The sequence below is a fragment of the Pyrus communis genome, chromosome 2 (assembly GCF_963583255.1).
Source record: "Pyrus communis chromosome 2, drPyrComm1.1, whole genome shotgun sequence".
NCBI lineage: Eukaryota > Viridiplantae > Streptophyta > Magnoliopsida > Rosales > Rosaceae > Pyrus > Pyrus communis.
In genome coordinates, this window is record NC_084804.1 from 34285320 (window position 1) to 34407215 (window position 121896).

Consider the following 121896-nt stretch of genomic DNA (forward strand, 5'->3'; position numbering starts at 1 on the left):
CCTTTCCTTTCATTAGTAAAGAAAGAAAAATCTGTATAGCTCGTCTGGAAAAGCGAATAACATGATTGCATTTACTGGGTTGCAGGATTTCAGGCAAAGTTTTATTTGTGGGGAGTATTTAGGGCAAAGCAATTTCCGCAGTTAACAAATAATAACGTCGGGGCCGGGGAGAATGACGTTGCAAAGCCGTTAACCTGTTATGGGCAGAGTCCAGTTAGTACGTTGAGCAACGATGTAGAAATTACTTGTGCTGCTGTACCTCTTAATTCCTATTGTGATTGTTTGTAATCAAACCCTGTATATTATGTTTAGTTTAACCTCAAGATGTTCATAATTTTAGTGATGCATGGATGTAGTTTTTTAAGTGCTAGACTTGTTGTCCTGCCTTTTATGTTTAGGGCAGCTTTGTTCCTGATGGATAATAATTAATTGAGAAATTTGCACATATACCACGTGGATTTTTAGGCACGTGTGCAAATACCACCCGAACTAAATTTTTTTCACAATTTACCACCGAAACTTCAATTTGTAGCAAAGTTTGGGTGGCCTCCACATAATGCACATCAACATTTGAAAGTTTAAAACCTTCCAATGAATTGATATTGTACTGTTGGTTTTTGGTTTTACGCTCGGCATCAAAACAAAAAATGAAGGGTGATGCTTTTCACACAATCTTTTTAATGTTTTGGCTGTCAGATTAAATGAATTAAAAATGATCGAATGACATAAATTAATAAGTTGTATGTGAGAAGTAAAAATAGGTATGTGGATAATTTCACTGAAAAAGAAAGGTTAAAATTTAACTATTCATTCATTTCTCATAAAATGTTTACAGACAACGACGTAAATGGGCTTCACCCCACAAGAAAACCCTCCAATGTGGTTAAAATAAAGAGGTCCAAGAGTGGCCGGAAAAGGTGAAAAAAAACTTTAGAAACCGAAATGAAGGATGACCTGCCACAACTGTCAAGGAGAGAAATTTACATGTCGTCATGTCATTTCTCTCTCTCTCTCCCTCTCTCCCAGCACGGTATGAAAAGAAAAGGGGAATGCCGACTGCGAAATTATGGGGATAATTGATGAATGAAAAATTGTCAAAGACATAAAGTTATGGTTTGTTGCCAGTCCTTTTCAGCATGTTATAAACGTACCAAAATATTATTGTTATCGTTTTCATTTCTCATAGTATGCGCAACTACAAGGAAAAAGGACCTAAGGGTCAAGGTTGTGTATCATTTGTCATACCACACTTGTAGATGAAACAATTGTTTTCTAGCGTGCTCGTATCTTGCATTATTTTCAATACTAGTTACTTGCCCTATTCCTGCTTGTTAATCATTTTAAATACTTATCTTTTTGCTTACTACGACATCAGGCCGTAAAGGTGCGTATCGTGAAGAGTTGTCATTTTCTTTAGGTACCACGTTTATGAAGAAGGAACTTAATTTGCAATTACTGATGGGCAAAAGAGTGCCTACTACAATCGTCATCACCATAATCACTGCTACCACCACTAGTCCCTAACACCCAATAGATAGTTGAGCATCTCATTGCCCCATTCCTATTTACAAACTTGGGGCCTCTTTTAACATTTTGGAAAGATAAATATCGCTATATCAATAAATAATCGGTAGTACAATATTGAAGTCTAAAATCAATATCATTTTAACTTAACGTAGTAGATTGTGAAACTGTCATTATTTCAAGTCGATAAATATATTACATTAGTTAACAATTAGATTGTTTCTCATCTATGTTGAAACAAATAGTATCCCTCCTTCATATATAGTTATATAACTTGCACGTATCTGTAATCCAGCCAGTTGAAGCCGACATAAGTCCAACTTTTCTTTTAATAATCAATGTTACAGAGTGACCTTTTGCGGAATAATCTTCCCTTAATTATGTGCACTTAATTCTTAACCAATCCAAGCTTTGTTATCCCATACTTACATAATATAAAATTATTAAATATAAAGGTACCAAGCACGCAAATGAATATGTTGACTTTGAGGCCAACAATAATGTCTCATTAAGCACCAGATAATAATTAACAGCAATACTTAATCCTAGTCTTCTAGAGGGAAGGGATAATAAAGAGCAAGTGAAGGAGTTTTACTTTTACGAGTCAAAGAGCAAAGCTAGGAAAGTTCTTTGATTAACTTACAAAGTTATTAATTAGTTAAAGTAAAATTAATTTGTAAGAATTCAGTTAACCACGAACACATGCGCATACACAGATATATCAAGGTTCTAAAAAACGTTAGGCGCTAGTTGGACGGCGGGTTGGCGCCTAGGTTTGTGTAGGCGGATTTAGGTAAATTTCTTGTCTATCTTGTAAATAAGTGCATATTGACACTTACAAAAAAAATTATATTTGTATGAAATTCATGGATAAGATAATAAAAGAATGATAAAATACAAAAAAAGTATCTAACAAATCCAAAATTTAAAAACACATTAAACATATATACAATATAACTTAAGACATTTTGACTAATTATATCTAATATTTTTTTATAATAAAAGTAAAAATCCCACGTAGTGGGTTGGGTAGTTCATAATAAATAGAAAATTCTGATGTCAATATGGGTGGTTCATAATAATTTACAAAATATAAAGCAAGCAATTTGATGCTAGCTGTCCAAATTTGATTGGAGAGAAACTAAGAAAAAAAAATTAAATAAGAAAAGTATGTAGAGTGGTCACGTGGTGTGAAAGGATGAGAGAGAAAGTCATCGTCTTTGTCTTTTCCTCTTTGCCAAACCGAGAACCAGAAGAAACCCAGAAAGGCAAGAATGCAGATCAGATCTGCATTCTTGAAAACATAACAAAACTAAAATTCCTGGACCGCCTAGGCCACTCAGTCGCCCACTAGGCCGCCTAGGCCATCTCAGCAGCCGTCTAATCCCTGTCCCGATTTTGCGTTAATCCCCGCAGCCGGCCATCGCCCAACGTCTAGGCGGCCGTCTAGACCGATTTTTAGAACACTGAGACATATAATATATACATATACATATATATATATATATATTATATGTGTGTGTGTGTGTGTGTGTGGTGGAGTTGGAGAGTCATGGACCACTCGTGTCGTGGAGTATACAAATTAGTGCTGGAGTTTTGAGGAGTTTGTAAAAGTCAAGGTTGAAGTAATTAAAGCTCAATCCAGAAGGCATTTTATTGCTGGTACTAGGGCTGGGTTCAGTTCAAAACGGTTCGGTTTTTTGCCAAAACCAAAACTGAACCAAAATTTCGGTTCGGTTCGATTTTTTTCGGTTTCGGTTTTTTCCGGTTCGGTTTTGGTTTTTTTTAGTTTTTTATTTTTATTTTTAAATGATGTAAATGGAAGGAACCTACCTATCAACCTCCCAGTTCTCATATATCAGACAATTGAGAGCCTCAAAATCCTGAGTATATTCAAGTAATTCGACTACTTGTGATCAAGCAGAACGAATTCAAATTTTCAAAAGTTAAGCGAATACATAAACACATATTCTTCAAGGAAATGTACATCGCCAGGATTAAAAATTCAAAAACTTTAAAATTTACAAAATCATGAAATAACTCAACAAATTAACTGGTCGATGCAAATCGAAAAAAAAGAAGCAATTGGGTTCTTCTAAATACCATAATTGGACTTCAATAGCGCATGCCCAGTGCCCACATTCAAATTCATAGTCAAGTCCACAATAGATCTAGAAAATTCTGAAACATGTTCAGAGAAAAATACAAACTTTTTCACCTTAAATTACATAAATTTCAAATGGGTAACCATACAATTAAAAACCTATGAACTGACAAATAAATAAAACCACAACCTTTGTTGCAGCGATATCGCCATGATCGTCGCAAGCTCTTTCAATTCCTCTTTTCGTCGAATCTCGAAAAGGGCAAGGGAAAATCATGGTTTGGAAGAAGGAATCCGCGAGGAGGACATGAGAAGATTGGAAAGAGAGTGATTTGGAGGAAGAGAGGAAGGAGAGGGAAAGGGAGGGGGAGAGAGAGAGAGAGAGAGAGAGGAAGCAAAGGCAAAGAGGAAGCAGCGGACGGAACAGAGAGGTGTTTGAGATCGGAAATGAAATGGAAGTGAGACGGCTAGGGTTTCTAAAGTTAAGAAATTTTATAAAGCATTAAACATAAGAAACCTATAAATAAATTACGGGTACAATTATAACAACACAGCCTACAGTCAAGTTGGCTTGCAACAACCAACCCCAACCCGTAGGGAAAGGGTTCAAACCCTGACGGCAACATGTATTTTTTTGTATTTATATATGATTTTTTTTTCGGTCCGGTTCGGTTCGGTTTGGTAGTTTTGGTTCGGTTTTTTTTATTTGGTTTTTTTTCGACCTCGATTCGGTTTGGTTTTCGGTTTTTTTCGATTTTCGGTTTTTTGAACCCACCCCTAACTGGTACTTAGCAGGGCTAGCCTGGCTGACCATTAACTATTTTGTTCGGGTCCAGCCGGTAGATTTAAAGAAAGATGAATTGGCTATATAACATGTTACATTTTATTTTTCCAATTGGATAACTTGGGCATAATCCCCATGCATGCATGAATGCAAAATTGCAATTTTTTGAAAGTTCCAAAACTCTATAATACTAATTAGTTTCTGTTTCGTAATAAAAAGTCAACATTACTTTGTTGGATCGTGAACAGCAGCTCTCTATAAGTTTAGATTCTGCAAGATTGGAAATTTTATAGTCCAAGTTGGTAAATACACAAGTGATAAGATTCAACTGGCGTCATTTGTGTAAAATGCACTAATGATATATTATCCATAATTAATATAAAGGTACCTCCAGCTACGTAGCTTAATTTTTTTCGTTGAATTAATAACTAATGTTAGGAGCAAAAAAATAATATAAAAAAAAAAAGAGGAATTATGCTTAATGTGTTGTAAACTTCTAGTTTAAGTGTGATTGTATAAATCCTAGATTAGATTTGATTCTAATTATTCTTTCCTATATTGACTTGTATTCCTTGGGGATCAAAGATTTCTTCTCTCCCTTATTACTACAAATAAAGGCACATCGTAAGGGAAGTAACATATATTCCTTTACACAACCTACAAACACATCTCTCTCTATATTTCATCTCGTGCCGCCAGCCCTCTACCCCTATTAGTTAAATATAGGCCACAACACGTTATCAGCACGATCTTACCACTGCGCTTAGGAATCTAATGTAGAAGCTTTCTACATCAAACCAGTTCATCCATATCATCACACAATCATGATCTTCCAAAACAGCGGTTTTTATCTCGATCTCTTTGCAGCCCTGATAGCATGAACATTCACCATAATGCATGGCCTAACTTTATGTTTTTTGAATTTTAGATTCTACATAAATTGTATATGCATTATATTCATAATTGTTGAATTATGTGAATTTGATATTGCCATGAATTGCATCAAATATAAGCTCATGCATTAAATTATTTGAATATATATATGCATTGAATTAATTGAAAAAAAATTAAAACATGATTCATCTAGGGTTCTTCGAACATAGGACCCGAGCCAACCCCGTGGAGCATGAAGCTCCACCCCCATGTTTGAACCAAAATGACGCCGTCCCTGGCATTGTCCCAAAACCCAGAAAACCCCTACTCGCTGTCCTTTTAAAGGGCAACCATGACATGCAGTTGTGTTCTTGGGCCTTGTTTATCGTCTTAGACGACGATTGAATGGAATTTGGACGACGATTGTATGGAATTCCAGAAGAATTCCTTCGAATTTTTTTCTTTCGAAACTTTGGTTCCACATCCCTCGATCGAGAAACCCTTTCTCCGTCACTTGGATTTATACTTATCAAACTCACGGACCTGCACCATGGTTTTTAACCTAGAACTCAACCACTAGCAGTGGTGGCGCCAGTGTTCTTCTCTGGTGAAGCAACCCAGCACACACTAGGGTGTTTTGGACACCAAAACCCAAAGCCCATAATGGGCTGGCCTGTTTAGCCTGCGAAAAAAAAAGGGATTTTTTTTTTAATTGGGCTCGCTTAAAGCGGCCTAACACCATGGCTCGGCCCAACACGTGACACCAGCTTGAGGGCTACGGTATCCCACATGTCTGCGATGCACCAAATCCCAGCTTGCAGCTGGTGCATCAGTGCACCTGCACCGCACCGCACCTGATCAGCACCCAGTTTGGGCTTATGTTTTGGGCCCGGCCTTCTTGCAACCTGTTTGCTGCTACTAGGCTTGTAGCCCAACAATTTTATTTAGGGCATGATTAGCCTGTGTCCACCTTAGTCTAATTTTTGGGTATGGGCCACACAATACAAATTTGATAAGCACACCCGTGGGCTTTGGCCCATTATTTTGAGCCCCCAGTTTAATTGTTTATGTTTTTTAGACAATTTGGGTTTTATAATATTTTCACCCACACTTTAAATTTGGCCCGAAGTTTAATAATTAATTCAATTATAGACTTGAAGTTCTATTTGCATATTTTCTTGTTGCACATTTCTGTATATATAGTTATGTTTGTCTGCAGGAACATATGAACCTAAAGTTCATATTTATTTCGAAACCTGAAGTTTCTATAAACATGCCTTGTTTGAACATCTGAAATTTTCCTTAAAAACATCACCCATGAAAACCCGAAGTTTTTTCATGCAAATTTCAACCAATACATGTCTATTATAACTTGAATGTTCTACTCATATGTGAATGGATTGATTTTTTCTCCATTACACTAACCACATCTTGTCCATCCATTTTGTGATAGGAACATATCGAATTTAAACGAACTCGACTTTACTGCTTTGGAAATCTCTGGAAGGAACTACCTCAAGTGGGTCCAAGATGTGAAGCTCCACCTCACTACAAAGAATTTGCTTCCTTCCATTGAAGATGAGACGAACAACCCGGTTGGCGAAGCTGAGAAAACCACTGCCATGATCTTCATTCAAAGACATTTATAATGCCCTACAAACCGAGTACCTTGCTGAGGAGGATCCACGAGCACTCTGGATCTCTTTGGCTGATTGTTTTGATCACCAAAATGACATTTTCGTGCCTGAAGTAAGACATGATTGGCAGCATTTGTGCTTCCAGACTTTAAGTCTGTGAATGAATATAATTCTGAAGTTTGTCGAATCGGATCACCTTTCAAGTTCTGTAATGAGACCTTAACCGAAGAAGATCTTCTGGATAATACATATTCAACCTTTTCTGCCATTAATATTGTCCTGTAGCAACAATATAGGGCTCAAAAGTTCACTAAGTTTTTGGATTTGATCTCTGTTGTACTTCTTGCTGAAAAGCAGAATCAGTTGTTGATGAAGAATAATCAAGCTTTACCTATTAGGGCGACTGTTGTGCCTAAAGCACATTATAGCATAAAAAACGCCAAAATAGGCGTGGTAGGGGCAACCATAAGCCACCCCGTCATGGTCAACAGAGCCAAGGCCCATTTAAGGGAGGAAATAGAGCCCAGAAGTGCCCTAACTTCGCTCCCAAGCCCCTAAACTTCAAGAATAAGGGCAAAGCACCTGAAACCATAGATGTGGACATGTGCTCTCACTATGGTTCAAAGAACCATTGGTCCCATGTTTGCCGAGCTCCCTAGAAGGTTGTAACTGAGTATCATTCTCGTCATAAGAAGTTTGAATTAAACTTTATGCAAGTAGATGAACCAGAAAGTACTAAGATACAGGTTTCTGACTTTCAAGAGGCCATTACCCTTATGGAAGATTAGAATCTTAGACATAAACTATTTTTTTAGCTGAAATTTAGACAATGGGGCCAAATTCCACCTGGTGGCCGAACCCCCCTTGTTTTTTGGTTAAATTTTGAACAATTTTCCTTTATGTTTGGATTATTTGTTGGTGATTTGTTTTTTTGGATATTAAGTTTTAATTAATTACCATCGTGAATACTTAAATTATTTTGAATAGATATTTGTTTTAAAAACTTTTATGCATGTGACCAAATCAAATTAATTTTCATTCTAGGTATGACTAGTGGGGAAGTTAGTTGTCAAATAGTGCAACCACGCACATCATTTTGCGTGACCACATCTATTTCACTAACTCCATAACTAAGAATGCACCTCTGACAACCCTCTCAGACCCATCCAACCTTGTCGAAGGATATGGTAAGGCACGTATAATGTTGTCCAATGGTACAATTTTGACCATTGATGAGGCATTTTATTCTCCACGTTCCGAAAGAATGTTGTTGAGTTTCAAGGACATTAGAGATAATAATTACTACACCAAAACCTATGTAGAAAACGAAGGTGAATTTCTATGCATAACTTCCTACGAATATGGCCAGAAGTGTATTCTAGAGAAGATGAAGCGTATCCCGAGTAGTTTGTATACTACGACCATATACCTTATAGAAAGCCACTATGTGGCTGGCTCTACCTTTGGGACTGCGCACGAAATCACACTTTGGCATGATCGTTTGGGACACCCTGGACGAACAACGATGTGCCATATCCTCAAATCATCACACAGGCATCCACTAACCCGAAGTTTAGGTTCAATTCAAGGAATCACATGCTAAACCTGCTCCATGGGAAAGCTTATTATTAAGCCTTCTTATAACAAGATTCGTTCAAATCCTTCTATTTTTTTCTACAAAGGATTCAAAGGGACATTTGTGGATCGACTCACCCTCCATACGGACCATTTAGACATTTTATGATTTTATTTGACACTTCCACACATTGGTTACATGTGTGCTTGTTGTCCACAAGGAATGTTGCATTCTCCAAACTGTTGGCTTCAGTTATCAAGTTCAGGGCTCACCACTTTGATTATCCGATCAAATATATTCGATTGGATAATGCTGGAGAATTCATATTTAAAACTTTTGATGACTATTGCATGTCGGTTGGGATTGAAGTTGAACATCTTGTACCTTATGTTCAAACCTAAAACGGCTTGGCAGAGGCATTCATTAAGTGCTTACAAATGATTACTTGATCGTTGGTCATACGTATCAAGCTCCCGATCGTTGCTTGGGGCCATGCAATATTGCACATAGCCATGTTGGTCCGTCTGAGGCCTGTTGTCAAACCAACCATATAACACCCTTCAGTTGGTTACCGGATATAAACCCGACATATCGCATTTGCACTTTTTTTATTGTGTTGTCTATGTGCTGATTTCACCGCCCTTACGTACAAAAAGGGAGCCTCAGTGAATGATAAGAATCTATGTCCGATATGATTCTCATTCGATCATTCATTACTTAGAACCTTTGACAGACGGTTTGTTTATCGCTCGTTTCGCGGATTGTCACTCTATGAGACAATCTTCTCGTCGTTAGGGAAAGATAAGAACATCAACGTTCCTGAAGAACAACGTGAATTATCGTGGATGACTCCTACTTTGTCTCATTTAGATCCCCACACCGCTTAGTCTGAAACTGAAGTGTAACACATTAGATCTCCAAAGTATAGCTCAAAGCATACCAGATGCTTTCATCGATCTAATGCGAATAACAAGATCACATTTTCCAGTTCGAATGTGCCTGCAAAGATAAATTTACCAAATGTGCAACGGACCTCCTTCCTGGAGGTCCAGGACGCCACTTTGGCCGATCCACGTACATTAGTGGCTAGCCAATCATCTGCCCATACACACAAGCGTGGCAGACTACTTGGTTCAAAGGATTCACTCCCCTAAAATAGGAAACTCATGGCACAGGCACCTGAAGAGCCTACCGTGAATCCGACCGTCGCTTACTCATTCTATCCAACTCATAAGGATATTAAATTACGGAAACGTCCTTGAAGAGATGAATCTATCTTCCGAGAATCGTGAGATTTCAATTTATTATGCTAGCTTAGATGATGTTTGGTGTGGAAATGAGATGATCTTCGATGACGCATTAGCATATGTAGTACCTATTGAGATCATGTTAAGCGATGACATTGAACACTGTTTCGTTGATGAATATCGATGTAGTACCGATTGGTTAAACTGGAAATAAGCAATCCAAGTTGAACTCGATTTGCTTGCGAAACGTAAGGTGTTTGGACTTGTAGCTCATACTCCTCCACATGTGAAGCATGTTGGCTACAAGTGGGTTTTCGTTTAGAAGCGTAATGAGAAGAACGAAATTGTGCGTTACAAAGCTTGTCTTGTTGCGTAAGGCTTCTCACAATGCCCCGGGATTAACTATGACGAAACTTATTGACCCATTATGGATGTGATTACTTTTCGCTACCTTATCAGTTTGGTAGTTTCTGAAAAACTTAGTATACATCTGATGGACGTAGCAACTGCGTATCTTTATGGGGATCTTGATACGAAAATTTATATGAAAGTTCCTAAAAGACTTACATTGACTAGATCAAATATTTCCAACCCCGGAACACGCTCTTAATTTGGCTGAGGCGTTCACTCTATGGTTTAAAGCAATCTGGAAGAATGTGGTATAACCGTTTGAGTGAGTATTTGACTAGTGAGGAATATATGAAAATGAACTATGCCTTTGTGTGTTCATTAAGAAGTTACATTCTAGTTTTGCGATTATTGCAGTATATGTCGATGACATGAATCTGATCGGAACTCCTAAAGAGTTCGCGAGAACTGCTGCACACCTGAAGTTGGAATTTGAGATGAAGAATCTAGGAAAGACTCAATATTGTCTCAGTCACGAGATAGAGCACCGTTCAGATGAAATCTTAGTTCATCAATCAAACTACACCAGAAGGTGTTGTACCGCTTTAATGAGGATAAATCGAAGCCTTCAAGTACACCTATGGTCGTTCGATCGCTAGATGCAAAACAAGATCCCTTTCGCCCGAATGAGAATGATGAAGAGATTTTGGAGCCCGAAGTGCGAAGTGCGATAGGCACTTTAATATACTTAGCTCAATACACCAGACCTGACATCTTCTTCGCTGTTAATCTTTTGGCAAGATACAGTAATGCACCAACACGCAGACACTGTACTGGTGTTAAAGACATCTTCTGTTACCTTAAGGGTACTACGAATCTAAGCTTGTTCTATCCCTACGGGTCCTCGAGTGATGCTGCCCCCTTTATCTTGAGTCGATTCTCGCCTTGTTGGTTATGTCGACACAGGATACTTATTTGATCCACACAAGGCACATTCTTAAACGGGTTATGTTTTTACCATTGGAGGTATCGCAAATCTCTTGGAGGTCAACTAAACAGACCTTAGTTCCCACTTCATTTAACCATGCTGAAATTCTCGCCTTACATGAAGCAACTCGGGAATGCTTTTGGTTAAGAGCAGTTGTGGGCCATATTCGAAACTTCTGCAATCTTTACCTCATAGTTGATGTCCTGACGACGATCTATGAAGATAATGTAGTATACATCGAACAACTTAAGAAAGGTTGCATCAAAGGAGACAACACTAAGCACATTACGCTGAAGTTCTTCTTCTCACATCAATAACAAGAGCATTAGAAGATTGCAGTCACGCAAATTTGTTCGCAAGACAATATGGCCAACCTCTTCACCATACCGAAGCTTGTTCAAGGAATTGGTATGCATAAACTTTCTGAGTTGTAACATTGCTAGTTCTCTTTGGAATTATGTCAAACTCAGGGGGAGTATCTTGAAGTATACTTGCTTGATCATAATGTACTTTTTTCCCTAATATTAGGAGCATTTTTCCTACTGGTTTTTTGCTACCTAACTAGGTTTTAACGAGGCACCCACCTTGGGTTGATTATATCCTTGATGACATCCAGTTGACGTTTCATTTGACTTTGCATTTCTCACGCATTTTTCCTTAGACTATGGATTTTGTCCCTACTCAGGTTTTTGCCATAGCGAAAGGGTTTTTTGTGAGACTTAGTTCCTTATGCAAGTTCATACCTTATTTGAGAATAGTGTGTTTCCAGAATCAGTGCCGACAAGTCAACTTCCTCAACTTCTGCATGATGCCGAATCTACTTGAGTATTTACACACTCAAGGGGGTGCGTTGTAAACTTCTAGTTTAAGTGTGATTGTGTAAATCCTTGGGGATAAAAGATTTCTTCTCTCCCTCTCTATATTTCCTCTCTCTGCCGCTGGCCTTCTTCTCCTATCAGTTAAATATGGGCCACAACATAATGATATTTTTCTTTGCAATATTGGCATAGGTCCAAGATTGAATCATAACTGTTGATAAATAAAAAATTTAAATGATAGTTTAAGCCTTGTTTGTTTAACGTTGGATTGGAATATAACTCACAATAATTTAGGTAATGTTAAAAGACCTTTCTTGGGGATCACAATAACTTGTTAGGATTACAAAGTTATACCAGAGAGAGCCTGGCTAACCAACATGACATGTTGGTGATGGATGTACATAACAATGACATAGAAGAAAGAACAAGATCTTGAAATGTCCAAGAACTAGATGGTGGAATCTAAAAGGAGAAAAAAAAATCACTTTCAAACAGAGGCAAATGCATTGAGGTGCAAGGGGGGTCAAATGACCCCCCTAAACAACATCGGTGAATGTCCATAGATAACTTGAGTGCTTACCACCCCCCTCCCCGCGAATTTCGGTGAATGTCCATGGATAACTTGGGTAGGGCCCCTTTGAAGATTGGAGTTAGCTTCATACATGCCCTCCAACTGTAAGAGTGGCTTTTCTTATTATTTGTTTTTAATAAATGTTATTTTATCAAAACAACATAGTTTTGGACCCTTTGCTTAATAAAAAATCAAAATAAACACCCAGAGCCAAAAAAATAAACGTATGGATGATGGATATATTACTCGAGGAAGTTCACGGCGTGAAGCTTAAAGAATCACAAACTTTCATCATTATCATATGGAGCTTTTTGTTGCTATCATTGATAAGCAACTTATGGAATTAAATAGTCGTTTTGATGAGGTAATTACAAAGTTGCTTCTTTGTTTGACCAATTTGAGCCCGGATGATTCATTATCAGCTTTTGATGAACAAAAGTTAATATGTTTTGCACAATTTTATTCAAACGAATTTACTACTTGTCAACTCTTGGCACTTGAAGTTCAACTTGGGCATTATATTCTTGATATGCGTTTGAGTAGTGAATTTTCTCAATTGAAAGGAATTGGTTGCCTTGCAAAAAAATGGTAGACACGAGGAGGAATAGAGTATATAATCATGTGTATTTGCTAATTACATTTGCTTTGGTTCTACCAGTTGCTATTGCTTTAGTGGAGAGAGCTTTTTCCGCTATGAATATTGTGAAAACTCCATTGAGTAACCGAATGGGAAATCAATGTTTGAGTGATAGCATGGTGGTTTATATGGAGAGCAATATTTTTTCTTCCATTGACAATGAAACTATAATGCAACGCTTTTAAAAAATGAAAATGCATCAGGGACTATTATAACTTGTATTGTTAATTTTTCTATAAGTTATGAATGATGGAACTATAGTTTAATCTTTAAGTTATTATATGTGTAAGAAATTTTTGTAAACTTTTATTTGTGACCCCCCGAAATATTTTTCCTGGATCCGCCACTGCTTTCAAAGAGAAAATATTCACCCAATGCATTTGGGATACAGAGGGGAACGCTACCCAAATGTAGGATTCCATGGCTAGCTGTATTTGAAGAGTTGCAAAAGGGGAATTAGTAGAGTCCAAGGATTGAGTTGCAAAAGGGGAATTAGTAGAGTCCAAGGATTTTGTACCCACATCAAAGGAATCTTGGTGGTCGAAAGAGGAGGTACAAGAAAATTGGTTAAGGCTAAGAAGGAATATTGTAAAGCCTTTACAAGGAGAGAAAATTGTGAAAGCTATAAAATAACGAAGAAGGAGGCATAGAAAATCGTGAGAGAAACGAAGCTAACGGTTTATGAAAATATGTATAAGCAATTAAATACCAAAGAAAGAGAGTTGGATATCTATAAACTGGACTTGAACCAAGTAATGTGCACCAAGGATGAGAATGAAAATGTTTTAGTTACGGAGAACGCGGTTAAAGATTGATGGAAAGTTTATTTTCATAATCTTTTCAATGACAGACACGAAAGGAGTACTTATTTGGGTAATTTGAGTAACTTGGAAGAGTGAAGAAATTACTCCTTCTACCACCAAATCAATTAAGAAGAAGCTTGTAGCTTTGAAAAAAGATGAAGCATAGAAAAGTAGTGGGTCCTAACAGTATACAGACCAAAGTGTGGAAAATCTTGGGAGTGACATGTATAACATGGTTCATAAACCTTTTTAAAAATATTTTGAAAATGAAGAAGATGCCAAATGAGTGGCAAAAAAGCACTTTGGTGCCTACATACAAGAATAAGGTGACATAACTATAGGGGTATTAATTAAGTTAATGAGTCATGCAATGAAGCTTTGGGAGAGAGTAATTGAGCATAGATTGAGGCAAGATACACAGGTCTCAAACAATCGATTCGGGTTTATGTCAAGGGGTTCAACTATGGAAGCAATCTATCTCTTATGCTGATTAATGGACAATATAGAGATATGCAAAAGGATTTGCACATAGACTTTATAGATTTGAAAAAAGCATATGATAGGAACCCAAGAGAAATTCTTTGCAGGATTGCAATAAAAACTCATGAAGGGCAAACTAAAAGCTTTTCATAGTCATAGGCTTCTACCAAGGCTCAGCTTTAAGTCCTTACCTTTTTATATTCGTAATTGATGAGTTAATTTGTTTTTGTATATGTTGAAAGACCTTTCTTGTATTTCATATAGGTTGTTACTTGTTGCGACCTTTCTTGTGTTTTTTTCTCGCACACGGGGTTTGAGCTACATGTCTCCTATAGGTTGTTACTTGTTGTGACCTTTCTTGTGTTTTTTTCTCGCACACGGGGTTTGAGCTACATGTCTCCCTTCTCCTTTTTTTTTCTTCTTTTTCTAATATAATTCGGTAGGTATTGGTGTTTAGAAGAGGGAGGGAAGGTAGGCTAATGTAGCACTCCGATCACTCGGCCTTGGTATGTAATTCTGTTCACATAATCCTCTAACTTGATCCTACAACTTGAAGTTAGAAGATGAATTACTCGCTAAGAAACCTTATTCATTATAATCCTCTCAAAATTGAAGGATCAGAAGAGATAAGTTTCCTCCATGTGTTATTTGATTCTAATCCCGTCAAAAGGAAAACTCATTCACCTCTATACTCAACATACCTTAACACTATGTTTAGGTGTCTCAAAGCCAAAGGACTGAGGTTAAGTTAGTTAATAATGAACTGCAAAATGTTTGAAGGGTTAGAAATGCAGTTCATGAGCATTATAAAGGCATGAGAGGGGGATTTGCAAACCGCTAGTTTGAGTGAGGCATTTATGAATCCTTCATACATGCCTTTGCAATTAATGCTCATGGAGTGCATTTTTAACCCCTTATTCTAACATTCTGTAATTCATTAGTTACTAATTTGACCTCAATCTTTTAGAACTTAGAAATTCTTTGATCAAACATAGCGTAAATATAATGAGTTATCAATTGCAACCCAATTGTTGACACCTAACAATGCATATGTATAGTAGCTATACTTACCAAGAAAAACGGAACTTCCTTGTCATTTTCTTATCAAGTTTCATAAAAAACTAATACATGTACATTTGTAAGGTGTTTTTAGCTTAAGTGGATAAAAACATTTACAATTTACACCTGAAATATATTATATGTTCAATTCTCTCTACCTAAATTATGCTTTTCTGTATACAAAAGAATCATATATACATGTATAATTATACATTAAATTTGTGATAACTATGTATGTGTTGCAAGTAGAGGGATGTGAAAGTACATTCGTATAAGTTAGTTCAACGGCAAATAGAAAACAAACTGAAAAGAGCAATGAGAGAGGTCAACTGTATATGTGCTGCAAATTACATTCCAAAGGAACATGACAAGACATGGTATATAAAACAAAAGGATGGGTCATAAGATATATGAGAGCTAGGCACTCTCCCTCTTATGGTCCACAGTATTAATCTACCTATTATATTCATTAACTTTCCCACCTGCCTTCCCACCAAAAAGAAAATCAAAATTCCAGCTCAGTCCCTTAATACTCTATTAGATTCATCAATGAAATTCAACTCCCTATCTCACCGGAAAAAAAAAAAAAATTAAAAAAATAAAAAATAAAAAAGAGGAGAACCTCAAGAAACCAAGAGAAATCCACATCTCTGAATAATTCTTCTACAATAGGTTCCCATTCTTTCTTTGAAGTAAAATAATTTGATAACAGAAAATAAATAAAAAACTATAAATATGGAAAATTGTTGAATAAGTCTATGGATGTAGAAGGGGAAAAGAAGTTTGAAGGACTAGGCATGAAGCTACCTTCTATGAAGTTCCTGTTGCCATAGAGCACGGGGCTCAAATCATGAAAGAAGCTATCTGCCGGCGGAGAGAAGAAGTTTGACGGAATTGGAGTGAGCGAAGCGGGCCCAGGTGACAAGATCCCCGGAAACAAACCCTTTTTCACACCACCGTCATCCATTATTTCCATTTCTTCCACAACATCTTGAGCAGTACTGTTTTTCTTCATCCCTTGATCATCATGAGCTGGAGGGTTATTATAGTTATCGTGATTCAGAGGATTAATATTGTTATTACTAGGCGGTGAAGAAGATGTAGTTGAAGAATTTGATCGTGGTAAGCCGGTGAGGCGTTGGACAAGGTCCATGAACTCGCTAGGGTTTGTGTGGATGACCTTCGGGGACACCGTGTAGATTATGACCGGCTGACGTGGCTGCTGGTAGTGATGGGGCTGCTGCTGCTGGTTTGGTTGTTGTGATGGTTGTGGTACAACCGGAGGTTTCTTGATCTTGTGAGAGTCTTTGTGTATCCTGAGAGGCGTTGGACGCGGACCTTGGAGTTGAAGCTCTCTTCTTGGAGATTTTCCTGTTGAATAATCCATGCCGAGGAAGGTGAAGATCGATGGAACGATACTAAGAACACAAGAGCTGAACTCTTCTGGGTTTTTGGTGATTTTTGCGGAATCTTAAATAGTACTTATCTATCATGTTCTGTATTAATAGTCAGAACTCAAAGGGCAGGGATAGATATAAAGAGGAAGAATGGTGAGATGAAATATTTAAAGGAGAGAGCAAGTCAATGATTCGAAGGGGATTTAATTAAATAATCCAACAATCATGAAATTAGTATGGCTACTAGCAAATAGCAATAAGCTTATAGCTTAGGAAGAGTGGAGAGGGATTTACAAGGGCCGGTTTCGTGGTGGGGTGGTGTTTGAATTGAACTTGTCCTGAATTGAACTTGTCCTAATGTGGGACTTGGAAGGGATCTGGGTGTGGCGCGTCAGACTGAGAGGTAGTGACGTTGTATATGTGCTCATGTAATTAGCTTATATATTCTATAGTGTTGGATGATTAAATAAAACAATTTCATTCATTCTTGTTATTTTCTTTTAGGAAACCTATTTTTATAATTTTTTTAGATAATTCGGAAGGAGGAATTCGAATTTGAAATGTTTCTTCCAACTTTGGACTTTAGAACAAGAAATACTACCATATGAAAAGTTAGTAGAACTTCTACCAAAAAGTGTTGTAAGCAACAACGCTTTTATTAGAAGCACTTTAAAAATTTAATAAAAATGCAACTGTGTTTTTGGAAAAAGTATTTGAAGTGTTTTTATTTTCTGCCAAACATGGCCAGCTTCTTTTAGAAAACCTTAAAGTGTTTTTTTGTTTTTGTCAAACATGGTAAAAAAAAACCCTTTTAAAATTTAACAAAAATGCAACTGCTTCTTTGGAAAATATTTGAAGTGTTTTTATTTTCTGCCAAACATGGCCAGTGCTTCTTTTAGAAAACCTTGAAGTGTTTCTTTTGTTTTTGTCAAACATGATCAGAAGCACTTTATTTAGGGGATTTGAAAGCACTTTTAGTTGCATGTCACTTTACAGTACTAAAGCAAAAAAAATCATGCCTATGCACCCTGGTGCGAGTTCGATGACCATGGATTCTCAATGCACAAAATTGACAATCCATTTAATCTTTCTGCAAGTAGTTTGTCAACAATTTTCATTGATACCTCTTTTTTAGTTTCTTATCTTCTGCAAGAACTAAAACCAAGAAAAACTTGAGAGGTTTTAGGTTCGATTATCATTAAAGATAAATTTGAACCACATTATTGTTGGCCCATTATGAGGTTTAACCCACCCTCCTATCCTCTTAGTGTAGATAATATTGTTTGTTCAATAAAAATAAAAAAATAAAAACTAGGAAAGAACTTAAAAAACGTTAGAAGGGAGATCGAGAAGGAGCGAATGAACAAGGAAAAAAAAAATAGAATGTTGTTTGCATGCTAGGTTTGGGAAAGAGAGAGGCGCAAGTTATGTTTAACCATTTTTTTAAATTGTTCTATCAATGTATAGTTCATTCGGGCCTTTACACCATACTAGAGTAAGGTAAAAAAATATTGAGATTTAAAAACTTACTTCTGTATAACCTAGCATTAAATTAATTACGTTTTTTTTGTTTCTTCGTATATGTGTACTAATAAAATGAAAATTGAAAGGCCCTTTGATGCCGGACCCCCAGGCAATCTAGGTCAATGACTTATATGGTAAGTTGGTAACTAACAAGTAAATAAAAGGGATCGTGTGTTGCCGTGCGTCTGATGAGACTGCCTGCCCTCAATTGACTAATCAAGTAGCATGCCAGTGTGACTCAAGTCATAGCAATGTAAACTCATATATAACGTGCATTCTACAACACTCTAGTACATTATATGTGGCACCAAATTCAAAATTAATGATTTGATCCTAAATTTGTCTTGCATTAGGGAAAAACATTTGACAATTGTGCTGCACATCGTAATTCAGCCTCATGTTGATACCCTACATTTATTATTTTTTTCCCATCTTAGACTTATGAATGTCGATTAATTAACACTATACACACTTGGCCATGGTCAACACAAATGAAGTTACGTTATGTCAAAAAAATTTCTAGGTCTGGTCGGATTTGAAGGCTTCTTCCCGAAGTACAGTGCTTTCTGCGTGTCCCCAGTTAAAAGGGATGTCTTTTCTTCGGTGACCTAGGGGCAGGCATAACCTATTTGTTGCTATTTGTGCTTGCATGCTCTCTTGCAGATGATATAATCTAGACTTGTTAGGGTCAGTATATTATTGACGTAATCAAACGGCCTAAACTTTTGTGACCAGCATATATATTCTAAAGGTAATGTTAGAGAGATAAAATTCGCAAATTAAATTATGGATAACCTATAGGAATGAGCACATTTATCAATGCTTAAGTAATAGTTCATCATCAACTTTCATATCATTTAATTTACAAAATTTAGTCTACAAAGTTAGTCTCCTCAGTATTACCCTATTCCAATAATGTCAAATGATCAAACAAAAGTTTCGTCAAAAGTTTGTGTGAAGTTTCAAGTGATTTATTTATTTTATTTTATTGTTAGTTTATTAGAAAAGAGCATGCATTTTGTCGTGGAGTTCGACTCCTCGCCAATCTTATTTCATGCCGCATGAAGAGAGGCCTATTTCAGTAGGCTAAACAGCTCATGTCAGTTACATGTTCTTATACTCCGCGGCATTGTAATACGGCAGCACACATGCGCGGTGGCCTCTTTTGTGTTGAAAATTTGGGAAGCGTCGCAAGAGAGCGACTCGCCCGTGAACGATTAATAAGTGAAGGATCGATCGATCTTTTTGCACCAGTATTGTTGGGAGACTTGTACTTTAGGGTTATCATAGTTGGACTCGTGAATTCCCGGTGTGGCTTTTCAAAACATTAGCCAAATTAAGATGTTATAATGTTAGTATTCGCATCTTATATAGTTTCTATCATCCAAAAAAATTATTCCAAGAAACCTGTAACTCAAGTTGCTAAAAACATTTATCCTTGCATTCAAATCTTAGGTATTGATACTGATTTGTATTTGTGGATTTTTGTTATGAAGTTTTTGCCTTAATTTGCTTTGAAAAAAAAACAAAAAACAAAAAACAAAAAATCTTTCCAGATTTCATCTTTTATTATTTTTCTCACATTTATTAGAAAAACTTTTTAGTGTATCAGAAACACGGCCCCATTAAGTATCATTATGCAAGTGGTTGGTTACTTGAATAAAAAAATAAAAATTCGAGTCACTTGTACTATAACATTTGGTGTATTGAGCTGTGTTGCAAGCACATTGAAAAATTTCTCCATTTATTGGTTCTACACAACGTAGTTTTCTTCTCAAATCAAATGATGAACATGTCTTCCGAGATTTCAAATGTCAGCTTTGTTAACATTGTGGGTATTAGGTAGGGATAACACTTAAGTATTTACTAGTAAGTTTTTATCTTTTAATTTGCCTAACGATATTGTGACACATGTTTATTATTTTAAAAAACAATGGACACATTATTTAATTTTTCTTGAGCTTTGAAAAACAAAGAACATTTGATATCTTTTATTTGGACCAAATAAAAAACTAAGTATAAAATGTACTTAATAGTGAGTATAGAAAGGACTCACTAGTGAGTACTTAAGTATTATCCATTATGTAGTGATTATAATAATATTGCTTCCATATAAGCAAACATTTCCAAGAACCAGTCAAAGAGAAAGGGAAGAAAAATAAAGGAGGTAAGTGTTTAACCTGGTTGAGCATCAGTTGAACGAGTAAACAAAGTCCAACTTCGCGTTAATAAATATGAGTCCCAGTGTGATTTGAAGAGAATCTAGAAATTCTCGAACCGAATTGGAAAAATAGTCTGCCAAATTCTTTGCCATAAACTGATCTAAGGAAAAGTTCAAGGCTTGGTCGCGTGTGTGGACTGAGGCTGAATTGACCGCGACTGAGGCAAAAGCGTCACAAGAAGACTATGGGAGGTCAGAAGTTGGCAAACGTGAAATTTAGCTCCTAAATTACAAACCACCCACTTATGGGCCTTCAAAGCACAACACAAGAAGTTGGAATACAAAACCTAACCCAAACACACAAAGCCCAAACAACGTATAAGAAAACAAAGCCCAATACCACACACGATTAGCTCCACCGACACAAGATTTGCCAATGCAAAAATTTCGATATCACGTAGTAGTGTTGAGTGGCAAAACGATCAAAGTAAAATATAACTTGTATAGAAAATGTAAAAATATATGATTTTCATTAGCTTTTTCGAATCATCCAAACATTTTATTGTCATTGTTAAAGAAGATGTCAAAGATAACTTGTACATAGAAAATGTAAAAATATATAAAAGACAAGTTGTATAGAAGATGACCAAGAAATGACCCTCATTTCAAGCTTGTCCTTGTTTAAGGGGTGGGCCACTTCTTGAGCCTCTGATGAGTGACGTTCCAATGCAGAAGCATGCGTCGAAAATGGCAGCTCTTCGGAATCACTGGTGAGTTAATTTTGTTGTCCGTAAGGACAAGCCATGGCTACTGAAATCAAACACAAGTGTAGCTAGCCTACACATTTTAAATTTTGATGAAGGCCATGAATGGCAGGTTTGTGTTGCTTTCCTCACCTCAATGAAATTATTCTGATGTTAATATAATTCAACGTGCCTTTCTTCAAAACCCTTAAAATTTTGCCCCGGTGCTGTTCAATACCCTCTGGAGGTGGGTGTTTCATTGGATTTCCATTTTTGTATTTATGTGAGTTTTCAGGAAAAATCGAAATTTGATGTGTATATCCAAAGCTTGGCCACCCTTGGATAAATTATTGTGTGCGATAGTACAAAATCTGGCTAGCTATCCACATGTGACATGAGCTAGCTATCCTATACTTGTTTCACGTACCGACGTGAGTCGTGACAAGTGAACCCGGTAACTTTGAGCAAGGCTCCCACAACGAATAAAAAGAACCAACTCAGAGCTTTCCATCATGACGCAATGAAGAAAGAAAATTCTGAATCCGACAGTGGAATGTCTTTTAGGCTATTTCCAACTGAAAAAGGGTCGGAGGGCTCTCTTTGACCCTATAATCCTCCAAGAAATTAATATTTTAATGAATTTTTTCTTACCATCTCCAACCGAGAGGCTAGAGGGCCATAGACCAAACATAGCCTTGTGACAAAAAATCATCTCCAACCGAGGGGGCCAAAGGGTCATAGGGCCAAACATAATTTATTATTTTAATTGAATTAATATGGTTACTTACATTAAACTACCTCAATAATTTACGTTATGGATTGTCAATAATTTTTCGAGATGGAATCTCAATAATTTTACGTCTCATATTTCGAGCACCATGTGTCGATATGCGAGCAACTTTGCAAATTTCTTGTCGATAAGGAATCTCAATCATTTTACGTCTCAGATTTCGAGTGCCACGTGTCGATGTGTGAGTAGCTTTGCAGATATTTGGACCAAAAGAAGTATGGAGTAGGCGTTTAAGTTTTATGTTATTAAATGTTTTTAAAAATGTTGTTTAAGTTTCATGTTATTAAATGTTTTTTATTTATGTTGTTTAATGTTACTTAATGTTATTTAATGTTGTTTATGTTGTTTAATGGCTTATGTAGTTATATGAGGAAAAAAAAATTAGAAATTTTTTTTTTTTTTTAATTTGTAATAAAAAAATTAAAAAAATTAAAAAATAAAAAGTAAATATATATAACGGCTATCTGACGTCAGCAAGTAGCCATTGAATTCAAACGGCTGGACCGGCCCGGGGTTGGTTGGTTGGCTGGGTTAGGCCAGCCGGTTGGCCATTTTCTCTTTTTTTGGCCCTGTGGGGCCCACGAGTCCTTTGGCCTAGCATTCGGTCGGAGACGATTTTTGTGTCATTTCAGACTATTTTCGACCCTATGGCTCTTTGGCCGAATTTGTTGGAGATGACCTTAGATCCTATATATGACAATTAAAGGCTCCTCTTTACTAAAGTTGCCCAAATTCCTGTAGTATATATATATAATAGACTGTACTTAAATGTCAACAGATCAGAATCTCTAGGTGATTATTCAAGTTGCTTAAGCAACCCCTTTCTGATTCTAAAGGGTAGTCGCATGCCAAAATTAGAAGGTAAACTGAAAGTAACACGCCTTTTAGTTCCTATATATGCAACTTATGCAAACTTTGGACAACTACAAGTCCTGACTCCTGGGCGTATAGGTAGTGACATGCATGACCAGTGACAACAGGATTAATTAAGTAGCTGCACAGATATTGTAGTGTTCGAGTATTTTTGATACTTTATGTGTTAGGGTTTCATAGGTTTAGACCTTTATAAATATAACTTATAATTTAGTCTGAGAAGAGTCAGTCAAAATGTAATCCTCAATTTTGTAGTCGTCTCGACAATTTTGTTTATTTGTTTTCCTTAATGAAATAATATATGTAATTTCATGATTTGTTTGTTCATCTATTAAGCGTACTTTGATATAGGGCACATTAACTGAGTTTGAAAATTACTACCCTAAAATGAAATTAAAGATCACATTACTTTGCTTCTACATGTAATATAGGGCACATTAATTGAGAACTTGTAGACTGAAATAACGTGACATTGTCACACTATCAGAATTGACCTATATAATCTTCCAAACCATCCTTTCCAAATTCATATTCACAACTCTTGAGCTTTGCACACTTCTCTTTTTCAAGTGCGTACTTGATTTTCAAATTCTCTAGCTCTCAAGTGATTAATCTTCTTCTTCCCAACTTTCTTTACTTCATTCAATTTCTTGTTACTAATTTTTCATTCAGTGATCAAACAACTTGTTCTGATTTAACATATTGATTCTTTGGATTTTTAATCTTTTGATCAGTTCAACATTTTCTTGTTCTAGTTCAGACAATTGGGATTGAAGCCTCATTTCAGTCCTGACTTTTTCATCTTCTAGATTTTTCATCTTTTCCTTCAAATCAGAGCTATGTTTTCTTATTTATTCAGAATCTAGAAACAACTTATAATTGGCTATGACCTCTGCAGCATTCTTGATCTTCCAACTCTTCATTTGAATAAGTACGTAATTGCAACGCCTTTCAAGCGTGTTTGCAAAAGCCTTTGCCTTATGTCCATATCCCAAACACTCCTAACACCTTTTACCCTGCTTTGTAAACTTTGAAGCTTTCTCAGAATCGGATTCGTTATATTTGGGTTGATATGAACCTAAACGTGAGCCTAGTTTTAATCCCTTAATCTTTTGACTCCATTTTTTTTTTTGAAAATTTTAACTGATGAGCGTAACAACTCATCATCAACTCCCTCTTTTTCATCTTTTACAGCTTTTAAGGCCAAGCTTTTGTTTTTCTTAACAACAAGAAGTTCCATTTCGTAGGTTTGAAAAGCACCATTTAAATCTGCAATTTTCAAGGTGTTTAAGAACCTGTTTGGTACTCTACTTGAATCCAACTTTTTAAACTCAAAAACAATTTTTAAGTTTTAGGCCTTAAAAACTTATTTGATAGGATTATTTTCAAAAACTGGACTCAAGACTAACTCAAAAATATAATATATTCTCTAAAAACACAAAAATTGAGTTTTTAGAGTTTTTAAACTGAAATCACTCATTTCTTTTCTTTCCCTCCTCCTCTCTCTCTCTCTCTCTCTCTCTCTCTCTCTCTCTTTTCTTCTTCTCTCCTCTTTTTCTTTTTTTTACCTTTTTCGTTTCTCCTCCAATCTGCTCTTTTCATTCCTTCGGTTCTTTCTTTCACTCCTCTTCCTCTCCATCTCATACGATTCTCTCTCTTCTTTCTCTTTCCTTCAATCATCTCTTACTTTTTTTCCTCCTCTTTCTCCTCTTTCTCCCTCTCCTATGACCCCCTCTTTCTAGATATCTTTGTCTAATTTAAGTCGTAAGATTTAAAAAATTTAAATCGCAAATCAATCAAGTTTTTGAGTCTTTAAAAAATTGTTTTCAAGAAATGTTCTTAAGAAATGTTTTGAGAAATGATAAAAAATTTCAAATAGGATACCAAACAGGCCCTAAGTTTCTTGATTCTTCCAAGGGTAAATTGCGGTTTGACCCCCTGAAATATCATCCCAATTGAACTTGACCCCCTAAAATATTTTTTAGGTAAATTAACCCCTTGAACTATTTAAAATCAGTCAATTAACCCCATGTTGTTAGATCGTGGGATCAATTCCATTAAATTCAAGGGCAAACTAGTTATTTCATCATTCATTGTTACTTGTCAGCTATAATCACCTATAAAATTTTGACACATGGACACAAAATAATTCAAAAATATATAGCATAATGAAAAAACATAAAAAAAAAAACCAAACGTTTACATAGCGGACCATCTCACATTGTCATTACACATTTTGTTTTCACATGTCATAATTACATTGTTGGTTAAAGCTACTTAATAAATATACATACCATTCAATTTCTTAAGTGTTATACATATAAAATAAATAAATTTAAAGCTACTTAATAAATATATATATATATATATATATATATATATATATCATTCAACTTGATGGGATACGCATTTTACAAATTAGTTTCAATGATCTAACCGTCAAACTTGTTTGTATATACTTCAAGATCGCATACGCCAAAAATCGCAAAAAAAACAAATATTCAGAGCTCAAGTAACAGAACAAAACTTTTCGACGGTTATAAACGAAAAATCACAATTTAACGGTTATTTTAACTCCGATTTTGATGATTTTTTGCAGCTACACTCCTTTACCCTATATGAATATAATGAATGAATTCGATCTTCAATTTAAAATATTGATACCTCAAAATCTTATGTTATACTTAATGAATGGGTAAATAAACTCCAAGTGTTAGTAAATCTATTGTTTTGATGGCATACGCATTCTATGAAACTAGTTTCAACAATCTAACCGTCAAAATTGTTTGTATATACTTTGAGATCGCATACACCAAAAATTACAAAAAACAAACATTTAGAGATCAAGTAACGGGGCAAAACTTTTCGGTGGTTATAAACTAAAAATCACAATTTAACGGTTATTTTAACTCCGATTTTGATGATTTTTTTATAGCTACACTCCTTGACCCTATATGAATCCAATGAATTATTCGATCTTCAATTTAAAATATTTACACTAGTTGATACCACAAAATCTTGTGTCATACTTGATGAAAGTATAAATAGAGTAAATTGTAGCACTAGTCCCTCAATTTTAACTCAATTGAAGTAATGGTCCCTCAACTAAAAATCCATTATCATTGGTCTCTCAACTCATCAAAACGTGCAACTATAGTCTCTCAACTAAAAATCAATTACCAGTGATCCCTCAACTTTAACCCAATTGGAGAAATGGTCCCTCAACTTTAACCCAATTGTAGTAACGGTCATTCTAATATAACTCATTTTGACAAAATTGTGACGAAGTTAACGAAAAGGATCATAGCTACACGTTTTGATGAGTTGAATGACCAATGGTATTATAATTTTAGTTGAGGGATCATTGCTACAATTTACTTGTATAAATAAACTCCAAGTGTTAGTGAATCTATTGTTTTGATGAGATATGCATTCTACGAAACTAGTTTCAACGATCCAACCGTTAGTTTGTTAGTATATACTTCAAGATCGCATAAGCCAAAAAACGCAAAAAATAAACATTCAAAGATCAAGTAACGAGACAAAACGTTTCGACGGTTGTAAACGAAAAATCACGATTTAACGGTTCTTTTAACTCTGATTTTGATGATTTTTTACAACTATACTCCTTGACCCTATATGAATACAATGAATGAATTTGATCTTCAATTTAAAATATTTACACTAATGGATACCACAAAATCTATACCATGCAATTTTACAAGTTTATATTAATCCTCATCCGAACTACAATAATAACTTTCGTTATCCTCGTTACTATCATTTTCGGATTCCCCTTCGTCTTCATCTTCGTTTGCCTCTTCTGGTGCATTGTATCGCCAAGGTCAATTGAAATTGACTCTGTTGGTATTTCGATTTTAGGAACTCTAGCTACTCGTTTTATTAATTGGAAAAACTTGTCAACTTTGTGCGACTTTGCACGACGAAGCATACTGTCGCGCAAAACTATTTAGCATAACAAAGGTGTACCTTCGTCGTGCAATGTTGGGAAAAAAGCGGTAAAAGTCTTGGTTTGGCACCAAAAACTTGTGCGACGGACCAACTGCATCGAGCAAATAAACCAAAACGTCGCACAAAGGCCATTTGCTGGACGAGGTTGGTCCGTTGCACAATTTTCTGGCGCCAAACCAAGACTTTTACCGCTTTTTTCCCAACATTGCAAGACAAAGGTACACGTTTGTTGTGCTAAACAGTTTTGCACGAAAGTATTCTTTGTCATACAATGTTCCGTTGCGCAAAATGTGCTTGCATGACGCTTAGTTGTAAATGTTGCGCGAAATGTCCTTGCACAACGTAATTTGCTCTGTCACGCAAGTATGATTTTGTACTAGTGAATGGCAGTCTACCCTTCTTCCATTGTAGCTTTCTTTGGTTGAAACCTATTAGGCAAAGAGCTAAGTACTTTCTTGACAACTTTAACTTCAAGAATATTTTTTTTTTTTTTTTTTTTTTTTCAGGACATCGATAGTTTACATTAAGGGGAGGTAGAGTTTGGCTAAGGCACACAATGGGCAACCTATTTTGGTATCGAATTCGCCATTCACGAGATTCGAACCTAAGACTTCTCACTTCCAAGTGAAGAGGAATACCACCAGACCGTAGTACTAAGTGCCTTTTTTCACCCAAGTTCACACAACCATTTATATGACACTAAATTTTTCTTAAAATTCAGAGTAAGATTCATCCTCACTCATCTTAATGTTTTCAAATTAAGTTGTGAGCATTTGCAGTTTTTACTCTCTTACAATGTCATTTCTCTCATGAGTGACCTATTAGATATCCCATGCCTCCTTGCAAATCTCACACCTTGAGACATAATTGAATGGACCATCAGACAAAACTGTGAATGGGGAATTCAATCGTTTTTTATTGCTTATGCAATGAGTTCTCTCATCAAGCAACCACTTACTTTTAAGTTTAGGGACAACAACCTCACATGTATTGACTTATATTTCACTTTGTCCGTCTTCTAACTTCATTTTCTCTTTATTTTTCACAATTTTAATTGGTGCAGTATAACCTTTAATAATTGTGTCCAAAGTGCTATCATCTATTGGCCAAAGGAAAACTCTAGCGCTAATCGAGCGGCAAGTAGAGGTCTAGCGTCTAGGAGTCTAAGCGGAGGCCTAGGCGGTTTTTTTTTTTTTTTTTTTTTTTTAATTTTAATTTAATTTATTATATAACATATAAATAAATGTATACTTTCTTAATGCATGGTCTTTTTTGACCCCCAAGTAGTACAGACCGAGAAAAAGATAGAAAAATGCCCAAGATAGATCAAGAACTAAAGAAGGAAAATAAGTCCAAGGCCCAACAGAATTAGAAAAGGAGTATTTCTGAGTGCTATAGCCGACCTCTCTCCAATTTAGTTTGACTAAGCAACATAAAGCACTTTCCGACTGGCACAAGGACTAACTGACATCTTATTGCACAAGGCTCCAGGAATATACATACTCAGGCACTAACCCAGGCCACGTGTTGGTCATCAACAAAGATAGAAACCTAGGACGGAGCGTAGAGGTTGTCGGACGATTGCTCAGAGAACATGTTTACTAATCAAGGCCGAGCTTTATGCTTGGTACATGTAGGCCTAGAAGAATATGTAATCTCGACTGAGCTACCATCACCTCACCGCCAACATGTCGAAAGATGTACGAAAGAATGGCCAGCATGCAAGCCCATGTAGGTAGCTCATATAATACCAGAATAGTAAAGTAAGGGAGCACAAAGCTTTTGGGCTCACTGTAGGCCTATATAAGGGGGTAAATGCCTCTTATACGGGGTCAGACAATTGAGAGAAGAAAGAATTTTGACTATAGCCGAGCGCTTCTTATAATCATAAAGTCAATATATTCCGAGCACCACAATGGATGTAACCCAATTTTGAGGGGCGAACCGCTTAAATCTTTAGTCCATTATTTTAGAGCTTTTAACATGAACCCATCAGGGTTAATTGTTCTAGTAAATCATCCAATCCATGCAGATGAGTTTGAAAGAGAACAAACTTAGTTTCCCCTTTTTCCTAGTACCATCCAATTCGGTTAGAAAAGAACCAAACTCAAAGCCTTAAGTTCAAGTGAAAACCCAAAGCATGGCCCACATTTGATAAGGAGATAGATGAACTTTCCCTTTCCAGCTCATGCAGGAGAACGATGGACGAGAGTAAGGAGGCACGTTACTAGAATTAACATTTGTGGAAATAGGCGCTCTGGGAAGAGCGCCAACATAGTCTTCACTGAAGCAACAATGCTTATCTTTGTTACACCAAAAAGGAAGCCCGCAGTTGTTCTAGGATTAGGAAAAATAGGAATGAAGACCGATGTAACGGAAGAAAGCAGAAAAGCCTATAGATTCCCTAGGAAGCACTGGAAAGAGAACCCTTCACCTATAGCAAAGGAGGTTCAACTCAACGCAAAGGGCAACATAACGCTAGAGACAAGGAGGAAGAGATGAATTCAAGGTTGTATTGCACCAAGCAAGAGAAATCACTCTCTAAGTGCAAGCAGTCTTGAATCCTTGAGACGGTTATCTTCCTACAATCTTAAAGGTTCCTTGCAGCTTCCTTGATCTTTCTCAGTCAATAGAAGCTCTCTCATAATCCTAGGAAACCCAAATTATCCACCTCTTAACATCATGCAATCATGCAAAGTTCTCTCTCATGCTAAGCTGACAAACTTCAAGCTTCCACGCCACGCTTCGCTTAGGCAATTCATTATTTGTCTAATCATGTTATCTTCGAGCCATTAATATAACCGAGATACTTCTTAAGACACACTAATTCTTTCAAGAGATTCTGTAACTTGGTATTCAAATGGACTAGGGGAAGCAAAGGGTGTCCTCCAAAGTCCAAGTGTAGTTCAACCTAAAAATCTCCCAACACAACCCCGAATAAACTCAGTCACATAAACATGATTTGCTAAATGAATGCATATGATTTTTACCTTAAGAAGTCCACCAAATCAGCTTTAATGATGTTCTCGTGCAAACCAAAGACCTAAAACTTTGGACTAAACTGAAATTGAAGATTAAATATTGCAAACAAGTTTTAAACAAAGTTTAGAAAATTAGCCAACTAAAAAACTTGCGCTTTCTGTATGATATTGAAATGATGATCAAGAAAATCTACAGTTCTATTATTAAATTTATGTAAAAATACGTTAATAGCAGAAAGTGAACAAAGATGGTGCACCTCATGGAATGAATGCAAGCATTGTTCTTATAATAAAAATGTAGAAATCCAACACGGAAAAATTGTAAAGGATTTTGCACCAAGAGCTTATTGATATTTCAATCAGAATACATCAACTGCATGCATGCGTTTAGGCAACCATCAAGTGGTGACACTGAAAGACATAACTACTCATTTCATCAGGTTGGTCCAGGTCATATACATAATGTCCCACCTTATCTGGCTTGCGTTAAGCATGCATACATGTCTAGCTACTATCTCATATATGGAGAAGATAATGAATCATCATCACACAGGTTACTCGAACTCTAGTCACACGGGTCATGGAATGGAACATGATCTCTTATTAATTTCATAAGAGGATCGGTTAATTACGACAAGAATTTTGATGGTATTCCCTACACCGCTATCTTAGCGTTTCATATTAATAATATAAAGATATATAAATAAAAGTTTACACATGCTATTGTGTTATTAGAACAGAACATCATGATAATTTTGACAACTTGCAATGAGAAAGATATGAAGCATTCGGGTTTGTGATCATTTTTTATTTTGTGATATCTGCAAAGTAAAAACTAAGGAGAGGTAGAGACGTGGAAGCTATTGATCCTCGACTTCGCATCTATATCGTGAAAGCGACGCCAAACCCCCACGTGATTTAACTCATGATCAAAGGTTTCAATCCCATAGAATTGGCTAATATATTGCAATTCCTGATCGTGTGAGATTGATAGTTGCCGACAATTAAACACCAATTTTAACTTAAATCCTTCCTGCGTGCAATAATAGTGACATTCAACTTTATTAATTTTTGTGGAGAGAAAATATTAAAATATGCAAAGGAAATCAAGAATGTATCACGAGGACGTCATCTGAATTGACTCTGTCTTTTTGGCTAGCTTTGTTGTTTTGAAATTTTTTGATCCAGTAACTCTAGTTGCATTCGTGGGTCTTTATTCAGGATTTTCTCAGCTTGTAGATAAAAGTTCTAGCAGTTAGATCGAAAGCTCTTCACTCTCTAATCCTCAAAAAAATTTGTAGCCGGTAAATGGACGGATTCATCACTCACTCTCTAATAGCTAAAAAAAGTTGTAGGCGTTAAATCTCTTCGCAAATGAAACCATGTCAAATCTAATATTTATTCAACGTAAAATATTATAATAAAACATGTTATATATATACGGCGGTGAAAATGAAATGAGTGTGGTTGTTAGGAAATTGGACAACTCAAATTAGGAATCACATTTGTTAAACATTTAAATGAGGAAATTTAAGGGATCGAGGGATGTGAAGTTGTGCTCTTATGCAATATATATGTGAACATTTGGCAGGCGCATGCTGTCAAATGATGTAAGTTCTTGAAAGCCTTTTGCCTTATACGATTATGGATGCCTACTGCAGGTAGTGTTGGGGAACAGTGACTATAGGTTTTGACATGCATGGAGGTTTTTTGGGCCAATGGCCTTCTCCCACACGTAGGTACTAAAAACTTAATAAAAAGGATTAAATATATTAAAAGTTAGATACATTTTATGTTATAACACTATTACTTGAATTAGAAGTTAGTTTCAACTACCTGCGAGGAGGATGGGGTAATGAGTTATGATAAGTTTGAAGTCAATTCCATCTAATTTAGCAAAAGATAATTACAAGCGGAGGCAATGTTATAGCGACGGTGACAATGATGATATTGTGAAATGCGCCGCTAGTTATTGTGATTATGATGGTGGGTGATGGTGGTGGTATCAAGGATATATGGTGGTGACCATTGATGTTTTTATTTTATTTGCTTTTAAACTCCTATACTCATGTATTTACTGTGACAGTCCATTCTGAATTATTTGTATCGTAGGTGTGAAATGATGATTTTGCCTTTGGTGGTTATTTTCCATATTGGGGTGTTGTTTAGTTGCTTTTGGTGGTTGACTCTACAGGACACACACTCACACCTATACCACACGCCCGTGACTCTCTCTTTCTCTCTCTTCTCTCTCGGACTTCTTTCCATTTTCTTTACAACTCGTACAGACGAACTTCCATCCAACCATTTCTGGCACGGATCGTGACCATGGTTGGTATTTTTGGACTCCCTTCGAGCTTAGGAGTCGATTGGTGGTGTTCGTTGGACGTGAAACCCTCGAAAACCCAAGAACCTGGTATATTTTGTGCACTGTTCATGCACACGTGATCATGGGGTTTTTAGAAGCTTCTAAGGTTATAGGAAGCTTTAGAATACTCTCATGAAGCTCGGAGAAGCATTTTGGAAGAAATTGGACGTCGGGAAGGCCAGGAGTGGCGAGTTGCAGGTTTGGCCGGAATATCGAGGTTTCTCTGACATGATTCCATGAATTTCAGGGCTTGAAAGTAGTATGGTTTTGTTCTACTTGTTGTAAGCTTCGTTTTGGTACAAATTTCATGGATTTTGGTTGAGAAATGAAGAAGATATGAAGTTTTGAAGTTTTTCCAGTTTCCGGCGAGAACTCAAGTTGCAGACGGCGGCGAACGGCGGCGACTGGCGAGACTCACCAGAGAAGAAAAGGAATATTCTGTCAACTTTGACGGAATATACTAACGGTGTCAGGTATATATAACAGTATATTCCATTTTTGGACGGAATATTCCCTAACGCAGTTAGGGTTTCCACACGTGTGCCAGGCACGTGCCCACACGTGGCCGGCGCGTCTGGCCGTGCCTTGGCCGATGCGTGGCTGCGCGTGGGAGGTCGGAAAATTATTTTAAAAATATGGGGATGTTCGTGAGGTTGAGTAGATCACGTTGGTGTATTCAAACACCCCATTTGAGCATTGTATGAGAAGTTATTACCTAGTTTTGCTTATATGTTTATTTTGACATTTTTATAGTTGTTTCGCATATAGGTGAGACCTATCCTAAAGACGAGCGTAGTCACTCAAGGCTCGAGGGTTATGACCCTTCCACATATCAGTGAGTGGGCTTTTGGTTTTCCGTATATACCTATATACTAGTGAATTTCCTAGAAAATGAAATTGAATGTTTATATGTTTTAAAATGCCATGCATAGTGGTTGCCTATTTATTTATGCATCAGTAATTGCATATATGTATGTTTGGTGCAACGGACGCACAGGTAAGTGCCAGGTAAGTTATAGTTTATGGTTGTGACGTAGTAGTTATGTGAGATGTATTGAGAGCTCATAACCTGCACCCCGATGTTAGTGCTCCCGCCTAGAGTTAGGGCACAGTCCTTCACATGATGTTCACCTTCCGCACCATACGCTCACCTTGGATCCAAGTTAAGTACACAATCCTGTCGTACAGACCACTATAGGTGGTTCCGACTCGTAGGTGACCCGCGATTATTCGCACATTCATCACGTGATCGTAGCACTTGAGCGTATTTATTTACACCCAGTCCTGTCGTACAGACCACTTTAGGTGGTTCCGACTCGTGTGCAGGTATAATTATTGAGATGTAGATTTGAGCTCTAGATTCAGCCGTACAGGTCACGTTAGGTGACTTCAGCTGACATATTATTTGCATTGATTGACATTACCTGGGTTACTTACATCTTATGTGGAGATAGTGGACATGGCATATTTATGAATGTTGTCATTATGAACATGATTTCAATATATGTATATGTTCTATTTTTCTGGGAATATTACAGGTTTTACGGCAAAGGGTTAGAACTTTAGATAATGAAATGATTTTGAAAAACTTTGTTTTTGCCCACTCACACTTTCTGTTTTGTGCCCTTCCAGGTTTTAGTTTGGAGTGCTTTTTTGGTGGCTTACGAGGAATTCACGGCATCCCTAACAGATTATCACCAATGTAGGATCACCTTTGGGTGTTGTATAGTTAGTGTTTGTTCCTCTGGACTGCACTTAGGTTATTTTGCTCTAATTATGTTTATCACACTTAATCTTACACTGGTTTTTAACTAGCTTATCTAGTAGTGTGGTTTTTATTTATTCATAATTTTATAATTACTATTGCTTTCGCATTGTGCACATGGCTACGTCACCCTCACGTGACGGCCATCACGCCTTGATTTCGGTCAGGGTGTGTCATTAACGCTCAAAATTTGTAGGGTAACAAACTAGAATAATTAGTCCTTGGTGGGCTTGGAATTGAAACTCAGATGAAATGGACTCAAGATTTGAGTGGATCACCCCTCAAAACTAGGCTACATCCATTGTGTTGCTCTGATTATATTAATTTCCAAGGCTACATATGTCAGATAGTGCTCAGCGAAAGACTACAATTATTCCATCTCTCTTCAGTAATTCAACCCCATTACAACTGGTTCCCAACTCTTTATATAGGCCATCAATGAACCCAGAAAGCCTTCAACTACCTAATCTTATTTTGCTAGCATTTAATGCACCACTCACATCGGCTAGCATGCTGACAACCTTTCTAACCATCAGTAGATATTTGGCAATGAAGTGACATTTGCTCAATCGGGATTGCATGTCCTTCTAGATCGATATGTGTCGAGCGACCTACTATGTCTTGACTAGTCAACGATGTAACTTCGAATAGCGGCACGACCACCTTTACGTCCCGTCCTAGACTTCTGCTTTGATTGGTGATTGACACATGGCCTGATTGGTGCTTAAGTAGGTATGCTCCTAAAGTCTTATGTTATATAGTTGTCAGTCTTCCCACGTGTCCTTGGCAGTTGGAAGTATTTTATGTTACTTAGTCGGACCAGGCTGGTGAGCGGTCATCTCTAGCACTTGGACGTGCCCCCTTGTTAATTACACAAGGCATTGGACTTCTTACTCTTCTTTGGGCTTTAACTTTTATTGGGCCTCTCGTGATCTTTTTCTTGATTTGCACTATTTTAAGGGTCGAATAGGACCCTACACTAACACATAGAAGTTTAGAGAAGAGAACTACAAAATATTTAAATTTGGAAAATGGAGGTCCCAAATTCCAACTTTTTTCACACGAAAATTCTATATTTATATATTTATGAATCCAAAGAATGAAATTAATGCATGTTAATTTGTAGATTCAGACTTTTGTCTAAGTTTTAAGTTTATCTTCCTCATCCAAACATAGTGTTAGTGATATGTCACTTAGTAATACAGTTTAGAAGTATTTTTTTCTTACTTGCATATATAAAAGGTCTTATGTTTCGAATATCGTGAATAATATGTTCAAAACCAATTTACTTCTCCACCCCATAATGTAAATATATATTTATATCAAAAAGTTAGAAAACATACCAAATTCAATTCCTCTCTTTCCTTGCATTTTTAACTGGCAAAAATCATCAGTTTCCCTTCATATAATATGTTTACTCGAACGTCAGTAGCAAGTAGCTAGCATACTAAAGGAGATGCATGAATGAATGGCATAAAGAGCAACAGATACGTTTGACTGTGATTAATTAAGAATTATGAAATTAAAGAGATTAATCATACATAATTTAATAATTGGAGTGTGAGTTGTGGACTAACACAGTCCGTAAGTTGAGATCAAGTATTCAATTCCAGTCTCCGTATAAATTAACGTTAAAATTAAAAAATTGAGACGAATGAAATGGTGCCACGTAACAGTGGGGCATGTGGGTTTTGGGATGTGAAATGCAAGTACATGCAGCAAGATGCTTATGATTGATTAATATGAAAGGGAAATCTTCCTTGCATAGTTGTACTTATTCCTCGTTAATCCCGAGAAGCAACGTACACTGTGTGTAGTCCATATATGCACTTGCATGCCGACAACTAATTTGTTGACATTCTATGATTAATCAAGATATTCTTTAATAAATATTTTTACTTTAATTTTCAGACTTTTTATTACAATTTATCTGTCAAGTACAAGGAATATTGTACACTAATTTAACAGGGGGATGGAGAATATTATGAACCTAAATCGTAGTATTTTGAAAAAGAATGCTCTTAATAGGCATTTCACTACTTGCAACTTTATCTTACATTTAAGTATGCATGTAATTAAGATTCATATGTACTATTTAGATTGTTTATATTCATACTCATAGGGAAGAAATACAAATGAAAAAAAAAGTTCATGACTAATTAGTTTAGGGTCACCCTATTTATACAATGTTGAAGGAGGTCTTTAACAGTGAGTTTGATATACAAATATAAAAATCAGACAATTTGAATTTAATTTTTGGGGCTCAATTTCTATAATTGTGTGAATTTGACAAAAACGAGTTCCATCTACCAATTATGGAGATATATTTATTTTGGAAAATTACTTGACTACTTAAAGATGAGTAGGAACTCTTACTCAAAATTTTTAGTATTGAATCACAGAGTTTTGTGCATATAATCAAAATCATTCATATTATCAATCACACTGTAAAGATCATTTTTGCAAAAAAATGAATTAAAACTAAGATCGTTTAGTCAATGTATTCTAGCAAATACATAGACGGTTCATAATGCTTTTACCAATTCCGTTCATTTGTTTTTATACAGTTCAATGACTAAACAACTTTAGTTTTAATTGATTTTTTGCAGAGATGATCTTTATAGGGTGACTTATAATATGAACGGTTCCGATTATAAACATAAAGTTCTATAAATTGGTAACAAACAATTTTGAGTAGGAGTTCCTACTCATCCTTTGAGTATCCAAGTATTGTTCTTTATTTTGTACTCTACTATATTGTGCTCTCTCACTCTCTGGGAGTTATAATTCGTAATATTGTAATTTTTTTTTAAAGGGGACAACCATAATATTGTAATTAAACTCATTAGTTTCAACATATTATATTCAATAATTAGAATCATTTTCATATAACTCAAAATTTTCTGCCTATTATAAGGTCTTCTGTAATATGCCGAAAAAAATTAGTGTGATACCAATATATTGGACTCATATAAAAATTATACTCATACAATGGGCTGGAAATTTGGGTGTTATACCAATATATTGAACTCATGAGTGTGATATCAAAATTGAATTCAAACTATTAATAGTGTTATAAATATCAAACTCAAACCCCATGATTCCTATATATAGGGATTACACTCACTCAAACTACTATGGAAGGTCTGAGAGTTTAATTCTTATAAAATTGGAATCAAACTCAACCGGCTCACTGTGAAAAGCCTTAGTCCAAGTTTCATACATAATAGTCATCATAATAATAAAAAAAACCTATGAAAAAATGAAAAAAAAATTAGAAGAGAACTCTTAGTAAAAATTTGGAAGTACTGATCTATCGCTATAGCGTAATAACCATAATCATATGGCCTCCATTGAATTCAATTACTGTGTTATGTCATGGTCCATATGATACTAACAAAAATACACTGCCAAATTAGGTATACTTGTAACTCTGTTCCTTTCATTAAAGCTATTATTGATGACCCTCATCCTTTCGAATTAATTAACTTATCGTCAGGGAATGTCCACAAAAAGCTAATTAGGTTGTCATGAAATTGACCTATCAAGCTAAAATTTCTTCGCTAGCTGTTAAATTACTCAGCCAGTGATCAGCCCAATTTCTTCCACTGCCTTCAATTCCTTTGTTTATATGGAGATTGGAGACTTACAAGTTACGAACTAAATAAATTAGCTAGAGTACAAGATTAGGTATACTTGTAATGTTGCTCCTCATTAATTAATCATGCTTCTAATAACCTTCACCCTCTTAAGTTCTACTTAAGCATTTATTCCTCAAACTCATTGCCCTAGTTGCAAGTTCTCTGATCCCTAGGGAACATATAATATATATATATATATATATATATATATATATATATATATATATATATATATATATATATATAGACACGGCCCGGCCATATTGGTCATTTGGAAACACAGAAAATGTGACAACTAATAAGAAGCTTTGACTTTGTTAAAAAAAAAAAAAAAAAATCTTTGACTTGTCAACCCCAATCACTGTCATATGAACTCCCCAACGAAGAAATGCCACATGAGTTCGAGAAGGGCCACGACTAATCCGCCTAGTAAAGAGCATGCCGTAACATGCATGTAAACATGAAATAATTAACTCACTTCACATTAGCAAAATCATGATAAATTTTTGTTTTATTTTATGTGTTATAATGTGTTAGTAATATAATTAATATATCTCACTTTTAAGTTATCAAAACAAGATAAATAAAGTGTAATAGTTTTAATAGAATAGTAACCGTGTAACCCTAAAGGGTTGATCTGGCAGAAAGTGAGCAAAAAATTGAAACCTCCACCCCAAGTTCAAACTCACACAAGTATATTCTTTGGTGTCACTAGTTCTACTTTGGTGTATTATTTGACCTGGAGAATCAAAAGTATGTTACCATCTTATTTAGTATTAGGATTGTATGAGAAGATAAATTAATCTATTATATGGTAAAATACCTTCTATATTAAAAAAAAAACATATAATTATATGAAAGTGTTCCGAATACACCTAAAAATCTCTCCAAAATCATAATCACAATCACAATCACAATCTCAGTCTCACACCCTTCCTTGGTCGTGACGCTTCCCCAACCGCCCACGTTCATCGCCAACCCCACCTTACAAATTAGTAAGAGATTCACATACAAATTTCACTCCCACACACACACGCACACATGCCTTTGCACTAACTCCAACACATACCCTCCAAATTCCAAAGCCTCTTATATTTATATACCCCCAAACTCTATTTTCTCACAACCCCAATTCCAAATTTTAATCACAATTGATTTTCAAAATGTTCACAGATCCTACTGTTAAACAAATGCTACAGTGCCCTCCATCTGGGCAAGGGCAATTCATGATGATGGAGATGAAGAGACCATGGAACAAATCCCATATTGAGGTTGCCCCAAACTGCCCTCGATGTGCCTCTTCCAACACCAAATTTTGCTATTACAACAACTACAGCCTCTCACAGCCAAGGTACTTTTGCAAAGGGTGCAGGAGATATTGGACAAAAGGAGGCTCCTTACGCAACGTCCCAGTTGGTGGCGGCTGCCGCAAGAACCGCCGTGGTAAAGCGGCCAAACTCTCACAGACTGACCGCGCTTCATTAAGTTACTTTCAGCATCACAACTCATCAAGTGGTACTGAAGATGATCCGTCCGGAAATAATCAGCCAGGTGGATCTAATGCATCAGATATTGATTTGGCTGTTGTGTTTGCCAAATTCTTAAACCACAACTCCACTACCCCTGATGATCATTATCATGACCCCAATTTGGTAATTTCAAGATCAGCATTGAACGATCACGATGGCTCACAAAATTCTTCCAAGGCTGATGATCTTGTTGAAGCAGTTGATCATTATTTACTTGAAGGACATCAACAATCACAGGAAGAAAATGTTCAAACGTTTATGGGAATTAATCACAATGATGATATGAACATTCATGAATTTGAGTTACAGGGTTTACTAGGAGACGAAGACCAAGTGGTGCAAGATGTGTTTTGGTCCGATGATGCAACGACGTCGTCTTTGCCAAGCAGTACTGCTAGTTTTACATGGCAACCGATGGTGCATTTGCAAGAGTTGGACTGTTCACTACCATCAGACGATGATCAAATGAAGATATCGACCAATTTATGTGGCGATAATTGGAGCTCCATTGATTTTTCAGGGTTTGAAGTTTTCTCACGATCTTAAATATTGGATGCAAATTTACAAGCATTTGATTAGTTATTTGTTGTGTTAAGTTCATTTCATTTACAATTTTTGTTCCAATATATATAGTTGGAAAGTTTAGTACGGTTACATTGCCATGGAAAATAAATATCATGGCATATACATAAATACTATGATATAATACAATAAACCTTGTTTCATAATATGTTGTCAAGCGAGTAGTCAATTGATATTAGCGTTAATTTCTGCTGAGCTTATATATATATAGACACACACACACACATTCAAAGAGCTTCTAAGGTTAGTTTTATTATCATACGTCCTTAAAATGTCATCCCTCAATCTCCTGAACCTTATATTATATTAAACAGCTTTGGACCATCATTAAGAAACAAGTTAGCTGCGACCTTGCACAAACTACTATTGGTTATGTGAGGATGGTATATATTATACTAGATTACCCATTCAAAGTTGCTACTTAATCAATTATACTTATAAGTGAGAGGTATTAAGTGTGAATCTCGTGGATGATGATTTCGTTACCAAATTAGATTGCCCATTGTGTGGCTTAGCCTGAATCCTCCCTCCCCTTAGTGTAAAATATATTGTTGTACTCCAAAAAAATAAAAAAATCAATTATACTTTAATGTATTGAAAACAATATTGTTAAACAATTCTAAATAATGTAAAGATTGAAGCAGTAGCTTCAATAGAGATGATCGAAGAAACCAAATTGTAGAGAGAGAGAGAGAGAGAGAGAGAGAGAGAGAGAGAGAGAGAGAGAGATTGAGAGTTGAGAGAAGTTTTCTTTGTATTTCTTGAGAGTGAAGTTATCTTCTTACACCTTAGCTATATGTATTTATCTAATTACATGGCTTGTAACACAAGCTAAGATATGGATAATGTTCTAACAATCTAATAACCATAGCACCAGATTCTAATAGCCTTGTAACTTCCTTGGATCTTGTGACACTTGTCATCATCTAGACCCTTGAATTCCTTTAACTTGGATTCTCATCTTTGTGCTTGTTGTCTTTACTTAAATCCTCATCTTTGTGTTTGTCTACACTTTTACATCCCCCCCCCTCAATCTTATGCTCGAGTGAACTGAGCATGAGATTGCCACAGTGTTGTTGAAACAAGTGTGCAGATAAACCCTTTGTGAGTATATCAGCAAATTTTTTAGCAGAGAAAACATGATGCACTTGAAGATCTCCTCTTGTGACCCTTTCATGAACAAAGTGATAGTCGATCTCGATGTGTTTGGACTTGGAATGAAACACAGAATTGGTTGATAGAGTTATAGCTGAGATGTTATCACAGTGAATCATTGGTGCTTGATAAAGAGGAATGTGTAAATCACAAAATAACTATCTTATCCAAGCTATTTCAACAACTGTGATAGCAAGAGCTTGATACTCAACTTTTGTAAATGACCTCGACACAGTGTGCTGCTTCTTTGATGCCCAAGAAATAGGATTGGATCCTAGAAAAATTACAAACCATGAGGTGGATCTTCTATCATTTGGATCCCCGACTGATGCGAGATTTATACGCGCATAAATTAAACCCTCTTTTTATCGATTGTAGTAAGTATGTAAGTAGGGATCGTTCTTAACCGGGGATTAGGAGGGATTGTTAATCCCTTGGATTTGACTCAAAAACGTAAAATAACAATATGAAACACTATACAAGACTCAAAGAATGCAAAACTAAACATTAAAACACTAAAACAAACCAAAAGACTCAAACATCACCCAAAACACTCAAAACTGCCTTAAAATCACTTTCTGGGCAGTTTTGAGCACTTTGATGAATTTGGACGAATTTGTGAAATAAATTGAATCAAAACACTTAAAAACACAAACTAAATGTATTTCTAACTAATCTAACACTTTAAAACATTAAGACAAACCAAAAGACTCAAACATCACCCAAAACACTCAAAACTGCCTTAAAATCACTTTCTGGGCAGTTTTGAGCACTTTGATGAATTTGGACGAATTTGTGAAATAAATTGAATCAAAACACTTTAAAACATAAACTAAATGTATTTCTAACTAATCTAACACTTTAAAATAAATGGGGGATTGGTTTTGACGAAATTAAATAAAGTGAACAGATTGTAAATAAAAACAGAAAGTAAAGATGAATGTGATGGAATTGAATGGATGGGAACCTAGCCAAGGGGTTCATCTCCATACATGTTACACTTGCATAATAAAATGATTTCCAATTGCATTTCAATAAACCATGAATTCTCAACACCCCAAGTTAACCGTGATGCACTAATTAACCTTCAAATCTTCCTAACGTTATTGAATTGGATGATGCATGCGACAATTCAAAACATTCCCCGCAAGTCCTCAACATGAATGCATAGAAGAGATACAAGCAAGAATCATTAAGCTCTATGAAAATTATAAGTGTTGACGAGGCATTCGTTACTATGGATTGCATGAAACTTATGCCAAGAATTCGTTTAACGCGATTGTTTATAAGCAACCTCCACTACTTGTGAATATAAGTTCGTAACTATTAGGTGAAACTCACTTATATTCTAGCGTCATATTCATGCATGAAAATTAAGTGTGCACTCTCAATAAACATACATAAATAAGTTATCAATCAAACAGTTAAACAAATTGAATCCACAACTTATGAAACGCAATTAGAAGTAATCAAATCAAAATGCAAGCATAAATATATATTTCGAATCACCCCCTAGGTAAAGGGGGTTTAGTTCCTCATGATTACAAAACAAAGAGAATTGAATTTAAACATTGAAATCAAAGAAACACCTAAACATTCCAACAACTCAAACTTGAATTGTATGAACGTTTAGGCACTCTTCTCTTTCTCTTCGTTGTGGCACAAGGTCTAAGGATAGTTTGATGGTGTGAATGGTTTGGGGAGTGGTTGGAGTGGCTGCAATGGAGGAGAAAAGTGTTTTGGTGGCTGCTGCAAGGGTGTGGAGAGGTTTTGACGAATTTCTGGAATATGGAAGAGTGAATGAGAATGAATTAATGTTGTGTGAAGTGTGTATGGTTTTTATAGGGAGATGAATGGATGGGAGAGGGAACATGACAGCTAGGTTAAGTGAATGCATGTGCAAAACAGCTAGGATGGCTGAAATTGTAAGGGGAATGCATGTGCAATGTTGGAAATCTGATGGGAGAAAGGTGGATGCATGTGTTGGCTGATTTAAAGAATGTGAGGGAATGATGAAAGGGGAAACATGACAGCTAGGTTATGATGATGAGTGCATGTGGCTGATTTATGAAGAGTGAATGCATGTGGCTGCAAGGTGTGAATGATTATGGGTGCATGTGGCTGCAATGGATTAGGAATCCTTCAATTTCGTCCATTCCTTTTGCACCAAACATAAGCTATCCATTCCAAGTCCAATTTTGCTCCAAAATGCTCCAAAATGCATCTTTTTGCTTCCTTAGCCATATGAACCTAAAAACACACGAAAATAGCTTAAAGTACTAAAATAACTAAAGAAACATAACGTAAATGCACGAGAACAAGCCATTTAAGTCGCATGAATATGCTCCTATCAAATACCCCCACACTTATCTTTTGCTAGTCCTCGAGCAAAACAAAACAACAAAAGAACACGAAACTAGACAAAACGAACAAAACACCACCTACACCTTCCAACAATCGTCTTACGGATTTCCAATGCACATGACAAGTTAAAAAAACATTAGTCCCACAGATTTTAGCCATCTTTACACTTACGTACATTCTTACTCATAGTTACCACATACTAGTTCTCATTTAATCAATTTTTAAAACAACCTTTGAATGTAGTAACATGCCTTAGAGAATTCACTTAATTCCTTACCAGATACTCTCTTATTTTCACACAGAATTTCTGATTACCCACCCTACACTAAGTATATGTGAGAAGATTGATGTAAATATGAGACTAAACACTCACATATATTTATAACAAGGAAAGCACTTTTCTGGAATGTATATGAATATGATCTCGTGAAAGGAATGCTACTAATTAGATGCGAGAACCAGGGACACCATATGCTTACATCAATTCCAAACTCCACATTATTGAAAACATAATGATCAAGATTGAAGCATAAGGGTTGTAACGGGTTAAGGGTGATTGGCTAACAATGAAAGGTAAGGATAACAAACGTTCTTTAGGCAATAACAAGCAAAGTAATGAAATTTGACACTTAGAATCACTCTTGATTGCAGAAACTCACTTAGACACACAAGGGGAAAATTCACACAACTCTTAGGGCCATATTCAACGTTTTGGACCCTTTCTTCAACTACCACAAACATGTGATCTTATTTTCACTTATTTCAAACTCTTTTTCTTTCTTTTCACAACTTTTTCTTTTCTTTTTCTTTTTCCACGAATTTTTTTTTCTTTTTATTCTCACTCATGCCTTATTTCTTTTCTTTTTTTATGGCATATCAACACACACACACAAATTCCCCCACACTTGTTGTTTTGCAAAATCAAAAGGATTCCCTCTAAATCATGCTTACTATGCTTCAAGAACAAGGATGTGGGTGGTCCTAATCTAGGCTAGGTAGGGATGATATGGATAAACAAATAACAAAGGCTAACAATGGCTCAATGGGGATTATGACCTACAATATAAAGTGCATGGGTTGGCTGTTTGGTTGATGGCTTCACTACACACTTCATCTTGATATATATTATGCACTCAATATCATGCTTTGAATGGAATGGATGCAAGTTCTAGCATTTGGAACTAAGTGATGAAACGCCTTCTAATTAGCAACCAAGCAAGAATAATGAGATCATGCAACGAGTTTGAAAACAAGAAATCACAGAGAATAACTCTCCAAAGAAAGTAATGGCTCGAGTCTCACAGGGTTGTAGCGTTTGTTTGAGTTCCTTCCTTCAAGCATGTTACAAAAACGAATTTTTCTTTTATGATTGCATGTGAAGTCATATATTATAACCATAACCAAGCATATACCAAGAGTAAATCAAACTTTTCTCTATGTTTATAACTCTTTTTAACAGTCATGCAATTACAAACCAAATCCTTATCATTGTGTTGGAAGGTACCCTAAGACACAAACACACAAAAACGACTCAAAACACTCTTTTTAGGCTTTTCAAAACATGTTTTTCAAATTTTTATGTGATTTTCGGAGTTATAAAAACAAAACATAATAAAACACTCTAAAACAACTTAAAAACACCTTAAAACAGCAAGGAACAACATTTGAAGTTTATGGGTGATAAAATCCCACGAATTTGCATTAACAACATTAGTTACCCCCCCCACACTTAAATCAAACATTGTCCTCAATGTTTTAAGCATAGATTCACACAAAGCATAAGTAAACACACAAAAAGCACTTAAACATATTAAACATGGCAGAATGTAATTAACAAAGAGAAGAGTTTAGGGACGCAAATCTGGTTATGGAGTGTAAATTCCCTCTTCTCCTTGGTGATTGCATTGAGGCTTTGATCTTTGTGATTCCACAGGCTCATTCTTGAACTGGTTTCCTCCCATCGTTGATTTTCCTTTGTGCTACTCTTGAACTGGGCAGCAGGATTCTTTTGGTCTCCCCCGAAGGTCTGAGCTTACTCCTTTGGTCTGTTTCTTTGTTCAATCTTTCCAATTCGTATTGGAAAGGGTTGGAGGATAACTCAGCCTATGTTTGTCTCCACATGCTTCAATGTATCATTTTCCTTTGCCTTGCTTGCTCCCCTTGCAGAAGTGGTCCCTTCTCTGGAAGTGTGTCAACCGTTGAAGATGACTACTCGAGAGCAACGCTAGGTAAGCAATCAGGAATGGATTCCAGGCAGTTGGTTCCAGAACAGAAGACTGACTCCAAGTGCCTCTGATTGCTTTCGTTTACTTTGCCATGCGAGTAATAACAAGGACAAAGGAAAGGACAGGGAAAGAGCATGATATGAGATACTTTTGCTTTAGACCTTGATGATATGAGATACCTTTGCTTTTGAAGAAACGGCGAATGAAGCAGCACATGTATTTGTTGTGGTTGTCTCCACATGCTTCGATCGACCGTTTCCTTCTGCCTTATTTGTACTCCAGGTTTCTGGTATCTTCTTTGGGGGAGAAAAAATTGAGTGTTTCAAAAGGCGTTGCTGGGAGAGCGCCCTCAGAGGTGCGGAAGAGTTGGACATTTTCTTCAGGTTTGCCTTGCCATAAAAGACGAAGGTCGACATATATAGAGATAATATCAAGTGGTGGTACTGTTCTTTTACCCTTGTCGACAAACGTCTCTTCAATTTCTGAGCAAACGGCTCTTCGATCTCTGAACGGACGCCCCTTCGATTTCTGCACAGGCGCCCCTTCGCTTTCTGAACGACACGTGGTAGTGCAGATGCGGCTTTGTCAGAGCTCTTTTGACAAAGTCGCACGCGTTTTCTGAAAAGCAGAGAAAGCGTCGTCGAAATTTACGCTTGTCGGCAAAAGTGTAGCTGCGATGATGACCTCCACGTGAACTTTTGACAAAGTTGAACGCGTTTTCTGAAAAGCAGAGAAAGCGTCGCCGAACTTCCGCCGGAAATTCCGGCTTTTTGAATCGGTGGACGCGTCGCCTTGGCTTTTTTATTGAGCTATCGATCACCACAACATACACACTCTTAAGATTTTCCATTCTTGAACATCGTCTCCGGCCCTTTGAAATTAACTCCATCCACCCCTTCTCTTTGAACACTTTTGAAAAATGGCAAACCCATCGAACCTTAGCTTAGAATTGAGTCTCAGCAGTGATACGGGCGCGCCCCGTCAAGGTAATGTATGGCGTCCTTCTTTTTTATCTTCTAACGGTCCTCTCACAGGTGAAGACTCCGTGATGCAGGACGCCACAACAGCTACAATAGTAGCTAGAAACCTCCTTACTCCAAAAGATAGTAGGCTGCTGTCAGGACGGTCCGATGAGTTGGCCGTTCAAGAGTCCCTCGCACTTAGTGTTCAGTGTGCGAGTTCTGTGTCCAACATGGGCCAACGCCTGCTTGCCCGCTCCCGTCAGGTGGAATCATTGATGGCGGAGGTGGAAAGTCTTAAGCAAGAAATCAAACTGCTTAAGTACGAGAATAGAAGTTTGCATGTGCTGGCAAACAACTATTCGACGGGCATGAAGAGGAAGCTTGATGAGCTGCAAGAATCCAATGGTCGTATGCAAAGTGACCGTCAAAGTGACCGTCAAAGGCTTGCGGCTTACTTCCAGAGGCATATTTTTCCTGGGTCATCCAGCACTTGGCCAAGTATTGAGGCCTGGAATGCTCTAGCTCCGATGCCTTCCGCTCCGATGGCTTCCGCTCCGATGCCTCCCGCTTCGATGCCTTCTGCTTCTATGCCTTCCGCTTCTATGCCTTCCGCTTCAAGAGTATTGCCACGTAGTGGGGCTTCAAACAAACAACCTCTGTGAAGGCTACATCTGCTTTATTTTTTTTTTTTTTTATTTTTTATTTTTTATTTTTTATTTTTTTATTTTTTTTAATCGGCATGGAATTTATCTTTGAATGGGCGGTGATACTTGAAATGATCCGGTAATGGTTTAAATTCAAGATTGGATGCCTGAATCATTAACAACATGTTAGTATAAAAGAAAATTGAAATTGGAGGAGGTGGCTTACTTATGTGCTCCGACATGAACTCAAGGATAAACACATCTTCTTTGAACATTTCAGGAACTTTGCCCTTGGACAGATTTGATGTGAGGATTGGTCCTTGTCTTGTGTCATAAAATTCAACTTCTTTGGGGTTGTTTGCCTCAAGACCGTCCTCTTTGATGAATTCATGATATTCCCTACTTTGCACCTTTGGAAGTGCTTCCAAGATGTCTTTTTCACTTTCTTCTTCCTTGGAATTCATGAACCTGCAAGGAATAGGGATATTAGGTGGAATGGGGTTAGAACTAATTAAATTTGGAACAACCTTACTTGAATTAGATGGCGTAGGAGCAATAGGTGCCTCCGACAAAGGTGTTTCCACCCTTTCCGTGGGGGTGTATTCCTCTTCCTTGTGATTTGATTTTGATGGTTGAGGGTCCGTTCCAACCTCCTTTTCACTTCTCAACATGAAAGCATTGGCGGTTGCAAATTCTCCCTTCGGATTTGCAATGGTTGAACTAGGAAGTTCGCCTTGGTCGCAAATTTGTTCTACAAACTCCGCTATCTGCCCAATTTGCTTTTCCAAGTAGTCCAACCTTTTGTCTTGATTTTCCCTCTCTTTGTTTTGAAGTTGGACTCCCTGCGTCAAAGTAGTAAGTAATTGAAAAATCTTATCATTATCACTTGAATTACCTACATCGCTTTGGGCAGGTTGTGGTGGCTGCATAGGCGTTGAATAGAATTCATCATATGGCTGCCAATATCCTTCTTCTTGAACATTTTGAGGTTCCCACCACATAGAGTTTGAATGATCACTCCAATCTGAATTGTAAGTATTGGAAAACATGTTATTCCTTGATTGAAGATCAAATGCACAAACGCTTTGCATTTGGGACCTTTCCATGAGCTGTGACAAAAGAGAAGCATTATCAAGTGCCATGTTATGCTTTTCTAGTACTTGAATTCAATAAACAAAACACAAATCACAAACTAAAACTAAAATATATATAACAGAGACGAAAACTAAAACTAAAAAGAAAACGAAAATAACAATCCAAAGGATTAGCAAAGTTGCTAATCCCCGGCAACGGCGCCAAAATTTGATGCGAGATTTATACGCGCATAAATTAAACCCTCTTTTTATCGATTGTAGTAAGTATGTAAGTAGGGATCGTTCTTAACCGGGGATTAGGAGGGATTGTTAATCCCTTGGATTTGACTCAAAAACGTAAAATAACAATATGAAACACTATACAAGACTCAAAGAATGCAAAACTAAACATTAAAACACTAAAACAAACCAAAAGACTCAAACATCACCCAAAACACTCAAAACTGCCTTAAAATCACTTTCTGGGCAGTTTTGAGCACTTTGATGAATTTGGACGAATTTGTGAAATAAATTGAATCAAAACACTTAAAAACACAAACTAAATGTATTTCTAACTAATCTAACACTTTAAAACATTAAGACAAACCAAAAGACTCAAACATCACCCAAAACACTCAAAACTGCCTTAAAATCACTTTCTGGGCAGTTTTGAGCACTTTGATGAATTTGGACGAATTTGTGAAATAAATTGAATCAAAACACTTTAAAACATAAACTAAATGTATTTCTAACTAATCTAACACTTTAAAATAAATGGGGGATTGGTTTTGACGAAATTAAATAAAGTGAACAGATTGTAAATAAAAACAGAAAGTAAAGATGAATGTGATGGAATTGAATGGATGGGAACCTAGCCAAGGGGTTCATCTCCATACATGTTACACTTGCATAATAAAATGATTTCCAATTGCATTTCAATAAACCATGAATTCTCAACACCCCAAGTTAACCGTGATGCACTAATTAACCTTCAAATCTTCCTAACGTTATTGAATTGGATGATGCATGCGACAATTCAAAACATTCCCCGCAAGTCCTCAACATGAATGCATAGAAGAGATACAAGCAAGAATCATTAAGCTCTATGAAAATTATAAGTGTTGACGAGGCATTCGTTACTATGGATTGCATGAAACTTATGCCAAGAATTCGTTTAACGCGATTGTTTATAAGCAACCTCCACTACTTGTGAATATAAGTTCGTAACTATTAGGTGAAACTCACTTATATTCTAGCGTCATATTCATGCATGAAAATTAAGTGTGCACTCTCAATAAACATACATAAATAAGTTATCAATCAAACAGTTAAACAAATTGAATCCACAACTTATGAAACGCAATTAGAAGTAATCAAATCAAAATGCAAGCATAAATATATATTTCGAATCACCCCCTAGGTAAAGGGGGTTTAGTTCCTCATGATTACAAAACAAAGAGAATTGAATTTAAACATTGAAATCAAAGAAACACCTAAACATTCCAACAACTCAAACTTGAATTGTATGAACGTTTAGGCACTCTTCTCTTTCTCTTCGTTGTGGCACAAGGTCTAAGGATAGTTTGATGGTGTGAATGGTTTGGGGAGTGGTTGGAGTGGCTGCAATGGAGGAGAAAAGTGTTTTGGTGGCTGCTGCAAGGGTGTGGAGAGGTTTTGACGAATTTCTGGAATATGGAAGAGTGAATGAGAATGAATTAATGTTGTGTGAAGTGTGTATGGTTTTTATAGGGAGATGAATGGATGGGAGAGGGAACATGACAGCTAGGTTAAGTGAATGCATGTGCAAAACAGCTAGGATGGCTGAAATTGTAAGGGGAATGCATGTGCAATGTTGGAAATCTGATGGGAGAAAGGTGGATGCATGTGTTGGCTGATTTAAAGAATGTGAGGGAATGATGAAAGGGGAAACATGACAGCTAGGTTATGATGATGAGTGCATGTGGCTGATTTATGAAGAGTGAATGCATGTGGCTGCAAGGTGTGAATGATTATGGGTGCATGTGGCTGCAATGGATTAGGAATCCTTCAATTTCGTCCATTCCTTTTGCACCAAACATAAGCTATCCATTCCAAGTCCAATTTTGCTCCAAAATGCATCTTTTTGCTTCCTTAGCCATATGAACCTAAAAACACACGAAAATAGCTTAAAGTACTAAAATAACTAAAGAAACATAACGTAAATGCACGAGAACAAGCCATTTAAGTCGCATGAATATGCTCCTATCACCGACCCAGTTTGCATCACTATAGGATTGAAGATGTATTGGTCCTGGTTTAAAATGAATCTCATAATTTGACGTGCCCTTGAGATATCTGATACTTCTTTTTACCTGCAATTACATGTGACTCCATAGGTTTATGCATGAATTGACATGCTTAATTCACATAGAAGGCTATGTTAGGGCGTGCAAATGTGAAATATTGAAGTGCTCCAACTATACATCTATATTGATCAGGACTATGATATGGTTTTCCATTATTTTTTAAGAGTCTGTGATATGGTAAGCACAGGGTAGCAGATGGTTTACAATCGTGCAAATCCACTCTATCAACTAACTCATTGATATATTTGGACTGTGAAATAAATAAGCCTTCTTCTGTGTGACTAATTTGCCGCCCCAAAAAAATAATGCAAATTGCCTAAATCCTTCATCTCAAACTTTGTAGTAAGTTATTTGATCACCTAAGATATCAACTGAGATGAGCTACCAGTTAAAATTACATCATCAACATAAAGCATCAATGCTACAATGCCTTGTTGAGAGTGTTGAACAAATAATGATGGATCAACATGTGAAGACTTGAATCCCAATGCTGCTAAAAAACTGGTAAACCTGTCATTCCATGTTCTTGAAGCCTATTTAAGCCCATAAAGTGATTTTTTAAGCTTGCAGACATAATTGGATGGATGTTGTGAGCTTTGAAACCTTGGAGATTGCTCCATATACATTTCTTCTTGTAAAATGCCATGTAAGAAGACATTTTTCACATCTAATTGCCTAAGTTGCCACTTGAACTGTGATGCTAAAGCAAGAATAAGTCTAATGGTTGTAGGCTTAACTACAAGACTAAATGTTTCTCCATAGTCTACACCTTCATCTGGACTATAGCCCTTTACTACAAGCCTTGCTTTATACCTTGCCATAGTGCCATTTGTTTTTTATTATGTACACTGATGCGAGATTTATACGCACACAAATTAAACCCTCTTTTTGACAATTGTAGTAATGATATAAGTAGGGATCGTTCTGGACCGGGGATTAGGAGGGATTGTTAATCACTTGGATTTGACTCAAAAACGTAAAAACACAATATAAAACACTATACTAGACTCAAAGAATTCAAAAATACTTTAAAACATAAACTAAACAGATTCTAAGTATTAAAGAACAAGAAAGTAAAGGGGGGGGTTTGATTTGACGAAAATTGAAATAACAAAACAAGTAAATAAACTAAGCAGATTGTAAAACAAATTTGGATTTAACGAATGGAATGAAGGCTAGCTAAGGGGTTCTTCTCCACACATGTTACACTTGCATACAAGATTGATTCTCAGTTGGTCTTTCGATAAATTATGAAACTCAACACCCCGGGTCAATTAGGTCCGCTTAAATTAACCGTCAAGTTTTCCTTAAGTTAATGAATTGGATGGGTTTGCGCAACGCAATTCACTACATTCTCCAAAAGTCCTTTACGTGAACAACACAATAAAGATACAATCAAAGATCATTAAGCATTATGAAAACTATAAGTGTTGACGAGGCATTCGTTACTATGATGAGCATGAAACTCGTGCCAAGAATTCATTTAACGCGATTGTTTATAAGCAACCTCCACTACTTGTGAATATAAGTTCATAACAATTAGGTGAAACTCACTTATATTCTAGCGTCATATTCATGCATGAAAATTAAGCACGCATTCTCAATAAACATACATAAATAAGTTATCAATCAAACGGTTAAACAAATTGAATCCACAACTTATGAAATTCCAACGAAAGTTAATCAATTCAAATTGCAAACATAAACATAGTTTCGAATCACCCCCTAGCTAAAGGGGGTTTAGTTCCTCATAACTTTGAAATCAAAGAAACACCTAAACATTCCAACAACTCAAACTTGAATTGTATGAACGTTTAGGCACTCTTCTCTTCCATTCCTCATACGTACAAAACAAAGAGAATTGAATTTAAACATTGAAATCAAAGAAACACCCAAACATTCCAACAACTCAAACTTGAATTGTATGAACGTTTAGGCACTCTTCTCTTCCTCTTCGTTGTGGCACAAGGTCTAAGGAGATGTTTAGGGCTTTAGGTGTATGTGGAATGGAGTGGGGAATGGTTGGAGTGGCTGCAATGGAGGAGAAGAAATGGTGCAGAAATGGAAGGTGATGTACGGCACAAGGTTGTGTTTGTATTGTGTGTTGTGTTGTGAATGGAATGAATTGTATGAATGCATTGCATGGTTTTATAGGGAGAGAATGGATGGGAGAACATGTGAATGGCAGCTAGGAATGATTAAAGAAGGGAATGCATGTGTAATGACCACTAGATTGGTTGGTGGAAATCTGAAAATGCAAATGGGAATGCTGGAAATACAAGGAGGCCACGACAAGGTGGGGTTTGGTGTGCATGTGGCTGATTTGTTTGTTGGGAAAACATGTGGATACAAGCTAGGGTGAATGATTAAGAATGCATGTGGATTAAAGAGGGAATATGGAAGTGAATGTGCAGAAAATGATAGGATGAATGCATGTGGCTGCAAGGTTGTGCAATGATGGAGGAATTGCAAGGGAATGCACGGCAAGAATGGGTTTTGTGTTAGGTGATGGGTGCATGTGTTGAATTGGTGGTGCAATGATGAAAGAATAAGTGCATGTGGCTGAAATGAATGAATGCAAAGTGAATGAATAATGAAATGGGAAAGCATGTGCAAGGTTGTAGTTTAGGGTGTTTGAGTGAATGGTTGAGATGGTTTCTAGGGTGAATGGTGTGTTGGATGCATGGCAAGGTATTAGAATGGGCTAGGCCCTTTGTTTTATGTCCTAGAGTGCATACAAGGCCTTCAATTTCGTCCAACACTTTGGCTCCAAGCACAAGCTATCCATCCTTAGCCCAAAAGTGCTCCAAAAGGCCCCAAAATGCATCTTTTTGCTTCCTTAGCCATATGAACCTAAAAACACACGAAAATGGCTTAAACTACTAAAACAACTATGAATTAACAATATAAATGCACGAAAACAAGCTAAGTAAGTCGCCTAAATATGCTCCTATCATACACCCATTTACACCTAACCAAGTTTTTATCACTTGGAAGTGGAAACAAAAGACCATGTATATTAAGAATGTAGTGCATTTATCTCTTCCTGCATTGCATTTTGCAATTTTGATACTTTGGAAATAGCCTTAAATGTTTTTGGCTTTGAGACAAGTGATTGAGAACCAATACTGGCTGAGAAAGCTTTCCTCTTGGTAATACCATTCTTGGATCTTGTTAACATAGGATGCACATTCATTAGTATTGGAAGAACAACATGAAGTTGTTCATGTTAGAAATCATGATCCATAAGGATTGGATGCTGTGTAGGCGTGTTTCCTGATATTTCAAGACTAGGAGATTGTTTTGAACTATGACTTGGTGATGAATGAATAAAATTTGGGGTAATAGATACATGTGTTTCCAAGACATCTGAGGCACTAGATGCAGGCAAATAATCTAAAACACTAGATGCAGCCAATGAATCTAGGGCACTAGATGCATTTGTAGTTATTAATCTGTGATATTTGATGACAATGCATGAGTATGAAGTGGTGATATAACTTGATTAGTCAAGGTAATGCATGGTAATGATGTACAAGGATGCAGTGATGAATTTGTGATTGTGGAGGTTGATGTTTTGACATAACCAGAAAAAATTTTGTATGGAAAAACCGATTCATCAAATAGCATATGTCTGGATATGTACAGTTTATTCTGAGCAATGTCTAAACATATAAAACCTTTGTAATTTCTTGCATAACCTAGAAAGAAATATGTTGTTTTTTGTTGTAATTTGGAATTGTTATATGATTTCAAGAGAGGAAAACAGGCACAACTTGTTGTGGTTATTGTGTCATTGTCTTGATATGGACTTGCCAATTCCAAGTTAGCTAGCTCATAGGTCATATGTGAAGTTACACCAGTGTCTGCAACCCAGAATTGTTCTATAGGTGCAAATGGTTGATGATTGACATGCATTGCAGAGAGATTTGGGGGTCGTGACTTTCCTTGATAAGCAAAATTGATAGTATCGAATAGTTGAATGACCAAATTTCCAGCAAATTTGGCATTGAATTGGAGAATTAGAACTTGTGACTGGTGTACTATGTCTCTGGAAGCAATCAACTGCAACATGTCCTCTTTGGTTACAGATTTGGCATGTTGGTATCTCAGATGGATGATTTGGGCAATGAGCTTGAAATGGCCTTAGAGCACCAAGAATTCCAAGACTTGCATTTGGTGGAAGATATGATCTGCCTCTTACTTTTCCTTTGAAGTTGTTACCCTTGTAAGCCCCATAGTTGTAAGAACCTTGATAATGACCACCATAGTTGTTGTATTGACTGCCATTGTTATTGTCTTGACCACCAGAATTATAACTAGTAGAGTTTGATCCACCACCATTACTCTTGTAGTTTTGATCATTGGTTCTAGAGCTAGAACCAAACTCAGCAGAATGTGATGAGTCTTGATCAAGAACTAGAGCTCTCCCTTTATTGGTTTCAATACCAAAAACCATTGCAGAACCAAAAGCTGTTGAGGACTCAAAGTATTGACCAATTGTTGTCTCTTCTGCCAACAATTGAGATCTGAAATCTTTTAGTGAAATACCATTCTCTCTGCCTCTTATAACACATATGAAAGTATTGAATTATGTAAGAAGACCTTTCAAGGCAAGAATGATTATATCATCAATCATCGAAGATAACTCCTGCAACTGCAAAATGATCCCTTGTATCTTTAATCTTTTGCAAATACAAAAGACAGATTCAAACCCGTTTTTGATATTCTGGAGCTCAGTTTTCATCTAAAAAATTGTAGCTTTTGTAACTATTGAAAACCTCTCAGCGGGATTAATCCATATTTCATGAGAACTTTGACTTCCAATTATGCAGGACATTGCAGTTGTAGACAGAGTTGCAATGAGTAATTGCATAAAAGCACGATCGTGCATCATCCAGACAAGATAATCATCATTTTCAATCCCATCAGTTGTAGCATCATTATCAAACCTTGGAGGACATTTTCTTGATCCATCTACAAAACCCATAATTCCATGACTTTGAAAGAGTAGTCTGATCTGAAAACTCCAGGTTAAGTAGTTAGAATCAACAAGCTTGACTGTAACTGATGTAGAAATGGTGGAGATAAGACTGGTGATTGGAGACTAAACAATCTTGAACTGATCAGTAGTAACCAACAATTAATGAGCAGAAGAAGAAGAATAGCAATTTCTTGAAGCTCTATGGAGATTCGAAAAAGCCGATTGTCATTTATCGTAGAACAATTTGCAAATCAGAGGGTAAAGAAGAGAAATTAAAGCTTTGATTGAGATGCGAAAGCACCATTCGATGCTTGGCGATGATACAATGTAAAGACTGAAGCAACAACTTCAATGGAGATGATCGAAGAAACCAAATTGTAGAGAGAGAGAGAGAGAGATGGAGAAAGAGAAAGAGAAAGATTGAGAGAGAGAGAGAGAAGTTTTCTTTTTTATTTCTTGAGAGTGAAGTTATCTTCTTACACCTTAGCTATATGTATGTATCTAATTACATGGCTTGTAACACAAGCTAAGATGTGGATAATATTTGAATAATCTAACAACCTTAGCACTAGATTCTAACAGCCTTGTAACTACCTTTGGATCTTGTGACACTTGTCATCATCTAGACCCTCGAATTCCCTTCACTTGGATTCTCATCTTTGTGCTTGTTGTCTTTACTTGAATCCTCATCTTTGTGTTTGAAAATAATGGAACAAAGATATTTCCTTCTGTATAACATTTCTGAATAATGAAAAAATGGAACAATAATATTTCATTCGTTAAACAGTTTTGAATAAGATATATGTATAACATTCGTTGAAAATGATGTATATCATTTTAAGCAATTTAATTTCCTTCTGTCTACTTTTCTTCTAACTTTTGATTTCTTCTGGTGAAACATTAGGCTTGACTGATTTTTTATTTAAGCACTACAGCACACAATTCAACTTTCAAAATGGTGATTAAATTTTGAAAAAGAAAATGATTCTACTGTAATTATAAAGTCATACGGAATTACACAAAACATTAATAGCGTACAAGTCCTTTATTCTTTGAATTTAGAAATCAGACGAAAGATATTTTAAGTTACACATAAATACTTAGAAATATATGTTGGATCAAAATCTTAGTAGTTAACAAATTAATCAGGCTGATATGTATGTTTTGTATTTAAATAATCGAAAGCCAGCTGGTACGGCAAAAACAGCGACGACGCACACATATATACGGCCTACAATGCAGAAACATGTTAGCTAGAGTAAGGAAGGGGCCCGATAATTGCATGAAGATGTGGTCCTGAATCCCCACCATAGCTATGCAATCCCAATTCACAACTCGATGAAATGGATTGAAGATCATTGGTCGTCATCAATTCATGGCATTTTCTAATATTGTATGCAGCAATACAACTAGACCCGCTGTTTACTTGTGTTTAAACCTGTCTGTTTGTGTCATAAGTTGTATTCTTTTTTTTCTTTTTTCTTTTTTTTTGTCATGCAGTCTTACGTCGAAACATGCATGTAACTAATTAAATCTGATATTATAGGAATAACTACAATCGGCGTGCACCATATATATGATAGGCATGTTCTCTCAATTTTTATGTTCATGTATACATCATATGTGAAGAAAGATATTCAAAAAACGGTATACAAATATTATACATTGAATTTCTCTCGTTTAATCAATAATTTATAGATCAAGAATTTGACAAGATTATTAATTGAACATTGAGGTAGGTTTTTTTTTCGCTAGTGAAGTAGGATTTGTAATTATATTTAGGAAAAGATATTTTGTTATTCATCGTATATATTCACCCTCCGAACGGTTTTGGAAGTCTTTGTTAATTTATATAGGTAAGCAATAGGCTAGGGCAGGATGAGTTCAGTACCACAAAAATTTGAAATTCCTATTCTTAATGGAAGTTGGTACAAGTCTATTCCATGAGTCCATGACGATGTTGTCTTAAAGTAGTCATTACTTTGCACGTTTTGTGGAGCTGCGTGATGGTGATGTAATCGGATTGGACGCATGGGTTTGGCACATCTTATTATAGGTCGTCCAATAAGCTGCAACCATGGTCACATTTTCATTAAACTTCAATGGCTCAACAGCCTCAACCAAACGCGAAACTAGGATTTTGGAAATTAAAAGGGGTAAATTTTAGGAAGGGTTACCGAATTATACCACGAATTTAGTTTAAGCTCATGATCTCTAATAATAGTTGCTTCACTTCTCGAATAACTAACCATGTCGAATAACTAGACTACTAAACATTGACTAACATACAAATGTTTAACTAGGCTTTATTGTATCAACATGACTTATTCATATATTATCTTTGTATACCAAAAGGCGAACAAAGGCTGAAAGATAGCATAGTCGTCTACGTGCCTTGGAGCAATCTTTCTTCCCTCGTCGTTAACCATAATTCACAAGTTACAAATTTCTCTGACAATGCTCATTCATAATTGTGCTGAAAGAGGAGAATGGCTTGTGTGCACTACTACAAAAAACACTTTGCGCGACAAAATAAGTTTGTTGCACAAAGTATAATTTTGTCGCTCAAAACCTTGTGCGACGAAATTTTTCTTGCGCATGGTTCGTCGCACAAAACTCGTGACAATAAGGTATGTGCGACGAAAATTAATCTTCGTCACGCAAAGATTTTTTAATTTTTTAATTAAATTAATTTAATTTAATATTTTGCGCTATGAAATATTTTGTCGTGCAAGGTTTTTGAATTTTTGTTTTATTATTTCTCTTATTTTAATTTAATTATATTAATTGTTTGTGCGACAAAATATTTGGTAGCGCAAGATTTTTCAAATTTTTACTTTTTTAATTTAAGTTAATTATATGACTTTATTTTTTAATTACTTTAATTTAAATTGATATATTCAAAATAAAATTACATATGAAAAATAGTGATCAAATTATCCAATATATATAATATATTTAAAATGTACACATAAATTAACAAAGTACAATAATAAAATCCTAATACAAGTCTATATTGGTGGTAGTGGCGGGGGATATGGTCTAATAACATCCTAATCCTCACCTTTCGTCGTCAAAGTCTCGATGATTCCCAGCGAACAAAACAAACGTGGTCAAATAATCAAAAAACAACATAAAATAATACCAAAACATCGACATAATCTCCCCTGAAATTGGCAATACCCCAAATCCTACCCCAAACTCCACCCCACACCAAACCCAATTAATTAACACTAAAAACACATATTATTGAAAATAAAATAAAATTTGCGGAGTAAATTCCTTTTGGCAAAAATGAAAGTCAATGGGACTGAGAGAGAGGAGTGAATGTGAGAGAGAGATGAGATAGTGAGTGAGAGTGAGAGATTGAGAGGAGAGAGAAGAGAGATTAAGTGAGAGTGAGTGTGAGAGAAAGGGTCACATTTGGGGAGGGAAAGAGATGAGAGGTAAGAGAATAGAGAAAGACATTGAGAAAATTGTGGAGGACTTATTTTAGTTTTAAAAACCGTATCACTTTGCACAACGAAGGATACGAGTTTGCGTGACGAAATATTGGTCACGGAAAGTCTTAAAAAAAAAAAAAAAAAAAAAAAAAACAATTTCCCACGTCCTATTTTTGGTGCCCACCCAAATATAGGTTCGCCAAGCAAAATTTAAAAAATAATTTTTATAAATAATAAAAATGAAAATAATTTTATTTTAATATTTTAAAATATAAATAAATTAAAATAAATAGGGTTGAGGAGACAAAATGTTGATTCGTCGCGCAAAGAAAATAGTTTAACTATATAAATATAAAATTAAATAAAAAAAATATGTTCTAAATGTTGATTCATCCATCATCTATACTATAAAGACGTGTGTAAAAAAATGTTCTAAATAGTATATTTTCATCCATCAGATACCCTACAAGAACATGGGTTCGATAGAAAATATGGTATTCCAAAATATTCTAAGTAAGCATAATATCTCATAAAACGTTTCATGAAACGTAATCAATAAATCATGCTTTTCATGTATGCATTTCTACTATTAAAAAATACAATTTAAAAGGGGTCCACTCATAGATACTTCGCCGTCGAAGAGCCATGCAAACTAGCGAAGATGGAAATCGCCACAATAAATGCACCTAAGCATATAAAGGGTCCAATTAATAAAAATGTATTCAAATGATTGAATTTGGAAAAACGGACGTCAAAAACGGGTCCAAGACATCAAAATTAGCCTAGAAGGGTCCCGAACGAAAGCCCAAAAAAAGTCAAAAAGTCAACATTGACTGGTCAAAGTCAAAGTCAACGAGTTCGAGTCGATCAACCGATCCTAGTCAAACCGGGTTAATGGGCTTGGGTTTGGTTCTGATTGGGCCTAGGGTTAGTGGACCGAATCCATGGCCCAAAAGCCTGGATCCAATAAGGTTTGGGTGTAAACAAGCCTAAAGCTCGAGTTCTATACACGGCCTAAAGGGCCCTGGTTTAACTAGGTTGGGACGAGCCAGCCCAATGGCCTGGTCTTGACGGGAAAAGAACGCCAAAGCTTGCCCAACTACAGTCGATGGCCAAAACGTCACCCTAGCCTCCGATTTAGGTGCCAAAATGAAAATGGAGGTGAGAGGAAGAAGTTGGTACCTTCGATTTGTCATGAAACGGCCGGAGGTGGCCGGGTTTTGTCTCAAAACCCACTGTTTGCCAGACCTGGGTTTGGTATTCTCTGGGTACTCCGGAGCTTCACGAAGACGGTGGAAAGGAAGGGGAGGTCCACGAGGGTGATGGTGGTGCTGTGCCGTCACGAGGGTGCTTCTAAGGGTGTGCATGGGTGCGGGTTCAATAGGCAAGAGAGGGAAAGAGGGATAGAGTGAGAGAGAAAAATGAGATGAGTGAGTCTCGTGGTAAGAGAGAGAGATAGGGGATGAGGGGATGAGTTGGGTTAATGCCAGGTGGTAAACGAAAAGAGAAAAGAATCTAAAAGGGAGTGTCCGAATTGGTTAAGGATAAAGGGACCATAAAATTACGAACTAAATTTGGGGAGGGGTTTTACAATTTACCCCCCCTTAAATAAAATTTCGTCCCGAAATTTAAAATAACTTGCTACACTAAAATACTCGAAAATAGGAAGAAGAATATATATATATATATATATATATATATATATATATAGACACACACACATAACGAAGAATTCAAGTCAGAGCGGTTGCACAAAATGGAAAATGCCACACCGTCATGATCGGGTTGCAATGATTCCATCTTTCGTGCCTCCAGGCTCATACCTTCTTCCCCCATCAGTGTAAAAGTAGAAAATATACTTTATAAAATTATAAAGTCAAATACATATAATAGCATAGGGTCAAAAGTATGTACATATAATACGATGATGTCAAAATAGATATGTACTAACATATAGGTTGAAAACTCGTACTGAAATTAATAGGGAAAGTGGAAATGACTCAACTAAACATTTGTAACATCTGAAAACCAATATATAACTATAATAAGGTAATTTAAAATACTTATTCTGAAAACCAAAATTGAAAATGAAGGTCTCGCCTGAGCATTTGAAACGCCACATACTCTGAGAACAGATGTGTCTTTGGATCGAGCCCCAACAATTACAAATCTATAACAATTGTCGTAGACGGGTCTACCTGCCCACTTGCTCAATGAACCTAATGAATAAGTTATCGATACAATAGTCAGCCGCCTACGATATCGATCGCACATTAGTTATCTCAATAAGCGCAGTAATTTTCCAAGGATGCACAATTTCCTATATCATAATTTCGATCTTCCAAATACCATTTTGCCCCACAATGTGAGAGTGTACAAGGATCGTCTGATTCTTACCTCGACCGTGTTGTCGTACAATTCTAGAGCACACTAAACAACTATGCTAGAAGTGTTTTGACATTCACGTACTTACAATTAATAAGGTCCTGAAGCGAAGTAGTGGAAAGATGCATTAAGGCGCACACATATCGTTGGAAAAGAACTACTAGAGTATGATATGATGTTTATTAATTGTAGCAAGATAATGAGTGGTAATTATTCAATCCTACGTGAAGATAGTGATGCAATCTGCTGATCACCTGCACTATAATCTTCACCAATCTTTGCTAAAAGACAGCTTAACCTCACACTTACATGGACCTTTTCCTAGTAACTCTGGAAAACCTGTGGAAGGGTTATGCTCTTAACGTTCATATCCGAATCGATAAGAACTGGGCGCACACTTCCGCCGAAACGATCGATTGTGAATTTCTCACTGATTGAGAGAGAAACCATGTCGAGAAGGCTAAAAGAACACTCAAGAATTTGAGGGTCAAAATAAGTCCATCAAAACTAGAGTACAAGACCAAGGATACTTCGCAGTTTCATGATACTTTGTGAAGATTATCAATTTCCAACGATCGCAATCCTTTTAAGGAATTAATGAGAATAACGTCTACTACCAAAGAGTCTCTTGAGAAAAAATATTTAGATGCCAACAAAGAACCCATTTGAAAGATGTACCTTAGGATTCAAGAGAAATGGCTACCATGTTAATAATAGACCCAAAAGCTCGAGCCAAGCAAGCAGAAAACGAGAAGTCACCTTCCCCGATAAGCAGTATCTCTTGAGAGTCATTGTAGTGCTCAAACCACCTCTCCATTTTTGCTTAGTAGCAGATTTCTGGTCAAATAAGGTCAATGTTGGTGGAAAGAAGAAAAACTCGCAAATGATCAACCTAAAAACCCATGAGAGCACACACCTTTCGAGATAAAGGTAAATTCTACATGTGTTTAAGCCACAAGATGAATGAACACAATGCGTCCTCCTAAGGAAGTATTTAATCTAAATGAAGTCAACGCTCGAAGAATTTGGTGTGAAGCTGACAATCGATGTTTAATGAACTTGACCTCGTGGTTGGAGTAAGCAAAAAGGTTAACGATAGAACAATCGCCTAGGATTGGTCTAAGGATCCACACACATTTCCTTAACTGGAACGATTCCGAGAACACTAGTTCAATCCCACTAATTGCCACTTACTAAACTTCGTAACAACTAGTGCTTTCTCGCTTCCTCTAACACGTATTTCAAATGTTTCGAGTAGTTTCCAAAGAGATATGACTCTGCCAGCCATTCCTAAGGAACGCATGTTGTAAAGTAACATCAACGTTTCAAATTTCTAGTTGGTCTTAACCAACTTGTACCACTAAGATTTTTCCATTTCCCAACATTCCGATGTAGATCCGACTCCACCTACAATTCCCAAGGAATGCATGTTGCAGAGTATCGATCCACTGTTGAAAGTCGTTCAACAATCCATTTTGTCATCAATGAGGCACTATCCCGACACGAATTTCTTCTTCTTCCACAAGATGTGATTATTCATGCAGTATGAGGGTTGCACAACCATGCCGAATGACAACAAATATGGAAGTCGTAACATCCAAATGATGTCATGACCGATACACTACTATAGTAACAGAAGATCTTAAGTATGCTCTAATACTAATCTGACACGCCCCGAACCTTAGGGGCGGGCAAACGAGTACAGGAACCGCTAGTCGAGGCAGGTAATTAAGGTTTGGGGCGGGTACGGGCCAATTCCTAATTTTTAAAAAGAGAAACAGGGCGGGGTGGGGCTTTGAAATTTTAGGTTCGAGCCGGTTCCAGAAGTATAGAAAAATGGGTACCCGGACCAGCCCGTTTGTAATTGTAATGGACTGACGAGATTGAAGAGGAACCTACTTTCAAATATGAATCGTTAGTTTTACCCTATGAAGGTCTCCTCCTTGAGCTCGACTCTCATCTTTGTCACTAGTCCTCGAACTCAGACTCGATTCTCTCTCGTCGTTTCGCCTCGTCCTCTCCTCCACCACCCCGAGCTTGACTCTGTCACTCGACCTAGGTCTCCTCAAGCTTAAGTTTAAAAGTTTACAAAGACTAAAAAAAGTCGTCGCCATCAAACTCATCAACACATCTGCATCAGTACCCGCCCCCCATCCTCTCACCGAGCTTTACCTAAGTACACGTGGCATTCGGATTGCAGTCACAGGATCCCCCGACCCACCATCCCATCTTCACCGTTTTGAACTCTAGCGAGAGTGACGACTCTACATTCCAAGTCGAGCTGAAGAGTCCGATTAGGGATTTGAATCGACGGTTGGAATTTGCAGGGAGGTTCATGAAGACAGCATTTGGGTCACGTTTGGACTCTGAATCCACCGAGCTCATTATTTTCAAAACAGTTCAATGGGATTTGGCAGCTGGGTGAGAATCCAAATGGGTAGCGAACTGTTTTGGTGGATTTTCCCGATTCGCATGTGGGTATGCAGGCGCTTGAGTTTTGAGCTTTGGCTATGGCAGCTATGGGGGTTGAAAGGATGAGGATGGTGACAACAGGGATCAAAGTCAGAGATTTTCAGCCTGTGGGGACCCGTAGAACCGACCCGTTTCAAAAGGGCCAGGTTAGGTCCGAATCTCATTTTGAAAAATCCAAAACCCGCCCCACCCCGCCCCGTATTATTTATAAACAGGTCGGTTTAGTTCCTTCAATTTTGGGCCCGGCCTGGCCCGTGCCCACCCCTACCGAACCCGATGTCCGTGGGACATCGAAATAATCATGTATTGGTCAACACCCAAGGGTGACAAAAGCCATTTATTGAAAATATGATAACTAAAATATGAATAAGATAAAAGAAATTTAAATATAATTAATATGCAAATGAGGAACATGTTCAGAGCATACAACTAACTAGAACACTAAAAGAAATAATATAAAACTGAATGAATAAATGAATGGGTCCTACACCGAGGGGGCTCGAAGATGCCGATACGGAAGTGCCTTGACGCTGGGATCGTAAACCTCGAATCTAAATCCTGAGGGGGCCCAAAACAAACATGAATGGACCAAGTTGATATACATATATAATAAAACAGTTATCAACATACTAACCCCCAAAGCTTTATGAAAACTAATAACATAATAAGTGGTAAGTTTTCTGAAAACCCTAGAATGCCATAAAATATCTCATAAAGCATATATTGTATCAGTATAATATCTCCCGGCCCAATACCAGCACCATGTCTCTCGACCCGAAGCCAAAGATTATTTTCTCCCAGCCCATTACCAGCTCCATGTCCCTCAGCCTGAAGCCAAGGATTATTCCTCCTGGCCCACAACCAACACTAAATCCTCGCCCTAGGCGGAATAGTGACCACTAGATACACGCAAAACATTAAACATAATCTTTCCAAACATAGGTACATATATCTCAAAATAATCTTCAAAGTATAAAGTCATCCATCATCTATACTATAAAGAAGTGTGTAAAAACATGTTCTAAATAGTATATCGTCATTCATCAGATACCCTACAAGAACATGGGTTCGATAGAAAATATGGTATTCCAAAATATTCTAAGTAAGCATAATATCTAATAAAACATTTCATAAAACGTAATCAATAAATCATGCTTTTCATGTATGCATTTCTACTATTAAAACATGCAATTTAAAAGGGTCCACTCACAGATACTTCGCCATCGAAGAGCCACACAACTAACGAAGACGAAAATCGCCATAATAAATGCACCTAAGCACATAAAGGGTCCAATTAATAAAACTCTATTCAAACGATTGAATTTGGGAAAATAAACGTAAAAAACTGATCCAGGACGTCGAAATTAGCTATGAGGGGTCCTAAATGACAAAACATTAAACACAATCTTTCCAAACATAGCTACATATATCTCAAAATCATCTTCAAAGTATAAAGTCATCCATCATCTATACTATAAAGAAGTATGTAAAAACATGTTCTAAATAGTATATCGCCATCCATCAAATACCCTACAAGAACATGGGTTCGATAGAAAATATGGTATTCCAAAATATTCTAAGTAAGCATAATATCTAATAAGACATTTCATAAAACGTAATCAATAAATCATATTTTTCATGTATGCATTTCTACTATTAAAACATGCAATTTAAAAAGGGTCCACTCACAGATACTTTGCCGTTGAAGAGCCACGCAACTAGCGAAGATGGAAATCGCCATAATAAATGCACCTAAGCACATAAAGGGTCCAATTAATAAAACTTTATTCAAACGATTTTATTTGGGAAAACGAACATCAAAAACTGATCCAGGACGTCGAAATTAGCTTATAAGAGGTCCCAAACGAAAGTTAAAAAAAAAAATCAAAATGTCAACATTGACCGTTGATCGGTCAAAATCAACGTCAAATCTGACCATTGACCGGGTCAAAGTCAACAGGTCCAGGCTCATCAACCGAGTCCTGGTCAAACCGTGTCAATGGGCTTGGGTTTAGTTTGGGTTGGGCCTAGGGTTTGTGGACCAGATCCATGGCCCAAAGGCCTGGATCCAATAAGGTTTGGGTGTAAACGGGCCTAAGGCCTGAGTCTTATACACGGCCCAAAGGGGCCTAGTTTGACTGGGTTGGGATGAACCAGGCCAATGGCCTGGTCTCAACGGGGAAAGAACGTTGGAGCTTCCCCTGCTCTAGTCGATTGCCAAAACGTCACCCTAGCCTCTAATCTAGGTGCCAAAATGAAAGTGGGGGTGAGAGGAAGAAGTTGGTACCTTCGATTTTTCGTGAAACAGCCGGAGGTGGCCGGGTTTTGTCTTAAAACCCACGGTTCGCTGGACCTGGGTTTGGTGTTCTCTGGGTACTCACTACTAGAAAAGAGGCTATTACTGGCAATGTAAAAACAAACAAAAACCTAATTACTATTGGAGTTTTGGTAAAAATCAAACATCAAATCATGTAATGTCGAATAGGAAAACCGACACCTTTGCTAGCATCACGAAAAAGGTATTGATGTCGGTTAGTCCCCTTAATCTGCCACCAAGTAGCATCAATTAAAAGTGACATCGAGGCTCACGTCGGTTACAAGCGAAATTAAGTACTGACAAAGACTGGCAGATGGAATAGACTGGTGTTGGTCCTAACCGACACCATCTAACAATTTGAAAAATATAATAACTAAAATAATGTCACCCATAAGCGACACCACAAACTTTTAATAATAATAAAAAATATATATATGTCTCAATTATTAATAATAATTACCAAAAGTTAAAAATATATAGAAACGGAATATGTTTAGATTTGAGAAATGTGGATTGGGAAATCACCTCGGTGGTGAGGTAAATAGGAGCACCGGTACCAGTACATTGGGCGTAGCGTCCCTTTTCGAGGAAACGAGCGATACGGCCAACGGGCAATTGGAGGCCAGCTTCAACTGACTTAGACACCGACTTCTTCCTTTCTCCAAGTTTTTGGGGAAATGAAAACAATTCGTTTAGGAGGGAAAACAAATTGTTATTCCCTCAAAATTCAAAAAGTCACTTTTGTTTTCCTACATTTTCCAATCTAAGCACACAGATCTCCAAATCACACTAATTTTCTCACTGATTTCGCATCCAAAACACATCGAAATGAACAAAACCTACATTCATTTTTCAACCACGGTGTGGATTCTAAGATTACATGCAAGCTCGAAACCAAGCTAGAAAACGGAAACTAAAATGAGAGGGAGTAGTTGGAGGCTTACCAAGTCGAGAGCTCGAGAACTAGTTGGGGTACGCGATCAACAGTGGTGGAACCCATTATGCAGAACTAGAAGCTCTGTGCGTGGAAACGGAGAAGTGCGTCGGTGGGATAGAGGGAGATGTGCAGTGGAGAGATGGAGGAAGGGATAAAACTTGGCTAGTTTTGATTTGTAGGCTAAAAGGAGATGTTTGCAGTGTTTTGATTTGTGGATTTTCAAAAGAGAAGAAGATGGAGGGATGGGAAATGGAGAAGTCGAGGAAAAAGAGAGAGAATACGAAAGAGATAGAGGGATGAAGGAAGGTTGAATGGGTGGGTACAAAGAGAGACGGAAAATAGAGGGGGTGAAGAAGAACATGTTAGGAAAAAAAAAAACAAAAAAAACAAAAAGGAAGTGAGAGAAATAAGGCATGTGTGTCAGAGAGAGAGAAAGAAACCCATGTAAGGGAACCGGCCAAAGAAGGAAAGAAAAAATTATGTGATGTGTGTGTAAGAGGGAGAGAGTCACGTGAAGTAATGGGAGGAGAAGGATAGTGTATTAAAAAGGGGAAATGTCTGATAGATGCTAACAAAAGTGGGTTTTAAAACCCAAATAAAACATTCAAATCCCCAATGCAATTATTAGTGTCGACTACAACCGACACCAGGTTTTACAATATTTAAAAATAATTATTAATGTCGGGTACAAGCGACATGATTCTTTTTTTAACCGACACTAACTTTATGTCGGTTATAAGCGACATTAATAGTTTATGTCAGTTATAAGCGACATAGACATTTTATGTCGGTTATACCCGATAGTAATTTCAACACCATGTAAAGAGTGTCGGAAATGTCTTATCCACCAGTATATTATATAAAACCAACACTAACCAGTGACACAATAAGCCACTTTTGTAGTAGTGACTCTGGGGCTTCACAAAGACGGTGGAGAGGAATGGGAGGTCTATAAGGGTGGGGGTGCTGCTGCGCCATCACCGGGGTGCTTCTAAGGGTGTGCATAGGTGCGGGTTTGATAGGCGAGAGAGGGAGAGAGAGAGAGTGAGAGAGAAGAGTGAGCTAAGTGAGTCCCGAGGCAAAAGAGAGATAGAAGATGAGTTGGGGTGATGCCACGTGGCAAACGGAGAGATAAGAGAATCTAAAAAGGAGGGTCCGGATTGGTTAAGGAAGGGGACTGAATTGAAAACTTCAAATACTTTTAGGGGAAAAGTAAAATTATGAACTAAATTTGGGGAGGGGTTTTACATTAAGCGAGAAATATTGATATTCATCGTGCAAAGTTTTTAAAAAATAATAAAAAATTATGAAAATAACTATATTTTAAAATTTATAATATAAAATTAAATAAAAAAAGAAAATAAATTGGTTTAGGTGACAAAATATTTGGATTTCGTCGCACAAAGGTTTAAAAAAATAATTTTTTATTTTTGTAAAGACTTTGCGCGACGAAGTTTAAAATTTTGTCGCGCAAAGTAACTTTACGTGACGATGTTTGTTTCATCATCAAGACTTTGCACGACAAAGTTCAAAATTTCGTTGCTTAATGTGACTTTGCACTTCGATGTGTGTTTCGTCGTGCAAAATTTCATCATGCAAGGAATTTTTTTATTAGTGATGGTACGGGTACACAGCCATGGTGGCATCCATGGCAATGATGCTAGGGCATATGTTAGTTTCTCTTCATATGTTCTCCCATTATTGGCACGAAACACCACCTTAATAGTATACCTTTGTCATACACGTTTCTTTCGCTAAAGAGGCTCATTTTTGCCAATATAGTTAGTGACTAGAGGGTTACTGTTAACATTTTTTTAGTGTCTATTGGAATTTAAAAATACAGATATAAATATGTGAAGTTGCGATTGTTTTGAAGCATATGTGGGTTAATTAAGTCAGTTGGGCGTGACGGTTGCTTTCCTGCATGTGTACGTTTTCTTGTCATCAGTCACACAGTTTAGGTACCCTAATCTAATCGTATTCCTTTTATATTGTTAAATTAAACAAAACCAACGCTCCCTCCCCCAATATTTTTTTAAACTAAAATCATGTTTACACAACCAAGTAATCTTGGAAGTAATACACAAGAAGGAGCTCTCCTTCAACTTCTTTGTATTAAAGAATGTGCAACAGTAATGAAACTTATCTCTCTCTTTTTACTCTGTAAAACATCACACACAAATCCAAGACTTAACTAGGTCATTGTGTTTGGGGTGCCAATTTTATGTATCTAATTAATTAGATTAACACAAATACAACACGATTATAAGTCGTCATGTCCGAGATTACCAACTCAAACGTGACTAATTATTAAATAGGTAACACGGCACGGCACACTTGACCTATTGCATTGGCATTCAAGCATGTTTCAGATGATGTTTAAGATTGTGAAACCCACAGAGGTGCCAAATAACACTGGCAGTCAAGTTTCCACCTTCAGTCACATTGGCCCCCATTGCATCTATCACTTTGCTAAGAAATGGCATGATAACCTAGTCATTCCCAAAAACCTCATTTCACTAATTAATAAGTACTTCTACAATCAGCAAACTTATTCCAAATTCTACTAAACAAATGATGAGCCAGTTTTCCATGTATTCAAACTTAATTTGTCCTTGTCTCCGAATTCATTTATTTATGACAAGTAAGATACTGAGATGTATTGGCACTATCTTTCCCAATTAAACTTGACGAACGAGTTCAGTAACCCTATAACGTCATTGCTGATTAGTTTTCAGTTGACACTGAATTATAGCTAAATTATTCCCCAACCAATAAAGTTGAGTGGCACCTTCCAATTTCACGAAGAAATTCATGATTAATAGAGAGAAAAAGAGAAAAGACAAGGAATTAAAAACATGTTTTCCTTCAAAGGGAACATAAAATACAAGGTCCTGATACTGGCAGACATGAGCTAGAAGTTGCTCTATGTTTCTGTCCTTGGCATTGACGGCCTTGTAGAAATCTTGAACCGACAAGGCGACAACACAGAAGGTGGAAGTGGAATAGACGCTATGCCACACGATCCATCGTCACTACCAAAAACTCTCCATTTATCCTTTTTATTGCAATTCTTCTAAACATTTGAAATTAATTTTGGCTGCCACGATCTTCCGCTTAATGATAATTGGTTAGTTACTTGGTTGCTGCTGATATGACTTGCTGCATTGAGTGCTGATGGAAAAGGCACAATAATGTGTTGAAGTTGTGGCTCTTTTTTGAGGTCAGGATAATGTGACCATGGCTGAGAGGCCATGAATTACAAGCTAAAAAAATTGTTTGAGAGGAAGGAGAGAAGATTGTTAGACATCTTCATTAACTGTGATGAGAAATAAACCAATTGCAAATGAGGCAAGGAATTGATATTCCATATACAGTATCTAAGATGGAAACAAAATTCTGGCCCAAATAATTGATCATGAAATAGCCTGAGTGGGCTGTTCTCAGAGTGTGGGCTGATCTTGCATTGAAAAATAATTAAGATTGGAGCTGTATTGAGCATCAAAGCCACTCAAAATAACTATGTCACCTCAAAAATAATCAAGCTTAGAACTTCGCAAGACTCCAAGGTCCTCCTGCACTCATTTCTGTACAAATTTTCCTTTGTGTTTTGTTTTTTATCGTTGGGTGCATGATGACTTACAGTTTTCATTGGTTGTTGACAAACAATACAATATTTATAAAAATATTTTACAATGAGCCAAAAAACATCGAATTTAATAAATACATGCCCATACAATGTTGCTGGACACAACTAGATAACAAACTCATCACAAATATATATTGTCTTTGCATCCATGTCAGTAGAACTAGAGACTTTCTCCAACCAAATACAAACAATCACCGCTAAATTGATATACAAAGGGCTTCTAGTTTAGATGTAATTAATAGTATTCACTAGAAGTTTCACATTATTTCTTGTGCTATTGTGACAACATCAATAGAAGTGTCAATGTTATTTAAGTTGAGAAGTGATGGCATGTCTGACCTTTTTGTTTATCTATGAGGTATGTTGAGCTTCTTGCATTTTTTTCTGGTACGCATGTGTCTCCAATATTGTTCATTTACTATTCATGCAATTTAGTTTATACTTTTATAGCAATTTCTGACCTCTTTTAATTCCCTTTTCTTCACCATCTTAATTAGCTGGAAAGTGTTATGGGAGCAGTATATATCAAGCAAAACCACAAATGCAAATTGAATTAGTTTTGCAAATTAAAATCACTCTCAGTGGGCTACCAAATGTAGTTGGGGGATCACTTGCCCCCACCATCCATACATTACTTATCTCCTTACAGATATCCACTTGTTTCCATTTCACATTGAGGAGACATCCTTATGAGACCCCTACCCTAATGATACATCATTTTCCTTATTCTTTTCTGTTTGTATGTTTCCTATATTCCCAAAATTCTCCTCATTGGCACACTGACTAGAGATTCCCTATATTGTAGGCCTCTAGACCCAAGTATGTTCACTTTCCATCTTCTTCAAGAGTTCTAGTGGCTTCCGCTACAATGAATTCAGCAATTGAATTCTTTAAAAGAAATTAGCGCAAGATCTTTTAAAAACATCTGGTCATTGAATTCAGCAATTTATGCTTCCGCTACTTCCGCTACTTGAGCATCCACAATAATAGAAAAAGGAAAAACAAAAGCAAGCCAGGGAGGTGCATGTAAAGCTTTAATTAATTGACTGCATGAAAAGGCCAAATCTGTGATGCTTTTGCATTGGGGTAGCAGTGTTGGGGAGGTTCATGCATGAGGAAGGAAAAGAGTCTTTTTTCCTTGAAGAGGCATGGACCTATGTTGTTGTCCCTTCACAAAACCACTTACATGAGAGATGAACTACTTTATCAATACAACATGATATCTTGAGTCCTCACCATGCTCATATCACATAGAAAGTTGAAGTGTCACCTCTTTTTTATCTTTTTCATTTTTTTTTTTTTGGGTCTTTCCTCTTTTGGGTTAGGAGGGCTGCTTAGTCATTTTCACTGTATGGATTGTTATACAATTAACTGATAAGATGAGCAATCATTATTTGAAAAGGGATTTACAGTGAATCCATCAAACATTTGAAGAAACTTACAAAGAAAAACAGTATAACTGAAAATTTGAAACCCAGCAGAACAATAGCAAACCACATCAGATGTCAAGTAAATGACTAAGCAGTGGAACATGCATCTGTGTAGAAAGTAGCTTTTGTTTATTTTATCACTCAGGCCACTTAAAAGAACTGTTTGATAAGCATTTCGGGTTTAGTTTTCACTTATTGTGCTTGAGATAGGGCGAAGTGTATGGGGTAAATGTGGGATGAAGAAATGTGGTGAAGAGCGTGAAAGAAACCAAGAAATAAATGAAAACAAAATCTTGAAAGTGAAACTACTAGAAATAATTTTTGGTTTATGATTTTTAATTTTTACTTTCCATACGCATTTATTCTACATCACTCGCACCATCACTCATTCACTCTTTTATATCCCTAATCGCTCCCATATATTTCCACTCTATTTCTAACACAAAAATGAGAACTAAAACACAATACATGAAATGGATATCAGACGATTTACTTTATACTGTCTAGTAGTGATTCTGCCTCACATAATTTATATTTATTATGTCATTAGTTTTAACTAATTTCCAAATGTTAAGAGAGGCAAAACAAAAATTTCTATGCCCAACAGAAAAGAAGGCGAACAGTATAAACTTGTCAATTTTACAAAGTGGGACGAGCCTCTCATAACCTCAATCATACAAACTGCAATTACATCCCTTCATGCTCAAAATAGACTTGATATATATATATATATATATATATATATATATATATATATATATATATATTTCCCAATCTATCAATGCAACTATGCTATGTCGCTCAATTGGAAAACCAACTTAAAAGATTTGTAAGTGTACATCTCTTTAGTTCTTTGAAGGATCACATGTAGAGAGAATGAAAAATAGCAGTGTTGTTGCCAACCTCATCATGCCAAGCAATTCAATCACTATCATTCTTTTGCTTCTCAGCATCTTTCTGTTTCCTTCCATCTCTGCTCTGAACCAAGAGGGTATCTCCCTCCTTTCATGGCTTTCAACCTTCAATTCTTCTTCCTCTGCCGCCTTCTTCTCTTCATGGACTCCTGCTGATCAGGATCCATGCAAATGGGATTATATCAGATGTTCCAGTAACGGGTTTGTTTCCGAAATCAGAATCATCTCGATCCATATTCCTACTAGCTTCCCAATCCAGCTCCTCTCCTTCAACTATCTCACCACTCTTGTACTCTCAAATGGGAACCTCACTGGAGAAATCCCACGCTCGATTGGAAACTTGTCTTCGCTTATCACCCTTGATCTCAGCCTCAATGCTCTAACAGGAGATATTCCACAAGAGATAGGAAAGTTATCCAACCTGCAGTTGTTATCACTCAATTCAAATTCATTGCATGGTGCAATTCCCATAGAAATTGGAAACTGTTCAAAGCTTCAACAGCTTGAAGTGTATGACAACCATCTATCCGGAAAGGTTCCTGCAGAAATAGGCCAGTTGTTAGCTCTGGAAGTTTTTCGTGCAGGCGGGAATCCTGGAATTCATGGAGAAATTCCAATGCAAATATCAAAGTGCAAGAGTCTAACTATTCTTGGCCTTGCAGCTACCGGAATCACAGGGAAGATTCCAAGCAGTGTTGGAGAACTAAAGAATCTTCAAACTCTTTTGGTCTATACTGCAAACCTCACAGGTGACATCCCTCCTGAAATTGGTAATTGTTCAGCCTTACGAAAATTGTTTCTGTATGACAACCAGCTTTCTGGTCAAATTCCTGGTGAGCTTGGTCTGTTGAAAAGGCTTAAAAGCGTTCTGCTATGGAAGAACAATCTAAGTGGAAGCATTCCGAGTGCACTAGGGAACTGTTTGGATTTGATAGTTATCGATTTCTCAATTAATCATCTGAGTGGTGAAATTCCTCTCTCTTTTGCAAATTTTGTGGCACTGGAGGAGTTTCTGCTGTCTGAGAATCAGATATCAGGCAACATACCACCTTTATTCGGAAACTTTTCAAACTTAAAGCAACTTGAATTGGACAACAACAGATTTGTGGGCGTGATTCCACCTGTCATTGGGCAGCTAAAAGAACTTACTCTGTTCTATGCCTGGAATAATCAGCTCCATGGAAGCATACCAAATGAGCTGGCCAATTGTGAGAAACTTCAAGCGCTGGATCTTTCACACAATCTCCTCACTGGGTCAGTTCCAAGTTCTCTCTTTGACCTCAAGAACTTAACTCAATTGTTGCTGATATCAAATCAATTTTTAGGAGAAGTTCCAAGGAATATCGGTAGCTGCACCGGCTTGGTCCGCTTAAGGCTGGGATCAAACAACTTCACAGGCCAAATTCCATCAGAACTTCGACTCCTGCATAGATTGAGCTTCCTTGAATTGTCAGAAAATCAATTTACTGGGGAAATTCCTCCTGATATCGGAAACTGCACTCAGTTAGAAATGGTTGACTTGCATGGAAATCAGCTGCAAGGCATGATTCCTTCGTCTTTGCAATTCCTTACTGGTCTTAATGTTTTAGACCTTTCCATGAACCAGATAGAAGGCACGATTCCTGAAGAGTTGGGCAAGCTAACATCCCTAAACAAACTGGTCATCAATGGAAATCGCATCACAGGTTCCATTCCTAAATCATTGGGCCTATGCAAGGATTTGCAGTTGTTAGATATGAGCAGCAACAATATCACTGGCACCATCCCAGATGAGATCGGACGCTTGCAAGAGCTAGATATTCTCTTGAATCTGAGTTGGAATTCTCTGAGAGGCCCCATTCCAGAAAGCTTCTCAAATCTCTCAAAACTCGCCAATATGGACCTCTCCCATAATTTTTTGACAGGAAGCCTCAGAGTACTGGGTAGTCTTGACAACCTCGTGTCCCTAAATGTCTCACACAATGACTTCTCAGGTCCACTTCCCAATACTAATTTCTTCAAAGACATTCCACCAACTGCATTTGCTGGTAACCCGAAGCTGTGTATCAACAGAAATCAGTGCCAATTGAATGACAACCTGCACGACAAGAAATCAATCAGATATCTACTTGTTTGCGTTCTTCTTAGCGTGACTGCAACCATCATGGTCATGCTCACTGGAATATTTTTATTTGTCAGAATTTGTGGAATCACATTTGGGATGCACAGTGAACAAGAAAATGATCTGGTGTGGGCTTTCACCCCATTTCAAAAGCTTAATTTTTCTGTTAATGATATTGTGACTGGGCTATCAGAATCAAACGTTGTGGGAAAGGGTTGCTCGGGAATGGTTTATCGTGTGGAAACTCCAACGAAGCAGGTCATTGCAGTGAAGAAGTTATGGCCGGTAAATAATGGCGAGCTCCCAGAGAGGGACTTGTTTACGACAGAAGTCCATACTCTTGGATCAATTAGGCATAAAAACATAGTGAGGCTTCTGGGGTGTTGTAACAATGGAAAAACCAGACTTCTTTTGTTCGATTACATCGCGAACGGGAGTTTGGCCAGCTTGCTACACGAGAAGAGGCTGTTCTTGGATTGGGATGCGAGGTACAAGATTGTACTGGGAGCAGCTCAGGGTTTAGCTTATCTCCATCACGATTGTATACCTCCAATAGTTCATCGAGATATCAAGGCTAACAACATCTTGGTTGGACCACAGTATGAATCTTTTATAGCAGATTTTGGCATTGCAAAGCTTTTGAATTCTCCAGAATGCTGCAAAGCCTCCAACACAGTTGCAGGTTCTTATGGCTACATTGCTCCAGGTAAGTGTAAATCACTCGGATTCTTTCATAATCCGTTCATATGTTTATTAAGGTTGTCGATTAATTGAACATGATGGTTAATACATTATTGCAGAATATGGATACAGTTTGAGGATCACAGAGAAGAGCGATGTGTATAGCTATGGAGTGGTCCTCCTGGAGGTCCTGACCGGGAAGGAACCAATGGATAACAAGATCCCGGAAGGTGCCCATATTGTCACTTGGGTGAATACGGAACTTAGAGTAAGGAAAAGAGATTTCACATCAGTTCTAGACCAGCAGCTAATTTTGCTATCAGGGACACAAACCCAAGAGATGCTTCAAGTGCTTGGGGTGGCTCTTCTCTGTGTGAATCCTTGCCCGGAGGAAAGGCCAACTATGAAAGATGTAACAGCAATGCTCAAGGAGATTCGACATGAGAACGAGGATTGTGAAAAACCAGATTTTCTTGGCAAAGGAGTTGCTACAAACCGAAACGCTACAGTTCACAGTTCTAGTTTCTCCAGGTCATCTGAACCTCTAATTGGATCACCTTCTTGTTCTCCATAAACTCCTGAAGTTATCGTTCCTGTTCATTGATTTGAGTTTAACTTCTTGTTCAGATTTTTTTTTTTGAAGTACAATTTGTATAGTTAATGTTTTGTAGTAGCAATAAGACATGTTTATGGTGTTTCACCGACTCAGGTGCACACAGTAGTGAAGTAAAAGTAAAATCTCCCGAGCTAGTAGTTCAGTAAAATCTGGAGCATAATCTATGTTTGACAATTCTAAGCTAAGAGATTAAAGGAGAAACAGCGTAAGCAGAATCCCAAGTCCCTCACATTTCAAAATTCAGATACAACTTTTGTGACGATGTCTATTTGTTCTCTTTTGATCTCACTCTAAATCACATTTATCTGTAACAACTAAGATACTATTGTATGTTCTGTCGCATTAAGAGCCCGTTTGATAACCATCTCGTTTTTTATTTTTAGTTTTCGCTTTTTGATTTGACTTAAAGAGGAAATACAAGGAATGAGAGATGAATAAGAATATCGGAGAGGGCAGTAGGAAGAATGTGGAAGAAATGCACATGGAATGCTACATGAAAACAAAAAACTAAAAATCTCTAGTTTTTTGTTTTCATTCTGTACACCACTTTATGTACATTTCTTCCTCCTCCCTCCTACCACATTCCCTCCACATTCTCGATTCCTCCATCGTTCTATCTATTTTCTCTCTATCTCTAGCAAGAAAGGCAAAAACTAAAAACCGAAAAGATTATTAAACTGACGCTTAGCGTCTAAAATTTACAACCAAAAATAACTTTGATACTTCATCATTTAAGCCAAAACTCCACCACGTTGTTCCAACAACACAACAATAACCTGCTTCCAATGGCAATGCAAGTTTGTAGTACGTAATACAAAAAAGAATTTGGGGACCAAAAGCAGTAGGCATAGATTCCAAGGCTTATTCAAACTGTGTCATGTGTGTGGGGTCTGACTAAAAAGCAATGGTGGTGACAATCTTGTTTAGCAAAAGCCAGATAAAAACATGAAATTTTGAGAAGAAGAAGAAGCAATTTTGGACCACCATATATCCTTCTCAAGCTTTTTTCTCTCCCCACAACAATTATTTAAGAAAAGAAAAAGAAATTTCATGTTTCCATGTCCTTTGACATGTGGTACAGGACCATCTAGGCCCACTGATTTTATATCGTAGCTAAGATTATCACATTCTAATGGCTACGACTGCAAACAACCATCAACTAATCATTCTTCTAAATCTCTCATAAAAAACTATATAGATGATCAAGAATGAATAATGATGCAATAGTTGATTGCACCGGTGAATAAGGACTTCCTCTTCAACCCACTGCATCCAAGGTTTAAACCCTCCCCCCTCCTCCTTAGTTTAGATTAGTACAAAACGTCTTTTGTAATTCAAAAAAAAAAATGAATAATGATTTATATGCAGAAATTCTCCATGCCAGACTTCTAAGGAATGGACGCAACACCTATTGGTCGGCATCGATCAGCATGCTATTGTTTCAACTGCTAGGGGCATCAATCAGCACAGTGCTTCAATCGGCACCCACCCTTTTATCAAATTTTCCCATTCCCGGCATGCTCAATTATGTTAGGTGGGGTAAGAAAATCAGAACCTCAAAATTTGTAATTGCTCAAAGAGATTTTAGAACACAATCAAATGCAGAAGTATGAGAAATGGAAGAGTTTAATTGTACTTCACTGTGAAAGAAAAATCAAAACACAAGCCAGCTAAAAGCATCTACTTAATAAATTGTTCCACATTATCACCTACTTAATAAATTGTTCAACAATATATATCTCCTAACTCACTTATCCGCTGATGATTTCAAGTTCCAATCTAGACACAATACGGAAGGTGGGATATGGAAAGCGAAAACCTACCCTTCATTGTATAATAAAAAGAAATAGAAAAAACAAACTAGGACCATTCGTGCACCTAGACATGTGACAGAAGGAAAACCCAGTTACAAATGAAAAGAATATGTCCATATCAGCTGTCAAAGGTGAAAATGTCTCTAAACTTGTCCTCCCAAACATCCTACAGCTTTATACATCTCACACAGTAGCAGGGAAAACATACCATATTGCGTTCTCCTTTAGGCCAATGTCCATGATCTTGCAATGTGCTGGTGCATTCAGTTGCAAGGTTTTAGGCGCGAGACGCCGAGATCTAGTGTACCAAACATTGGGGGAAGTAGCAAACATTGGAGCTCATGTGTGCAAATATCATCAGGCATCCCATATTTTGAGGGAGACAAATTTATTGATTAATATAGTATATAAAAACGTTGTAGGTTTCCAATTACAACAGCTTCTCACCGAAATGAGGGAAAGGAAATCAAATATTATAGTATATCCTATCTTTATGTGGTTTCGGAAACTGAAAGCAATGAAAAAAGGAATATTAGAGGAACAATGAGAAGAAATTATAAGTTACATTCCGATATAAATAAGGCTGCCGTCCATTCAAAAGAAACGTCATGAAGAAAAAATTTACTCACAGATTATAATCTCAAGAAAGTTGAAACCAAGTTTACATATCACAGTTATCTCTAGGGTTGCCACTTTATGCTGCATCCAACACTTCAAAAAAATAATGACTTTCAGAATATAACCATGCAAGACCATAATCCTAAAGACCTCAAAAAAAAAAAAAAAAAAAAAGTAGCATAAGAGGTACCTGGGCTTCTGATTCGATGGTACTGGTTGGCAACTGAGAGCACAATCTATTGCCAGGCTTAAGTCCCTACATGGAATGGAGTATTTCAAATCAGTTCCTATAACTCAGAATATATGTTCTAAAGCTAACATGTGAACATATTAAAGATAAAACCACATAGGCCTACCTTCCAGTTACAGAAACATTATTACTAGGTCTTGAATCATCAAACTGGCCATGGTACACCAGTTCAAATGGCCTCCGTCCATCCTGTTAAGTAGTAATAATTTTAGCTGTGTGATAGAAATGGTAAAAATAAAAATAAAAGGTCGATAAACTCAAATTCATATCACATTGACAATTTACAATTGGTCCCGTAAAGAAAAAGGTGAAATGAGGTACTGTCCTTAAACAGTTTCAACAAATTGATTGGTGTAGGTTGTGGTCACCTTTTTAAATAGGAAGAACTCGGGTGTGCAAACTGCTCCAAAATCTCGAGCCACGTCCTGTGACTGTATTAAACACATTCAACGATGATAATGAATTCACTATTCAAAGAGTTACCAGGAGCATTATTGTGTTTCAAGTAAGTTGAAACACTATTAGACTTCATACAAGGTGTGACATGAATTCGACTGCCCTCGAAATCTCAGTTTTAGGAATGGCTAGCCTACAGCTGACAAAAAAAATACAAGACCAGTAGAATAGGAAACGGAAAAAAAAAAGTGACTTAAGTTGCTGAAGTTACATAATAATCAAGACTATCATTTCTTGATTGTTTCTAATAGGCTACATCTAAGAAAGCAAATTCTTTTTACACCCCTATACCTTCAAATTTTACACTTGCAGAGACTTTTGCTTTTTAGGGACCCATGTTTCATAAAATGAACCACTGATTTAGATAATGTTGTGAATATCGCGTTTAAGAATGGGAAAAACAGAATGAACAAGGAAACCGAAAAAACCAAGATGGACAATACCAAGAATTAAGGTGGTTCGGCTATATGTGCCTATGTCCACAGGATAGCAACAACAATCTTTCACTATATCATAATAAGTACAACCAATAATCTTGCCAAGACTCTAGAATTAAGAACTTGACGATAAACTTGAAAGAACAAGAAAAAGAAATACACTCTTTATCTCTATTCTTTTCTGTCGCACACACTTTGCCTTTACAACATTCTCTCACTTCAATCCCTTGAGTGGTATACAAAATATTTTTTTGCTCCAAATTCAAAACTAGTACAATAGCCCCTTTATATAGACATAATAAAGGTCTTTCTTCAATAAGGATTACTAATCCAAATTGGAATCTAGTTATGAATCGTTCTCCAATTGAGAAACCAACTCCAACTGTGTAAACAACTCCAATTGGGAAAACAACTCAGTTGGGAAAACAATTAATCATCTAAAACTATATTTCCCAATAGCCTTAGGACAACTCATCATGGGCTGGAAAACCCAATAGATGAAACCTCCCAGCCTGTCTTGCATTCCAAATATCGAGCTACTCATGCACTTGTAGCCATTAGTATCTCTTCTTTTATTTATTTATTTATTTTTTTTTTTTTGTGTTAAATAAAGTTCAAGTTTGAATTAGTACATTGAGAAACTTAATTTTGATAGTGTGTGCGTACATGTATGACTGAGAACTTTGCATTTATACCAAAACCTGCCAGATTCTTATGATAGTAAGATATTATCGCTCAGCAACATGCATATTTTCACAGGCCCCAATAAAAGAGCAAAATGAGATAAAGCAGGTTGAGATTGGCACTTTGGCAGTAGCATACCTCATCATATAGATATGGGAAAGGATATTTGAACAGTTTAGCATCTTCTGCCATAAATTGTGGTCCATCCTGTCAGGAAGAGTTCCACAACTAACGGATCATACAATAGCTTTACAAGCTCTAACCCCAAACTATGGAGCTAGTAGAATCTAGTACCTGTGGATGTGTAGCTACAGAATTTGAAGATATTGCAACAACTGCTAGTCCTTTCTGGGAAAAAGTTTTAACAATATAATTGTAACAAATACACAAATAAACACATTTGAATAAGTTAGTATCATATATTCCTTTGCACAGTGAAGTTTGGGGTACAACTGTCTAATGAAGCAAGCCTCTTAGAAGGAAAAAAATTTCAGCTATCGTAAGTCTTACCTTCATATAGAAATTTGCAAGTTTCACGATACTTTTTTTCAGGTGTTTAACAAATGGGCAGTGGTTGCAGATAAACATAACCTGCACCATTGCACTGTTAACATGCATCCAATCCCTTGCTTATATGCGAAGAAACACATAATGTATGCAATCTAATATTTTATTTAGTTAAGAAACCACATAGAGTTTACTTCCAACATTAAGAGGAGGCAGCAGATTACAGTCTGTGCACTATAGGTCCATTGTGCTGATCTTTTCATATGTCACATATCGCAGTAGATTTCATAATTATTTTCCCTAATTTTCTCAAGCTACATATGACCTAGCTAGGTCATGTGCAGGTATGCACAGAAAAAATTGGCAGCTGAAACGTTACAGATGTCCGGTGATGGCATATAGATCTCCTTACTAATGATAAAGCATAAAAGGTTCCAGTTAAATCAGAATAAATTGGTTGCTTCAAGAAATGACACTTGGAACGAATATTCAACTAAAAGCGCTCAGTGGTAGTATCTTCCTCAGTATAATCTATTGGCCAATAGTTATGTAAACTTCAATATGTAGACTGTTGCATTTCTTGTACTATAGGAATGAACTAAAGTGGTATTCTAGTTAGTTGTTTATGCTCTCACCCCCAGCTTAATCCAATGCTAAGCCTGCTGTGAGTGGAAAATAGCGAGATACTATCTCATTTTTTAGTGATATAAAGTTTGCAACATTCCAAAAACTCGGATATCTGGCAGGCTAGCCATTGGCTGTCAGTACTATAAGCGCTTGCCTGGTGGGCTAGTTGGGATAAGTTGTGACCAATTAAAATGGACTTGACTCCGGTCCTTTGTTTGTTGTGTCAATTGTGGGGTGGAAATGACTGGGCATGAGTCAAATGTGGGGTGGACACGATCAAGCATGATGAGTTATGAACCCACAATTGAGTGGGTTATCTAACCTACCCTTATACATGAGATACATGTCCTATCTTACATGTCTATATCAATCCAATCCTATCTCTAAGGCTCAATCTCATCCAAGCCACTAAACGGGCCCCAAGTGTAAATTGTTCCCAAACATGACAGCAAAAAGTGAATTGAATGAACTAACTAACTTCTATAGCTATGTACTTGATCTACAAGTAATTCAGAGCAACGATAAGACCTAGAATCATCATTAACAAAATAAAGGAAACCTCCTTGTTGGCTTAGAAGAGCACTGCAATTTCCTCATCTAATAATCTTCCATTTACAACTTGGTTGTGCCACTTCTAACAAGTTTTTAAATTCAAATTCTAGTAAGATAAAACGAACGTAAAGTCATTTGCAGTTGTTATTTAATAAGGACCTACTTCAGTTCATGTTAATTTATCTAAAAATCCACTCAAACTAAATGTCAATATCCAATACATGACATATAGTTAGAAAATCAATCAAACAATAACCAGCCAAAACACCATTGAAGAAAACACAAAGAAAGAACTCACCAGTAATGCAGGATGTGATTCAAAATCTTCCAATTTCCAAACTTTCCCAGTAAGTGGCTCCGGAATCTGAAACCAATTCCCCAAAACAATCAAAAAAAAAAAAAAACAAATTTTGAACAAAATTTAATAAGAACAAGTATATTTTGGCAAAAAATAAAAAGAACAAGTATATATGTAGTGCCTCAAAATTGGGAGCTCGGAAGCCCAGTGAGACGCCTTTGGACTCGGTTCGAGCAGCTCGAACCACAAGCTTCGTTGCGGGCAGAGCGGTCCGCAGTTGCAGAGATTCAAAACCCACTTTGAAAGACGAGAATTTTGGTGCGAATTGGTACACAAAGTTTGGCACGGTGCGAGGTGAGCGCAGTGGAGATGCGCATAGTGAGCTCACAGTGACTGTTGTGGCAACAGCCATGCCTGATAGATGAGTATGTCGCTTAAGCTCAGCTGCGAGTAACTGTAATTGTACGGCTAAAGAGATATACTTGAAGTTTGGATAGGTACAATAACCGCCAATTACTGTGTGTGGATTTAGAGTTAAGGGTATATTTGGCATTTTACTTTCCTATATCATTTCCCAAATTTCCGAAGATGCAAATAGTCATTTACCATGGGTGGTAGAAAAGTGTTGAGTTTTTGCATGATAACGTGAGTTTGAACTTCATCAATGGTTAATCTAACAAAACCAGTGCTTTGATTAAAAGAAAAAAGAAAAACACAAACAAAGTGAGGATTTTGAGGAATTTTAATACTTTTAATTAAAGCAATAATGTTAGGAAAATTAAATTTGCAAATAGAATTTTGTAAACCAAAAGTTGATAAGTGAATTATTAATTTTGGTTTAAAAATTCGACCTCTCTTCCTAGCATTATCTATTTAGGAATCCACCATATTCAGCTAAGATTTTCAAAAAAGTTTATAATATTTCAAGTGTATTTAATTGGATCTTCTAGTTGAGGATTGCTTGTAAATAGTCTCTCCATCTATTTGTAATCTTTGATGTACTACCTCAAATAGAGCTGTTTTGGATCATTTCTATCAATGAACGCTATTGTTTTATTAAAATATATATATTAAAGAATTTTAGAAAGTTGAAGGATTTAAGAGAATGAGATCTCTTAATGTATTTTAAACATTCTCAAATCTCACATTTTTTATGGAGATTTTGAGAAAATTAAATCAAAATTTTACATAAAATCTCTATAAATTTATTAAACTCCACCAAAAATCTATGAATGTATAAATCTATTACAATCTCTCTAAATTTCAATTGAATGCACGCTAATCCGTAATCAAAATGGGTGAAATTGAATTAAGAAAGAATTTGATTGATGAGAAATCAGAAAGAGATTTCTAAGAAAGGTGTTTACTAGACTATCGGAAAACGGAGTAAGAATAATGTCAATTCTAGATAAATTGTTTACCAATTCACTTTTGAATTGGAATTTGAAACCATTTGATTACTAAACTACCCTTAATCTAAATGAGTTATTTTATGTGATAATTAATAAAATTTAATTTTCATAAACAACCTTGACCCATAAATAATTGAATTTTCTCTCTCTTTATAAACTAAATTTTTAACCCTTTTTTACCTTTTTAAACCTAATTTTGTATACCCCCCCAGTACAAATCCTCTCCAGATCTAAAAAAATGAGCCTAAGGATCAAATGATTCGGCCCGTTCAAATTTGATTCAACTGTTACAAACATGAGGCTCCTCTAAAGTTATAATAATTGTAACCGTTAGATTAAATTTCAACTGTGACGACCCGTCCCGAATAAATATATATATTTTTCTCTCCGAAAGTGTAAATGATGATTATGCCCTCATTGGCTTGGCGAGGTGGACGTGTGTATATGGTTTTAAATTATTTTTGTCACTAGTGTGATTAAATTGTACTCGACATCACGAGAGTGTTAACGCGAGTTTGGATCGAATCGGGTTCGTAATGAAAATATTACGGATGAATAAGTGAGATTGGGTTGGTTTTATTTCTATTTGGACTCAATTGTTTAAACCCTAAATTCTATAGCCCAATTAGGGCTTGAGGCCATTTTAAATTGGCCAACCCGTGACCAATTTCACACACACACGCCAGCATTTATCCCTCACCTTTGTTCTCAAGACTTCCATGTCCGTACAACCGAGGAATCATCATTCCAACCACCACCAAATCGACATAGATCGTTCCTAAATTGGTCATCATCATCTTCCTCGTGACTCCACTAGTTTATCCATACCTATAGTTGAGGGAATAGACGACGGGAACTTTGGAGCCTAGAACTCCGGTGAGGGTTCCAATATCCTCTGACACGATCGTGAAGGATTTACGTGGTTTCGAGACTAAAAAAGGTATCCACACAACTCCTCTAGTGTTTTAGGCTAATTTTGATTAAGGTTGAACGTCAGAATAAGCTCGACTGTGGGTTTCCAGGTTTAGCCGGTTACTCCAAGTCACTTTCCGACCGTGTTCCGTCGGTTTTAGGACCTCTAAGAGGTAAGGATTTGTTCTCCTTGTTGAGAGTTTCAAATCCTTATAAGATTTGTGAAGTTTGGTGTTGAATTGAAGGAGATATTAAAATTTTAAATTTTTCTAGAAACTAGCAACGCAGCGGCGATCGGCGCCAGAATCCGACAAACCACTGGAGAATGAAGGAGAATATTTTGTCAACTTTGACGAAATATACTAACGGTGTTAGGTAACTTTAATAGAATATTCTAGGAATTTAACGGAATATTCCCTAACATCGTTAAGGAATCCGTTAGTGTGCCAGGCAAGTGCCTGGGTGTGTCTAGCGAGTGTGGTCGTGCCTTGGTCGGCGCATGAGGGCGCGTGGGACATCGAAATTTTTTTTCTAAAAATATGATGATGCTCATGGTGTTGACTGTTGTAAGCCACGATAGTATATTCAAACACCCGAATTAAGCAACGTATGAAAAGTTATTACACAGTTTTGGCTATGTGCTTAAAATTAATGTTAAATTAGTTGTTTCACATATAATTGAGATGTATCCGGAGGACGAGCGTAGCCAGGTGAGACTCGGGGGTTACGACCCTGCAACATACCAATGAGTGGGCCTTTGGTTTTCTATATATATGTATATATGCTTTACATTTTCCCAAAAGCTGTTTTAAAACGAGCGTATTCTTTTAAATGCCATGTCATGCTTGAATTTCATTTTATTATATGCATTGATGTGTATATGCATACTATTGTATGACGCTGCGGATGCCAGGTAAGTTTCAGGTGAGTACTGCATGATGTTAGTGGTTGCATTGGTTATGGTTATACGTAGAGACATGTAGAGCTCATTATCCTGCACCCCAGTGTTAGTGCTCCCGCTCGTGGCCAGGGCACAGTCTTTCACGTGATGTTCAGCTCCAGCACCGCACGTTCACCTTGGATCCAAGTTCGATGCATAGCCCTGTCGTATAGACCATAATAGGTGGTTCTGACTCGTAGATGACCCATGATTATTCTCATAGCCTTCACGTGATCGTAACATTTGAGCGCACTTATTTACACTCAACCCTGTCATACAAACCATAATAGGTGGTTTCGACTCGTGTGCATGCATATTTGATGAGCTATAGGTTCAGCCGTACAGGTCACGTTAGGTGACTCTGGCTAACATATCATTTATATTGATTTATTTCACCTAGCGTACTTATTTCGTTGCTGAGATACTTGACATGGCATATACTCGATTTTCATTACTCTCGAGCATGATTTCTACATATGTATGCATTACTATTTTCTTGGAAATTACACGGGTTTTATGGTGAGGGGTTATTATTTTCGGAAAGTGAAATAGTTTTAAAAAGCTTTGTTATTTCCACTCAAGTTTTCTGTTTTGCGCCCCTTCAGGTTCTAGTTAGAAGTTTGTGTTGGTGGCTTACAAGGACTCTACAGCGGTTCCGACAGACCTCAAATAATGTAGGGATTTCTTTCATGCCTTGTATAATTATTACCTAGCTGGCTGGACTGCATCTAGGTTACCTATGCTCTGAATATGTGTATCTACACTTTAAATACTTCCACGTGCACTTGTTTACTTAACTAGTGTAAGTTAGCTAGTTCGGATTTTTATTTACTCACATTTTCATATCATTATCACTTCCGCATTGTGCACATGGCCACGTTATCCTCATGTGACGCCCAGCATGCCTCGATTCCGGTCGGGGTGTGTCATCAACGGCCCGGATTATTTGATCCTTAGGCTCCGTATTTTTAAATCTTCACGTCCTTTCCTCTTCTCCCATAACTTCCCAAGCAGCCTAATTTTTCGACATTTTCAAATCTTCACGTCCTTTCCTCTTCTCCCAACATCTTTCATCGGGGACTAGGATTCTCTTCTCTCATCTTTCCATTCATTTCCATCCCCTCCTCTCACACTCTTTATTTTGTCTGTCTCTTTCTATAAAAAATTAATATAAGATGTTGACGCGGCTTAACGTGACCATTCAAATAGAAAGGAAAAGAAAAAAAAAAAAAAAAAAAAAGAAGAGGGGAGAGAATCCTTCTCCCTTCGTTAATCCTCCCCAGCCGACACCACCATCGCCACTACCCTCTCCCTCCCACCCCAACGTTTTATTTTATGCGCATCCTTCATTATCATTTCTTGCGGCTCCGTCTCTCCCACTCCTCCATCCCCACATGACCACGACGCCACGACCATAGAAGAACCAGAGCTTTACGATATCTAAAGACGCCCTAGGGTTCTTGGGATTGGTTGATTCGGGTGTAAATGCAAGGGAGGTGAAAGGGAGGCAGGCGGAGAGGTCCGGGTCTGTTGATTTCAATGGCAGATTGGAGTTTTAGGAATTAGCTGGGGTTATAATAGGTAGAAATGTTGTATTCCGAATTCCGTTTGTCTCACCTCCCACCTCCTACCTCAGGAATACTATTCTTCCAAATTCAGGAATCCAATTCCATATTTCAAGTGGACCCCACCCATTTTAATTCCTCCAAATTTTACTAAACGCTAGAATACCTGTATCCGAATCACACGCCGACTTTTGATTCTGATTACAACACGTAAACACGCCCTAAAAGTAGGGGCAGCCAGGGTTTAGGGTTTATGGTTTGTGGGGAACTATGATTATTGACATGGCTACTTGAACCCTAAACCCTGTCAGTTGAACATCGAATCGGGGACGGCAGCCTGTTCGACCGTTCTGGGGCTGTGACGTGAAGCAGAGGCCGGAAGGTAAATCGACGAACCAACGATGGAACTTTGCTTGGGAGATGGCGGGGGTGATAGCAACGCCCTCGTATTGCCAGCTAAGAGAAACAAAAGGAAGGGCACCAATCAGGTGAAAACTGAAATTAATTTACTGATATCACCGCTTTCATCTTTTCTGTCAATGAATTCCATTTAATTTGTTTCTGAATCGTATTTGATTTTACCCTAGGAGTGTGGAAAACCCAGTAAAAGAAGAAAAGCACCAACGGTTAGCAAATCCCAGCGGAGGAGGCTCAAGAAGTTGGAGGTTCGTTGGTCTATCTGTCTGTGCGTTTTCGTTTCGTTTTGATATTTGTTTCGTTCTTCGCTTAATTTGATTTTACCCTAGGAGTGTGGAAAACCCAATAAAACAAAAGCACCAACGGTTAGCAAATCCCAGCAGAGGAAGCTGAAGAAGTTGGAGGTGTGTTGGTCTATCTATCCATGCACATTCGTTTTGTTTCGGTTTTCTCTTAATTGGATTTGGATTTGGAATGGTTTGCTGTTTTTTAATTCTCCAGGATGAGAAGGAAAAAGCCCTTTCAATCTCCAAAAGCATTGAGGCCTTAGAGTATGTCTATATATACCTTCCTTGCTCCCTCCCCTCTTTTTGCTTGATATCTAGATGGGGTTTGATGAAATTAATTTTGTGTTGTTTACGTTTATCAGGAAATACAAGCTTCCAGAGACTGTGTATTCTCTTCTGCAGTCTTCGAAGAACATTGGCAAGGTTTGTATTTGCCAATTTAATCAAATTTTGATTCATTTCTTTATTCTTAATAGGAGTTTCATTCTGTTTAATCACTATGCTTTTAGGTTGAGTCTAAAAAGGAGAAATGTCAAAAGGGCGTACTATTTTCCAAAGCTGGCTTTGAAGCTTTCGTGACTGACCCCCAACCATTTAACAAGATAGATAGTGACCATACTAGTAGTGAAAGTGAACCTGAGGTAGAAAAAACCCAATCATGGCGGGATATTGGCAAGAATGATCAGGTGCAGTCGAAGATATTACAAAAAGAAATCCAAAAGAAGACAACTTTTTCATTGGACTCCTCTCAAGGTCAAGTTTGTGGCAGAGGGCAAGGCATCAATAGCGGAACTGCTGCTTCCTCGTCAGTTATTGAAAATGCTATTAGCAACAAACTTGACATGTCTTTGCGACCTTGTGGCAGAGGGCAAGGCATCAATAGCGGAACTGCTGCTTCCTCGTCAGTTATTGAAAATGCTATTAGCAACAAACTTGACATGTCTTTGCAACAAGACACAAACATTTCTCCCCCTTCATGTGTGAATGGTGATAGTGAAAAATCGATGATGGTATGTTTCTCTTCATTATATTATGAGTTCGTCAAAGTATCTTTTCTTCATGTTATTCATTTGGCTTACCGATTACATCCTCCCATTATTGGTTGATGCATTTTAAAAAGGAAACTTTAGTTGGTCTTTTGGGCATATATTCTATTGTTACGATATTCCCTCCTCAATAGAAAATCAAAACAGGAATAAACAAATAACGTCCTATGAGCAATCCGATATGACATTGGATTTTGGATAAGTAGTAAGAGTAACAGACTAACAATGTGCCAAAACACAATCAACATGCTATACTTTACTGTTTAACAGTGGTAAGAACTGTGGTATTATGGTTTTTTTATATATCTTCTGAGTGACATTCATTTGTATATGACTGCTACCAACTAACTGTACTTGGGGATGGGTTTGGACAGGACCATGTAAAGGAGATGCCAAAAGCAAATATCAGCAGGGTGAGTAAATCATCAATTTCTCCTGCACCGAGGCCTCTTATTTCCCCAACCATAGTGCATGTATCAAGGCCTGAGGAAGTTGAAAACACAAGGAAGGATCTTCCTATAATAATGATGGAGCAGGAGGTAATGGAGGCTGTTAATGACAATTCCACTGTTATTATATGCGGAGAGACTGGCTGTGGTAAAACCACCCAAGTTCCTCAGGTAGGTTATTGCCATATTATTGTTTTTATATTTATCGTTACTGTGTATGCTTGGTCTTAATTTCCTTTACTCTCCTAATTTCTACATTTTGGTTCACATATTGCAGTTTCTTTTTGAAGCTGGCTTTGGTTCTAGCTCCTCTTCTGCACGAAGTGGTATAATTGGTGTTACTCAACCTCGCCGTGTTGCAGTCCTTGCTACTGCTAAGCGTGTGGCATATGAGCTTGGTCTTCATTTAGGTAAAGAGGTTGGGTTTCAAGTTAGGTATGACAAAAGGATTGGTGAAAGTTGCTCCATCAAATTCATGACCGATGGAATATTACTACGGGAACTTCAGGTTCAATAGCTAAGCAGTTTTTTCTAATGCATATCATGATCTAAATAACTGTGCATCAAACAATCACTGTTTCGCTATACTTATCCTCTGTCTGTGTGTGTGTGTGAGTGATTAGGCTTTCTGGGCCAAACTATTTGCACATAATGTTACGACATTTGTGTGTAGGATTAGTTTTGAAGGGAACAGGATAAATAGATGGTTTTAGATGATGGAATCAGACCAAGACCAACAATATCGTTCCTTTTTTTTTTTTTCCTTGAAAATAACACCCCCTTCTCCTCACTCACATTCCTTGTTTGTTTCTCTCATCTTATCAAAGAGCCAACGAAGGATAAGAATGAAGCCATTAATGTCAAGTTGCAGTATCATGATGTCTATGCATGTATATTATATATTTATATACATACTATTGAACCATGAGGATGGAATTACTAGAGTATTGAATAGTATTTGCACAATTTACTTTTGCATGAAGATGCTCAAATGGGCCACTTTTATTCAACCCTGAACTGAAGTTGTAATGGTTTTGGTTCTTCCCCTTTCTCAAGTGTACAGGAATTGTCCGTTACTTCTTGGGATCTATTTTCAACCTATTTTTTTACTGTCACATTTATGCAATTTTGGAGTATAGCTAATTTAGCTATGTATGTTCGGTGTAGTTAAAGGAATCTCTTTTTTATACAGAATGACTTTTTGTTGAAGCGATACTCTGTCATAATTCTTGATGAGGCTCATGAGCGGAGCTTGAACACCGACATACTTATTGGAATGCTTTCACGTGTAATTCGTACTCGTGAGGTGAAATTCAAGAATGTTTATTGCCAAGAATTTTTTAGTCAAGGTTTTTGACCCTTTTGTTGTACTGATTTGCATATGGTGGCAGGAAAGATATGCAGAGCAGCAAAAGGAAATGCATTTGGGAAGAACTATAAGTCCTGATCAACGGATATTTCCATTGAAACTTGTTCTGATGAGTGCCACCTTGCGAGTGGAAGACTTCATTTCTGGTAAAAAGCTTTTTCATGATACCCCACCGGTTATAGAAGTTCCCACCAGACAATTTCCTGTATCCATTCACTTCTCAAAGAGAACTAAGGAAAAGGATTATATTGAGCAAGCATATAAAAAAGTCTTGGCTATTCACAAGAGGCTGCCACGCGGGGCCATACTCGTCTTTGTCACTGGGCAGAGGGAAGTAGAATACTTGTGTCAAAAACTACGTAGAGCTTCAAAGGCACCAAGTATAAAAACATCTAAAGGGGATACCAGGAGTGATGCCAGTGAAGTTTCTGAAATAAATTCTGCTGAGGAAATAGACATGAAGGAGATTAATGAAGCATTTGAGGTTCATGGAAGTTCAGCGGGCCATCAAACTGATAGATTTAGCTCTTTTGATGAAGATCAGTATGATATAGACGAGGATGAGTTGGATGCCTCGTATGATTCAGAAACAGGGAGCGAACTGGAAAGTTTTGGCGACGATGGGGGCTCATTGTTCCATGATATCCCTGAAAGTGATAGTAATGTTGCTGAAGTTTTAGGAGAGGAGGGGGGAATTGCTTCACTGAAGGCCGCTTTTGAAGCTTTAGCTGGAAAAACTTCTTTAAACTCCAACTCTGATGCAAAAGAACCTATTTCAGATACTGTAGACTCTTGCACGGGAAAAAATAGTGGGTTTGAAGATAATAATTCTCCTGGCACATTGCATGTTCTCCCTCTTTATGCAATGCTGCCTGCGGCCGCTCAACTTCGCGTATTTGAAGAAGTCAAGGAAGGAGAACGTCTTGTTGTTGTGGCCACTAATGTGGCTGAAACCTCTCTAACTATACCTGGGATAAAGTATGTTGTCGATACCGGAAAAGAGAAAGTGAAGAACTACAATTCCTCAAGTGGCATGGAAACATATGAAGTACAGTGGATAAGTAAGGCATCGGCTGCTCAACGTGCAGGAAGAGCTGGAAGAACGGGGCCTGGTCACTGTTACCGTCTGTATTCTTCTGCAGCATATAGTAACATATTTCCTGACTTTTCTCTGGCTGAAATATCTAAGGTCCCTGTGGACGGTGTTGTCCTTCTCATGAAATCCATGAATATTGATAAGGTAGGTGCAAAATGTGTTTTGCTGTTGGGACTATATCTCGTATAATCTTCTAGCTGTCTTGTTTTCATGTTAACAATTTACAACAGTGGGGGTCAACATATACTGATCCCCAAGACCATAAAACATTTTGAAGTTTTCTTCCAGTAACTTGATTTGTGGGGTGGACATATGATTTAACTTCACAAGATTTTCATGTTCATTCTCCTGACTATGCGTAAAATTGACAATACTGACCTCATGCGGTTAGGTGTGGACCGTGTGGTATATTACTGGGTGTAGATGTATCATCCATCTTTTTGTGTTCATGGTTTTGGATGGTTCTTACTAGGTTTTAGGCAGTGTTTTATTTCACCTGAAAATATGTTAATTTTTTTTTTTTAATCACGATGCTATTTGCTAATAATGTTTTATATGGTCTTATTTATACTTCGTCTTTTACATCTGGACTGGTGTTATACTATATGATATGACCTTGTTTTTTGGGCATCCAGGTATCCAATTTTCCATTTCCAACTCCTCCAGATGGTGCTGCCTTGGATGAAGCAGAGCGGTGCTTGAAGATTCTTCAAGCACTCGACAAAGATGGAAGACTGACACCTCTAGGGAGGGCCATGGCTCGTTACCCCATGAGTCCTCGCCACTCTAGGATGCTCCTTACTGTTATTCAAGTCTTGAGTAAGAAGAGTTCTGGAGCTAATTTAGTGCTAGCATACGCAGTTGCAGCAGCTGCTGCTTTGAGTTTGTCAAATCCTTTTGTCAGGCAGTTTGAAGATAGCCACAAAGAAAGCCATGACTTGAATGAGGACGGGAACATTAAAGTTAAAGACAAGCTAGGGAAGTTGGGGAGGAAGAAACTAAAAGAAACTGTGAAAATGTTCCGTGAAAAATTTTCTAATCCCAGCAGTGATGCTCTGTCCGTAGCTTTTGCTTTGCAGTGCTATGAGCTTGCAGAGAGCCCAGTGGAATTCTGTAATGCCAATGGTCTACACCCGAAAACAATGGAGGAAATGTCCAAGCTGAGAAAGCAACTACTCCAGCTTGTCTTTAATCAAAGTGGTGTTTCTGGTGGCGAGAATGACTTGTCATGGACTTTTGGAAGTAGGGAAGATGTTGAACATGTTTGGAGGGTTTCCCACAGTAAGAACCCTCTTTCGTTGTATGAGGAAGAGCTCCTACGCCAAGCTATATGTGCTGGTTGGGCAGATAGGGTTGCCAAACGCATTAGAGGAAGTTCAGGGTCATCTGAAGGAGATAGAAAAGTCCATGCAGTTCGATATCAAGCCTGCATGCTTAAAGATACAGTGTTTCTCCACCGTTGGTCATCTGTTTCGAATTCAGCCCCTGAGTATCTGGTATACAGCGAGTTAATACAGACAAGACGTCCTTACATGCATGGTGTTACTAGTGTTAAAACAGAATGGCTTGTTGAGTATGGTCGGTCTCTGTGCACTTTCTCGGCACCCCCAACGGATACCAAACCTTACTATGAGCCTCTAACTGACCGAGTATTACATTATGTCATTCCAGCCTTTGGTCCTCATTTATGGGAGCTTCCACTACATACTGATCCAATTGAAGGCTATAAAGACCGAGTGTCTGTTTTTGCTTATGGTTTGCTGAACGGCCAGGTGTTGCCATGTTTAAGATCTGTTCTCGAGTCCATGGCCGCCCCTCCTGCTACTGTTTTAAGGCCAGAGGCAGCAGGTCAAGCACGGGTAGGGAATCTTTTGGCCAAGCTGAGAATGAAGAAGATAGACAGTTGTGCTATGTTAAGAAAGGTCTGGAAGGAGAATCCCAGTGAATTGAAAACAGAAATCCTAGACTGGTTTCAAGAGAGTTTCCGCTGCAAGTATTTTGAAACTCTTTGGTCGCAAATGCACATTGAAGTTCTTTTAGAGCCTGAAGAACGATTCCCCAAGATGTCGAGGAGAGTAAAAGTGAAAAGTTGAAGTGCTGGTTTGGGAGTTTGGCCAGCATACTGACATTGTTTCTTTCTACATGCCATGATTCTGTGAAAATGTGAAAAATGACCAGAAGAAGGAATGGAATGATCAGGATCAGAAACCGTATGGATTTCCGCTCCACATTCCCGCTCCACATTCGTTCGCAAGCTACTTGAACAATTCGGTTTATATAGTGCATATGTGCAGTTGGTTTACCAATTATTGTTCTTTTCTGGACAATTAACTGAGGTGGTGAAGAAGCAATTTTTAAAAGGTAATTCAAGGGTTCACTTATATTTGATGCCTAATCAGGCTAACGTAGAGCCGTCTGATGAGTTTGATAAGTTTTTTGTGTACGATCTCAATGTTTAATCTTCAATCTTTATTCTTTCTGTACAAAACGGGTAAGAAATTATTTCCAGAATTATCTATGGCCATTATACTTAGTGTTTTGAACCTTTTTTATTTATTTACTGTTCGTTTCAAGCGAAAGAGTTGGAGGCTGAAACCTCGGTGGCTGGATATTTAGCTGTCCATCAGTCTCTGATACCGAAACCCGCAGCCACGCTCAATCCTAACAGATCGATCGAAGTTTGTCTTCACTGTTGGAGGGTCCGGTGGATGATGTTTGTTCTTGGATTGCTTCCCACCTGTTTGGATTTTGCATTTTGCATCAACACTAGATACTTATTGATGGTCTAAGAGGTACTCAACTAGGCTAATCTTGGTTCAAATAGGCCATTTGTGTGTACAACCGAGTATCCAACAGAGTTTCATATGATGCCCTAATGGATCATCTTCACGCGTACATGCACATTTCGCCAAAAGAAGCGGAGAGCCTTGGCTCATACCACAACGTGTGATATGGCCTCACTTGGTTATAGGGACATCAGAGTAATTATACGCTTGTGTAGAATTTATTCTCCTAAACTGTTTCCCCAATTTAAATTATTCCGAATTTTTTGTTTAAAAGGAATAGTTTTAGCAGTCGGATCGGTCCAAAATGAAGTGAGGTTTAGAACTGGCTATGTCCTAGCCGAAGCTGAATGCCCAAATAAATATAAAAGAAAGAAAAGAAAGAAAAAAAACTAACTTTTAAAACCATAACTTTTTCCATTTTTCTTTCTGGTTCTAAAGATTTAAATTGTGGGTCAACACCTATGTCGTCCACGACGCACGTGAGCTTGTGCGGTCTGAGATGAATTGCCATACGAATACAAACGATAGTGTCGTAAATTATTCATTACAATGTCATTGAAAGACCAAGGATGCAGAAAATAGAAGTCCAAAAGTTTTTATTCTTGAAATCATGTTACAGAGTTCATGTTATATGTTTATCTCTTTACTTCTTTTATTCGCCTCAACTACTACATAACAATAACAAAAGTTTTTATTATCCTTCTCCCTCTTCTTTTGAATCAGTTGACGGAGAAAGCATATAATCATTGGATTGAAGGTAGGCAGCACCTTACCAAACTACAACAAATTTGTATTGGAAATACCAAATTTCATGGTGTGCAAGGCCACACTTCTCCGAGATTACTTGTATTCCAGTTTTATGTACAAACGACTCCAACTTCCACATTAAAATTAATCCATGTAAGCTTTTCAAATCCGCACCTCCTCTTCTAAATGCATTCTACTCCTGAATTTTTGTGTATGTTTTATTTCGGCTTATTTGTTAATTTGCTGTATTTTGATTTTTGACATGTTTAGCATCCCGACTATTGTAATTTGGCACCCATCCCTTCCGTGGCCTCGCGAAAGGAACGCATTGCGTATGAGGTCCCATCTTTACCTTGTGCAGAAGTTCGATCTACATGGATTCAAGGGGTTCCATCCCAAACTCAGTAAAATCGATATTTCGCCCAAAACTGCATGGTATATAGAGTTGAAGGAGTGGAAGTTGACAGTAAACATAAAAGAAGATCCGATAGTCGACTGGATATCATCTATAAGCAAGGATGAGACATTTGTAAAGGCACTACAGATGCGTTCTTACCAATTCTGGAATCAAATGTCTTTACAAATGTTTCATCCCTGCAGTATAGGTGATATCCAATCGACTATCGATTATTCATCTTTGTTTATCGTCAACTTCCACTCCTTAAACTCTGTATCCCATCCAGTTTTGGGCGAAATATAGATTTTACTGAGTCCAGGATGGAACCCCTGGAATCCATGTAGCGATACTTCTGCACAAGGTAAAGATGGAACCTCATTCGCAAAGAGTTCCTCTCCCGAGTCACAGAAGGGACGGGTGCCAAATTACAATAGTTAGGATGCTAAACATGTCAAAATAGAGCAAATTGTTTGGTACTATACTCAGACACTGTTTTAGATCTTAAAATAGAGATCTTAAAATAGGAAAACTAGGAAAGTTGTGGCAGCGAATAGAGGAGGGAGATGAGAGAGATGAGAGAGAAGCGGAAGAGGAGAGAGATGAGAGAAAAACGGAAGAGGAGAGAAATGACAGAGAAGTGGAAGACGGGAGAGAGATGGTGAGGATCGGTTGTGGAGTTTTGTGGTTTGTATCTTTGATGTTGCTGAAGCCCTTTTTAATTGGTGTTTACAAACTTTTAAAACACACTTTTTGTGTTTTTATCAAATAGGCACACACTGTGTTTTATCAAATAGACATACTTTTCGTGTTTTTATCAAATAGGCACACTGTGTTTTTATCAAATAGACATACTTTTCGTGTTTTTATTAAATAGGCATTGTTTTTATGGGAATCTTAATGAAACACTCTTAGTATTGTTCACATTTAATGATAATGACATTTTTATCTTAAAAAGTCACTCCTGATACTATTCACTTACACATTTATTTTGTCGTTTTCATTAAAACTAAAGTTTTTGAAGACTTTTCATTAGTTTTCCTTTGTTTTTAAGGTATTCTTGAATTTAGTTTTTTAAAATAGGCCAACCATATTGGAGTTTGGAACTCAAACCTTGTATTTGAGTTATAAAACAGTATTTGAATTGAATACCAAACAGTTCCTTAAAAACTCATACCTGACTCATAACACATCTTGCTTTCCGAACCACTTCCCTCACCTCCATCAAATCTTCTATTCGGATTCTCTCTTCTCCTCACACAACGGCTAGCGCTTTCTACAGAAACATGAACCACGAACTTCTATTTTCTACATTCTTGGTCTACATGTTCCAGCTCCTCCCCCCTCATTTTCCACGACATTGTAATGATTAACTTACAGCACTTACATGTGTATTGGTATAGCAATTCTTAAGTTCTTCTGACACCGCAGAAGCCCACAGATGTCTCAGGCGACAAAGGCGTCAACCCACAATTTAAAGCTTTTGACCCAGAAAGGAGCGTCCCACACTCCAAAACTTAGAACCAAGAAAGAAAAATGGGAAGAGTTACGGTTTTAAAAGTTCGTTTTTATTGTGTTCCAAAAAAAAAAAAAAAAAAGTTAGTTTTTATTTTCCTTTTATATTTATGTTGGGCATTTAGCTTCGGCTAGGACATGATCGGTTCTGACTCAATTCTTTCTGGACCTGTCCGATCGCTATAATTATCCTTTTAGACAAGAAAAACCCAATAATACAAATATAAATCCAGTTTGATGAGGGAAACGAGAGCGATGTCTACACAAGCGTAGAATTACTGCGGTGTCCCTATTATCAAGAAAGACAAGTAAGACCGTGTCACACTGGTGTGGTTCCAATTTAAGGCTTTTCCAACAGTATGAATCAAAAACGTTCTTTGGCTAAGAAAAAGTTAAAATGTATATGCCTTTATATAGAATTTGTCATAGGCGTGAAAATGATCCATTAGGGGACTAGTGAGGTTCCCTAAGTGGTTGGTTTGAACCTCACACAAGCCAACAACAGTTGACTAAGAGAGACGTGACTGAAGGCACCATCGAGAGTCCAGTTTTGGGAAGAATGCCATGATACGGCTAACCTTTGCTCAGGAATCAGGATCACCTTTAACTCTCGGCCAACCTCGTTCAAAATTTGTTCTTTTTCCAACTTTTTTTAATCTGGACTAGAAATTAGTGTCAAAATATTTGTTGGCCACTGCTCCGATTCATCTCTATGTGTTCGAAAATTAAAACCAATGCATAGGAACAAAGAAAATGGGTAAGTTTCATTTTGCATTTTTTTTAATTAAATGGTAATAGGACGAGTGGGTTTGATGATAATAATTCTCCTGGCGTATTGCATGTTCTCCCCCTTTATGCAATGCTGCCTGCGGCAGCTCAACTTCGTGTATTTTAAGAAGTCAAGGAAGGAGAACGTCTTGTTGTTGTGGCCACTAATGTGGCTGAAACCTGTTTAACTATACCTGGGATAAAGTATGTTGTCGATACTGGAAAAGAAGTGAAGAACTACAATTCCTCAAGTGGCACGGAAACATATGAAGTACAGTGGATAAGTAAGGCATCGGCTGCTCAACCTGCAGGAAGAGCTGGAAACGGGGCCTGGCCACTGTTACCGTCGGTACTCTTCTGCAGCCTATAGTAACATATTTCCTGACTTTTCTCTGGCTGAAATATCTAAGGTCCCTGTGGATGGTGTTGTCCTTCTCATGAAATCCATGAATATTGATAAGGTAGGTGCAAAATGTGTTTTGGTGTTGGGTCTATATCTCGTATAACCTTCTAGCTGTCTTGTTTGCATGTTAAAAATTTACAACAACGGGGGTAGACATATACTGAAGTTTTCTTCCAGTAACTTGATTTGTGGGGTGGACATATGGTTTACTTCACAAGATTTTCATGTTCATTCTCCGGACTACGCGTAAAATTGAAAATACTGACCTCATGGGGTTAGGTGCGGATCTTATCGGCTGTAGATGTATCGTCCATCTTCTTATGTTCATGGTTTTGGATGGTTCTTACTAGGTTTTAGGCAGTGTTTTGTTTCACCTGAAATTATATTAATTTTTTTTATCATGATGTATTTTGGTAATAATGTTTTATATGGTCTTATTTATGCTTCCTCTTTTACGTCTGGACTGGTGTTATACTATATGACCTTGTTTTTTGGGCATCCAGGTATCCAATTTTCCACTTCCAACTCCTCCAGATGGTGCTGCCTTGGATGAAGCAGAGCGTTGCTTGAAGATTCTTCAAGCACTTGACAAAGATGGAAGACTGACACCTCTAGGGAGGGCCATGGCTCATTACCCCATGAGTCCTCACCACACTAGGATGCTCCTTACTGTTATTCAAGTCTTGAGTAAGAATAAGAGTTCTGGAGCTAATTTAGTGCTAGCATATGCAGTTGCAGCAGCTGCTGCTTTGAGTTTGTCAAATCCTTTTGTCAGGCAGTTTGAAGAAAGCCATGACTTAAATGAAGACGGGAACATTAAAGTTATAGACAAGCTAGCTGTAAAATTTTGCGTGAAAAATTTTCTAATCCCAACAGTGATGATCTGTCCGTAGCTTTTGCTTTGCAGTGCTATGAACTTGCAGAGAGCCCAGTGGAATTCTGTAATGCCAATGGTCTACACCCGAAAACAATGGAGGAAATGTCCAAGCTGAGAAAGCAACTACTCCAGCTTGTCTTTAATCAAAGTGGTGGTTCTGGTGGCGAGAATGACTTTTCATGGATTTTTGGAAGTTGGGAAGATGTTGAACATGTTTGGAGGGTTTCCCACAGTAAGAACCCTCTTTCACTGTATGAGGAAGAGCTCCTATGCCAAGCTATCTGTGCTGGTTGGGTAGATAGGGTTGCCAAATGCATTAGAGGAAGTTCAGGGTCATCTGAAGGAGATAGAAAAAAGTCCATGCAGTTCTATATCAAGCCGGCATGCTTAAGGAGACAGTGTTTCTCCACCGTTGGTCATCTGTTTCTAATTCAGCCCCTGAGTTTCTGGTATACAGTGAGTTGATAAATACAGGACGTCCTTACATGCATGGTGTTACTAGTGTAAAACAGAGTGGCGTGTTCAGTATGCTCGGTCTCTGTGCACTTTCTCGGATCCCCCAACAGATAAACCTTACTATGACCTTCTAACTGACCGAGTATTACATTTTGTCATTCCAGCCTTTGGTCATCAAGCTTCCACTACATACTGATCCAATTGAAGACTAAAGACCGAGTGTCTGTTTTTGCTTATGGTTTGCTGAATGGCCAGGTGTTGCCATGTTTAAGATCTGTTCTCGAGTCTATGGCAGCCCCCCCCCCCAGCTATTATTTTAAGGCCAGAGGCAGCAGGTCAAGCACGGGTAAGCTGTGCTATGTTAAGAAAAGTCTGGAAGGAGAATACTAGCAAATTGAAACTAGAAATCCTAGATTAGTTTCAGGAGAGTTTCCGCCACAAGTATTTTGAAACTCTTTGGTCGCAAATGCACTTTGAAGTTGTTTTAGAGCCCAAAGATTGATTCCCCAAGATATGGAAGAGAGTAAAGTGAAAAAAATAGAAGGGCTGGTTTGGAAGTTTGGCATGCACACTGACATTGTTTCTTACTACATGCCATAATTCTGTGATAATGCGAAAAATGACCAGAAGGAATGATCAATATCAGCAACTGTATTGATTTCCGCTCTTCACATGCTTTCTCGAGCTGCTTGAAGAATGCGGTTGATATAGTGCAGATGTGCAGTTGGTTTACTAGTATTGTTCTTTTGTGGACAATTTAATACGTGTATTTGGAACCTAGACATTTCAGCGTGCGTTGAGGCGTCTGATGAGTTTGACAAGTTATGCTTTGTTTACTTCATATCTTTGGTTATGCTTCACATCTTCATATCGTTGAGGCATTTGGTGAATATCTTTGTAATGTGTGATAGTTTTTTAGTATCTAAGGGCATTCAACACATAACTTCTTGTCCCTATGAACCTTAACAAAATCGTTTTGTTAAAAGAAGGCACGACGCATTGTTGAAACAGGCATCACTTTACTCGCTGCAGCAGGCTTGACTTAATTCTTTTGGTTCCATGCTTGTGCTCATGCAGTTTTTCTTATCAATAGGATGTCTACCAAGTCATTACACATGGATTCTCCATTTTGTGCTTTGTATCATACTCAACCTGAGTTGGGTTATTTAAAGGTTTTTGGAATAGCAGTATATCAATATATCAGGCCCTACATTAGCAACAAGTTACTAATTAGGTCTGTATTTAATGTTTTTCTAGGTTATTCAGTTGGTTATAAGGCGATTATTTGTTACAACTTTCAGAATCAAAAGTTAATGGTTTCTAGACATACAGTACATGATAAGAAACTTTTTCTAGAAAAGTCATTCGAAGTATTCTCAGTCATAGCACTGTATACTCAGTTCCAACGATGTGTCGTCACCTTCAGTACTGGTTACTCTTCCAGGTGCTATTTCTCAGAATACTTTTGTTGCTCCTCAGTTTATCTCTCAAGGTGATTCATCAACTTCAGCAAGTTCATCCACTACTGTCTCTAGTTCTGCAACTTTTTAGGAATCTGAAACACTCACTACTCCAACTCCCAACAGTGCTACTCTTCAGGATTCCTCCTGTATGTTACTGTCCCTCATCCTGCATAGCTTAAGGTTTTTTTTCCTATCTCATCATTCATCTTCTTGTGTTCCTTCTGACACATCTCTTACATCCAACGTTAGACTTGCAATTTAAACCAGATTGCAAACTGGTAAAATTTTCAGGCATGATTCTTCTGCCTATCTTGCTACTTTACCAAAATTACAGTCTTTACGTATTGATTCAGACTTCAATTGTTTGTCTGGTTATTCTGGTGGCTCAAAAATTTGATATAGATGAACCTAAGAGTTTTAGAGCTGCATCCTCTAACAGTTATTGGCAGCAAGCAATGCAGGAGAAATTTGATGCCTTAAAGTCTCAGGGAACTTGGATTTTAGTTCCACCTCCTGTAGTAAGGTGACAATGGGTGTATAAAGTTAAAAAGAACTCTGATGGGAGTATTGCCAGGTACAAGTCTAGATTGGTTGCTCAGGGTTTTACACATTAGCATGACATTGATTACTTATAGACTTTTAGTCCAATTGTGAGGCATTCTACTATGAGACTTATTCTGGCTTTGGCTACAACTCATAAGTGGAAACTTAGGCAATTGGATATTACAATTGCCTTTCTACAAGTTTGCTGACTATGTTTGCAGACTCATTCAATCTCTTTATGGTCTCAAACAAGCTCCTAGAGCTTCTCACTCTAAATTTATAAGAGCCTTACCTATTTTGGGATTTGTTTCCTTTCAGTCAGATGCTAGTTTGTTTGTCATATATGATGGTTCTCATGTGGTCATTTTATTGCTCTATGTGGATGACATCGTTTTAACTGGTTCTAATATTCAAGTTCAACAAATGATTAATAATCATGTAGAATTGTTTGAATTGAAAGATATGGGTCCTCTGACTTGTTTTCGGGCCTGCAAATTGAGTGCAAAGAGAATGGTGATTTGCTTATTCACCAATCTAAGTATGTTCAAGATTTGGTTAAAAAGGATGGCATAGAGACTTGTAAACCTACTCCTATACCTTTAAGGCCACTATATACCAGAAAGCACTACTCTTCCACATCCAACTATTTACAGAAGCTTAGTAGGTGTTTTACAGTACCTCACCTTTACTAGGCCTAACATCTCATATTCTGCTATGGAATGAGTGTAAAAATAATTTTACATTTTGAATTGGGTTTGAGAGGGTAGTACTTTAGGTAATAAATTTGGATTTAAAGAGATATTAATTGTTTAATAAAAAAATAATATGGGTGAAGATAGTAAGTTGGGTGTAGAAAGATGTTAGATATGTACACTAATTCGAATCGCGCTCTAATAATTTTGAAGAAAAATATTTGGATGAATCATCCCTAAACTGGACTGTTACACAGTCTCACTAGTCTTTCTTTGCAGATTGTTCCCCAAACTGATTTTAAAAATAATAAAAAAATTTGACTTGAATATCAAACGGGCCTAAAGTTTCAATATTTGTAGCTTATCCATTTTCTTGCTCTTAAACCCCTATTGGTTTTTTGAAATTATTGGATTTTCTCCTACTGTTGTTTATTTTTCTTTGGTGGAATTGTTTATTTCTGGGTAGGATTACTTGAAATTGCTTGGATTTTTTTTTTCGTTTTTAGGTACTAGTTTCTTAAAAATTTTGGACGTTTTCTATTTTTTTTGTAAGGATTTTTTTTTGAAATAAGTGAAGCTCTTGAATGCTGGTTTTGATTGTTGTTGTGGAGTCCATGGAATCAACAAGTGAATGAAGGAGTTGAGTCGGTTCCATCAGCTGCTCCCTTCCTTTCTCTAAGCTCTAAGTTTAGCGGAGAATCGTGTTTTGTGTTCGCCAATTAGAGTGTGGTCGAAGAACTTCGGTTTGGACTCTTTTTTCATTTTCATTTCATGATAGTCGTGTTAAAATATGAGTAGGATTGTGAGTGCTAGAAACCTGCTATAGTGTTTCAGATTAGTATGGAAAGGTTTTTGTTGTAAAGGTTAAAATTGACCTAATCAGTTTGGGATTGAAACTTTAATTAAATCCTGATACTTAGCTTTCATAATTGGATAGGAATTGTGTGTTTGTTTCTTAAGCTGATTTTAATAGGGAAATCACGAGGATGGTTTCAATATAAATAGTGCTCTAAGAAAATATACGCCCAATATTAAACTTGCATACTTTGGGCATTGTTTAGAAGTCTGCTTTGGCTTCTTGTTCTATTGCTTGAACAGGTTAGTTTGTTATTGTGTTTATCAAATTGTGATTTTAATACTTGTATAAATTTGTGGTTCCTAAGCTTAATCTCTTAACTTATGTTGTTGATAAGTTTAGTCTTACAGGTGGTATCAAAACCTAAAATTTTTGCTCTTGAATTCAAATTGAAAGTATAAATCAAAATAGGAATCGATGTGATGATTTAGCGGGAATCGACTTTGGTTTGCAAAAGAATTTTGTAAGGTTTTAAGAAAATAATATAGAGTACGTCTTAATGTAAAAGATTAGGTAATGTTTTTTTCCTTTCAAAAGCATGACAATTGCAATTTTGAAAAGGGGGAAAATCGTGTTTTGTCTAAACCGTCTTTGCAAAAGATCAAGGAGTTGTTGAGGTTTGTGAATATATGAACAAACATATGCATCTAATGGTTATTAAACTTCTGAATTTTATTTTGAGCTAGTATATCAATTTATATTGAATTGCAAATGTCAATATTAGAGGCCATGGTCTTGTGTCCTGATGCATCTAATGGTTAGTCTAATGATTAACCTTTATTATTATTATTATTATTGTTATTAAACTAATGGTTTCATATTAGACTAATGAAGTTAATGCATGTGACACAATCCGTTTTTAGGCAAGAAAAGGTTTTATCTTGAATGTTGTTTCTGGAAAACTTTCCTTCTTGGTTTTGATCATCTCTGATACTATGTTATTTTGTCTGTGTCTATGATTTTTATGAATCTGCTTCCGCTTTCTTATCGGGAATTTTACTCGTATGATTTATTCCGTTGGTCAAAATTGATATACTGGGATATACACATATAGTTGCTGTAAATGATCAAATTATTCTGTTGGTCAAAATTGTCTCTTTAAAATCTTGAATATCCAATTTTAATTGAGATAAAGAATTATAAAATTTTATTTGGCATCTTTGAATAACCTTTGATAGATAAAACCGGTGAAAATCAAATTGAATACAAATTGTGTTGTAAACATCGAAATTTCAGTGAAATAAATGTTCGTCAATATATTAAAGTTTTGGCATGTCAAGGCATACATGGCATACGCTATGTGTCTTATAAAATGTACACACGGATGTGACTCATCAAAATCGGACGAGTCATCAAGAAGGATGCGTGTCAACACTTCGCGGAAGTAAATTATTTGATTTTAATTTAATTAAATCAAATGTTAATTGATAGAGTCAAATTACGAATCGGCTCACAAAATTAAGTCCTAATTTTTTGTCAATTAAGTAAGTCCACAATCAATGCCAAATTCATTTGTAGGCAAGATTGGAGAGTTCATAAATACGAGGTTCCAAGATAAAGAAAGGGTTCCGAAATCATTTTACGACCATATGCTAAAGTTTTGTAACTCTAAAACTCTCAAACATCCAAATTCCCAAAAAGTCAAAAGAATTTAGAAAATCTTCTACGTTGTTCACCAAAACCTTTGAAGAATCATCAAGCACCACCACAAATAGACTCAAGAAATTAGAATTGTCAATAAATTCATCAACTCGTAGCCCATCCATGCAAAATTCCCAAAAAGAAAAACAGATTATGAACGTTAATATCTCTTGGAATATGCTAGACAACATATTAACGTCTTCAAACCAAGCAACCTCAAAACCAATATTTCATAACTACAAATACACATGTAAACACAAAAATATTGTGCCAAATAACAAGAGAACATATTTGTATTAATGAGTTTAGGGTTACAATCTCTTTACAATTTGAATCCTCTAATTCGATCTCCGAACATGCAAAGTGTATATGTAAGGGTTGTTGATCAAAGAGTCAAGATGACTTGATCTTGGATGAATGATTGCCTCAATGATTTGGCTTGCAGCAAAGAAGAACAACAGCTACCAGCATCGACGATTTGGGGTTGAATTGACGATTATGCCTTCGGTGATGCATTTGGGTAACTCGGTTCACTATTTCATGCATGATTAATTGTTATGTTATATGTATGATATTGTGATGAGTTAGAGCATGATGAATTAGGGCCCTTTCGCTATTTCATATATGGTTGATTGCAACGGTATGGAGGGAAGGAAAAGGAAAGAGAGGAGGAAAGGGAAAAATATGAACTGTTAGATAAATTTTATAGTGTATTAATTAGTGGAAAAGATGATTATGAAAACCGCTTTTTACTTCTCACACTCTTTTGATTTTCGGCCGTTAGATCGAATGAATTGAAGAAGATCAAAGGACAAAAATTAATAAGGGGTGTGTGAGAAGTAAAAAGTGATGTGTGAATATCACACACATTATGAAAATCTTAGAATAGAAGAATGAGGGGGAATGATAAAATATTATATTTAAAACTTACTACGTAGTGAGTTTATAGAGTGGGTTGTGATGCTACTCACCAAAGTCTAGCGTCAAGCTGAACCCCACACAAGTTTTTCTCCATGCATAAGCGCCTAGATGTTAGGCCTCAGCCCGTCGCCGAATTAGCATCTTGTAGAGCCTTAGATGTAACCTTTATCGGGCAAAATGTGGCCGATAATTTTCCTCCTTTCGATACATTTTTAAATAGCTGCAAAAGTATGGTGGGTCTGCCACAGCAGGCCTCGGCGGGGTAAGAAAATTTGCTGAATGGTTCCAGCTAGTAGGTGGACGGGGAGGTATTTGAGCAGCATCAACCCTTGTTGAAGCCGAGGCAGTTCGTGAGGCTTGGACGGTGTGCGTCGAACAAGAGTTTCTGCAGGTGATTATCGAGTCTGATTCATCCATTATGCTTATTAGGATGCTGCGAGGAAAGGTGAAGACATGCAAATATTGATGCAGTTGGAATCTGTTTAAGATTATGTTTGCTCCCCGAAAATGTGACGGAGCAGCTCGGTGACTTCCTACGTAACAAAGACTCGAGGTTCTCACAGATGAGGTCAATGGGGATGGCGTTTTCCAGACTGGTTGTTTAATGTTTTGGCCAAACATGTAAACATTTCTATTCGTATTTAAATAAAATTTGGCTCAATGTTGCTGATCATTTGGCTAGCTCGAATTACATGGATCTGAGGGTTTGTGCTTTTCACGCTACTCCTATGTGAATGGTGTGGTGCCGATGGATGCTTCTATACAAAGTTTTTGATTCATGAAACAAGTGGTCGGTGTTAATCAACTGTTCTTAGCTTGGGAGGTACTTGTAATCTGCTAAATACAAGCAAGCAGTGTACATAACATTACCATCTTCCGCTGGTTTCACAGTATCAAACAACAGTGCTTAATGGTACTTCATAGGTAAAAATATAAAGGGAGTTTTAACGAAAAGTCTGCGGTACTGTTCATTTTAACGAAAAACCACATTTTTACACTAAAAAGTCAATCTTGATATTTTTCACTTTACCCTTTATTTTGTCTTTATCGTTAAAACTCAAAAATTTCAAACATTTTTCATTAGTTTTCGTAAATATAAACTAACGAATATTCATGCACCAACCCTTCAAAGTTTAATATCCAACAGACCAAAATAGAATATCCCAAAGTTTACAACTACTTGCTCACAACATATCTCCATTTTTTTTAGACTTCATCAATTCCAGCATGTGTTCGCATCTTTTGCCCCATTCTCTTTCAAAGAACTTCATGTTCTTGGTGTGCCATCCTTAAGCATTTCTGCAGCCCCTTGTTGAAGATTTTAATTCTGCCCGAGAAAAACTAAGTTGCATTATCATATCTTGCCCTCTTTTTCCTGCACCAAACAATTAATTTAGAGCTTATAAACAAACTGCAAAACCACAACTAATAGTGTAACTATGCGGTTGGTTGCTGGTGCCTATCAAACTTGAATACCAAGCCACACAATCACACTTAACTGTTGCAAACTATTTTCAACCTCATCTTTGAACCCTCGCCCATGACCCTGCAACAAAGTAACCCCATTTCGCAAACGCAAAACTGTAAATATCACACTCATAGCCATTAATAAGACCTAAGGGTACCTGGCCATCTTGTGTATGACCACTGCTGCTGCTGCTTCCCTTCAGCGCCCCCCAGTACCCGGAACACCAGGCATCGTACAACTCCCTTTTTTTTTGAGAGAAAAAAAAAAAAAAAAAACAAGAAAACAAGCATTAAGATCACTTATAATATCACTGAGTAGGTAGACAGAGATGGAAAGATAAATAAGCGGGTATGACAGCAATAACACCACATGTGTGTGTGTGAGAGAGAGAGAGAGAGAGTTTTGTGCAAACTGCAAATCAAACATCTTCTGCATATTTTACATCCCATGATTATGAACCATGGGCTGATTCTTTTATTCAAAAAATTTAATGCAACTGGATTCCAGATTCACAGCTTGCAGCTAAAGCTTATAGAAATGATTTGCAATTTTTCTATCTCGCTCAACAGATCATTTTCATAAACAAGAACACCACAATACAGGAATATTATCAGAAAAAAAAAAAAAAAATGCATTGCATACTCACTGTAATACTATGAGATTCAAAACAGAACTTAATAACTTGGCCATTACTAGTTACATCCAGAGAAAACAAACCTATCCAGCCGAGAAAGATTTTCTTTCTTCCAAAATACATCAGGCTTATTGTCGTGCTTGTCCAACCGATCACTCCTACAAATGACAAGACCAGAAGTTTTGAGTTAAGCAAAAGTACACCAGAATAGATCCATTATAACCCTACCAATCAAAACTAAGTTCGCTTCATACCAAAATTTCACATGCTCTCAGCCTCTCAAGCTTCAACTTAGAAGAGTGAAGAGACTGATATAAAAATCCACAATCCACATTGTTTCAGGTTTTACCATGTTTAATTTAAAAATATAAATGATTAGGGAAAAAAATCACAATCATGAGTGCATGTAAGCAAATCGGAATGCTATGCAGCAAAAAGAAAAGTGAATCAAAATCTAACACAAAAGAAAAAAGGTAGTAAAAAAAATTACTATTGAATGTTCCTTTTGCTCGGAACATAGGACATGATTCCTTTCAGCTACCCTTAATTTTAACATCTCAACCTTAACAAACAATCTCTCACAGCTAGGACAAACTTTACCATTTCATGGTAAGATGCTTGCTAATAATAAGCTTCTAAATACAAACCGGGAACAGTGGTAATTGGTTTGAGGTAGGATAGCACTTTAAGTCACAACTTAATGAAATAGAGAAACAACTAAAAACCAATAGAGTTAAGATCTAAACTTGCACTCATACACGAAATTCAACATGGATTAACAGAAAAGGTCAGTGGTGCATATATCTTTGTCCATTTTCTCCAAAACCAAACCATTATTTGCTGAAACCACACGAGGAATGCTGTGGAACATGAAGGCGAACAAATGATGGATAAATTGCTGTGACTCGTCCATACTAACATTTAGGAACTGTAACATGCTACCCTATAATATATCACAAATATATCACCAACAAAAATATGAACAGTGAAAATACGAGTTAACTATTATAAGAAACGGGAAAGAGTAAGTTTGGAATAGGGATGTCCAAGGGAATTGGAAATAATTGCTTACGTGATAACTGGTGGGAAGATGATTGGATCAATACGTTGACAGAAGTAGTAAGTTCCTTTGGCCTTAATATCAGCACAAAGGAATTGATTGTCAAGATGGCCTGAGATGGACACTTGGAACACCACTACACGTAAACGCCACAATTCCGATTGTTCAATGCCAGAATAACACACAATGCACATAAGGCCAGCGTCGTTGATTTCAGTGATGAAGGGAAAGCAACCGTCCAGAGGAGGAAGGAATATGCTCTCAAGCTCAACTAGATTCCGACCCGGTCGAGGGATGCCATATGAATCCAACCGATAAGTAAGAACATCACCAAAATGCCCTTGATGGACAGCAACCAAAAAGTCCTTGAATCGTGCTAAAGTAGGATGGGGTTTATATGCGATTTCAAATGGATCCTCCCGACTGTCCCATGGCTCCCATTTCTCTTCGAGAGTGTCGAACACGTATGACTCAACTGACCATGTGTTTGTCACCACGAGCTTGTGTCCCAAAGCGTAGTAGTGATGGGCAGCAGGACTGGTGACAGTCTTACCAACGACAAAGGGGGGATTCGGGAGAATTTTCCACTTCCCAGATTCGGGATTATAAACCTCAAAAAGGGCTGGCCATGTTTCTGTGATATATCCCCTGTACTGTAGGGACAAAACATAAATTTTGTTCCCGAGGGTAATAACAAAAGGATAAAATTTAGGACCAGACAACGTGGGTAGATTACTCTTGCATGGATCATCAGTGGGAGGATCACATGCAATAACATCAAAGTTGGGCCAATAATCATACCCTAAAAGAGGATGCGGGCAACCGAACTGACCCCCAACAATGTAAGGGTTGGAACCCACAATCATATATCTTGTTCCGAATGGCACCATGCTTCCGTCTGGATAACAAGAAGCATTCACAAGTTTAAAATCCGGTCTAGAAGGCCTCCGAGCCTTCTCCAAAGAGCTCCACGCCAATAATTTGCTAATATTAAGGGAAAATAGTTCATGGTTCTTCTGTAGGTACAAAAACCAACCCTTGTCCGGCTCCATCTTAAAAAATTCTCCCTGTAGGGTCAAAGGTAAAAAGAGATCATTGTCAATGAAAGAATTTAAATTAAACCGCTTAAAGAATTTAGTTTGATAAATACTATTAAAGTAATGAGAGTAACCAAAGTTAACAAAGACGCATAATATCATACATCATGTTCATGTAAACAAGCAACGGACGAGCAAAACCTTTAAAATCCAAATTACCCACCTGAAAAAGATAGTATGGATTAATAATAATATTATGATTTTGATCCCCGTGTGTGTTTAGATTTGCTCTAGAGAGATTGAAAACGGGATTTGCTAAGAGAAATTGAAAAAGACTACAACAACTGCGATTCATACACCCAACCAAATGCTCCTATTTATTTCTCAAAATAATTCGACAGAAAACGTAAAATACGTCTAAATTCCAGTCAATAAATAACCTGCAATTGCACACAACTAAGAGACTCCAATGAATTTTCACGCTATGAAACTGAAGCTTATTACCTGAAAATCGAAGGAAGCAAAGCGATCCAACGGGCGGCAAGAGTGAGAGACCCGATGGAAGAGATAAGATGAGGGAGGGGGAGGGGTCAGATCAATTTACACCCCTCAGCCAAAATAACCTAGAGAAGTTAGGAAACCGGAGAACAAATGGGTGCTGAGTTGGGTTTCTGATAGAGCTCGAATCAGATATGTAGAAATATGAGCGAGAAATTTGGGAGAATGTCATTGATATTAAGGTGAAGTGTGAGAGAGAAGAGAGAGATCAAGGTGGATTCTATTTAAGAAATCAGAAGCAAATCCACAATGATTGCGATTGGATCCAAGTCGGAATCGGAAACAGACTTAGCAGAAGAATTCAATAGCAATCACTTGATTGGGTCTATTAATCCTTTGTTCCCTTTGCGAAAGGTAGTACAGAAAAAAATTAGTTTCAAACTCCGAGAGATACGAGGTGGGCACAAGGGCCCACGTTAATATGCAATTACTATTTATACCATATATGAATTAAAAAACAACTATTTGTCAATATGTATTCTAAGATTGTTTTCTTTCAGGCTCTTGAAGATACTCTCACCTCAATTATAAAATAAAACCCTAACTAAAAACACAACATGGTTAATGAAAAAAAGAGGTTAATTTTGACGAATGAAATATGAAATCAATGTTTTGGGGGCTTTGACGTCGTCCGTAACTCTGTCACTTGGATATTGACTACAACATCTGTATTATTTATAAGTTCGACATTGATTCCAACATCCATATTATCTGTAAGTTTGAAACTAAAATGTCATCTTCAACTTTTGTATTATTAGAATTTAAAAAAAAAAGAAAAATGCATGTGCTCATATATTTCTTCATAAATACATCTCTTGACGTACAGTTTCCTTTGCATGAAAATCATTTAAAATCTCTAATTGATATGCAAAGGGAACTTTTGGGTGGAGCTTTAGATTCCACGCACGAATCGTAACATTAAAATTTCTTCTTTGATCCTACAGTTGCCCAGAAATATTCAAACATAAAATAAGCAAGAAAGACAATATGGGCATATACTTCTTCTCACAACGTGATCCACATATTTGAGAATTCTATGACTATCTTCTCCCCCAAAACTCTAGCAAGTTCTTTGCAGAAAAACAAAACACCAAAAACTATTTGAATAATGTAATTAACGAAGAGTATGATTGTAGGGTTTAAGTAGGGTGTGAGGTGTACGTAGAGGGGTATGGGGTGTAAGAGTAGTATTGGAAAATAAGCAGGGTGTATTAAAATAAATTTTTAGTTAAGAAGTAGATGTAGGGTGTATTAAGTATGTGGGGTGTAATCAATAAAATGTAGGGTGTTAATAAAACAAGACAAAAAATTTGTTAGACTTTTGTTAAAAAAAAAAAAAAAATTGAAAAAAAAAATGTTAGTCTATGACCTAGATTTATAAATACATAGGTTTTTATAGAATTTAACTGTAGAGATTCTATGTAAATTTTTTATTCAATTCCATCGAAATCTCATAGATAGATGTGAGATTTGTGGATACTTAAAATACATTGCGAAATCTCTTCAATTCCGTCTAATTGATAGAATTAGAATATAGGGTAAAGTACAAAAAACTACCTCAAATATTGGTGTCATGACACTTTCATACCTCATCTTTTAAAATTGACAATGTCATATCTCATTTTACGAATTTGTGCTAATGTTATACCTTCCATTAGCCTGTCGTTAATTTATCAGTTAAATGCTGACGTGGCTTAAACCAGGCCCCACTTCCTATTAAAAAAAAATTAAAAAATCATTTAATATTTTTAAATATTAAAATAATAAAAAAAAAGTTGAAACAAAAAAAAATCAAAACCTTCCCACCCACCCCCCTCCCCCTTCTCTCTCTCCCCATCTTCTTCTTCCCTGCGTGATTCAACCAAAAAAATAAAAAAATAAAAATTTGCCCCAACCCCCAGAAGAAGAAGAAGAAGAAGAAGGAAAAAAAAAAAAAAAAAAAAAAAGAAAACCAACCCAGTTCGTCCCTCTTCCCAAAAAAAAACAAACCCAATTTGTCCCCCCCCCCCCCCCCAAAAAACAAATCCAACACCCTGCCAAACCAGAAAGCAAAAGAAGGAGGAGGAAGAAGAAGAAGAAAAAAAAAAAAAAAAAAAACCCAGATCCCTTTTGCCGATTCCGCGAGGGGTGGGTGCGAGGTTGGGTGAGTGTAAGGATGGGTGCGGAGGGTGGATGCAAGGGGAAAAAAAAAAACCCAAATCCCTTTCGTCGATTCCGTGAGGGGTGGGTGTGAGGTTGGGTGGGTGTAAGGATGGGTGCGGAGGGTGGATGCAAGGGGAAGACAAACTGCGATTTTTTTTTTTTTTTCTGGGTTGCAGGTAAGGGCTCGGGTAGGGGAGAAGAGGGGGTGGGGGGATGGGGGAGAAGAAAGAAGGACGCCCGGGGGGGGGGGGGGGGGGAGGGATAAAGTTTTTTTTTTTTTTTTTCTTCATTTGTTTTCTGGGTTGGAGTTTCGCAAGGGGAGGGATGGAGGGAGGGAAAGAGTTGTTTCGTTTTCTTTTTTTTTTTTTTTACTTTTTTAATTATTTTAATATTTAAAAAATATTAAATAATTTTTTTTTAGTTTTCAATAGTATTTGATTAAGTTTTTTAATAGAAAGTGTGTCCTGAAGCATCCCACGTCAGCATTTAACAGAGAAATTCACGCCAAGTTAACGGAATGTATAACATTGGCACAAATTCGTAAGATAAAGTATGACATTATCAATTTTAAAAGATGAGGTATGAAAGTGTCGGAACACCAATAGTGAAGGTAGTTTTTTGACTTTATCCTAGAATATAATACTAGCTAGGATTCCTTGTTCAATGTAATAGAATGTAATTAATTATATTGAACTAGGAATCCTAATCCTTGTAGCCCAAGGCTTGCGATGTCTATATAAATAAAAGTTTAGGGCTCTAACGTTGTACCCAGTTTAATTACAAAAACTCCAGATATTCTGGAAAAGTGGTTGCGTCTTCCCTTTGTTTCAAGAAATTACTTCAAAACACGGCATCAGAAAGCAAGACGACATGAAAAAAGCTAATTATGCTCGCTGGCAGACACCACCTATGGATATACTGGAAAATATTCTACAGCGCCTGAACTTAAGTGATCACATACGCTTAAGCACCGTCTGCAAGTTTTGGAATTCGACTGTTACACGAAGTGACATCCGTTGCTCTCCACAGTTTCCATGTTTACTATACCCCCAAGAAAGTCCCAAGTACTTAAGGTTTTACGGCTTATCTGAGGGTAAAGTTCTCGAAATTAAGCTGCCTAAGAGATGTCGAGGGTGGTTTCATAGTTATCGCAAAGGTTGGTTGATCATGATCAGGGAACAAGGAGTAGACTCTAAAGTATTTCTACTGAACCCAATTTCCAAAGCTCAACACCAACTTCCATCCTTGAAAACAATTGCGTCTTTCGAAGAGAGTGTAAATGGAGAAGAAAGGACAGCATGTGCGGCCTCGGCTTTTCTTGATTATAAAATTGAATTGTCCAGTTCAAATATCTCAGAATGTATAGTGGCAGTATTTGTAGGTCCTTATAAGGAATTGAGTTTGTGCAGACCTGGAGGAAAACGTTGGAACACCTTCCAAGTAACAGATTATTTTAAGGATGAGTATCCTTTGGATCTATTGTTTTCTCGCGGCGTGTTTTACGCCTTGGTTACGAGTACTTACAGTAATAAGAATGGTGGCGTTAGACCTTTCATCTTGAACTTTCGAGATGAAGATGAAGACGAACCCTGTGCAGTTGAATTGAAGTTGGTCTATGACAACATAGAAGAACCATGGAGTTCTCATAACCGTGGACATGGTGATTTCTTGCACAGAATCAATTTCAATGGACATCACCGGGCATATTTGCTCGAATCAACAACCAACAACGAAATCTTGCTGATTCATCATATGAAGGATACTTTCGAGAGTAGTAGTATTGAACATCAGATTATTGAGCGTCAGATGCATCCCTCCAAATTTAGCAGGACTAGTGAATTTAAGGTTTACAAGATTGACCCCTATAGTGTGAGCTTTATCAGGGTACACAGTTTGGGGGACCAAACATTCTTCATAGCAAGTGGTTCTTTCTTGTCTTTGCAAACGAGTGATTTTATAGGGTTAAAAGGGAATTGCATTTATTTTCAAGGCAAAGGGCTCCTCGAACATTGCGTTCCTACTACGCTATCTAATGATAGCGGCGTCTTCTATTTAGATGGTGGATATGTGGAAAGACCCTGGCTAAGCATTGACTATTTTAGAGGGCACGCACAAAGTTGGTTCGTTCCTAGTTTACGATATAGTTAGAGATACGGTCGTTTCCGCTCGTTTCTAGACAGAGAATCTGACCATATATGTGGCAAGCTTGACAATATATAATTTTTTTTTTCTTTAACAAACTGTTACAGATATTATATTAAAGTGTGAATGTATAAATCCTTGGTAGATTTGGTAACTAGTTATTTTTTCTCTACTAGGATTGTATTTACTTGAAAGAAAAATAATTTTTCTACTCTTTACTATTATAAACATAAAGGCACTGTTTAGGAAAAATAACACATCTAATAAACTTAGAGAAATTCCTACACTTTCTCCACTCTCTCTTTGCCGCACCCCATACTCTTTGTCAGTAAAATAGGTTACAACACGGTATTAGCACGCTCCTCGAGTATACTCGTTATTCTTTCTCTATTATGATTGTATTTACTTGGAAGAAAAGTAATTTCTCTCCTCTTTACTACTATAAATAAGCACTAAATAAAGGTACTGTGTAGGGGAATAAAATTTAGGACCAGACAACATGGGTAGATTACTCTTGCATGGATCATCAGTGGGAGGATCACATGCAATAACATCAAAGTTGGGCCAATAATCATACCCTAAAAGAGGATGCGGGCAACCGAACTGACCCCCAACAATGTAAGGGTTGGAACCCACAATCATATATCTTGTTCCGAATGGCACCATGCTTCCGTCTGGATAACAAGAAGCATTCACAAGTTTAAAATCCGGTCTAGAAGGCCTCCGAGGCGTCTCCAAAGAGCTCCACGCCAATAATTTGCTAATATTTAGGGAAAATAGTTCATGGTTCTTCTGCAGATACAAAAACCAACCCTTGTCCGGCTCCATCTTAAAATTGCTCCCTACAGGGTCATAGGTAAAAAGAGATCATTGTCAATGAAAGAATTTAAATTAAACCGCTTAAAGAACTTAGTTTGATAAGTACTATTAAAGTAATGAGAGAAACCAAAGTTAACAAAGACGCATAATATTATCATACATCATGTTCATGTAAACAAGCAACGGACGAGCAAAACCCTTAAAATCCAAATTACCCAACTGAAAAAGATAGTATAGATCAATGATGATCATAATAATAATAATACTATTATTATTATTATTTTGATCCGTGTGTGTGTTTAGATTTGCTCAAGAGAGATTGAAAACGGGATTTGCTAAGAGAAATTGAAAAAGACTACAACAACTGCGATTCATACACCCAACCAAATGCCCCTATTTATTTCTCAAAATAAATCGACAGAAAACGTAAAATACGTCTAAATTCCAGTCAATAAATAACCTGCAATTGCACACAACTAAGAGACTCCAATGAATTTTCACGCTACGAAACTGAGGCTTATTACCTGAAAATCGAAGGAAGCAAAGCGATCCAACGGGCGGCAAGAGCGAGGGGGAGGGGTCAGATAAATATACACCCCTCAGCCAAAATAACCTGGAGAAATTAGGAAACCGGAGAACAAATGGGTGCTGAGTTCGGTTTCTGATAGAGCTCGAATCAGATATCTAGAAATATGAGTGAGAAATTTGGGAGAATGTCATTTTAGAGGTTCAAAATGGATTTATGTTATTGAGAGAGAAGAGAGAGATCAAGGTGGATTCTATTTAAGAAATCAGAGGCAAATCTACAATGATTGCGATTGGATCCAAGTCGGAATCGGAAACAGACTTAGCACAAGAACTCAATAGCAATCACTTGATTGGGTCTTTTAATCCCTTGTTCCCTTGGCGAAAGGAGTACAGAAAAAACATTAGTTTCAAACTCCGTGTGAGGGATACGAGGTGGGCCCAAGGCAAGGATAACGATGATGCCTTGGGATAATGTTGTCTTTTTCGCCAAAAGGAAAAAGCTTGGGTTTTTTTATTAGAATATTTTATTACTAAATAACTTATATTTAATATGCAATTACTATTTAGACCATATTAAAAAACAACTATTTGTCGATATGTATTCCAAGATTGTTTTCTTTTAAGCTCTTGAAAATACCCTCACCTCAATTATAAAACAAAACCGTAACTAATAGCACAACATGGTTAATGAAAAAAAGAGGTTAATTTTGACGATTGAAACATGAAATCAATGTTTTGGAGGCTTCGACGTCATTTGTAGCTCTGTCACTTGGATATTGACTACAACATCTGTATCATTTGTAACTTCGATATTGATTCCAACATCCATATCATCTGTAAGTTTGAAACTAAAATGTCATCTCCAACTATTGTATTATTAGATTTTTTGAAAAAAATGAAAAATGCATGCGCTTATATATTTCTTCATAAATACATCTCTTGACGTACAGTTTCCTTTGCATGAAAATCGTTTAAAATCTCTAATTGATATGCAAAGGGAACTTTTGGGTGGAGCTTTAGATTCCACGCACGAATCGTAACATTAAAATTTCTTCTTTGATCCTACAGTTGCCCACAAATATTCAAACATAAAATAAGCAAGAAAGACAATATGGGCATATACTTCTTCTCACAACGTGATCCACATATTTGAGAATTCTATGACTATCTTCTCCCCCAAAACTCTAGCAAGTTCTTTGCAGAAAAACAAAACACCAAAAACTATTTGAATAATGTAATTAACGAAGAGTATGATTGTAGGGTTTAAGTAGGGTGTGAGGTGTACGTAGAGGGGTATGGGGTGTAAGAGTAGTATTGGAAAATAAGCGGGGTGTATTAAGATAAATTTTTAGTTAAGAAGTAGATGTAGGGTGTATTAAGTATGTGGGGTGTAATCAATAAAATGTAAGGTGTTAATAAAACAAGACAAAAAATTGTTGGTTTAAAAATTTGTTAGACTTTTGTTAAAAAAAAAAAATTGAAAAAAAAAATGTTAGTCTATGACCTAGATTTATAAATACATAGGTTTTTATAGAATTTAACTGTAGAGATTCTATGTAAATTTTTTATTCAATTCCATCGAAATCTCATAGAGAGATGTGAGATTTGTGGATGCTTAAAATACATTGCGAAATCTCTTCAATTCTGTCTAATTGATAGAATTAGAATATAGGGTAAAGTACAAAAAACTACCTCAACTATTGGTGTCATGACACTTTCATACATCATCTTTTAAAATTGACAATGTCATACCTCATCTTACGAATTTGTGTCAATGTTATACCTTCCGTTAGCCTGTCGTTAATTATCAGTTAAATGCTGACGTGGCTTAAACCAGGCCCCACTTCCTATTAAAAAAAATTAAAAAATTAAAAATTAAAAAATCATTTAATATTTTTAAATATTAAAATAATAAAAAAAAGTTGAAACAAAAAAAAATCAAAACATTCCCATCCACCCCCCCCTCCCCCTTCTCTCTCTCCCCATCTTCTTCTTCCCTGAGTGATTCAACCAAAAAAATAAAAAAAATAAAAATTTGCCCCAACCCCAAGAAGAAGGAAAAAATAAATAAATAAAAAAAATAAAACCAACCCAGTTCGTCCCTCTTCCCAAAAAAATACAAACCCAATTCGTCCCCCCCCCCTCCCAAAAAAACAAATCCAACACCCTGCCAAACCAAAAAGCAAAGGAAGGAGGAGGAAGAAGAAGAAGAAGGCAAAAAAAAAAAAAAAAAAACCCAGATCCCTTTCACCGATTCCTCAAGGGGGTGGGTGCGAGGTTGGGTGGGTGTAAGGATGGGTGCGGAGGGTGGATGCAAGGGGAAGAAGAACTGGGATTTTTTTTTTTTTTTGGGTTGCAGGTAAGGGCTCGGGTAGGGGAGAAGAAGGGGTGGGGGGATGGGGGAGAAGAAAGAAGGACGCCGCCTGGGGAGGGGGGGGAGGTTGGGAAGGGATAAAGTTTTTTTTTTCTTTTTCTTCATTTGTTTTCTGTGTTGGAGTTTCGCGAGGGGAGGGATGGAGAGAGGGAAAGAGTTGTTTCGTTTTTTTTTTTTTTAACTTTTTTTATTATTTTAATATTTAAAAATAATTAAATAATTTTTTTTTTAGTTTTTAATAGTATTTTATTAATTTTTTTAATAGAAAGTGGGTCTTAAATCATGCCACGTCAGCATTTAATTGAGAAATTCACGCCAAGCTAACGGAAGGTATAACATTGGCACAAATTCGTAAGATGAAGTATGACATTGTCAATTTTAAAAATGAGGTATGAAAGTGTCGGAACACCAATAGTTAAGGTAGTTTTTTGTACTTTACCCTAGAATATAATACTAGCTAGGATTCCTTGTTCAATGTAATAGAATGTAATTAATTATATTGAACAAGGAATCCTAATCCTTGTAGCCCAAGGCTTGCGATGTCTATATAAATAAAAGTTTAGGGCTCTAACGTTGTACCCAGTTTAATTTCAAAAACTCAAGATATTCTGGAAAAGTGGTTGCGTCTTCCCTTTGTTTCAAGAAATTACTTCAAAACAAGAGAGGCAACAGAAAGCAAGACGACATGAAAAAAGCTAATTATGCTCGCTGGCAGACACCACCCATGGATATACTGGAAAATATTCTACAGCGCCTGAACTTAAGTGATCACATACGCTTAAGCACCGTCTGCAAGTTTTGGAATTCGACTGTTACACGAAGTGACATCCATTGCTCTCCACAGTTTCCATGTTTACTATACCCTCAAGAAAGTCCCAAGTACTTAAAGTTTTACGGCTTATCTGAGGGTAAAGTTCTCGAAATTAAGCTGCCTAAGAGATGTCGAGGGTGGTTTCATAGTTTTCGCAAAGGTTGGTTGATCATGATCAGGGAACAAGGAGTAGACTCTAAAGTATTTCTACTGAACCCAATTTCCAAAGCTCAACACCAACTTCCATCCTTGAAAACAATTGCGTCTTTTGAACAGAGTGTCAATGGAGAAGAAAGGACAGCATGTGCGGCCTCGGCTTTTCTTGATTATAAAATTGAATTGTCCAGTTCAAATATCTCAGAATGTATAGTGGCAGTATTTGTAGGTCCTTATAAGGAATTGAGTTTGTGCAGACCTGGAGGAAAACGTTGGAACACCTTCCAAGTAACAGATTATTTTAAGGATGAGTATCCTTTGGATCTATTGTTTTCTCGCGGCGTGTTTTACGCCTTGGTTACGAGTACTTTCAGTAATAAGAATGGTGGCGTTAGACCTTTCATCTTGAACTTTCGAGATGAAGATGAAGACGAACCCTGTGCAGTTGAATTGAAGTTGGTCTATGACAACATAGAAGAACCATGGAGTTCTCTTAACCGTGGACATGGTGATTTCTTGCACAGAATCAATTTAAATGGAAATCACCGGGCATATTTGTTCGAATCAAAAACCAACAACGAAATCTTGCTGATTCATCATATGATGGATACTTTCGAGAGTAGTGTTATTGAACATCAGATTATTGAGCGTCGGATGCATCCCTCCAAATATAGCAGGACTAGTGAATTTAAGGTTTACAAGATTGACCCCTATAGTGGGAGCTTTATCAGGGTACACAGTTTGGGGGACCAAACATTCTTCATAGCAAGTGGTTCTTTCTTGTCTTTGCAAACGAGTGATTTTATAGGGTTAAAAGGGAATCGCATTTATTTTCAAGGCCAAGGGCTCCTCGAACATTGCGTTCCTACTACGCTATCTAATGATAGCGGCGTCTTCTATTTAGATGGTGCATATGTGGGTGGATATGTGGAAAGACGCTGGCAAAGCATTGACAATTTTAGAGGGCACGCACAAAGTTGGTTCGTTCCTAGTTTACGATATAGTTAGAGATACGCTCGTTTCCGCTCGTTTCTAGACAGAGAATCTGACCATATATGTGGCAAGCTTGACAATATATAATTTTTTTTTTCTTTAACAAACTGTTACAAATATTATATTAAAGTGTGATTGTATAAATCCTTGGTAGATTTGGATACTAGTTATTCTTTCTCTACTAGGATTGTATTTACTTGGAAGAAAAATAATTTTCTCTTTACTATTATAAACATAAAGGCACTGTTTAGGGAAAATAACACATCTCATAAACTTAGAGAAATTCCTACACTTTCTCCACTCTCTCTTTGCCGCACCCCATACTCTTTGTCAGTAAAATAGGTGACAACACGGTATTAGCATGCTCCTCGAGTATACTCGTTATTCTTTCTCATGATTGTATTTACTTGGAAGAAAAGTAATTTCTCTCATCTTTACTACTATAAATAAGCACTAAATAAAGGCACTGTGTAGGGGAATAACACATCTCATTAACACAGAGAAGTTCCTACACTTTCTCCGCCCTCTCTTTGCTGCACCCTATATTCTTTGTCAGTAAAATAGGCCACAACACGTACCCTATATTATTTCTCAGTAAAATATGCCACAAAACGTTATTAGCACGCTCCTCGACTACATTAAGGAATCTAACATAAAATTTTCTGCTACAAACCAGTTCGTCAATAACATCACGCGATTAAGTTCTTCCAAAACAATTATCTCGATAGCATGAACATCCACCATACGTTTACGAATTTTAGATTTTACATCCACCTGAGAACCCAAGAAAACGAAGCCAACCCCAGCCTCGCCTGAAGCCGAGACCACGGTTTTGCCTTCCCCTTTTTCCTAGAAATCACGACCTGCAGTCGTGCTATTTTGGGTTTTGCATCGTCGCCTCTGA

General features: G+C 37.1%; 9 protein-coding genes and 1 pseudogene across 10 annotated transcripts in view; 7 read left to right on the plus strand and 3 right to left on the minus strand.

Annotated features, from left to right (window-relative positions):
- The window catches only part of LOC137726229 (PHD finger-containing protein 1-like), a 5305-nt gene extending 4860 nt beyond the window's left edge, over positions 1–445 (plus strand). The window contains exon 6 of the mRNA XM_068465122.1: positions 86–445. Within this exon, the coding sequence (XP_068321223.1) occupies positions 86–288 (203 nt within the window). The 3' untranslated portion in view covers positions 289–445. The remainder of the gene's footprint in view (positions 1–85) is intronic.
- Positions 446–16105: 15660 nt separating this feature from the next.
- On the minus strand, positions 16106–17218 carry LOC137722125 (protein MKS1-like). Its single transcript, XM_068461104.1, has one exon. The coding sequence runs from the start codon at positions 16834–16836 to the stop codon at positions 16177–16179; it is 660 nt and encodes a 219-aa protein (XP_068317205.1). The 5' UTR covers positions 16837–17218; the 3' UTR covers positions 16106–16176.
- Positions 17219–38708: 21490 nt separating this feature from the next.
- Positions 38709–40004, plus strand: LOC137727100 (dof zinc finger protein DOF1.2). The gene has a single exon (XM_068466032.1). The coding sequence runs from the start codon at positions 38828–38830 to the stop codon at positions 39737–39739; it is 912 nt and encodes a 303-aa protein (XP_068322133.1). The 5' UTR covers positions 38709–38827; the 3' UTR covers positions 39740–40004.
- A 33059-nt stretch (positions 40005–73063) lies between these two features.
- On the plus strand, positions 73064–77721 carry LOC137726916 (LRR receptor-like serine/threonine-protein kinase RGI2). Its single transcript, XM_068465868.1, has 2 exons — positions 73064–75881; positions 75976–77721. Exons 1-2 carry the CDS (start codon positions 73070–73072, stop codon positions 76428–76430), a joined length of 3267 nt encoding a protein of 1088 aa, XP_068321969.1. The 5' UTR covers positions 73064–73069; the 3' UTR covers positions 76431–77721.
- Positions 77722–78830: 1109 nt separating this feature from the next.
- Positions 78831–83164, minus strand: LOC137726372 (uncharacterized). The gene is made up of 9 exons (XM_068465291.1): positions 82897–83164; positions 82716–82781; positions 81242–81322; positions 81026–81079; positions 80870–80938; positions 79523–79585; positions 79261–79343; positions 79095–79160; positions 78831–78997 (listed from the first exon to the last, which is right to left on the minus strand). Exons 1-9 carry the CDS (start codon positions 83125–83127, stop codon positions 78967–78969), a joined length of 744 nt encoding a protein of 247 aa, XP_068321392.1. The 5' UTR covers positions 83128–83164; the 3' UTR covers positions 78831–78966.
- A 4340-nt stretch (positions 83165–87504) lies between these two features.
- On the plus strand, positions 87505–94636 carry LOC137725515 (ATP-dependent RNA helicase DEAH13-like). The gene is made up of 11 exons (XM_068464229.1): positions 87505–88032; positions 88132–88209; positions 88291–88365; positions 88463–88512; positions 88611–88671; positions 88758–89258; positions 89669–89914; positions 90021–90251; positions 90936–91049; positions 91135–92352; positions 92844–94636. Exons 1-11 carry the CDS (start codon positions 87946–87948, stop codon positions 94299–94301), a joined length of 4119 nt encoding a protein of 1372 aa, XP_068320330.1. The 5' UTR covers positions 87505–87945; the 3' UTR covers positions 94302–94636.
- A 3748-nt stretch (positions 94637–98384) lies between these two features.
- On the plus strand, positions 98385–102144 carry LOC137725098 (ATP-dependent RNA helicase DEAH13-like; annotated as a pseudogene).
- Positions 102145–107112: 4968 nt separating this feature from the next.
- On the minus strand, positions 107113–111368 carry LOC137726009 (uncharacterized). Of its 2 annotated transcripts, XM_068464859.1 has the most exons (6): positions 110974–111368; positions 109445–110499; positions 108456–108530; positions 107896–107980; positions 107770–107816; positions 107113–107645 (listed from the first exon to the last, which is right to left on the minus strand). In XM_068464859.1, the coding sequence occupies exons 2-6, from the start codon at positions 110482–110484 to the stop codon at positions 107612–107614; spliced, it is 1281 nt and encodes a 426-aa protein (XP_068320960.1). In that variant the 5' UTR covers positions 110485–110499; positions 110974–111368; the 3' UTR covers positions 107113–107611. The 2 variants fall into 2 exon arrangements, with proteins under 2 accessions (XP_068320960.1, XP_068320961.1); XM_068464860.1 differs by lacking the exon at positions 107770–107816.
- A 2671-nt stretch (positions 111369–114039) lies between these two features.
- Positions 114040–115317, plus strand: LOC137725099 (F-box protein At2g26160-like). The gene has a single exon (XM_068463695.1). It carries the CDS (start codon positions 114040–114042, stop codon positions 115315–115317), a length of 1278 nt encoding a protein of 425 aa, XP_068319796.1.
- A 4400-nt stretch (positions 115318–119717) lies between these two features.
- LOC137725100 (F-box protein At2g26160-like) lies at positions 119718–121007 on the plus strand. Its single transcript, XM_068463696.1, has one exon. The coding sequence runs from the start codon at positions 119718–119720 to the stop codon at positions 121005–121007; it is 1290 nt and encodes a 429-aa protein (XP_068319797.1).
- Positions 121008–121896: the final 889 nt, after the last annotated feature.

What these genes read in the sequence shown, in the direction of transcription:
- LOC137722125 (XM_068461104.1), bottom strand. Translation starts at nt 16,836, where the DNA reads ATGGATTATTCAACAGGAAAATCTCCAAGAAGAGAGCTTCAACTCCAA.
- LOC137727100 (XM_068466032.1), top strand. Translation starts at nt 38,828, where the DNA reads ATGTTCACAGATCCTACTGTTAAACAAATGCTACAGTGCCCTCCATCT.
- LOC137726916 (XM_068465868.1), top strand. Translation starts at nt 73,070, where the DNA reads ATGCCAAGCAATTCAATCACTATCATTCTTTTGCTTCTCAGCATCTTT. An exon ending in TTATGGCTACATTGCTCCAG is followed by an intron (nt 75,882 to 75,975) that starts GTAAGTGTAAAT and finishes ACATTATTGCAG; the next exon opens with AATATGGATACAGTTTGAGG.
- LOC137726372 (XM_068465291.1), bottom strand. Translation starts at nt 83,127, where the DNA reads ATGGCTGTTGCCACAACAGTCACTGTGAGCTCACTATGCGCATCTCCA. An exon ending in TTGCAAATTTCTATATGAAG is followed by an intron (nt 81,080 to 81,241) that starts GTAAGACTTACG and finishes ACTTTTTCCCAG; the next exon opens with AAAGGACTAGCAGTTGTTGC. An exon ending in CTGTAGCTACACATCCACAG is followed by an intron (nt 80,939 to 81,025) that starts GTACTAGATTCT and finishes TCTTCCTGACAG; the next exon opens with GATGGACCACAATTTATGGC.
- LOC137725515 (XM_068464229.1), top strand. Translation starts at nt 87,946, where the DNA reads ATGGAACTTTGCTTGGGAGATGGCGGGGGTGATAGCAACGCCCTCGTA. An exon ending in GGAAGCTGAAGAAGTTGGAG is followed by an intron (nt 88,366 to 88,462) that starts GTGTGTTGGTCT and finishes TTAATTCTCCAG; the next exon opens with GATGAGAAGGAAAAAGCCCT. An exon ending in GTGTAATTCGTACTCGTGAG is followed by an intron (nt 91,050 to 91,134) that starts GTGAAATTCAAG and finishes ATATGGTGGCAG; the next exon opens with GAAAGATATGCAGAGCAGCA.
- LOC137726009 (XM_068464859.1), bottom strand. Translation starts at nt 110,484, where the DNA reads ATGGAGCCGGACAAGGGTTGGTTTTTGTACCTACAGAAGAACCATGAA. An exon ending in ATCTTCCCACCAGTTATCAC is followed by an intron (nt 108,531 to 109,444) that starts GTAAGCAATTAT and finishes TGTCATTTGTAG; the next exon opens with GAGTGATCGGTTGGACAAGC. An exon ending in GTCATACACAAGATGGCCAG is followed by an intron (nt 107,817 to 107,895) that starts GTACCCTTAGGT and finishes ACTTTGTTGCAG; the next exon opens with GGTCATGGGCGAGGGTTCAA.
- LOC137725099 (XM_068463695.1), top strand. Translation starts at nt 114,040, where the DNA reads ATGAAAAAAGCTAATTATGCTCGCTGGCAGACACCACCTATGGATATA.
- LOC137725100 (XM_068463696.1), top strand. Translation starts at nt 119,718, where the DNA reads ATGAAAAAAGCTAATTATGCTCGCTGGCAGACACCACCCATGGATATA.